The sequence below is a fragment of the Argiope bruennichi genome, chromosome X1 (genome assembly GCF_947563725.1).
Source record: "Argiope bruennichi chromosome X1, qqArgBrue1.1, whole genome shotgun sequence".
Classification (NCBI taxonomy): Eukaryota; Metazoa; Arthropoda; class Arachnida; order Araneae; family Araneidae; genus Argiope; species Argiope bruennichi.
The window spans coordinates 59,409,750-59,537,281 of NC_079162.1; the positions used below are offsets into that span (position 1 = coordinate 59,409,750).

Below are 127,532 nucleotides of genomic sequence, written 5' to 3' on the forward strand. Positions count from 1 at the left end.
GAAATTTTATTTTTTGTTTCTATGAAATCTCAGACTCCCCTACTTGCACTTTCTTAGTTTCAATCACTATGCATCTTAATACCTGGCTTGTTTTGTCTTAGTGAGAAACAGACGGAATAACATTTAGAATTTATTACTTCTCTGATGTTATGTTGGCTTAGTTTTAGCTCCCAAAATAGCAAAAAATTCGTTGTGAATTTCTGGTGATATATAAGTGATTGAAATTTTGCAACCCATTTTAGATCTAACAAGACTAATAACTTTGCAATTAAACGTACCAATTCTAAATATTTGTCTCTATTAGCTCTCGTATCATTTTTTCTGTGATCATGTAGGTATTGATATAGAAGAAGCATGATATGATCAAAAATTTTGTATTTGATTTTTATATATACAGGAGCAAATAAGATTCGATGCGGCTGGGATTGAAAATATGAATTTCTCCTGTGCTAACTCTTCATTTTTAATTAAACTTCTAATAAAAATTTTGAATAATTTTATTTTCAAAATTTTTATTAGAAGTACATCAATTCTTGTTGGGCCTCTGATACACAAGAAGAAACTTCATGGAAATATCATGTTCCTAACTTCAACGACTTGTGCTGGGCTTTCATCTGTCAATGTTTTGTGTGTGTGTAAGAGTTACAAAAAAAGTAAAAGTTTAAAGAATGTGAAACCTGAAGGATAAAACTTTTAAAATTATATATATATATATATATATATATATATATACATACAAATTTTAAGTTCCCAGATCTTTTTTTATATAAAAACTAAAATTTCCCAAGATTGCTCCAACACATAATAGTTTTCAAATGCATGAAAACATTAAGAAACATCGTGAAAGAAAACACGATCACTGAAAAGCTATGGCTTCAAGTAAAAATGTTATCATACTGGAATTAACACAATCGACTAGCGTAATTCCACGCCGCAATGGATTACAATTCATTATAAAATAGTTAAATCCTTTTAATAGGTTGTTCAAGTGATTGCTCCAAAGCGACATATTAATGAGTACAATAATCAAATGTATAACGGACTAAAGAGGATAACTGTAAGTGTTTTTTAGAGCAGCGTCACCCACGTTCGATAAATCTCTTTTGCGCACCAAATTCACCCTGCAGCATTCTTATTTTTTCATTCGTCGAACCGATCTGTGCCTTTTTTCTTTACCACATAAAATGGTTAAACATACATTTATTATTATAACTAAAACAAATTCTTCGTCGTCTTTGAATTCCACTGAAGTTTGAACGTTTTTCGAGTCACAACAAGTACTACATCGTACGTACTTTGTACTATCCCTTCGGGATAACCTTCCCAGTACTTCAATAAACAACAATGTACATTGTTGAAGAAAGAGGGAAGTCATTAAGTGTTACCTTAATACGTGTTGACACCCCTGGATCTATTTCACCCTGGATTCTTCTCCGAATCCTCCCTTTTTGGTTTTCTTTCTTGATACATCCGGTAAACAAACCTTTGTGACAATGGTTTCAATTTAAAGTATACAATGCATGGGGAAACAAAAATCCACACAGAAAGTTTTATTTGCGCATCTCAAGAAAATTAAGCACTTCTTTCAAAATCAAGAACCTTTAAGGTACTTAAAAAAAAGGGGGGATTAAATTTCAGCACTTTTCATGACGCTACGTACCCTGAATCCTTATATTTGTGTATAAGGAAATCATTAACGAATAATTCTGATTTTTAAAACTTTTATTCTCCAATTATTTTCCCACTATATGCATATTAATAAATATATAAATACTATTATATATATTCATAAAATTATTCAAATAAAAACAATTCCAATAAATTATTAACACGTTTTTCCAGTTAAAAATAGGTTGAAATACGAAATTAAAGTGACAAATTATTAAAAGATGAACCTCTTAATGTTCATTAATTAGGACCGCAAAATGCCTACATCCAAGCTGCCTGCCTCTTGAAATAGGAGCTTAACCATTTGTTACAAACCTGTAATTTTGCTTCCCAGCGCGAATAGTGTCATCATAAGAAAGACCGTTTTACAGTCATCCGTATTGAATGCTGCCGAATGTCGAGCCAGTAATCCCAGAGCCTAGCGACAAACTTGGCGATCATTTGGCAACGAATTTGGCGACAAAATGGATAATGAGCGAAACTTCGAGAATTAGGAACCGAGATACGCCTGCTTGTTCTAGAAGCTTCTAGTCCCGCCTCCCGAGAACTATGAAAGGCCGGCACTCTCAAGCTGTGTGTCGAATTGGGTCGTCGTGTGTGAGTAGTCGGAGTCGCTGACAAGTAACGAGCCTTCCAGAGAATAGCGAAGCAACGGCGAATTACTAGCGTTGTGTGGAGCGAGTACTGAACTGCTGTGTGCCGAATCCTGTTGTCTACTGTGGAGGCAACGTCATATATTGTGTGTAGTAGCAAGTTGTGAGAAGTAGTGAGTCGGCAGCTAAAGCGTGAAAAGACAGCAAGAAGTTCAGCCGTTGGAGAGACGGTAAAGCGAAGCTCCAGGGATCACCTCTCCTGCTGAATTCTGTCTGGCCGCTTCGTGTGCAGTGGACGATTACTACTTGTGAGCTACTGTCTGCTGTGGTGAGCTACTGTCTGCTGTCCTGTGTTCGTCTCTGCTGTAAATATTTGTTGTCTGTGTATTCGTCGTCTTTGTGTACCCGTGCTCTTCGTGTAAATAAACGTCGTCGTTATGGTCTACTGATGCCTGCTGATTATGTTTTCTTACACCATATCACTACCACTATCAAAAGAACCCTGCGGTGGAGGAAAATCCGCAGCACATTTATCTAATATCTTTGATATTTACTAATATCAGTGATCTTGTAATTAAATCAGGCATTCTGTAAGAGGTATTCACTTTTAATTCAATTCGCATAAGAATCTAAAAGGAAAATACGATTTTTATATTTTGAAATAAATGGCTGCTAATAAATTTATTACAACTTGATAAGAGTGTAGTTAATTTTATAACACGGTTATAAATCAGACTCATCATTGTGAGAGAAGTTAATGCAATATAAAAGAAATATAAAGTCCTGCAATAAAATAGACAAATGTTCAGTTCCGTTGTCAAATTTCGTTTTTGGAAAAAACAGTGTATTTTTATATTTTAACACGCTAACCATCAGGGAAACAAGTGTGTCTCACAGGCAACATATTTATTCGGGCCTCATGAATGGCACATGTTTCATGTGCTTGCATATGTAATTAGTCAATTCTTTCTTATGACCCAGGACATCTAAATAATATTTTGTGAAAGGCGATTAAAGTGTTAAACTTCTTATTTGATAAAAAAAACTCAAATTATCTAATTAATATCGGAAACTTTCCGTATTAAATATATGACAATATTCGCTCACGTTTATTTAGAAAAATATCTAACTTAATGATTTCTTCACCATCAAATTTTATTTAATGATCAAATTATCGTTTGTTTCGAAAAGTGCGACATATAATTTGGAATTGGAGGGAAAAAAACGTATAATATTTAATTTTTATTTCCATTTCTTATCTTAACTAGTAAAATAGTTAACTAGTTTTAAATAGTAAAACAAATTAATAACATTTGTAATACAAACTTTAATTAAATAACTTCGCAATATTTTAAATACAAATGTCCTTGTCCATTTTTGTTTAGTCAGTGTCTTTCTGGCATAGGTAATCTTTTTTATATATAAATGATAAAAAATTTTATAAATAAAACATGCTTCCAAACGAAATCTAACATTCGGCCCACAGATACATCCTTTCTTAAAATTTGGTAGACATAGTTTTCCTAAAACTTACGCAGTTCGGTATGTCGAACACGAGCACAGATTTAATAATATCGATAGCGAATATCTGCTGTTAACCTAAAATAAATTTGGATGGTAAAATTTCTGCACTTTCTATAAATTTTTGCTTTATCTAAACTACTTCGTAGCCAGCTATGTCTTTAGATATTGAGTTGCACTAACTCTTACATTATTGTCGCGTCACAAATAGTGTTGTTTGGAGATACAAGTGAAACTTATCTTTGTTTCGGGACTATCTACGTATATTACCGTTAAATATCTTTTGTTTCTAAGGGAAATTTAAAGTTAAGTGCACAACTCCGACTTACAATTGTTTATAATTTGCGATCAATACTTTTTTTTTATAATGAGCTTCTAATGCTATTTCTTAGCATTGTTCTACCATGAAACTTACAAAAGTAAATAAAAATGTTTCTTCATTTTTTTTTTTTTTTTTACTTCAGAAAATTTGACTTGAAAAAGGATTCGAACAGATTCGAAGACTTCCTCTGGAATAATATCTTATTTCTAAATAATTTAGTTCTTAGTCTTCCAGTGGTATCTTTTTTTTGAAATAGAACCATTATACATATAAATCAGTGTAATATTTGAATATCTTTATATTATATTTATCACAACACTGATTAAAAAGAGTTTCATTAACCCATTAAACAATAATATCCTATAGATAGGTCAATCACGCCGAGTGTTATGACATTTACTAGCGACAATTCTAAAACCTCCCAAACAATCGAATCTTCTCTCTATATTCCTGTCCAAAATTGCACTTGATAAGACTCCTAGTACTTCACTTCATTTAAAAGCGCTTGTTAAGTTCGGAAAGCGTCTTTAACATAGAAAAAATTCGCCATTTAATGGTTAATCAAGAAATTCGTTTTCAGCGAGAATGCTCGGTAATCAAACATAATTGAAATTTGAAATATGCTACCAGAATGAAGAAATTTTGAGATAAAAAATATTTAGCGTATTAATATATATATATATATATATATATATATATATATATATATATATATATATATATATAACGGCGAGGTGTTTGGAAATCATTCAACAAATTCTAAAGTAATAAGATACTTATCAAGACACATACCTGAATATCAAAAATCTCATTAGTGTGTGAAATATCATAATGCTTCGAGGTCATATAAATAAAGAACATTTTACTGCTTACTAAAAATACAAAAACATTTGCAAAAGGACGTTATTCAAAGTTTAATCAGGCAGGGAGAAAAAATAAGCCATTTCAGATTCTTAGTCACCCTTTAAATGATAATAATAATTAAATAATAAAAAGTTGCAGCTTACATAGTTGTAAAAAAAAGCTAATTCATCTCTGTGGAATTGATGCTGCTATGTTTAATAAACATATTTAATCTGATAAGTTCTTTCCATCATCCAAAAAAAATGTTTTACATAATATATAATTTTATAGCTGCATCTTTTATAACTGCACAGTAAAAATTTCAATGCATAATTATCCTATGATTATGTATTAGTTCAATGGGCTTTACAAAGGAAAGGAAGTCAAATCAATTTCATAAAAATTTTAAATACTTTCTAGTATTAACAACATTCTAATTTCACAGAATTCATTTAAATTATAATACTTTTGAATCATTATAAATAATTTCTTTAAATTCAAGTTCAACATAAATTATAAATATTTTAATCAGTATTCTTTAAAATGATTGTGACAAACAATTATTGTGTTATTTTCACAGCATTTATTCTTGAAAATGAGGTGTCAAATTCATGAAGTATACTTTCCTTTATAACAATGCATCGTAAACGTTGCTGTAAAAGCGTACCACAATTAATATCTTCCAACATAATTTTAACGTAAAGAGAATTAGAAATTAGTAATAAGTTTAGATTTCTTAAAATTCCAACTGCCAACTCGAGGAAAATAAATTTTGTGATTATTTTAAAAATATGTTATTGAATAATCTTTGTGTCATATTATTGGATCTAGTATCAAATAGATAATTTATAAATCTCTAATCGTATCGGAATCCAAATACATAATTCTTCTTTAGTTTCAAAAGCACTTTTGGGGCATGTTTTTGGTACGCTTTCTTACCGTACATTAATTGACGATCCAAGAATTTTTTGAATAATTGAAAAAGAAGAGATAAAACGGTTAATAACAGGTTATAGCTCTTCTGGAATGAAAATTCAAGAAGAAAAAAAAGAAAAGATGCATCGATTACATTACTACGGATATTTAGTAATAAATATTCGATTTATTATAAACTCTTTCTTTAACATTTTATTATATTTCAATATTCAGTATTGAATTAATTTTTTTTAGCTTTGTGAACTCATTGGAAGTTGAATGAGAAAAACGTCAGTTATTTCTTAACTGTAAGCAATTTATTAACTAGATTAAGTTAAATGAGTAACACTTTCTTTATGCAACGAATCCAGCATTTCATTCGTACTACTTCTATAAATACTTATGTATGCCAATTTCAGGTATAAATTTGAAATTTCTGCATTCAGAATTTATCAGCAATCAATTATAATAAACATATAATAAGCATAAAATTACATAGCAATTAGAAAACGCAACTGATATTATTAAAAATAGTTATAATTATTAAAATTAGGAGTTTTTAACACAATGGCTGACAAAACATGCAAGTAAATATATGCAAATGTGGTCTTTTAGATGGCACGCTAGAATGTTAAAAAGAACAAAAACAAGATCGCCGGATTCGTACAACAAACTTTATCCGCAACAGCTAAAATCTCAAAACAGATTGTGTAAAAAAAAAAAAAAAAAAAAAAAATCCAATATGTAACAAAAATTAATGGGAAATACATTAGTTCATATTCATCAACAAGACAACTAGTTCCTTACTTAAAAGTAGTCAATATTATTATCTCTTCTAATCTAGTCATTTTTTTTATTTTGTTTAAGAATTTATACGTCTAACAAATGACATGCCGTTGTCGAATGATCAGATATGACTGAAAAGAAAGGGGAAAATCCTATAGTTTTCGTTTTATGAGTTCTTCATGCTATCGCTTTTTAATTTTCCAACAGAATACATCATTTTTTTATAGAATCATTTTCATTCTAACTCATTCATTGATTAATACTATCACTATGAATCGTTATAAAAATCCTCATTTATTTAAAAAAAGAAAAGAGAAAACTGCATATTAATATAGAGTTAAGAAAACGAAGAATGATCTCTTTTCACTACTGTAAAATGTCACTAGAAACTGAAACAAGAAAGCACATACTTCTTTTTTCAAATTATACAAGTGAAAGCTTTTATTTCTATCTTTCTTTTTTTAAATTATACAAGTGAAAGCTTTTATTTCTATCTAATTTCAAAGCAATAAAAAATATTAATTTCTTAAAAAATAAATTTTATTTAAGAGCTAATTTATATTCAGAAAGGAAGAAAACTAAATGAAAAAGAAATTGCAAAATATTCATTTATTTCAACATATTAAATATTGATACATAACTTAATAAGTAATGTTCATAAGTAACAGCAACAGCATCTAGTTCAACAGGAAAAAATGATAATACCAACATTTCTTAGTAAAAATTATCACATAGTTGAAATTAAGCAACTGCGAAGCAGTAAATATTGCTTATATACTTTACAGAATATTTCACTTTTCTCACCCATTCTCATGTTCTAGGCCTTTTGCTTCAAAACATTCAACTAAAGTTTTTAAAAAAATGTCCCATAGAATTTTTTAAAAAAAGCAATAACTATGTAAAATATTTTTATATTGCTTAGAATGGAATGAATAACAAACATTGAATAACAATGAATAACAATATTGCATTTCGCAAATTTTGATTTAATGCCATTTTATAGTTGCAAAAGGCGATAAGAATATAGAACATTCCTTAGAACTTCTTGAAGGAACTAAGGAATGTTTAAAATGTTATGACGGTGAGCAGTATGCATACTTCTATGCCTGAAATTTTATTTAAATGTACTTTCCAATACACAAAGTGTAACTCCAGCAGCTACTAGTGTCATTCCAATATAAGAAACTGAAAAAGAAAAGAAAATACTTCAGAATGGAAAATATAAACTATGAAAGAAGCTAATAAATATTTATACATAGTAATATAAAGGAAAAGGTCTAAATTATAAAGAGTCACAGGAGAAATAGCTCCAAAATTCAAGCATAATTCTGAAAATTATTAACATAACAAAATTAAATTCCGTAACGCTTAAACTTGAAATAGAAGAAATATCTAACAGGTGCATAGTGAGGAACTGCTGCAAAAAATTAAGTACTTTTAAAGTTTAAAGCACTTTCGAGGCCCTTTAGCCGAAAAAATTAAGCACCTTTGTACATGTATGAATGTGTAAACCTGCATATTCTCTAAGCATAGGATGTATTCTATTTATAATAATGCACAGTTGAAAAAAATTAAAAAAATAATTTTAATTATATATTTTTTAAATTTTGATACTTATTTCTGTATTTGTACGACTTTTAATGTAAAACTTGTTTAAGCTTGTAAAACCTCATTTATTATTATTATTCATTTCGACAGAAATGTAACAATAGAAAATAAAGATTTTAAAACTCAAATGAACTTGTGATCAATATATACTATAGCATAAAATTCGAAGAAAACTAGAGAAAATACCGTAGTATTTTTAAAAATCTAAAAGTTACGAAGATTTTGAATTAAATTTTTTTTAAAGTAACATGAAACTTCAAGACATATATCGTTAATTTATTAATGCTAAATTAATCAGTTCCAAAAATTTTTAGTAAAAATGTTTTAAATGTACATAAGAACACTCGGTATAAAATAGAAGTTGAAATAACTACGTTCTTAAATCTAGAAAATCTTACATTTATTATTATGACAATACTGTATTCACAGAGTCCATAAGACACAGCATTTAGAGGCGTCCATAACTATACCATCAAAAGCAAATTTACTTTAAAAATACATTAAATAATACCGATTATTATCTAATGATTTACATATAATTTTTATAATGTTAAATAAATCACAGCAATGAGCATATTGAAAAAAATATTTTTAAGTTAACATGGGGAAAACAATAAAATGGTCAGCAATATTTAGAAATATAAATTATTTCCATACTTCATCTTCTAAAATTATATAAAAAGATTTCAGCAAAAGATTTGAATTTGAAACTTATTCGTAATACCTGATTTCCCTTCTTGTTCTCCAAGTAAACGTCCAGAAATGCTCACAAATATAAACGTAAGTGAGTTAGTTAACGGGACAGCGAGTGATAAATCTGAAAAAAATATCTAATTATAGAAATTAAAATCTACCACTAATAATATTAAGACTTATACGTTCAATAAATATACATATAGAAAGAAATGGAAGGCGTTAATAAACATTTTAAGGATAAAGGTTATTTTCAGATTCAAAGAAAACAATGATACTTAAACATATCGATTATAGTGATAATATTTATTATAAATTATCAAAATTGCACTGACTATCCTCACACACAAGATGTATGTATGCTATAACTACATACATTTATGCTTGTAATTAATCTCTTTTTTTCTTGTTTAAATTTCTTGCTTTGAATTCTTTAATAGCTTTGATTATCTAAGCATGTTTCACCTGAGTCAAACATTATCAAACGCCACTCCAGGATGATAAATCAACGAATTAATCTCTATACTGTAATTTATCTAATTCCCTTTTATTGAATTATGGTAATTCCCTTTATTGTTGAATCATTTTTTCTTTCTCTCCATGCCCCTCAGTCTCATTATTCAATTAAAAAAAAAACTATTACTTGAAATTCGTATACTGATGAAAACAGAGTATGTCGAGAATTGTCAAATTACACAAATGAAATTTATTATCTTTTACAAAATTTATTATCTTTTACAAAATTTACAAGGACATTTTATAGTATTATTCTACAATTTTCATGAAAGAAAAACCTTTCTCTTGACAGTCTAATGCTGTCCTTAAGGTCAAAGTCACAATTAAAATGCTATGTTTCTTCATATACACATATGTAAAAACGAAGGTCACTAAAAAATTATTTGTTTAAATTCCACGGCGAATTAGATCACGGAAAAAAACTAATGTTGAAAGGCAGTTTTCTAATTAATATATTAATATACTATCAATATTCACTGATTAGTTAAATCCATTTGCAGGTCCTTTTTCTGCATCAAAGGCTACAGCATCATACGTAAACATTTTAAAATTACAGTTGGAGTGATATATAATTTTAATTTGCACAAACTAAAAAAAAGTGCATATTTATAAATTTTTTGTCATTTTGTGTAAAAATAAATACTTTTTTTATCTGAATATATTAGTTAGTAGATCTAAAACATTCGCTTCTATTTAAATAATTGATTTAATTATATAAATGTATTTTACAGAAAATGGAAGTAAGCGTGCGTTAATATCTTGCTACTATTTATCTAGATACTAGATCAAATTTAACATAGAGCTTTTTCATATAATAATGACGTTACAATCTCGACATTAATTTCATGTGAAAGCATATTTTACTTAGTGAAGCAAATTCTCATAGTAATCAAATAAAAGAGCAAATGAAATAAATGAGCATTAGGTAATCACCCAGATTTTGAAAGTGAGAAAAAAAAAAGTAATGAATTTTTTTAAATGTAGTAACTGCTTCAATACTCAGAGTCTATAGAAATTATAAAAAAAATTCCTAATTTATTGGCATGCCAATACCTGATGTTTTCAATGGAGCTCTAAGAGTCTATAGCATCCAATAGTCTTAATTCATTCCCGATTATGTATCCTTTTTTCAAAAATACAGAATTAATAATTACAATAAGACAACAGTTTGGATAATTTAAATATAAAATATTTCAACTTTCTAAAACAACTGCAGTAACAAAGAAAAAGCGCAATAGTAAATAGGAAAAGTGGCCTCATATTACTGATATATCAAAAAGTGAAATATTTTACATAAGAAAAATTTTAGGTTGGAGAAGTTCATAATATTAATCAAATTTATTTATTATTTTCATTTCTCATTTAATTAGTAATTTCCATAAATCAGATTATCTTAATTCATTATAAAGCTTATTCATTAAATCAATTCATTATACAATCAAAAACTATATCACAAGTGAAAAAAAAATGAAATTTGGTCCATAACAAAGCGAAAAACGATTCAACAACTACGGACTAAGGAGATGCTGGTAGGAAATTCTTTAATGACTAGGTGAGAAGGGAGGGGGAGGTGGTACCGAGAAAAAAAAATGATTGTGGTTATTTCTGGTTGCAGCTTACTTTAAAACGATGGGAAGAAAAGAAATCGGTTGAGACGCAATTTAATCAATAAATAGTAGTGTTTAGTAACAGTTTTCATCACATACATGGAGATATGCATGTGTGATAGATAACAATACTAAAAACTCCTTATTTGAGATCTGCAACTAAGTCCTTAATATTGCCTCATTTTATTTTGATTTCTTTTGAAAATCAACAATATCACACATATTAAATGAAGAAAAACATTGATAACAGTTTATAAACATAAATAATTTTAAAAAGTCATATAAAACATATAACTTATAAGAATATCTCATGGCATGTTTTGTAGATGAAAATAAGGTGCATGAATATTTAAGGTTCAGAAATTTTTTATAGGAAAAGACTGACACTACTGAAGGCTGAAAGAAAAGACTCTCAAAGAAGAAAGAGAAATTTAACAAGAAAGAAAAAAACTTTTCTAAAGTGAGGAAAACCTAATTCAGTTCACTGACAAAGTTTTAAAAAAGGAAGCAAATTCCATATTCAAATAAATATTATAAGAATACTGCATTCTAGTTAAATTTAAATCGAATGGTTAAAAGATTACTTTATAATTACAGAAATAATTTGACTATACACAAATTACTAATTGACTATACACAAATTACTAAATTTGACTATACACAAATTACTAAAATTACCTACTTTACCATTAATAATATAGATTTTTTATTACATACATAGTTTAAAATTTTCACAACAATTACCTTTGTGTATATTTTTGAACTGATATACATTTTACGTAGAAATTTGAAATCGATAATTGTCCGGTTGTCTGCCATAATCATATTTTTAATTGTACATATATAAAATTATAATTAAATAATTCTTTAAATTAAAATAATTATTAATTCATCGCAGAAAATGTTTAAGTGCTCTTGAATCAAAGTTGCAACCGAATTAGCCCATTGGATAAAGTACACCAATTTTAGAGCTTCCACTGCATTTAATTAAATAAAAAAGATGGAATTGGATCAGGAAATAAGAGAATATTTTGGAATGAAGTTAATATGGGCTGAATTAGGATAAAATTTTGGAAATTAATTAGGATCAAATTAAATTTTAAAATATCATTACATACATACACATACACGCATGCATATATATATATATATATATATATATATATATATATATATAACCGGATTCTTTTTTTAATATTTTTTTAATAATTTTTTTGGTTTAATTTTTATTTGATTTTTGTTTTTCCTATTAACTTGATTCTAATACTTTTGTATATATATATATATATATATATATATATGCTTCCCTAACATCTTTTGCTGATGAAAATTGAATTACAGCATGAGATTAATTACTATGGTGCATATGTTTTATTCAACAAAATATCACGTTTTTACATTAGATTTCTCCTAACATATACAGCCATCCACCAAAAAAATTTCATGGTTCTATCTTGTGAAAGAATGTCTTTAGAACCACAACCTTACATTAATTTGAAAGCACAAAATATATAAAAAACACTTTTGGCATTTCTATTTTAAATAAAAGTGTGTATTATAAATAGATATGCATACAAACTATACATTATGATTTTAAAACACATTATGCAATGTTCTTTCAAATACATACATACAATATATATACACAATTAATTAAATCCTAAATTCACATAGCCTCATATACTACAATAAAAATTATTAAAGCCTTCATATTTTCATTTTATTGCAATGTCCAATTACAAGATTTTTATTTTTATACATTACTTAGAGAAATTCACAACATAAATAGGAAAAGCTAAAAATAATAATAAAAATATTAAAATTAGAATGCATTATATGGTTCTTGAAATGTGTACATGTTTCCGAGAAAGCAAAATAAATTATTTATTCTAAAATATATGTGAATTAGAACAAAAATAAATAAAATATTATAGAAAATATTTCTAAATGCTAAAATTCTGAGCATCTCTTACCAGAAGACCCTAAGGCTAGTGCATACAAAGCAGATCCACTTTGATTTATAAGAAAGGGGAAAATGTACTAAAGAGGGAAAAATGAAATGTGAGTTATTATGCATATTACACATATGGATAATAAGCACTTTCTGACATTTGACAGGAATATCAAGATAATGAAATGACTGTAACAAACTACATAAATATCAAAAAACATTCAGCATTGCATCATATGTAAATACCAAAAGCAAATATAATGCAGAAAGGTATATTTATAATATAAATTGAACCTTGCCAAATTTAGTAATTTTCAAAAAGAAAAAAGCACTGATTTTCATTTAATATCATAAGAAGAGTATGTTTTTATATCGGGAACAAAATAGTATAATATATTTTGTGCAATAAACTATATAATAAATTAACGATAATATGAAGAACTGGAATGCTAGAATTCAATAATTTGTACTGTGTTAGAATTCTGCCCCTAGCTTTTCATGTGGTAGATTCAACACTAAATAAGCATGAAAGTTAATAGAACTAAATTAGTTAAGAAGCTTTTGAAAAATCATTATTCTGAGCAATAATAAATCACTATAAAAATTCAAAAGGCTCACAAGAAATTATTCCAATTTCAGTAAATATTAATGCTAATAGATCAAAATCTATAATAAGATAGTCTAATAGATAATCTAATCTAATAGATCAAATAGATAGATCTAATCTAATAGATCTAATAGATAGATCTGATCTAATAGATCTAATAGATAGATCTAATCTAATAGATCTAATAGATATATAATCTAATAGATCAAAATCTATTAACATAAAATAAAAGTTAAATATAAAATCCAATTTAATATATAAAGGTTAAATAAAAAAAAATTTAACATCTTTTTTAAATAATAATTCTCTCAAATACAGCTCCTATAATTTTAATATTCTTTTTCCTGAGAATCCAGTTTCAAAGATATGCTAATAAAACATGAATTAGATTATTCATATTTAAATAAATATCTAGATGTTTTAATTTGCATTATAATACAAACAAAAATTGATCAACATCTTTAATGAGAGTTATTTTTAATATTACTATCAATACGTTAGACATAAAAAGAAATTTGTAGACTTCATTATTAAACTTTTATAAAATTAATATTCTTTAGCTATACTCAAAAAGAAATATAACCTCTCTAACTTCTATAAAGGATAAGAATCTTTTCTCTTTTTTTTTTTTTTTTTCTAATTTATTTAGATTTTGATTGTAATAATTTTCATGAATGTTTAACCTATCTTGCATTACTAGATAGTCCTTTTCAATAAAAAAAATCATAATGAAAATTAATTACCGATACTTATCTCTCAAATTTTGTTGCTCTTTCTCAAAACACTCCCCATTTCATGCACTGCATTTATCCCTCCTTTCTCCCATTTTAAAAAGCAGAGGTCCCCCCCCCTTTCTCTATAGACCTCTGTAACTTTTACTACTGCTTCTGTTATATTAAAAAAAATACTCTTACTTCAGAAGTTTTTCTTTAAATTCGTAAAAAGAAAAAAATCGCATAGCTCTACATCAGGGCTATAAGGCCAAGGGGGACAGAAGTAATGTTGATATTTGAAAGATAATCCTGAATAGTCTCGGAAGCCAATGCACACAAACACATGTCATATGCTGAGAGCAACAAAGCATGAGTTGAGAGCGTGTAAGTAATACACAATGAAGTGTTCAGCTTTCCTAAGTTTCTTAATGTGATTCAATCATCTTCCCTCATTGTCACAACAGCCATGTTAATGTTCACATCAACTAAAGCAGTTCTTGGAGAACTGGCTCTACCTTCTTTTAAAATCAATTATCTTTCTTCTTTCAAATTCTAACTGTATTATAGAGAAAGACAGACTCCCTATAAGCCACCTGTAGCACCACATAGATTTCATTTGATGCTTTTTAAGGTAAAAAGCAAAATTTCAACGTGTTTGTTGAGTGTCATACCCATTTTTAGCATAGCGGAAAGTGAGACATGGCCTAAATAGCTAGCTGCCATTGCCACAGCAGTGACGTGGTAATGAATTTCATTAAGAAAATGCTATTTTGTTTATTAAATACAAATAAAAACACTGAATGAACTTAATTAGATCCATTGTGAATTAAGTAATATTCCTTGACAAACAGCATATGAGATAACAATTCAAGATTTTTTTTTTAATTGTCTAACATCATGCATATAAACTGAATAAATAAGATATTCATAATTAGCACTCAAGATATGTAATAAAGTTAAGATTTTTCAATAGTTTTAACACATTCACTGCCACGACTGCCTGTGATTCAGACAACTATCTAATAAGATGTTTACTTATTACTGCTCTTTTAATTGTAAGTAGAGAAGAAAATATCTAATTAGATAGTATGTATGAATTGCAGGCAATTCACATGCTGATAACGTGTTAAAACAAGAAGATATAAATTAAACATAGGCTTGTTCTACTCGTATCAAATTCTACATTGACTGCAAATTTTTACTGTCATGCAAATGAGAGTGACATAGCAGTCAACGTGTTAAAACTTAATTATCATTTTCAAAATTATGCCCAAACATACAAGTATTATCTTAAAAACAAATTATTACTTGAATATGGAATAGCAGCATAAAATTTGTTAGTAATAAAGTTTAGATTATTCATCTTTTCATTTTATTGTTCTTTTATGTTAGTCCTTTGAAAGATACATATGTAGTGCTTTGCTGTATATGCATTGTTACTTAAGAAAATGTCAAGAAAAAATATCAAGAAACTGTTAAAAAAACTGACAGCAAAAAACATTTACATTAACCCACAATAATTAGATGGAAATATAAATATTGTTCAAATGTCAATCATTGAATAACAAATCTTTGAAAAATGTTTATTGTGAATGTAATCAAAAATACAAAAATTACCTTCCAGTTGGTTGCCAGGAATTGCAATTCAGCTAACCACTGAATAATAGGATTGCTATAACTGATATTTTCAATACCAGCACTTCCGTGACGAATTAAGGGAGTAGAAAACCCCCATAAAGCAGCTACTATAACCAACCATATTACAGACCCTTAAAAAATTAATCAAAGGTAAAGAAATTTATAGATGCTTATATAGCAATTGAAAAAGTAATATAATAAATCAAGAAAGTAAAGATAATACAATTCTTCTCGGCACAGAGTTTTTTTTTTTTTTTAATAAAAATAAAACATTTTTAATCATTAAGGTTTAAGATCTTTTTTTTCCATTTTTTAAAAAGACACCTTATACTTTAATAGAAAAATTGTACTGTCATTTTCTAAATTCTACCAGATTATGAGACTTTAAAATGCAATCCATCAATTTTTAAATTTTATTATTATAATAAAATATAGTTTTTAAAATCAGAAAATGCAGTAAAAATTAGCATACTACCTTATAAAAATTTGAGTTAAAAAATATTAATTCAACTATTAATGCTTGACATTACAATAAGCCTTCAATAAAATTTCAAGAAAATGGGAAAGAGTAATTCCATTAATTATTTCATATCATCAATTAATGGAGATGACCCTGCTCAAGACTTAAATAAATCTTACCTAACATAATAAATTGATAGTATCATCAATTTATCACACTGTAATATCTTCAAAACATCATGAATTAAGACTGAAATGTAAAAATAAATATTAATATAAACTGGTTTAAAAATTAGAGAAATCATGAAAAACAATAATAACAAAATCTTGTATTAATAACAAACATGAAACATTGAATATAACTCTTGCATTAACCCGTAACTGGTGACATGAATTTCCTTAATTGGTCAGAGACATGAAGTCAAATTGACTCCATTGCTATTTTTCTTTTTTGTATTTTGTAAACAGAATTGGAATTTATTTTGGAAACACAATATATTCTGGAAATCATGTAATTACCAAATATATTAAAAATATCAATATTAAATTGTTAAATGTTATTATATTAAAGGTTGGAAAGGTATTATAAGGAAAACCTAAACAACTTTTTAATAAGTATTTACTTCATTCAGATATTATGGAAAGACACGAAAGATAATATCTGTTAGAATTTAACAAATAGAAATGAAGAATACAATCATTCAAATGCAAAGTGGGGCTTACAGCTATGGAACATTGTCCATGTACTGGATGTTTACAAGAATAACATAGAGTAGATGTTTTGCCCTTCATCCTTTTTGGGCAAATGGTACAATATTTTCCAGCAGGTAATTTTCCACTTCTATCTGCTTGTACCTTTTCCTTTTCTTTACCAGTACTATCCATTTCTTTTTATACAACAATATGTTATTCTAGACAAAGGAAGATGGTTACAATTCAAATTAGGTAAAAATTAACTGGTAGATTATATATTTTTTCAATCACAGTTTCTGAGACATGGAATCAATGACTAGATAAAAGCAACGAAAATTTTGGAAAAGAATAACTCGTTTATGCTCATGTGTTCAAATTTCAGACTTCTGCAACATAATGCTAAAAGAACAACTTGAAGATACTGAGGAGAAGATTGTATTCAAGGACAAATATAAACAAAAACTATGTGATAATCAAAGCCAATGAGCAATGTAGAGTCATTTTGACTCCCATCTCCAGTTACAGGTTAAACATTTTGTAACCATTATATATATATGTGTGTGTGTGTGTGTTATATATATATGTGTGTGTGTGTGTGTGGAAATAATTAAAAACAACAAGTATGGGTTGCCAATTCAAAGTTTTATATAGTTTGTCTACTCATTCATGCTGTAAAACATGAATCACACAATTAAGTTCAGATATCATGCAAAAAAAAAAAAAAGGCTCAATACAAATTCAGAAAAATATAATTTTTACACATCAATCATATAACTAAAACATTAAATGAAATCAGCAAGTATAAACAAAGGTTTGAACATAAAATTTTCCATAAAAAATGAGATAATAAATGATTAAACAAAAACCATCTAACAGGAAATTAAAAATCATAAGTAAAAAAGCAAAAATATACCTATAAGGTAAAGAAGAAAAATTTAAATATTTCATCATGCAAATGTCACCAAAGACTACTTGCTTTCAAATCAAAATCTTCTTCTGCTCAAATAAAAATAAAATAAATTGACTTTCCTTCAAAAATGTAAGATTTGTTATATTTTCTTCAGAAATGTAAAAAAATCTCATAAAAACATTTTTTTTTTTTTTTTTTTTACCTCTAGAAAAACAACAAATTCAATATACTTCAGTTTGTTCCAATTTTAAAAAATCCAACTAAAATACCATTAAAAAAATTTAGTTCAGGTTTTGTTACTTCGTCAGCATAATTTGTTTATTTTAAATTTCATTTGATTTGAGATGAGAAACTCATAAATAAATTATCAGAAATCAATAAATTATATTAAATGGAAAACACCAACAACAACAAAACAGCAACAAAATCACAATCCTCTCATTTAACATTCTTAACTTTTGTGAAAGCTTTAAAAGAAAATATTTTAAAAAGTGCTTTTAATCCATATAAATGGTTTTAAAAAATCACATGAATCACAATTACACTTTGTAATAATTCACAATTTTCAATTAATATCTGCTCAAATGAGTACATAAATGCAGCATATAATTTTTACACGGTTAAATAAAAACATAAATTTATCAGTTTATTTTTAAGCAAACTCGCAATAATAATTTTTTTTTTTTTAATCTGAAATTGAAGTTTATCTAATTATAAAGAATGAATTTGGTTTTTCTTGGGGAGGGAGGGAATCCTTAACATGAAAATTGAATGCTTTGCTTCCTAATGATGGACTTGAATGGTTTATTTTTATTTTTTGTATAAAGAAGGAAAAAATATCAGTGAAAACAAGTTTTTCAGTTTGATTTCATAAGATAATTATAAAAAGAATAAAGCATTAAAAGTTCTTTATAAAAAAAATTCAATCTATTTCAAAATGTATGAAATAAATATGCCAATTTGTTGTTCAGAAAAAAAAATCAGTTTTGAAAACAGAGTAAAATTGGATAATTCTTAAAAAAAAAAAAAGAATAAAATACAAGAACTGCAAATAAAATCGCCTACAAAAAGAATTAAAATTCCAAACATTAAACTCGGTGAAACACTTCATGGAATGAAAAATGTTAATCAGATAAAAGAATTCTTATAAAGAAAATATGATGAAATAAAATGATACTTTCTTCAAAATAACTATGTTTGAAAAACAAAAAGAAATGATTTAGTTTCTTTTAATTTGAGATAAAAAATAAAAATTTATTAAAAATTAATAATTTGATTACTTAAAATTCAGCATCATATACTGGTTTATTAAAACCTTGCCTTAGAAGTTCTCTTTTTCAAAAATTGAATTTGATTAGAATGTATATTCTTTGGAATAATATATATTCTTTTTTTTTTCAATGAAAAAACAACAAGGGCTATCATCTCCTATTGAATGGCACAGTTGTAGTTAATAGATCTCGAAGTGTTTTAGCAACAGCAAGTAGTCTTGAAAATTTGATTTATTTGTCAAGATTATGATCAAAGAGCTTTAACGAATTTCTCTGCTTGTTGATTTATAGTTTAGCTGAAAGTCTATCCCTCGAAAAACATACATTTTACAAAAAAAAAATTATATGATCATATCATTGACATTATTACAAATGTGGCATGTAGAATTGTTATAAAAATTGAAGCAATACATTGGTCCTAGGGTAAGATCACATTATCATAATCATTCCGTCTACACAGTCTAGATGTAGCACAAATCACAGTCTAGATGTAATATCATCTTCTCTCCAATTCCTGGTTCAGGATAATATAGCATCAATATTTAGAATGTCTCCTAATAGTATGAAGTATTTACTGTTTTGAAAGATTTTTTTTTTTTTTTTTTTTTTTTTTGTAATCTCCCTATTAGCACAAGATATTGTATGATATCTCCAAAATGCTGTTCAATAGTTTTAATGCCATACAAGATTGTGGAGAACTAACAATATTTATAACAATATATATAATAGGGCTGGTGAAAAGTATTTTTCCTTCTTTAAATTTGAAAAATAGTTTTCTGGGGAAATCAAACCAAAAAAGGATCAGAATTTTGCCAAATTATCTGCTAGTTCATTCTAGGAAATAGAACAATGACCTGGCACCCACATGAAAGTTATTCTTTCAATTAATCTTGTTAATGTGTGTGCTTTAGAAGTCTGATGTTGAATAATTTTTGGCAAATAACTGAACTTCATAAGCTTCAAGTAATTATCAGTAAGAATCAGACAATGTTTCTCAGAGATGACAAGAACATCCAGTGCCTCAAAAATAGCTAAACTTCCAGTAGTGGAAATATAATTGACTGGGTATACAAAAAAAATAATAATGTAAGATAAGAAAGCTATTAAAACATGTTGAACATTTTAGATGTATTGGTAGCAATAATGTATTGATAACTGGTAGCAACAGTTGTATTGGAAGTGGTTTGGAAAGAACTAATGAATGCAACTTTAGAATAGTTATTAACCTCAGCTGATGAAAGGCTTTTGTTTTGAAATTCAAAATCTGATAGAAGTATTTCAAAAAAATTTTGAAGAGCCGATGTTATTTCAGACAAATTGACTATTGGATCGAAGTTTAAGTTTATATCTTTCAGAATATTCAAAATAGATTTTTTTAAATCTTTGTTACTTAAATGAATTTCCTGATTATCATAAGTGCTTTCCATATTAGTGGAGATTAATTATCTTTAAATATTTGCTTAACAAAAAAAAATTAAAATCCCATTTTTTTTTATTTTTTCAGAAAGAAACTGATTTTAAAAAGAACAATCGTTGTTCTTTTTAAAATCAGGAGGAGACCTGCATAGAAGGAGGAGACCTGCAGGAATCCTTTTCATATGGAGACCTGCAGCAATTCTTCGAACCATAGTTTGAGTGGCATTACAAGCATAGAAATATATTAATTATAATTTGGAAATTAAATTTATTAATATAATCTGAAAATGCATTAATTATGATGCAACTCTGGTAGAATATGCAGAACATTATGATTAGATCTCTTGTTCTTGAAGCTTGATATTTAAGGTAAGTACTTTGAAGATAGTGTTCGGATTTTGAGACTTTTAAGCATAACAAAGGTTTGGTTCAATTTTAAGAAATATATACTGAGAAATTTTATTGATTCATGCCATTCTAAAAGGGTTCTGAAGTAAGAGACAATGGGAATATTGTGATTTGTTTATAAGACAATTCAGCAATTACTCTTTTTTTTTCTAGTGTTATTTCCAGAACTTGCATCACTGATAAATGCTTTTCATAGAATTTTAGACTTTTTTGAAAATGTACACCAAGAAAACATGAGCAGAGAAAACAAAAATAACATCCATAAAGATGACACAGACAATACCTTCTTTAATACAAAACTCGTGACAAAAGTACACTATTCTGAGATAAACCATGATTTAGTGTTTTGATTTCAAAGAGGGATTGTCTCCATCCTACTTGGAATGTTTAAATTTAAAGGAATTATTTTTTTTATTATTTAAAGGCATATTTATTTTGCCAAATTGTCTGTTATACTGAGCTAAACATTTGAAAATAAAGTCATTTATGTAAAGTGAAACCTAAGTGCTCTTGATATCAAAATTATTACCCACAAAATATTTCTTTAGTTCACCTGTCTCTGCAATTTTTATAATCATTTTGTATATAACAGTTTGATTATCCCTGAAAAGAATAAAGCCATGAAGACTATTGTGGAATTTTATTTGTTGCTTGTAAAGTGACGATATTAATATTTTTAGTAGGAATGCCTTAAAAAAAATTATAAAATACTAACATCAGTGCTAATGAGTCATATGAAGTTTGGAGGAATCAAATTGATTTTGTAATAATTTTAAAATAGCTTCAAGTTGAAAAGTGCTACACCAGTCGGCAGAAATGTCATCAGTGCCTGGAGTTGAATTCTTCATTCTGTGAATTACTGTTATGAAATTCCAAATTCATTATTAAGGAAAGTGTCTTAGGCAGAAAGATCCAATAGGATAGATTCAACACTTTTTGCCTGTTTAAAAAAAATTAAGTAAATAGTTTACTTTAAAGAACAGAATAAAAAATGAAGCAATTATATTGTATTACGAATTTGTTAGTTTAATGTCAAAACCACATGAAGCATAAATATTATGTTAACTTTGAAATTGTGAGACTTAGCCTCAACTTTTAAGAATTTAAAGCATAATTTATGTTATTAGAAATGATTTTTCTAGAGATGTTTGCTGGAACGCGTATAAAAAGATCACTACATAGCTTTGGGATAAAAAAAAATATCCAAGTAAAAATTCTAGTTTCGAATAAGGAAGTATATTAAATATACAAAATGAGAAGGTAGAGAAACAGGATTACGAAATAAAGTTCCCCCTCCCTCTTTTTCTAAATACTTAAGTAATTCCACTACAAAAAAGATGGAAAAAAGGATTTTTTTTTTTTTTTTGAAAATCAGAAACCTTTTTTGTTCCTAAAAACAAGGATATGAAAAATTATGATGTATATGAACAAAATAAATTTGATAAAAAAATTTACAAAAAAATTAAAGCGAACAAAGTTACTGTATATAAGACTTGACATCTCATACAAAAAAGCAACAATAAAGTTGGACTTAAGAAAAACTTTCCTGAAGTGAATGTTCGCATAAAAAATTTTTAAACAGTGAAAATAAATCATTTCACACAGAAAATGATATTGAAGTGGAATAGAAAAAAAATATTTCTTTTATTACTGAATTAACCTTGACCTGATGTACGTCATAAATAGTAATTTCAATAAACGTCGGTAATTGCGTCTATATTTGAAGGCTATTGTTTTTTCTTCTGGTTGGCAAAATATTTGAGGTTCTATGAAAGTTATAGCATATATATAACAATTATAAAAAGCTTCCATATTTTTTGTGTGTTGTGGCTTATCCCACCTGGTCAACAGAAACATCAAACCAGGTCCATGAGCCCGAACGCCTTCAAACAATGTAGCACAATCTCAGGACTCAAGAACAGCTGGCTTTTATTGAAACCGATGCAGGCCAAAATGTGGGCAGGAGCAACTTGAGTCGCCTTGCATTTTGGACACAGGGGATAAACTTTGTTACCCATCACATGACGTTGTACACGAGTATGACCACTTCAAAATCTAGTGAGAGTTGTCTGATCGCACCTGTCTCTAACCCTAATTAAAACAGCACCAGGGCGACTTTCTGCATACCATTCATGCACGGGGGGCCCTCCTCCAAGAAGAACAAATATCTTGCCTGACCCAGGTGGCAATTTCTGAAAAAGTAAGGCAGCCACCATGAGCAGTATCCTTATGGCTGCCCTCTCAGACCAGACCATCAGCAATTTCATTTCCGTGCACATTCACATGCGACGGAACCCACTGAAAGGTGATCTTAACATTGGAAATCAAGCGATTCAAAAGCCGGACGATGGTACCGGTCATGCAGTCCCCATGCCGCCACCATTCAAATAAATGCTGAATGGAGCTTCAGCTGTCACTCAGAATCCAAATGTCAGTGCAAACACTCTGAGTTATGCAGAATTTCAAAGCCTCCTCAATAGCTATTAGTTCTGCACGGAACATTGAGCAGTTATCGTTTCTTACACAGATCCCAAATGCCGTTAACAAAAAAATCCACTACCCGAAATAGCGCCTTCACCCATGCTACAGTCAGTATAGATCTGTAACGCATCACACGGGATTTTATCGATAGTCTCCAAAGCAAGCTGTCTAAAATATTCTGGGTGATGTGTGCTCTTGTTAGTGTATGAGCTCAATTTGGTCTTGAAAAAGACCTGAACATAGAATGAATCAGCAACATTTGTACCACAAGCTAGTGAGACGTATTCTACTTCATTATGCAGCCAACCTCACTTTCAGCATGGCTAAGCAGACTTTCTCTTTTGAAGCGGCGATTATTACTCCAACTGTGCACATAACTAGATGTTCTGTGCTGGTCACCATAAGTGATGAGTTTGGCAAAGCATTTAGCTAAGAGGTATTTGCTATGTAGTCTGAGAGGTTGCAAGTCAGCTTCATACAATACAACATCCCTGGGGCAACTATTGCAGAGGCCAGTGATGACTCTGGCAGCAGAGAGTTGAACCCTTTCTAGTTTATTGAGGTTGCCAGAAGAAGCAACCTGATAGACCTGTAAACCATATTCAAGGATGGGAGGAATAAAGGCAAATAAATATTTCAAAGGGTCCGAGCATATGCTCCCCAGTCTCTACCAGAAATGTATTTCAAAATTTTCAGTCGTTGTTTTCCGCTGACCAAATATCTGGGATTCATCCCAAATACCTGGGATTCATCCTGATCTAGGATGAATCCCAGATATTTGTTATGTTTTTCATAATTCAGTCATCTACCCAGTAGATAAATATCAGGCTCAGAGTTGTAAAGTTGTCTATTGGTGGTAAAATTACTTGAAACAGACTGAGGGATTAAAAATGATTTTATGCTCTGCAGCAAACTCTTCTAGCCGAGAAGGAAAGGATTAACATTATTGTGAGAAGTAGTTAAGCTTATATCATTACTCCAGATTATTATATCGTCAGCATATAACCCCATACAGTGATCAGAATTGGCCTCAGCCTCAATTCCAGCAAGAAAGAAAGAAAACAAAGTAGGGCTGAGTACAGATCCTTGTGGGATACCCTGGCTCAATCTAAATTTTCCTGACATGGTGTCTCTAAACTTCACTCTAATATACCTGGCCTTCAGGAACTCAGCAAACCAAGGAAGAATTCTCCCCCTTAACTTAAAAGTCCTGTAAAGTTTGCAAACAAGTTTGTACTTCCAGACCCTGTCAAAGGCTTTGGATAAATCAAGAAAGGCAGCCACAGTATGATTTGTGAGTTTGAGATTGTGGGCATCCCTAATCTTCTGGCTAAAATATAAAACCTGATCCATCGTGCAATGACCCTTCCTAAAATCAGACTGTTTGGAAGGAATTAAATTGTTTTCATAGAGATAGTTAGTAAGCCTTCATATTTTTTTAAGATCTCCACTGATTTTGGCAAGTTGACTTTCAAACTTCAATATTAGAAAAACTAATTTCTAAACAACAACTGCATCTTTTGCAATTGTAGACTGAGTGGCCTATAAAACAGGAGAGCACACTTAACATAAATTATGTCTTTGAAATAGAATCTAATGGTCTGGCCATATCCTAATGTTTTGTAAATTGACGTGGTACATCGATGAAGTTAGGTTCTAATACAGATAAACCTTTTTTTTTTTTTTTTATCTCTGGAAATGGAACTGAGAATGTTGATCAAAATGAGCAAAGAATCTTAATAAGATTTTTCTTTGCCTGAGAAATCTTCTCAAATTGACCACTTTAATGACATTGGATTTGACAGTTCTACAGCAACTTCTTCCCATTCTGCATAAACACGAATGTCAAAAAAGAGAAAACTATTCAAGATGTGTTCAGTAATAATAGAAGAGGATACTTTTGTATCTAATGCTTTTCCTTTGATAAGAGCTGCACAGCAATAAATGGTCTGAAGTAGAGAAGAGAAACATTTCTTGTTTCATGTTCACACATGCATTTAATAGCATCGTTCTTTGCTTCCTTTTGAATTCTGAAAGGTATAGTTTTAGGAACATTTGACTGCGATTCTGGATTTTCTAAAAGTAAATAAACCTCATGAAAACCTCCTCCCTTTCATTCATTAAAAGGATTTTTTTCTTTTACTTTAAAAATAATTGGCAGTTTTTGCTGGTATTTTATGTCCTTCTTAAAAGCCCGCCATTAAAAAGCTATCACAGTCCTTCAGAATAAAGAAAGATAGAGTCATTTTAATACTTGCAGTTAAAAAGTAGAAAAGGAAACAGAAAACTTACATCATTTGGGTATAATACAACTGAAAAATTCCCTCCCTTGAACCGGCAGAGGGAATTAAAATGAGGAACCAAGAATGAAGTTCGAATTTCACATCAAAATATATCGCCAACTTACAGTTCATCGACGCACCTACCCAAAAACCGACTCCAGAAGGAAGGAAGGAATGAAGGTGTGTTCTCCGGCGAATGCTCCAGAATCGTAGTTCTTCCGACTCCAGACAGCGGACGGTATCACGAATTGTAAACAAATAACATTCCTCATATCAAGTTGAGTAAAAAAATACCTGCGCATGACGTATAAACATAAATATAACGAGTTAATTCAGTAGATAAAAAATTATTCTCATAAAAAAATCGGTAGAACCTTAAGCAAAGTTGTTATTTCAGTGTATTTATACATCAATCATAAGGAATAAAAACGATCAAAATGCTGAATACCAGTATAAAGTTGATTTTTTCTTTCAAATCTGGCAATACTATCTGTACTTTCGTTTTAAATCCTGCAGGTGTCGCGCCTTTCGATAAACATGGTGACTTCTGTCAAGAAAATAAAAGAGAATGCATAAGAGATACTGTTAATGAGAGATGGAGGAGATTCCGCGCTGATATAGATAATAATTAGTTTGCATATCGTATCTGAATTCGTCAGATCAATGTTTTTTCTTAATAGCTTCCAGATATTTAACTGCAGTAGCTCAAAAAATTTATGATGTGCGAAATTAAGATATTTTCATTCGTGTGTCTGCATAGTGACAGGTCATTGAATACATGAAGATGTGACGACAATAGCGAAAAAAGAGATGCATTAAATTTAATATGTCTTTATCTATAAGTGGAATTGAAAAGTCTAAGTTACTAGGCCATCGTCGCCAAAGAAGTAACAGTGATCCGCAAGCTACAGCATTATTGCTTGCTCAAATTCGCCGGGATGAAGGTAATTTTTATTTGTAGTTCTTTCGATTTTTCAAGCTTTTTTAATATATTATAGATAAATTTGCACATGGTATATCGATATTAACAGGCATATAGCGCGTATAACGAATGGTTTCGCGATATTTAGATTCAAAGATAATTTTTGAATAATTAATTCTAATATTATTTTTGATTTTTTGTTCCTTTAAAGTTATTTTAAAAGGGATTTTTCTTTTATTTTACTTTTAAATGCAAGTTCACATTAACTAAATGCATGCAAATAAATTGTTGCACCTAAATTACAGAATATTTTTAATGAAAATAACTGTTTTGTTTTTATGTTTTTTTATTAAATATTTGTGTGTGTGCCTGCAATAAATATTCTTACATAAATTATAAGATTTCAAAGTGTTATTCAGATTATAGATATTTTGAAAGTCTTGTTAAAGGTTGATGCAATAGGGAATTTATTTGATTTTCTCTTAAATAATTACAAAATTACAGATTACTTAATAAAAAATGTTCATTTTGTTTATTTCCAACATAGTTTCTTAATTATTCATGTTTAATCTTAAAAACTCATTTTTCTCATAATTGGAATTTTTTGAATATTATTCTATGTTTTTTGTATCTTTCTTATATAGCAAGAGTAGTCCTTTTAGTATGTGTAAAATATATCTAATCAAATGCAATCTTTCACTGATAAAGATCGACTGCAATAGTATACCGAAGTTTTGTCAATAAATATTTTTACAAATTTATAATGTTATGCCTTGCTGTTATTTTTAGTGTATAAAATTACTCTTTCTTTGATAACCTTTTCATAAAACTTTTTTGAGAGATATAAGCTTTATTAATTATGATAAAATGTTTTATCAGTAATTGTAGCATTGAAATTTAGGAGAAAAATTAATATACTTACACTACATATTTTTATTTTCATGTGCAATATATTATATGTCCATCTTCGAGGCATTATAATCAATTGATTCATTGTTTTTTCCTACGTGTTTTTATTTCCATTAGCTTTTCTTATTGGAACTATTAACAGATATCTATTATTTTAACTATTTAGTGCATTTTCAAAAATAAAATGTAGTTATTTATTTATGTGTTGTTTTTCTTTTTTCAATCCTCTACAATGTTATTATTTTTCTGACTTAAAAGTGCCATTAAGATTTAACATTTAAAAAAAAAAAAAAAATTACAAAGTTTTAAAATAACCTTTCTGATGGGCTGAAAGTACAATTGTATTATAATTTCTGTGTCGAGTTTAATTTAGTAGTCTAAGTAAAGATGAATGCTTTTTTATGAATAAATTATAAATTTTGCTTTTCTTTTAGCCTGAATGTGTCACAATTTGAGTGGGGCATAAATTAAATCCAAAAATTTAGCAAATTCAAAGTATATTTTATTGCTTCAGTTCGTTTATAGTATATATTATTTTTTAAATTTGTGAAAGTTAGAAGAAAATCTTTAAAGAATGTGTTGAATTATGCAATGAAAGAAAGATTGAAAAGCCGGATTATTTAAAAATTGAATTATTTTGGAGAATGCATTTTAATTATTGGCTTGTATTATTTGATTAGGAAGATGAATGGTTTTTGAAACTCCTTTTCTTTATTTCATGTTTTTTTTTTTTTTTTTTTTTTTTTTTTTTCTTCATTACTACAAGTTAGACATGGAAAAAATCCTAAACTATCTTTTTTACTTCATAATTGATCTTGTGAATGTTTCCCAAATGTTTTTTTTTTTTTTTTTTTTCCTACATTTCTAAAATTAAACAAGTTAGCCATGGAAATATCCTGATTTTTTCCCCCTCATAGTTGGTTTTGTGAATGTTATTTAAATGACTTTCAGTGTTCTGAATATGATTACAGAATTATTTGAAAGAAACTTTGTGTGCATGTGTGTGTGACTATTTAACATTGGACCACAGCTACTTTTTAGGATCGCAAATGCATTCTTTCTTTTTTCTTCTTGCAGATTCCCTATTATTGCAAGCAAAAATTGTAAAACTTCAACATTTCAGTGAATTTTTCTAAAGAACTACTTTGAACTTAATTTTATATATGCGTATCCAATGCTTCATATTCTTATTTATCATCTTATTTTTTAACTGTTGGAAAATTTTTGCTTAAAAAATGGACTAGTAAATTATTTGTTTTATTATAAATAAATAATAATTTTTAGTAAAGCAGCTTTAAATTAAATCAAATATAAGTATTTGATATTTACATTACATCTTTTGTTATTGAGGTATTCTATTTTATCCAATCTATAGCTGCTGTTGAATGGGAACTATAAGTAAGCAAACAAAGATGCATAGGCATTGATTAAAAATAGGAATAATGCTGACTTTTGACATCCTGAGGGTAACATACTTAACTAATGAAAGAAGCAGTTTGCATCCATTTTCAGAAATTAAATTATGGAGACTAGGGAAAATATTTACAATGGCCAATCTTAAAATTCAATTTTTGAAAAAGTAGAGGTATGATGTTTAGTGTGTGAAATCCTTTATTTTTATGTGCTTTTTATCAAAATATTCAAGTTCTTAAGCAATTAAATTGTGAAAAATATTTTGACTATAAAAACTATATTTATGGAAGAAAAAAACTCTTCAGCAATTAATTATTTATATATAAAATTCTTAAAACACATTAATATTTAAGATGCATGTCTCAAGAAGAACAATTACTAGAAATCTAGCTGTATTATATTGCACATTATTAGGATTTTATTGCAGATTAATCGTAATTTTGATTTTCTCTCTTTTTTTGATTATATATATATATATATATATATATATACATATATATATATAATATAAATACTGAAACTAAACGGTTTATGGATATCTGAAAAAACTGAGAATGTATGTAATAGGAAATTTTAAGATTCAGAGAGTGAAAAATTGACCCCAAGAGACTCCCCAAGAGAGGTTAGTTGACTTCTCTGAAAGTTGGACCTCAAAGTATTAACAAGTCATTAAATTTTGTTTACTTTCATCTTACTATGCTTTTGTCTATATTTAATTAACTTAAAAATATTTTGCACTATATATATAATTGTAACAAAGCTGAAATTTTTTATATAAATGCTGCAGATATTTCATCTTAGCATTTATTTCCATTGTTGAAGAGGAACTATGATGTAAGGTTTCTGTTTAAAACATGGATTTGCTAATTTTTTTTTTTTTTTTTTTTTTTTTTTTGTCCTTATAATTAATGTTTAACTTCAGAAGTAAACTGTGATTTAACCCTTGACTGGGGAAGTGGGGTCTGTGATACCGCTAAAGATGGACTTTCAGTCACTCCTATTCTATTTTTAGCTCAATCAAATGGATTGACCCTGTAGCTTCCTGTTTCATGACCTTCACTAGACATGCACTTTTTCAGCCGGTTTCAGTGGATACTTTTTTAAATATTTCAGCTATTTCTTAGCGCAACTGTGAGACCTCGCCTTCTTTTTAGTGTTCCGGTTTTATATAAGGCATATTAAATGACTCTAAAACTTGGTGCTCGAAAGATCATCCAATCTACTGATCCTAGTTATAAAGCAGAGTTCCAGTGGCTTTTAAATAAAGCAGAAAGTGATTGTAGTGATAAGGATAATGTATAGAAAAATGTTTCGATTAAAGTTCTCATTTGGCTGATTCTGATGCGTATGTTCAAATATAATTAATTTTTCTAGTGAAAATTTATTTTGAAAAATTTCTAAAATATATTTATATACCAAGAGAAATATCTGCAGAATTTATAGGCTGATTTTTATATGTGTAATTAACCTGTATATTTAAAATGTCCTTGAAATGCGATGATGCCAATAAAAAAAGGATCAATTTTACGTATTGTCATTTTTTTTTTCATATAATTGTTGAATTTTCTCTTATATTGTTTTCTATATACCTTTGTACGCTGGAAAAATAAATATGATTGAAAAAAATAAGTAATATGTTTTTTCAAGAATATTATTTGTTGTAACATGTAATTTGAGAAGAAAATGTATGTTCCAAAGCAATTACTTTTTTCAATGTTAATATATTTTGAAAAACTTCTAAAACATATTTATATATCAGGAAAAATATCTGCAGAATATATTGACAGATTTTCATACTAATACATTCATTATTAGAAAATTTAGTTTGAGTGTAAAGAAAATGTGGTCTCCTAGACCGTATCTCCTCAGTTAAGTCCTAAATTTTCACCTCCCCAGTTAAGGGTTTAAAAAATATATATTTTAATGTTGTCCATTTTTAAACACTACTGCTCTTTCTTGTAATATAATTGGTTATATAAAGGTATATTAGTATTATTGGTTATTTAAAGGTATATTAATATTATTGGTTATTTAAAGGTATATTAGTATTGTTGGTTATTTAAAGGTATATTAGTATTGTTGGTTATTTAAAGGTATATTAGTATTGTTGGTTATTTAAAGGTATATTAGTATTGTTGGTTATTTAAAGGTATATTGGTATTTTTGGTTATATAAAGGCATATTATTATTATTGGTTATTTAAGTTTATTAGTATTATTGGTTATATAAAGGTATATTAGAAGTAATTGCTTTTTTATTAGTTTACATTGAAATTTTTATTGAATGGTTATCTGAGATATTATCTAAGAAATATATTTTGTAATACACAGAAAATTTCAATGCTGAAAAACTCTTCCTTCTGTCCTTATATTTATAATAAACATGTTTAGTGTCAGAAAAGAAAATATTGATTTTTTTTTAAGTTGATTTATTTCCATTTCAGATTAAAATTTAATTTTGTGTAAGATGACAAAAAAATTAGAGATATATGACACAGTAAACAGAATGATGTACAGCTTCTAAAATGGTACAGGCTACATACTTATCAAAATTTAATATTTAAGAATGCTTTATTGTGGAAAACAAAGGTACAGAAAATATTCAATTGAAATTATTAACGGCATTAACCACAGTGAACTAACTAGTCATCAAAATCACTTTGTATAAAATATTTTTTATTAGTATTTTCTTATATTTATGTATTCAGCAACAGAGAACAAAAGAACAGAGAAGACAATCAGGTCATTCTACCATTAAAAGAATAAATTTAAAAAGTTAATAATTCCAAGTATCGCAACTTACAAGAGTATTTTTTCAATGTTTACATATTTTGTAACATTCAAACTGATAAAGAATGAGAGCATGTTCCAAAATAAAAGTCATTCTAACTTTGATGTATAAGACATTTTTGGAACTAGAGTATCCATTCTGTTTAAATTTTTACTTTCACTTTGATTTTAATTCCTTTTTATTTCCTTGGGTTTTGAATCATTGCATTTTGTAATTGTAATGCTAGTAACATAAAATTTCAATTGCTGCATAGAAAAAAAGTGAACTGCATTAGAAATAGATGGGTGTAGTGTCATAAATTGTTCATTTAAATATTTGATTTAAGATACTTCAAAATAATTTATTTTTACTATTCAAAATTATAAATTTTTCTTCATTTGTCATGGTGTAACTTAAAAAAAATGAACTGAATTTTGACTATTCTATTACAACTTTTCTGCACAAGAAAACTTCAGTCAGTCAGACATGATGACAAGTACAGGTCTTCTCCTTAGATCTTGATTGGAATTATGGTGGTTTTTCTTGAATCTTTACTGTAATGCAGGTACTTCACTGTACTGTAGTAATCTTTAAACATTATTCAGAGACTAAGGTATTAAAATTTTGTTACTTTTTTTTAAAGAAGTGCATGTTCCACTTGTATTTTTTTAAATTCAGTTGTATTGTTTTTCTTTTAATTTTAGAAAAATCACTTAATGTAATTATTTAAAATTAGCAGCTTATTTTAAATGATGCTCTGATGGAGTATTTCTTAAATTTAAAATATTGTTTTATGATATGAGAATTTAAAAAAAAATTAATTTGAAACTTATTATAATATTGCCTTTTACTTAAATATCAATAACAAACTAAAAATAAGCTGGAAATTGCATGGATAATTAATTGCAATTAATATAATAGATGTTGAATCTGCTCTTTGACAATTTTTCTGTTAATTTTGTAGCATACTAGTAACTATAAGGCAGTGAGAATAAGCCCTTTAAATAAAAGGGTTTTAGAAATCAGATTCCGGATCAGTATTTGAATCTTGAAATATGCATTATATTACAAAGAGGTTTGGGAGAAAAAATGTAAAAGCCTAGTTTTTAATTTTTTAAATTATATTCCTTTACCTAAAATTTTTACTTAGTGAATACTTTTTTAATGAAAAGTGTAAACTCCTTTTAGCTTAGCTACAACATTTGATCCCTAAGGCAAATTTGCAGAATATCGCCTTTCTCTTACAAGTTATGTGGAGCAAATAAATTTCAGGGAGAATTTTTATTAATTATTTAATTTCTAAAATATGGTACAAAATTACAATACATTTTTCTTTCTTTATTATTATTATTGGCACACTTCTTGATAATATTACAAGATTTCTTAGCTGCAAGTTATTTATTTGGAGATTTCAGATAAATAGAAAGCTATATTAATTGTGATGGATTAAATGATGTAGTAATAGCAGATTTTGCCACCCATCTTTAAACTTTTACCCTGCCAGCCATCTTTTAGTTTTGCCACTGTGCTGTCCTGGAATTTCATGTTAAGATTGTATGCAAGTATATTAGTGGATGAAAATAAATATCTGTATTTATATAAATTCAGAAATATTTTAAAAGAATTTTATTAAGTAAGCAAGTTACCATGGAGGAAAAAACTTTTAGTGTTGAACATGCTTAACCAAAGATGTATCTGCAATGTTTAATGTTTGAAAATAACCTGAAGTCATTTTTTTTTTTAATTTGTTTCCTCTGGATATAACATTTCTTGTAGTTCTGAGGTGAAAATTTTTAAAAACTGGATAAATTTTAGATTGGGCAAATTTTCTTTGATTGAGGTTTTACTATGCCACTTATTATTTAAAAAAAAAAAAAAAAAAAAAAAAACTTATTTTGCATTGCAAGTATGTCCTCAAATGAAAAGATAATAGCGTAAAGCTAAATTCAAGGAAAAGTACTTAACCTATAAAAATTTATAACTTTCACAACTTTTTTTTTTTTTACATAGTATGCTATTTGTTGGAAATAAAATAAAATGACAATGAGCATTTTATGTTTTTAAAGAACCTCATTGTTTTCTATTTTATATTTATTTTATTAAAACATTTTTGTTCTAGCTACATCAGCCTTGGTTAAGCATGAAGATATGACAATCCAACTTAAAGAAGTGTCCCCTGCTTCATTTGCTTTTGAGCACTCTGGTAGCTTTTCCTACTGTGATAACAGCATTCCTGAAAATTGTATGTTATTTTCCAGCACCACATTCCATACCATAACTCAGTTAATTACATCCTTAAATTTGTAATATGGGTTGGGTGGAATTGTTATTGTACAGTTTTGTAGAGATGTAATAATGTGAACTCTGGGAAACATTGTATTATGCTCATATCGCTTCAGTTCAAAATATGCTATTGATATCTCTTAGTCAAACTAAGCACTAACATAAAAGATTAGGTATCCTCAAAATTTGAATCATATTGATATCTGTACTATGGCATATATTTATCTTTTTTTCAAATTAAGATCTTTTAATTTTATAATAGAATGTGTTCATGTCTTATTCTATGAAAAATTCTAAATGCAACTGTAAAGAAACAAAAAAAAATGTTTAAATCATCATTTATTCGTTTCATATACTTGTATGTAGAACAGAGCCTGTATGTCACCTATAGTTTCCAATTTTAATTTAATGTTTATGGCTAAAATAATTCTGAACGGTGCATTTTAGCTATAAACTTTTAAATTATAATTATTCACATGACCTTTGTAATCTTGTTTTATTTCCTCTCCGGGAAAAAAAAAAAAGTGAAGCTGTGATAAATACTTGTTAATAATCGTGTTAATGTGTTTGTTAAAATGTTACATCAAATGTGGTTTATTAAAATTTATCTTTTCTTAGCATTCAAAATAGTATTGATTCTTATCACAAAGCTTGTAATAAATGTATTTATTCAAATAGTAAGTTTACAGAGAACATGCTTAAATTTTAAATCTAGTGTATATTGTTTTTATCATGTGATTAATCATTTCCAAAATAGGTCAGAATATCACATTTTTGTGGAAAAATGCATATTTAAATTATTTCTTAATTTATACCACTTTAATAATTTTTTACAACTTCATTTCATTCATTTAGAAAATATCTCTTGATTAAAATATCAATTAAGAAACATTAATTAAAAAGTAGGTGGTTTTGAAGAAATGTATCGAAACAATATTCTCTACTTGAGAATTTATATGAATGCGCTTAATTTTATAAATTTTTCTATTGTGGATAAGTTACGAAAATGTTTCTTCCATAAAACACAATTAGGGATTGCAATATCGGACCAAAAGTTCAATACCGGTATTCGGTATTTTTTAGATCTTAATACCGGGATACCGGTGTTAATAGCGGTAGTAGAAATTTTAGAAAAAGAAAGAAAACACAAATGTTTCTTTGTTTTATTTGCCAGTTTTATTAGAGTGTGTAAATATCGCAAAAAAATAATTTGTAACTTATAAATTATAACAGTATATAATCAGAAAAAAGTAAAGGAACATCTTATTTATTTAAATCACAAAAAAGTGTAAATTTCTATTCAGTCTGTGGTATTATTACAAATTTTTGAAATGTGATCTTAAAAAACATAATGTACTGTCATTAAGCCTGGAACTTAATTTTGTACAAAAATTACCAGCTGTCGAAAACGCTCTTTCTGCATCTACGCTAGTTGGTGGTACTATGCGCGATATACTTTTTCCAAGTATTTACCTCTAAATCCCTCATCTTCAAATAAATCGATTTCTGGTCGGATGGGTTTGGATATAGCTGATTTCTGTTTTGTATTTTGGTTTGTTGAAATTTTTTTTATTTATCGATAATTCTAATTTTTGTTCAAGAGACAATTCCTTTTCACTATCGACATTAGTGTCATCATAATCTTCGATAACTGCACCGAATTCTTCTGAATGTGGATAGGTTTGTGGGTAAAAAATTTTAAGAAAATTTACTATAAACTTGATCAGATTTGAATTGGTTAGTCTGTTTTCTTCTTTTACGTTTTCATTTTTAAAATCATTATAATTATGTAAATACTATAAGACATTTTCTATTTCGGTATGCCTTTCTTCTGTGCGATTTTTCAATATAATGTATAATTCTTCGGGTAGTGATGCGTGCTGTTCTTTCAGTGACTGCAACATGAAATTTATTGTTGCATTAGCTGTTAATAAATTAGAATCTCTACGACATAATGCCTCAACAGCCAATTTTTATTGAAAGTAGAGCTGATACAGTTCTGGATATTAAGTCGAATTCGCTATCTGAAAAATTAATTTGCAGGTTTAAGTCGATTATTGCTTTTTGGATTGGATTTCTCAGTTTCAAAAATCTTTCCATCATTAGGTGTAAACTGTTTCAACGTGTTTTAGAATCTAATACTAACATATATTCTGTTTTATTTCCAGTTAATATATATTTTTGTAATATGGCATTTTTTGTGGGGGAACGTTTAAATATCTAAAAAAAATTTCGAACTTTATAGGAAGCAATTCTTGACGGGTTAATATTTCATCGTCATTATTAATGTCTTCAACAATTACATTATCGTTACCCCTCTCTTACCCTTATTTTGTCGAGTTAAGCCCATCCCAACGCATGCGCAAAAGCGCGGAAGGTTTTACAATCCGTTTTCAAACAGTATTTTATCACTTCTCTTGATTGTACGATGCAACTTTGTATTCACAATCTAATTAATTTCGCCCGCTAGGGAGACATGTAAACAAAAATGTATAGTATTTTGCTATGTTGGTGATCCCTAAACATATAATTTAGACAATTTTCAAAATTTCTAGTAAATACCAAAAAAACAATATTTAAACTTGTGAATACCGGTATTACAAAATTGTACAATGGCTCAAAATACCGGTATTCAGTATACCGGTATTGCAATCCCTAGACACAATACGTAACTATTGAAGCTCATCGTATTTTGAAACAATATTTCATGTTTCAAAAACAACTTATGAATATTGTGTTGCTGTGTACAAAACAGATTTTAGAAGTATATACTTGATTAACGAGGGAAATTAATCTTTGTGTTTCCGTTCCTGGTAATTACATTGTAAAGAAATTTGTACAAAACAGTAAGTAGAAATGAGCGAGAATCTTACAAAATTAAAATATCTTATTCCTTACATTACTCATTTTATACATTACAGAAATATTATAGAGATTTGACCATCCATGATTTTAAAATTGCCTGCTAATGATGTATTTTGTATATGTTGCTATTATGTAATTTCATATGTCTTTTTAGAAAATTGATTTCAGCAAAAGCTCTATTTACACAGGATCGTGCTTTTTATTTTTGTATGTAAATTTCAAAAAATGAGAAGAATTCCTTTGCCCTTTAAAAGCACTGTGAAATTTCGCTTAAGTTAGTTAGTTATATTGACATCCCATTTTTAAAGCAACACTAGGGCTATTTGGGGCGGAACTCGTAATTGGGAACCACGGTCAGATGACGAGGGCGGCACCTGAGCTGGCAGGTGACAATTTTTTTATGACCAAACTCAAATTAAGGACTTATTAGATGAATACAGACTGTTATGGAAAAGGGAAAGAGTCTTTGTTTTTAGTTAAGGTGTTAAAATTTTGAGACAATTTTTATTTAAATCTTCGTTAAAATAGAGAAATAATAGATATGCTGTAATTATGTGAACAATTAGAATAATCCTTGACGAAAATAATAATTATAGTATGCATAATCAAATATTTGTTGAATTTATGACAAGCCAGATTAAGAATCAAATATTTGTTAATCATTGCGAGTTCAACAACTACTCTTTTAAAAAAGAATACTCTGATTATTTCAGATCAAAAATAATTCTTTACATAATTTATGAAAAAAGATTGCTTTTTAAAGTAAACTACACTCTGTCCCAAAAGTTTAGAGATTATAGTGAAATATATGTTATAGCAAAACGGAAAGGCATATAAACACCAATTGCAAATATATTTATTCGAGCTTGAAGTTTGGACAGGTAATGCCAGTGCCGTCTTCGCATTTGACTTGGATTCAAAACTAAGAGGTCCATCCTCAAAATAGTTCTCGTTTTGCTTCCAAACGGGACATTAATATAACTAAAATAACCAAATTTGTATCCGACTGTCCATCACATTTGGTCTTCCCGGATGTTTTGCCTCATATGGCAACTAACGAGTTTTATACGCGATTAATCATTTAATTCATTCACGAGTTAATCACAATTTAGAATGGTTTAAAAGTTTCGATATTTCCTTAACAGTCTCGAATTCAGAATTTTACTCACTCCTTCAGACAGCTGTGAAACTTTAGGCATCTTAAAACGCAGAACAAGCGACCGCTTTCCTTTTGTTATATCGTTTTTATTAAGCTCCTAATCGATGTTCTGATTACCAATACCATATTTGCATAAAACTGCATTTGTCTATAAATTTTCAGGGCAGGTTATTTCTATTTATTCTACGATTTAAAAATTGACGTTAAATATAGGTATATCATTGCTTTCCCCCCCCCCCTTCAATATACCGGCATAGCATTTCTATATAGTAAGTTGTATCGAAATACATCATATATTACAAAAAGTGATAGCCAGAATACAAGATTCTATAGACATTTGAAACAGACTGTATTAACAGATTTCCGTAACAGATGCATGGCAAAAATAATCAACGTTTAAATTAAAATTTTATTTTTTTATGTACAGTTTGATATGAAATCGAATTATTCCTTAACCCGTTAATAGGGCATGACGAAATATATCAGTGCGAAACGAGTTGAATGTAGATTAATTACCCTTTTAACAGGTTAATATTAATTATTTGGGTCATGCTGTTTTCCATTCAGATGTATATCATTAGCTTGCATCCATATTTGGGAAAATAGAAATTATTCCTTCTGGTAATCTTTTGTGCTTATTGAAGATTGATTGGATGGATTTTATTCAATTTTTAACATTGCATTGGAATAGATTCTTATTAATTTTGTGGCTGTTTTTGTTACTGTAACATGCCCTTCAAATTGAAGTTTATTTAGAGCATCGAAGTAATAGCTATGTTGGTTGATAAATTCAGTATATTGTCACGTAGATACTCTAGTGTTGAACTCAATGACGCACACAAGAAGTAGAGCTAAACCAATTTATTAACTCAACTCAGAACTGAGAATACAGTGACTGACCAAATCTTCTGCTTTTATACAAGTAGGGAAAGTTCCAGAATTCTTTTCTGGAGACAGTAAGAAAAGTTCAGAACACTTGTCTGGTAAACTAAAGAAATGTCCAGTATCTTCTGGAACATGAAATAAAGGAAAACATAAAATCAATGAATTAAATATTTACACACACTATGAACCCCATTGTCTCTAGCGGGATTCGAACTCAAGGTCTATCGATTATGAGACCAGTGCTATGACCATTCGGCCATGGAGACTCGAATGTCTTTCTTCAATGCGACAATATGTTCTCGTCAGTTTTGCATTCTCATCCCATTAAAGTGTACTTTCTCGTTTGATTGTAGTTATAATAATTGTTAAACCATGATATTACATTTATTAACATCAAAAAATAGACATTTATTTTAAATGTAATCTGATACTAATGATGGTAACTGTTGTATTAAATGCTTTGCTGTATTACTAAAATGAACTTAGAGTTTAATTTGAAGAATTTTACTTGTAATGCGAGTACGAAAAATTTTAATAAATCATCATTCATCTATTATAATGTAATCCTTTTTTTCATGCTGAACAAATAGGATTGTGAAAATTTGCATATGAAAGTTCTGTGTTCAAAAAGTAATTTAGTGCAGCTGTTCAGAATGAGCTTACCGCCTACCTGGTCCATTTGGATTTTTGTTGAGGAATCCTTCTATGCAAAAATTCCTGTTTCAAGTTTTTTTTATAGAGTATCATGTCTGCTCGAGAGCTGCAGACCACCACTAAGATTATTTAGAAAAGCTCTTCCTTGGAGAAGTGAAACAGTTTACCTCGGAATAACACTGGATAAGCACTTAACCTTCAAAAAAACATATCGCCAAAATAAAAAAATAATTAAAAAGGAGCTAAAGTTTAACTTTACCCCATATTTAAATACAAATCCAAGCTCTCTCAAAAGAATAAACTTCTCATTTACAAGACTGCGTTCCGGCCTCTCATATCATATGCTTCTCCCATCTAGACGACCACCTTTTATTTAACTATATAGTTTTCGAGGGTGTTTTTTATATAAAAATACTTGTACAGATAGTTTGTGTTCTTGATATGTTGTGTAGGAGTCAGAAATGATAATTTGAAAGGTAGACGGACTATAATATGCACCGGTGTGAAGCCTTATTGAGCCGGACAGTATGTGCCTTCTTTAAGACAACTCTAGAGGATGGCAAACGACACTTTCCCATTTTTCAGAGAATTATTTTTTAACATTCATTTACTGTGGTTACAATTGTGTTCAAAAAAAGTAAAACCCAAACTTTTGTGTGTGTCATTATTCGTTTCCTACATCGCTATTTGCTAATTTATATATTTCTTGAATCTGCTGGATACAATGATTAATAGTAAGATTTAATTTTCATTTTTAGGTTTTCGCTTGAGAAACAGGATAGGGTTTTAGTTATTCCTGACAATTTTCATCGTTGAGTAGATAAGAATAAGTTTTTATAATAACAAAAACCTACATTTTTCATGTATTAGGAATAATTTACTGTTTGATAGGAAGTAGGGATTGCAATACCGGGATACCGAATACCGGTACTTTGAGCCATTTTACAATTTTGTAATACCGGTATTCACAAGTTTAAATACCGGTTTTTCGGTATTTACTAGAAATTTTTAAAATTGTCTCCACTATATGTTCCGGGATCGCGGACATAGCAAAATAGTATACGTTTTTGTTTTTATGTCTCCCTAACGTGCGAAATTAATTAGCTAATTAATCGCTTAATTAATTACTTAAATCTGAATTAGCGAAACATGAATTATCCCTGAAAGAAGATATTGTATCCATAACGACTAATGGAGCAACAGTTATAAAAAAAGTTGGAAAGTTGATTGGTGCAAATCGTTGATTGGTGCTATGCTCATGGAATTCAATCAGGAGTAATAGATGTATTATACCAAAAAATTTAAGAATAGAAGAATCCAAATACTGTGGATATAGAAACTTCGGATTCCGACATTGAAGAGAGTAAGAGTGAGAGTGATATTGACAATGAAGATAATGACAATGTAATTGTTGAAGAAGATATTGCTAATGAGGATGAAATATTAACACATCAAGAATTTCTTCCTATAATTTATAAAGTTCGAAAAATTGTTAAGACATTTAAGCTTTCCCCTACAAAAAATGCAATATTACAAAAATATGTACTAACTGGAAATAAAACAGAATATATGTTAATAATAGATTCTAAGACATGTTGGAACAGTTTACTCCTAATGATGGCACGGTTATTGAAATTTAGAAATCCAATCCATAAAGCAATAATCGACTTAAACCTGTAAATTAATTTTTCAGATAGGGAATTGGACTTAATATCCAAAGCTATATCTGCTCTACTTCCAATAAAACTGACTGCAAAGGCATTATGTCGGAGAGATTTTAATTTATTAGCAGCTAATGCAACAATAAATTTCATGTTGCAGTCATAAAAGAACAGCACAAATCACTATCTGAAGAATTATATATTACATTGAAAAATCGCACAGAAGAAAGGCATACCGAAATAGAAAATGTCTTATGGTATTTACATAATTATAATGATTTTGAAAATAAAAATGAAAAAGAAGAAAATAAAATAATCTTCAAATCTGATTAAGTTTATAGTAAATTTTCTTAAAATTTTTTGCCCACAAACCTGTCCACATTCAGAAGAATTCGGTTCAGTTCTCGAAGATTATGATGGCACTAATGTCGATAGTGAAAAGGAATTGTCTCTTGAACAAAAATTAGATATAGCGATAAATAAAATAAAAAAAAATCAACGAACCAAAATACAATACAGAAAACAACTATATCCAAAACCATCCGACAAGAAATTGATCTATTTGAAGATGAGGGATTTAGAGGTAACTACTTGGAAAAAGTATATCGCACATTGCTAACAGTACCACCAACTAGCGTAGATGCCGAAAGAGCGTTTTCGACAGTTGGTGATTTTCACACAAAATTACTTTTCAGGCTTAAAGACAGTATAATTGATACATTATGTTTTTTAAGAACGCATTTCAAAAATTTGTATTAGCACCACAGACTGAATAGTGATATTTACACTTTTTTTGTGATTTAAATAAATAAGTTGTTCCTTTACTTTTTTGTGATTCTTTATATACTGTTATAATTTATAAGTTACAATTTTTTTTTGTGATATTTACCCTTTCTAATAAAACCGGCAAATAAAAAAAACAAAGAAACATCTGTGTTTTCTTTCTTTTTCTAAAATTTCTAATACCGGTATTAAAACCGGTATCCCGGTATTAAGATCTAAAAAATACCGAATGCCGGTATTGAAATTTTGGTCCGGTATTGCAACCCCTAATAGGAAGTGATATTAAATCTCGGAAAGCGGTAGCGGCTCGTTCCATCAATATTGATCATTATTTTATGTCTAATTAATAATTGGCATTTTTAAAGACTGCCGTGCAATATATATTACTTTTCACGAATGAAAGTAGATTATTAATAGCTAGTTGACGTCAAGTAGGGAAGTAAAAAAAAAAGTGAAGATTGTGCAGCTGGAGGAACTAATTATCTCGAATCGTCCATGGTTGATTTTTCAGGAAATATGTCTATTTTGATCGATTATGTTGAAGATACCATAATAAAGGCCCATTATTCATAAGTCTGAGAGACTGAAGAAGTTGACGGTAGTCAACTCAATGTGAACTAGTTTGAAGAACTTCAGTTTGACTAAATCAAAATTTGATTTAGTGGTTTCAGTTTACAATTTCCCATTGCCAGATTAAAATTATTCTACCAGATCCTGTCGCTTTAGTAGACTTTTTCAGGAAACCTAATTGCTAGAGAAAATGAGTTAAATAGGAGATCTAAAGTTTTAGTTGAATTGAGAGTTTTACATTCTACTACTAAACTGTGGTGCTAGTCCTTACTCGTTTTAAAATGCGTTTCTGTGTCTGAAATATTTCCTTTACTTGTCTCACGAAATTCAGTGATTTCTGTTTCTATAAAGGCTCATTTCCCCACCTTTCCTTGCAAAATGGCAATAGATTGATTATAAATTACTCGAAATTGAAGATATTAAATAGCCATGATAGTTTATATGCAATATTCCATAAAATATATATTGTTGGAAAACCGTAAACAAACGGTATTTTGGATAGTTAACAACTGGCGGTTAAATCAGTTCTGAGGGAAAAAGCAGTAGTTTCTTATCATTTCAAATATATTCTCAAATCAATTCATTGCGGCGATCAGAAACCAAAATAGGTTTCCCCAATTACCCAATAATCTCTGGGGCAGTTGGGAACATATCGGGGTAATTATGAATGCCATTGTAACTGAGATTGATTAATTAGTGAATTAATTGACGGAAAAAAGATATTATTTAAGAAACCCTCCAAAACATGATTATGCACTCACATAAATTATAGAACTATCTTCTACTCATGTCAGTCATTTCAAATCGAAGAAAATGATAAAATCTGCAAAATTCGTTTTACCGATTATCCTAATTGACCTTATATTAATAAGGTTAATTAAGATAATTGGGAATTTATCTATTAGCATAATTGGGAATTTAATAATGTTTTTAATTTTATGAATTTTTTACTCACAATTTCATATCTAAATTAACACTTATTAATTTTATGACCAAGAATGTTCTTTACTTTGTTGTGTTATGTCATATTTAAAATTTTTATTGAAATGATTACCTGTTAACTCAGTCTAATGAAATATTTAATTATAAATTGTGTTGAATAAAAGTTAATGGCATGATTAACGATATGAGAATGTTTTGGTTTCACTATATATATATATATATATATATATATATATATATATAATATAATATAATATAATATAAACAAAATTTGCAATGTCCTAATGAAATGTTCATTTTAAACCATAACAAAATAGCATTGAAACAAGTAATATAGGTCTATTTGAATTTAAAATTTCATTTAATGAAATGAATCAAATCTGAATTAATATAGTATATGTTTCAAGTTGAAAACGTATCAAGTATAAATGCAGAACAATTATGAAAGCATAAATTTAGGTACAAAATATTTTACATAAATTTCCGATATTTTCACGTTTTGTAATAGATATTAAAAGATGTTCTACCAAAAGTTTTATTTCACAAATATATATGATTGATTGATATGTTGTTTGCATCATATATATTCCAATTTGAAGCTGAAAAGGCTTCGATTCCGTAATTTTTAAAAATCTTTAATTAAGTAATGCTCGAGCTATTTAAATTTTATAAAACAAATTATCTAATGCTTTGTTATTTTGAATTTTAAAAAATCTGATCTACATTCTTTCCTTGAAATTTACGAGTCAAGCATTAAATTATTAATCAACCACTTTTCGATAAAAATATTCAAAATATTTGTAAAAGTTGTAGATTTTGTTTTATATATATATATATATAGATTTGGAATTATAGCTAAATTGTACCTATGCAGCCTTCAAAGGAAAATGTTTGTAACGTTAGTCATAATTTATGATACTTGGACTATACCATCCAAAAAGTTCATAAAAATAGTCAATTTAATAGATGCTTTTAAGTGAACTGAAATGAGACGTGGTTGTGTAGTAAGATCATCGTAGTGTGTTTTTGGTAATTTATAAATCAACTGTGTCTTTGTCTCTGAAAATATTAAATTTAAATATTGCTTCAAAGGAAGCAATTTATGTACAATTTATTGTGAATGAGCGTATATGCCTGGTTTTGATATATTACCAAGTTGTAAAAAAAAAAAAAAATGTAATTTTGAAGTATGGTTGTTTTTATAAAAGCTATCTTTTTTTTTTTTTTTCAAGCAACCGGAAAAAAGACAACAGGAAGTATGAGAACTGGTTCCCTTGGTTCTAATTCCAGGACGTCAATTACACCCATAGAAGGTAAACAAAGTCGTCTTTCAGCTCTAGGCAGATTATTCAAACCTTGGAAGTGGAAAAGAAAGAAAAAAAGTGATAAATTTGAGCAAACATCCAGAGGTAGGTAAAATTCCAATCTGCACTTTATCTTAAACATGTAATGAATGGCCTTTTATTTCAAACATCATTTATAAAATGTCCAGCGTGGGAATCGAGAATGTACTAGCTATTGTAGACTAATTTATTCTGTTGTTTTCCAGAAAAATAACTCAGTCGACATTTTCAAAAACAGAAAAATTTTCTTATGAAAGGGAGCTATCAAATTTATCTTGCAACAAAAGTTTTTTTAAATTACTGTTTCTCTTTTTTACATGATATAAAGAGGATAGTTTACAGCTACTAAAGTTATTTACCGTATTTTGCTACAAGAAAAAAAAAATACTAATTATTTTGAAACTGGAACTGATGCAAGACAATTAGCAGTTATGGTATTGCAATCGAATGCACATTCACTTTAAACCTAAGACATTACGCATTTTGTTATTATATACATTTCATTTTCAGAGATCAGGGAGCGCTTATTTAATGTATGATTAATATTTAAAGATTTTCATGCATTTTACAGCCAAGAAGTTCAAATTGTTCACAAAATATTGATTTGCCAGATCTGCTGAGGGGTGGGTGGAATTCCCATCTTCAGAAGAGAAGCCTTAAGTTAAAAATATATATATATATATATATATATATATATATATATATATATATATATATATATATATATATATATATATATATATATATATATTTTCAAGAAAGAGTGTTGTAAATAGGGGGGGGGGTCGATTTTTGTAAACACTGATAACCTATCGTGAAAATTATCTCCATAATCAATATTTTTAGGAAGAGTAAGATTTGGTGTCTAGGTTCTAAAAATGAAATGCAATATCCATCTCATGATTATTATAAGAAAAAGAGCATATTATAAGAGGTATTATAAGAAAAAGAGCATATAAAACGCGTACTCTCCAGTAGAGCCGAATTTATGAAGAAAATGAAGACTATTGGAACAGTTGTCAACAACAACAAAAAAATGGAACACCTCTGTAACTTCATTATTTATTATCGCATTTTCATAAAATTGGTGTCGATGGAAATGGCTTAAGGGGCAGATTTCGTTAAATAGATAAACTGATTAACTGAGTTAATTAACCATTATCTCTAAATTTCTCCATGATGAAAATCGTGATTTTTCAATACTTTGACCCAGCAGATCTTTTTGTGTATATATCAAATTTTATTCTGAAATTCGCAGTAGTTCTTGAGATAGCTTAATTTTGTTTGCGAATAACTCCTTCCAAAAACAGCCAACCCACCGAGGAATGCATATTAAGTAAATCTCAGCTTATTTTTAACAGGAAAAAAAAAGAAGAAAAACCTTTTCTCTCGTTTTTTGTTTACAGGAATTTCGGAACAATAAACAATACTATGCAGATTTATTCTTAATATTAATATGATCTTCAAATTATAATTTTTTAAAAATATTGAAACATTTCCAATATTTTTGAATCAATTTATCATTTAGTCTTTTTAGTTGATCCCGCCTTAATAAATTATCAGTCATTATAATTTTTATGATGTATAAAATACCTTGTTTAACTCTCTCTCTCTCTCTCTCTCTCTCTCTCTCTCTCTCTCTTTTAAATCGCTGATTGGTGAGGTGCGAATACCGTGAAGACATTTTAAGCCAATGAAATTATCGATATTTATTAAAAGGAGGAAATTTTATTTTTAGGCGAAAACAATTGTTAATGGAATAGGAGATTTATTACGTTTCATAAGGTTATTATATAATAATAAAAATATTCACTTTTGGTTTTTACATAGAGTTCAACAATATTTTAACTATTTCAATGCTCTAAGCTAATGTTAAATATTTATCTGATAACACTATAATAACAAAATTTTAAATTATGAAAATATGACGGAAGTGGAAGCTCATTAGCTTCATGAAATTCCACTTATCTGATTCTAGAACTGAATGAGGGTAATACTTATGGTGATGAGACAATATTTGGAAGACGGTTTTTTACTTGTCGGTATGCGAATTATACAGGGCAAAGAGCTGTAGTCTTTAAATAAATTGGCACTAGATTTCAACGAATCTTCATATTTCAGGCCAATCTGAATTAAAGCATATTTGAAATTACGTACATCTGTCTGCGAGTATAGTAAGTAAAACATGGAACAAGTTAAAAGGATGGAATTTGTTTTTTACATCAAAATTATTAATTTGAATGAAGTTTTGGATAATGAAATCGTCTAAAAGAAATGTATCCTACTACTTAAAATCTGTACGAACATAATAAATAAGACGCTAAATGGATGAAATTTTATACAGGCTTAATTATCAAACTTGTATATCTGTCAAATTTAAAAATTCCAGCTCTTTTAGAAGATAGCGCCTCTCACTCTGTCTATTCCTAGATACTGAAATGTGAATACTCATAAACGCAACGTGATAAAAACTTGAAATTAAATTTGTAATTAGGACACCTAAATTGTTCTTTATCGGATTTTAGATTCTATCACTCGAAGAGATGAGAAAATGTATGCTGAATTATATGCTCTAAGCGAAAAAAATATATTTTGGTAGCATTCGGAAAAATTGTGAAGTTTAGAAATTAGTAGTTTGGCTAAATTGTAAATTTCGTTTTATCCATGACCAAAAGAATAATAATTTTCAGTAGATGACATGCTTATGCGTGTTGTAACTAATTCATTTCTTGGTCTTGTGTAATAATTCTTTGAATTTAGATTACATTAGATTGGTGAATTTAAAGGTGATTGATATCATTGAATTAAGATAAGAAGATGTGTGACTTCATTGCCGAAGTTGGTCAGTGTTTAATACAACAAAAGCAAGGTAAAAATAGAGAAACCAAAATTTTAGCAAACAAACTTTTTAGCACATTTTTTCACTGTTTTTTTTTCCTCCTGCCAGATATGCTTGCCTTTTCTCTACAAACAGCAAAATCACATTTCCCTCCAATTGTTTGTTCGAATTAATATCCAGAAATCTGTTCAATAAGATTGAGGCCCCTTTGTCTTTCCAACACAACAATACTGTAAACTTGATCAAATAAATGCCCCCAAACACATGGATCTTAAAAAAAAAAAAAAAAAAAAAAAAAAAAAAAAAAAAAAAAAAGTGTGTTCTTTTTCCCAAATTTGGCTTTGATTATCAAATATATCATTCTTCAACCCTCTTGTAAGGACTTTAATGGTGTGATGAAGACTTTCTTTTACTTTAGAAAGGTCAGTTCGCATACCCGTCAGTTTTATGATTCTGAAATGCATTTGTCAGAAAATAAAATAGGAAAAAGCATGTCATTTAGTCACCTCTCGCAAGGACCACACACTTCCAGCAAAGGGGGGTAGCATCCCTCCCATCTCGCTGCAGAACACCGCCAGTCGTAATAATTTAAGAGAAAATTGAGGCTCCGAAAATCTACGTGTTTATAACAAAAATGTAATTTTTTCCTATTTTAATTCTAAAGGCAAAAAGAAATTTAAGAAATTTTTTATTCAGTCCGCCATTGATTGTATTAGTTATAAATAGAAAAATTGATGTTATGTATCCCAATTTATCCCATTGCCTAACTTGTACAGCAGCTTTGACGCAACTGCTGCAGAATAATCAGTAAAGATCCTTAAAAGTAAAGATCAGCAAAACACCTTATAGTTTTTCTTTTAAAATTGAGAATTTAAGTTAGTTTAATTGAATGGTGACGAAATAACTGAATTTACAAAAAATACGAGAAATATCTTTAAAATTTCAAAACTTAAGTAAATGTTGCCAGATAAGTTCATGGTAGAAATAGTTACAACTTGTCAAAAGTAAAACAAAATGCAAATGTTCGAAATTTTTATTGTACTTGAACAGAACTAAAATAAAATGGGGAAACTTTGAATAATGTTATTTAAGAATTTGTATTAAAAGAAATTATCCCTGAATATATATTTTCTTTTTAGGAAGGAAAATATGTTGGTAAATTAATGATCATATACACTGAGATAGATTTAAACATTTTGCACTTCTAGGCAGTATACTATATAAGGTTCCTCTCTTAATAAATTGTTCAATTTCATTTCACACTTCTGTATAGTTTTAACTTACTCAATTTGTTAATGATATATTAATTTTTTAATAACTTTAAGACAATTTATATGTTTTTATTTATGATTCGTGACCGAGTCGCATCCATGTTTGTGTATAATTTTAAACAAATGCTTGGTACTTTTAAATATTATACTAAGTTAACAAAACAGCTAGGAGTCTGACTGATTATAATTTACAAAATACTTGTACTATCCTTGTATTTTATTATTCAAACAATTCTTTTTTTTTTTTTTTTTTTTTCAAATTTGTTTACTTGGCAGCTAGGTTAATGACATTTTTTAAAATCAATTTGCCTGTGATTCATCTTATCATAGCAGCCCTAGGTAGTTGCATAGTTTACTAGTTGGAAATCCGCTACTGGTTATACATTAGTAACGAGCTTTCAAAAAAAGGGTTAAATGTATTCACCTTCTTCACATTTATATTATGGAAATTTGATAAAGTTAAATTTCTGGAAAAACTAAAAATTAATCAATCTTTTTGAAAAAATGCAATCTCTCTCTCTCTCTCTCATCCTTATTTATTTCCTTTTACTTTTTGTGTTCATTGTATTGACTCTGTCATTTTAAAATTGATATTGTTAATATGCTGTCTGAATTCAGCTATAGCCGAGAATACTTGTATTTACTAGACTTGATATAAACCTTTAATAATAGGCATTGCACATCTGCTCAAAAGTTTTAAAGTTATTTTTACCTCAGTGGAATACCAAGATTTCGGGGGGGGGGGGAGTACTTATGAGAAGTTTATTGCCTGACATATGAGTAAATATGGTACTTTCTGATAGAAAATACTTTGAATAAATCTTTCATTTTATTAAAATACAAGTATATTTTCTTTACTCCAAAGAAAAAAAATCATTTATATTCCCATTATATAAATGTTTATTTATTTAGTCCATTCAATGCCCTATTGCATAAGCTATAAAGTTTGTTAATATGATATATGTTTGTGCCAGAGTTATTGAATTTTTTTGGAAAAGGTGAATTTTTAGTGTTTTGTGGTATATAGTGCTTTCTTTTGGTAATATGATAAAACATTATATTAATGGAAAGACTATTGCATCAAAAATGAAGTGCAAATGCTTTTATAATTTTTCTCCTTAGAACAATTGTAATAAGGAAATAAAGTGAAACATACTTGGAAAAAAAAAGATACTTACAAAGCTTCAGTAAGCATATCAGCCTGAGCAAGTATTATTCTGTTTTCTGATTATCCCGCTATGATTTTTAGATCATCATAAATAACCATTAATAATTATGATGCATTACTTGAAATATTGGTTTAGAGCCCTCAAACCTCAAAAATGCATTTTCCCCAAACGCTCACAATTTTTTTTCGGTTTATATAATACTTCAATAATAATTTATATTTATTGAATATTTGTATTTTATTTCTCTTTTTAATTCCTTGTATATAAAATTAAATGACTCTTTATTTTCAATATCTCTCATTTACTTTTATAGTTTGTGTTTTAATAATTTATATGTTTTCATTTTCAGTGTTAGAAAGGAAAATTTCAATGAGAGCTACCAAAGAAGAATTAATCAAAAAGGGTGTTCTGCTTCCAGATTATGATGTTATAAAAGAAGAAGCAGATTCTCCTCCAAAGAGAAGTACTTACTTTTTTAACTTTCATCTTATAATGGTTCGTTCCTTTCAAGATTCATATGAATATTTTAAAGCTTTCATTGTTCTTTATCTTTATTGCATTTTCTAACTTAAATATTTTTTCTTGAGTGCCAACTTTCATTTTTTTATGAATTATTTAATGTTACTTTTTAAATATTTATAGAATCTTTCATTACAATAGATAATTACTTATTAAATGATTAAGCAATATGCAATCATTCAAATATTTATTACCTTTGTTTTTACTTAATGGGACAGAAAAAGTTTTGCTGCATTTTCTCATTCACTGTGAAATTCCAAAATATTGATAGTTAATAGCATTTATTCAGAAGATAACTCACATAGCTGCCGTGTTTTTGTCTGGCAATGTCCATCCCTCCTTGTCTTAGCATTCTTTAGTACAAACTATCTGATAGAAATACTAAATTTGGCATAGCTATATTTTATATGCTAAATTGCTCTCCTGGAGGACATTTTTTCTCAAAATTTTTATCATTCAAAAATTTGCCGTTTTTAGTTTTTAAGCAGTAACTTCCAAAAAATTATTACCTAAAACTATTTTGGACTACCTTAAACGAAAATTTTATTAATTTAAGTACATCATTTTGTTCAGTCTAATTATCACAAGTCACGATTTGCATCATTTTATGTTTATTTAACTTTAAAAACCGAAGGGGGAAATAAGACATGCAATCAAGAGAGCTTGAATGCAATCCGTTTGAAGCTATCATATATGATAAATAATAAAATAGTAAAAGCGATAAAAAAAAAAACATAAAGCAGGATAACAAAAATGGAGAGATCTGTAAGACGGGACCAAGTTGAACTACTGATAAGGGTTTTATCTAAGGCGATTGCAGGGGCTATAGGCATTAATAGGAGACAGGGGCTATAGAAGGGAAGCAGTTTTACGGATTTGTAATATTGCTTCCCTGCGAAGTAAGTCTTCTGGTAAGGAAAAGAGTTTCCAGATGGCTCGAACGGATGCTGATCAATTATCTCTAGCTTTGATTACTTAGGCGACAAAATCGAAGATTTCAAAAACAGCAATCTTTGCGATAGTTCCATTAGGACGCGAGTTACGAAGATCTTTTTTTAAACTTCTTTATCCTTTCTCGGAAACTATAAAAAAACTAGACAAAGCTGAAGTCAGTCGAGTATTGAATCGATTATGAGTCAACAGTTAAATTTATCTCAAACGAGTATTCGTATAATGAGTCAGTGAGAGTAGCAGACGAGTTGAGAAGCTGATTAGTTGTGCGAAATCTCTCCTACGAGGTTTCTGTGAGCGCTTTGTGCTGTTACGGTTAATTATACCTGGTTTGCTGCATTTGTACTCCAGTTAACTGCAAGTACTGTTCTTATGTATTCATCTGTATTTTGTTGTTAGTGTGTTTGTGTAGAATAAAGCATCGTTATTTGTTTTTAACTTACAATTTGTTTGGATTTTTTTACCGTGCAACCCAAGCACGGATTTTAGAAAAATTTCTGTAATGATATACGGCGAAATTCTGAAGTGCGCTGAATACTGCCATTTTTACTTTTCAGAGGACATAACAATTTGAGATATGCGTCGTAATAAAATAAAAAAATAATTGGTGAATCATTCAAATAAAGCAGAAAATGAAATACATTTTTAGATATTACTTTAAAATAAGGATTCATAATGTTCATCAATGTTTTCGTATCAGAATTATTGTAACAGGAAAAGCAAAGGAAAGAACAATCTGTTCTACAGATTCAATTCCTAACTTTTCAGAGAAATTATTTTTATGCATAGGATAACAGAAAGGGTGAGAATGATTAACATTGCAGAAAGTTCTAAAAAATCCTTATTTTATAAAATGATAAGGGAAAAAAATGATTTTTTTTATGTTCGACGAAATACAAATGAATTTATTGGTAAAAGTGTAAAAGGGTAAAAATATGATCATATAAAATAAATTATGTCTATGGAAAAATTAAATATTACTATTGGATTTTAATATGGGGTCAATTTTAAAAATGAAATATAAATATAATATTGTATAAATCAATTTTCTAATTAATAATCCTTTCTGCTAAAAATCAACTGATTGTAAATACCATATTGAAATTTTTACAATTGGTATTAATTTCTTCATAAAAATTATATTGCATTGACAAAGTAATTAAATATTTAATCCGTTATTATTTTTAATCAATTCTAAAAATAATTCTTATGAAATAATTTTTAATAACTATTGCTGAAGTTTTTCAGATAATTTGATAAATTTTATTAATGTGAAAAACAAATAGAGAGCAATGTAATGAATTGTTGAATCATGTAGTCTTCATGAACCTGTTTTTAAATATCGATAGAAAAGTGAATTTCAAATGAGTGTATCGTGGCTTATTTTTGGATAACGGAGTAAATGCATTTATACACACTGAGTGTTCAAATTATTCCCTCAATAACAATGTTTTGCCCATAATATTGCATGGATTCTTTTTGTCATAAACTTTATAAGATGTTGGTAAATTGTATAAAGAATTTGAGACCATATCCGAAACTACACTTTCCATTTCCTTATGATTTGATGGTACTAGATCTAGCTGTCTGATGCCCCGTTTGTTTTCATTCGATGGATTTTCAATTGAATTAGGATCTGATTATAGTGGAGGCCATCTAGCCCAGGTAAAGTCTGTCATGTTCTTCAAATCAAGAGCCTACAATACCAGCTTTATGACAATGAGCATTGTCCCGCTGGAAGTATCCATTCCCGGTGTGGTACACCATTAGCATAACAGGATGTACTTAATCTGCGATAATACATAAATACCCTTGGGCATTCAGACGTTGCTCCACAGTAATCAAAGGACCCATACAATGCCAAAAAAACATCCCCAAAACCATAATATTGCCTCCATCAAATTGAAATGTTGTGGAAATGCAGTTAGGACCATGATTTCGTGCTGTGTTCACCATGTTCGCACCCTGACGTCTGCATGTTGTAATTAAAAACGTGATTCATAGGACCACGTGATCTTTTCCCAATCGTCTAATATCTGATCCTTTGTGAACTGGAGACGTCTACTCTTGTTCAAGGTAGATAGTAGAGGCTTTCGAACAGTCGTCGGCTTCCATCGTCTGTTTGGTGAACTGTACGGAGGACAGGACTTTTGCAGATTAAGATTTTCCATTTCCTTGATTAAGATATTCCATTTCCTTTCCGAGTGTCCTTTTAGATCGAGCATTCAAAGACCGGTGATGACTACAAGCCTGATGTTGATACCCCCATTTTCTGCTTGGTAGTTCAATCACTGTAAACATTAATAAATGCTGCTCTCGAACACTTCACAAATGTAGTCATTTTTCTGATGCTGGTTCCAACGCTTCGAGCGCTTACAATCATCCCGCGTTCAAACTTAGTTAAATTACGTTTTCCTTCCATTTCTTCGCAATTAACATGCTGCAATTGATGCTTCACTTGTCTTGCATTCCCTTTTTATAGCTATCTCGCCCTCTAGTGGAAACAGCATGAAGATAAGACCGATCTTCGTATAAGTGTCACGTAGTCATAATTATTTGGCCACTCTGTGTATATATCTTTTGTTAATATTTAATATTTTTTCTCTTTTCATAAATGAACCTAAAAATAAAAATATGCGATTTTGGATTCATATTTCGGTAAATGCGTGGACTATTTATTATCTAAAAGTAATGAAATGAAGAAGTAATGAAATTAGGTATAAGAATGGCCTAATTTCTACATTTGTGAATATTGAGATAACTTTTTTTCCCCCTTATACATCTCTGGTTATTTTGCATCAGATTGCAAAAAAAAGTTTTAATATGAGAAATCGTTTAAAACATGGAACAGATGAGTATTTCCTGTTGAAAATTTGAAGATGATATAAAAATACTTAAATACAGAAACACCTTTTATGCAAATATGGTTTATTGTAATATTCATGTATTAAAATAAGACATGTTAGTAAATAAAATGGAGGATTTTAATATCTGTAAATTGCAAGCTATAATATGTGTTTGGATACTTTTTGATGGACTATGTATTTGCAACACTTATAAGGAAAATATTATTCATAATGCAATGCTATTGTGGTGTCTTTCTAAATCAATTTTTCTTTACTTCATATATGTCTATAATTCTTTCAGTAACAAAATAATAATTACAACATTTTTTTTTATTTGCCAAAATATTGTAGTTCTATTTGATATGGCAAATTTTTCTTTTACATGGCAATACTTTAAAATGTTGAGCTAAAGCATTTGGAAAGTTTATAAATGAATCATGAAGTGTTCATATAAAAGTCATATTGTTTGGATTATTATATTAATTAGTTATTAAATTTCATTTATTTGTTTTCTTTTATTACATTATATGTTATGGTAAACATTTAATTTTTTAGCTATGCATAAAATAGAATATAATCCTCAACCTAATGGATCTGTTGCAAACGATTCTTCAAGAGAAGTAAATAGTATTTCAAATCAAGATTATTCAAGAACTATTTGTTCATCATCATTTGAAACTAGCCTTTGCAATTCACAAAATTCTGCAATGTCTAGTTCTCAAAGCAACTTCTGTAAGTTCTGTTTGAATTATAGTATGTATCTTGCTAGTCTTTAAATAGCTTGTTTAATACATAAAAATGTATATGTCTGTATGTCCATCATTTTATATTCCCCTTTTTCGTTGATGTACTAATGCTAGATTTCTTTCTAAACCTCTTATATTTTTAGTTATATGCATTACAAATAGAAATGAAATTATATTTTCCTGTTTTGTAACAGTTTCGTCTTTTCGGTTTTTCTGTGCCTTTAAATGAGGAAATCATGAACTGTTTGAGAAAATTAGAGGAGTAATAATACCCATCAAGGTGAATAATATTTATTTTGGAGCTTATGGTTTCATTCCATTCTGAGTGTAGGAAAATTTAAATTTAGAAGCCAAGTTAAATTTTCAATAGCTGAAAGGAAAATAATTATTGAAATCATAAGTTGCACAAATCTATTTAGATCAGAAAAAGATTCGGAAACAATTCCTCGAAACAATGTCCAAAAGTGCTGTTATACAAATGTTATTGATAAATAAAAGATTGCCATAACTTCTGTAAGACATGTTAATTGCATCCGCTGTGGCTTCAATTCCTGTTGCAACATCTTCCAAAGAATTCTCAATAGTATCATCTTTCCCCAGAAGAATTCCAATACATTTATGTCTGGTAAGTGTGGAAGCTAGCCACAGACTTGATATTTCCTATTCCATCATGCTGGATATGTGGCATGTGTATTGTGAGGAAAACAGCTTGCAGCGAACCGGGAAGCGCTTTTTCCAAAAAAAAAAAAAATTGCAGTATGCTGGCCCGATCAATCATTCTAGCATTATGTAAGGACCAATAAGGCAATCGCCGGTGATAATATTCACTGTAAATCTCTCCTGGTATTAATGAAAGAAATAAAGTGCATGTTTTTCCTAACCCAAACATGCTGAGTTTGGTTGTTGAAAGTCTTTTCACTGAAAAATGAGGCCTCATCACTGAATAATTACAGGACTGCAATTGTTATTACAAAAATTACAGGCATTGTTATCATCAAAAGCAGGGATTTTCGGTCTGTAGTACATATTCCCAAGTAGGCCAGTAAAGGATATGCTAGAGTGATCTTTATGATGCAGAAGACAAAAACGTTAAAACTTAAAATTAAAAAAAAAAATGCATATTGTTTTTATAACAGAAAAAACTGGGCAAATTCAAAAGCTTATTGAGGAAATAAAAAAAGGAAAGATTAGATTAAGACCTACTAATTGATTGTCACCTGACGCACCCAGTCAATGGTGTTGTAGAATTATGCATGGAGCATTCACGCTTTTGCGAAAGCTGTAGCTTTAATAGATGTTACTGTTCTTTTGTTCTTTTTATTCTTCTTTCCATTTTCAGTTGTCTAGAAAAATCTCAAATCTTCTGAAAAGTTTTGTTATGATGTTTTTTTATTTAAAACGTGATTCAATTCTGCAATAAATAATTATTACAGTGTGTAGTTATTAGCATCCAGAAGAAATTAATTGGAAATTATTTCAAAGATGTTTTCATTTGTTTTGGCTTTGAACTGTTGTGATTTTTAAAACGATAGGCTAAAATGTAGAATAAAATTAAATCCTAAAAATTTTATTAAACTAATCCCAGTCGTTTGACTCTTGAGCTAACATAACCCTTTTACATTTTTAATTAAAAAAAAAAAATAACCTTTAAAATGTTTGGGGGGGTTTCAAAAAAAATAATAATAAATTGAGACAGAATGGGGGTAAAAACAGGCAAGGAACTGCTGATCTAGAACATAGATCCACAGTACGTAATTGCAGCAAAATAAGATGATCATTTGCATTTAACGGTTGAGCTTTTTGTATGTTGTGTGCAAGTCTCATGTACAATAGTTGGTACTCTTTTGTGTCCAAGCACCAATATCAGCTGCTACAAATCTGCCCAAGACGTGCTCTTCCATTTCTCGTTTTTGCATATTCTATAGATTTTCCAGTCTTCTATAAGCATTTGCTTAAATGATTCCTTAAGCATAAGCATTTCCTTAAATGATTCCTTGTAATATGGTGCATCAGATACCGCTTATGATGCATTCTTTATACAAGACATTTTTGGAAAGTAAAGATATTTCACAGAGAGTATTAAAGGAAAAGTTTCTGTTAGCCCGTTGGCAACACGGACTGTAACGTTGAATGTTTCGCTTGTCCCTCGAGGTCATTCGTTATTTTTACGGCGAGTGTTGTTTGAAAAGTCAATTCAATGTCTCGCTAAATGTGAGGTGCATTACACTATAATTTTCTTCATGCGAAAGGTGTGCGTCCAGTGGATATTCATAATGAAATTCTTTCCTTATATGGAAACATTATGAATCGACATAATGTAACGAGATAATGCCGTGCTTCCGTTGAAGGTACGATTAATGTTCATGACAAAATCAAAACAGGTAGATCATCTATGTTCACTATTGCATTGCTTCAAAGAACAAAGGAAACAGTTCGATCAAATATTAGTCTCGCATTAAAAGATTTACATAGTCATACTGGAATTTTCTATGAAGTTGTGATTGTTACCTTAGGATACCAGAAATTGTGTGCACGCTGGGTTCGAAAAGTGTTAACGGAAGAACAAACACACCAAAAATTGTCTCTGCACTTTACTTTCTCACACACTATGCAGAAGCAGGTGATAAGTTACTTAATCACATTGTTACTGGGAATGAGACATGGGTTTGTCACCACACGCCCGAATCTAAACAACAATCAATGACGCCATGCAAATTCCCCATAAATCAAGAAATTCAAAACTTTAATTTCAACAAAAAAATCATTGCTTCTGTTTTCTAGGGCAGACAAGGCGTTCGTTTGGTTTATTTTATGCCTCCTGGCACCACAATTAATGTTTATGCATATTGTGTGACATCTCAGGCGGGCAATTCATACCGAACGCAAGGGTTTGCTGACAGACGGAGTAGCTTGCTACATGACGACATTAATCCTCGCACAACGCTTCAAACTCAAACACTACTTAAAGGTTTCACATGGAAAATTTTAGATCATCCACCATACAGCCCAGACATTGCACCCAGCGACTTTCATTTATTCTTATATGTGAAAAGACATCTTGCAGAGCAAAACTTTCAAGACGATGATCAAATTAAAATTGAAATGTGGTTCCAACAAAGGCGGCAAAGTTCTATGATTTGGAATATAAAAACTTGTACACAGACTTAACAAATACTTTGACAATGGTGGTAACTATGTCGAAAATCATCGAGTTGCATTTTTTCTTTCCGAAAGGCCTCGTACTTTATACTCATTCCCATTCGTTGCACAGCTGTTAATTTGTATAATATGCTATGAACTTCGGGATATGCACAGATATGAATGTAATAAGAAAATGAATCGCAGAAAATTTATATAAGTCTGCCGATACAGAAATTTTTGTGTAAATTCTACTTTTAAAAATATATTTTACTCTACAGAATGACATTTAAATTATTTTTATTATGATTTGAATTTGGCATATTTACTTTTTAAAAATGCATTATTAATTTTTTTTTATTGCTTATATTTTTAGATAAGAAAATATAAGCAATAACATAACATAGTTTTGAAATGAAATGTAATTCACTTGAATTCTTTCATTTTATTTGTGTTTGCAAAATTTTGAAATGTGTGAAGTGAAGATAATGTATTCTTTCGCTTAATATTGTCATTTAATGAAGTGGCTATGTGTTTCTTGAATTAAAAGTACCTATAAATGCTTTAACGTATATATCTCTTTATAAACATGTGTGCAATGCACCTATAGATATATGAATGGCTTATAAATATATGTAAAATTTCTTATTAATACATTTTATTTTATTCTGCTTTTGTTTAGTAAAAGTTAATCCTTTTTGTAATAGAAAATGATGAAAACAATTTTTTTAGTCATATAATCTCAACTACTCAAATATTAATATTTATTTATTTTTCAAATTCTCATTTCAATTAAATATTTTTTTTTCTAGCATCTACTGTGATACATAGTAATTGTGTGCTTAAAACTCCAGAGCAGGAATTTTCTCCTAATAGCAATAACCAACAAATGTTTTCTTATTTACCTGAACCTCCTATTCCAATAAATGAAATTGGACCTATTCCTCCTCCACCTATGTTTTCTAGTTCTCCAAGCTTAACAGCACGATTTCAGCCATGCATAGGTAAGTGATTTTTCTTCAGTGACATTCATGATTATATATTAATGAATGTTTTTGAATGAACGTACACATTATGCTATAATGTTTTACTGCTAGGATATATTAAGAATTTTTGTACGAATCTGAAAAATATATGTAGCTGATGAGGAAAATATCAAAGAATATTTATCATGTCCATAAAACTAAAGAAATTTTGTATCCACAAACATCTGTGGATAAAAATTGCTCAGTTTTTGAACTTCATGTATTTGATAACTAGATCTTTTTTTTAGCTTTAAACTTTAAATTACTTCTTGTATTGATCTTTTTCTTTCATGTATTTGCACTTGTCAACATTTCATTTTAATTCGCAGCTCTACTCGACCAAGCAATCAAAGAAAGGCAGGAAGCTAATCGAACTACCACAACTACTCTGCCTCAAATAAATGTACAACAAGATAACCAACTTAATGCTGTAGAAAATGAATTGGTTGAGGAAATTCCTGCGAAGGAACCTCATTTGACTGCTATGCCTAAAAAAAGTGCACTCAAGAAAAAGGGAAGTCTCCCTAGTACTTCTGTACCAAAAATTACATGTTTTAGTTCTGTTTCATTTGTAACTTCTAGTCCACTTTCTATGCCGTTAACAAATTTAAACAGACCAGTTACAACGTAAGTATGAATTGCTGATGCTTACATTTAAAATTTACTGAATATATCTGTGTATGTAAAATGTGTACCATTGATGTTTCTGCTCTGTCTCAATGTGAAATTTCTTATATTTTAAAGTAAAATATTAACTGAATGTTAGGAGATAGGTTTGGAAATAGGAAAATGTTTTTTGCAATGATGTATACAGGCTTTCCTAATAGGGTTGTTTTTTTTTCCCCCTCTAAATGTCTATCTTTGGAACCTAACTTAACCTAAACTTTGGAACCATAAATAGATCCCTTATTGTTAAAAGGTAATTTTTAATGTGAATAATAGAAACTTAACTGCCATTAAACCTAGCATCATCCTATAGTTTATATCTACATATTTTCTTTTATTGGAATTTAAATTTTAGTTTACGATTAATTTCACATTGTTTTGAAGTATTTTTTTTTAATTCAACTTATTTTATATTTATTTATGCAAATATATTTTATTATATGATATCTTAGTTATTCTGCGTAAAATTATCAGAAATTACTAAATGCTTGTGCAAAATATGTCAAACAAAACTGTAGAGAAGCTCTTATATTGTATACTCGAAAGTGATGAAAATTATGTATTTGAACTGTGAATGAAAGTGCTTGCAATGAAATGTTGAGTTTTATTAATTGAAGTTTAAAAAGAAATTTTATCACCAAAATTGTATCTATTTCGGGTTGGCAATAAGTGAAAGTTTTTTGCTTGAATTGACAAATGATGATGGCAGTCAAAATCAACTTATTTCAAACGTTGTTATTTTACATAACATTACTTTTTGTACTGTTGATTTTTTTCCAAGCATAAATTTTACTAACACATTGCTACAACTTCTTTTTAGCTTCTGATATAGATAATGTAAATTGTAATAAGTTGTGTTAAAATCATTTGCATCAATCCTTACTTAGCTGCACCTTTGTTTCTCTCCCTTAGTTTTATTTAAAACTTTTCAATCCCTTAATTTGTTGCTTTAAATTAATGATTTATCAATCTCTTATTAAAATAATTTATTGCACCATTTCAGATTTTATTTTTCTATTGCAAACATAAACCATTGAATCATTTGAAGTGAAAATAGACGATATTTATGCAAAAAGTGACTTTTTTTTAGCATATTTCATTAAAAAGATTCTGATAGGAGGATAGAATGATATGAAATTATAATGTTTCAATGATAAATGACGATTCGTTTTTGCACTATCAAAAAATTCTGCAATTATGAATTCAAAAATAAAAAATAAAAAAATGTTTCATTTTAATATTTGACCATTCACTGCCTACTCTATTAGCGCAAAATGCCTAACAGCTGTGATATTTTCTAGCATTCAGAATATCAAACAACATTGTAAAATTATCGTACAATATCTTTTGTTTATAGGATAGTAGCGGCCTTAAGGTGGTTGTCCGAAATATATAATTTAACAAAATTGTGTCAGTAGCGCTATTATGCATTTTTGAAGTCCTTAAAATTTTGTCAAAAGGTCAGATTGGTTTCTGCGAATATTGAATGGATCTCCAAAATTTTCAAAGTAGTATTAATATTTTTAAAATCCTAATAACAATTATATTCATTTTTTTTATACTTGATTTCATATTGTAGGGACATATATTTACAATCGTATTACTGGCTGCATATAGTTGGTTCTTTGTATGCACATTTGTTAAGATCTGAGCAATGTTATTGTATGATATATGCTAATTTTCTTTATTTTTCAAGAAAGTAAACATATATGAAGAACTCTAGCACTGATTTCTTGGCAAACAAAATATTATTTTCACAGAAAAAGAAATCGACTAAATTAAAAATAGCAATTTTATGTTGCGTGCTTAGTAATCTGTTCACTCTATGTATTCATCACTTTAAATGGAGCGATTGTTTTCATCTTGTAACGTGAACGGTGTATACTTCTTCCCTCCCTTCACCAAATGGACTGTCTGAGATAGAAGATGAGCCTAGCAGTATTTCTGTGGGAATTTGTGTATAGTTTCTACTGTACAATATTTGTTGCGCCGGGGTGTTAGAATTCAGAATGAAATATGACTTGGCAGTTAATATAAAATTTTTGTAGTAAACTCCATCCATGTAATTTCCCATGTCTCTTGTAATTATCTGTAATAAATATCTAAATTAAATTGAAATGGAGTGAAATTATTTAGTTAAATATAATTTATAAAAAAAATCATTTGTATAGGTTTTTTTTAAAGAATTTTTGGCTATTTACATAAATTTTTCTCTGTATTGAAACTAATATTTACATCCTTCTTCAAGGTTGTAATGAAATAGTAAAGCGCAAAAACGTATTTATTGAATGTAGAAAACAATGACTTCTGCCTTATATAATCTATTTAAAAAAAACTAAATCACATGTTTTTCGTTAAAATAATTATGATAAAACTATATAGATTAGCGCTAATAGTGCTGTTATGTCATATTATGATCATATGAAAATTATAATTTATAATATTTCTAATTTTCCCATTAAAATACAGTAAACGTTTCCAAGAGATCCAATTTTTTAAAAAATTTAAAAAATCGTATATTTTTTAATCGTGGATCAAAAATTACACATAGGTGAATTTAAATTTTTTTATTTGTTATGAATTCAAATAAATGATTCCACTGATTTTAAAGGCTATAATCTTTTTGTGTCTAATCGGAATGAAAGTGTGTCTTGATGCTTTAGAAAACTGACCATCAAATCCACCAAATTTAGGGTAGATATAATTTCGATTGTGGAAATCTAGATCTCGGAATGATTTTTTTTTCAAATTGTAATTAAATAATAAATTAGACGAAAATAGGATGTTTTTCATTTTAACTTCATCTTTAAATGCAAACAGTTATCTTTCTAATTATATGTTTATTAGAATATTAATAAATTATCTAGATTTGAATTTGTCAATTAATTTTTAAAAATATTTGACGCAAATTATGCAACAATATATTCCATTGTTTTAAAACTCAGTGAATCTCTTTCCTTGTTGCTACAATTATTTCATACAGCACTGTTCTTCTGTTATTGTTAATGAAGATACAGCTTATTTTCCCATATTAGGTAGGGCTCTGTTTAATACTTATTTAAACCATAAAAGTAGTTTGAAGTCTCGTTCTTAGTTAAAAATCTAATTTTAAGTGAGATGACATAAGATTAGAGAATACTTTATTTTATTTAGTCCAATAGACAGAGTGGTGTAAGGCTTTCTTCCGTGTCTATCAAAATATGAAGTCTAAAAGTACATTCTTGCAACGATGAAATTTCAGAAAATAATTAGTTGAAGTTTTTGGCAGTCATTAATCCCAACGAACCATTGGTCATCAAAGATAGCAGTATAATAATAATTAAGAATAAAAAAATATGTAATATATTATTACGTATATCGACAATACCTGTATAAATACTTTAAGCACCTTGATAAAAGAACATGAAATTTTACATCTGAATTCGGTATTATTGTGAAATTTTTGATGACATTTAGCTGAAAAACTTTACTAATTGAAATTAAAAACTGATTTTCTCGAAATTCGAAAAATTATGTTTGCTGCTCGGAAAAAATAAGATTTTGCTTTTGTAAACTTAAAATGATCTTTTTACCTTTTTTTTTAATAATAATAATTTAACTCAGCGGGTCATTTTATGTAAGTTTATCAAATTTCGTTCCAAAATTCAGAATAGTTCTAGAGATATACTTAATTTTGCAGCTGAAAATTCCTCACAAAAAGACCCAACCCGCCGGGATCTGTATATTAAGTAAATCTCGGTTTGTTAACAGCAAAATACGACTTTTCGCGGTTTTCTCCCAGGAATTTCGGAGGAACAAACAACACAACTCAGATTTATCCTTAAAATGATTAATTTTCCAAAATATAAATATTTTTTTTTTAATTTTTATTTAAATAATGAAGCATTTCCATACCTTTAAAAATCAATTCATCATTTGGCCTTTTTTAGTTGATACCGCCATAAGAAATTTAATGTACATTTTTATGGCAAATAAAATACGTTGTTTAATCCATTTTTTTTAAGTCGTTGACCGGTGAGTTGCGAATACCGTAAAGACATCTTAAGGCAATGAAATTACAGATTTTTATTAAAAGAACGGAGTTTTATTTTCAGGTGGAAGCAATTGTTAATTGGATAGAAGATTTATTAAGTTTGCTACTGTAAGAATGACAGAGTGTTGAACATTCGTTCTGTTATACAACGTCTAATGAAATCAAGACGAATTGAGCCAAAACATATTATCATATTACAATTTCTCGAACTAGAGGTTCAAAAACAATATTTTTTCATAAACGCAATTGCAGAGATGAGATTATTTCGTAACTCTGAATGAATCATTTTAATGATAATATTAAAATATCCTCAAATTAATTAAAGAAATGTTTAAGAATGAGTGCTGAATATTAAGACATTATGTTTATACCTATTACTTATATGCAAATAATATGTGCTAATTAATTTCCTTATTTTAGCGTTACTTAATTTACTGATGATGAAGAAATGATACGTATTTATTTGGATATTTATTTCCTTTACTTGCAAACGATAACTATTTGTAAAAAGTAAAAATTAATTAAGCATTCCAACAGCTGCCCTACAGTCTAATTTTATATCATTTGAATGAAAAAGGACATTTTAAAAAATCATGTTAAATTAAAATCGTCTGATCTGCAAATAAATTTCATATTTAACTAACTGCGTATTATAACGACCGCTAAAGTTCGAGCTTCATAAAAAGTAGATCTATAAATACAAATAAATTTAATATGCGGTCCCGCAAAACGTTAGCTTTGCAAATTGGCCATGAGAATTTTACAATATTTTTGAATATTTTAGAAACTATTATTTTTTGGGTTCCTGCATTTTAGCATGTAATCTTTGTTCCCATGTAAAAATTTTACTATTTCACAATTCATTCTTTTCCCTCATTCATCTTTAAAAATTCATTAAAAATTATTAATTTTGTGTTATTTATGCATTTATTTCATGACTTAATGAAATATTATAATTTTCTTTAAGTGAGCGAAAAAAATTTTGAGAAATTTGTAATAGTTTCTGAGATATCGACAAAAGCTCGTAAGACTCATTGAAAGCTATTACATTGAAAGTGTAATTTTTCAAAACCCTATAACTCTCAAAATTATCATCAGAATTTCATAAAATTTTATTGGGGGATTGATTTTATAACAATAAATAGATTCAGCGAAAAAAAAATTGATAGCCGTAATGGAAAAATTTCGAGATAGTGCTTAAATAACTCGATTAATCAGTTTGCCTGTCTCAATAAACCTACCCCCTCGATTAATTTCTATTGACATCCAACTTATGAAAATGCGATAATAAATAACAAAGTTAAGCCCCGTTAAGACGACCCGTTCATTTACGGATATGGTCGTAAATCTGCCATCTGACTCATTGTAGAACCACCTCCCCCTGTGGACGTCGATCGGGAGCTTTCCACAAATTGTCGGTAAAATGAACCGACATCAAAGAACCCCGGAAAACCACAAGAGAGGGGAAAGAGGGCAAACTGTGCCTGTCTCAAGATGCTGACGAGCTGTACATAGGTGTTCCTTTTTTTTTTTTTTTTGACAGTTGTACATGCATTTATGGCTAAATCATTAAAAATTCCTTCTCATTGCGCTGCTTTATTCACGATAGATGGTAGGTACAGAAATAACATTTTGTGGGGGCTGAAATTTCAGTTATTTCCAATATAAAGGCTACTCTACTGAAATTAGATTAAAATTACCCCATTATCATGATGGGCTGGATGGTATTTGGAATACGGTCATTACACCAAAGATGCAAATTTGAAAAAACATTTTGGACCAATCTGTCATGCCTAAATTTCCCTTCCCGAAGACTACACGTGTAAAAGAAATCTTTATCAAATTCTCATTGTAAAATCACTGAAGGAGGAAATTTCGGTCTCTGTTGCACTTGTATCGTGATGTAAACGGACGTCAGTTTTATCGTATATATATATATATATATATATATATATATATATATATATATATATATATAATAACATTTATTAACGAACTATGTGCTGTTGGATCCTATTTAAAAGACTACAGAACAAAATAGTGCTTCCCATTCTTTTTTTTTTTTTTTTTTTGTAAGTAAGCTTTCAGTCTAAACTGAAATTTTCAAGATTTATAATAACTGACATACTATTCAGTCATTATTCTTTATTAATTATTCAGTTTATTTTACCAGTGATTTAAATAAACTTATCTTTCACAGTATAAACAGATCAGATTCTGATCCCATCAAAAGCTCCTATTGCAGCAAATATTACATAAGATATTCAAGAAGTACTCGTTTCAATAAAATGAAACAATATAGTAAAATGCAGTAAAATTGGATTTTAAAATTTGCGTTTTTTGAGAAGGTGATTTACAAGATTCTTTTACAAATCAATTACTTTTTCTTGTGGTAAGATATAGTTTATCAAAGCTGATACGCGTGATTAAATTAGTTTTATTAATACTAATCATCTTCGGCGAACATGTTAACGGTATAAATATAGTCATGTCGACCAATTTTGATGAGATACAGCTTTTCAAAACAAAAGCAAAAACAATTTTAAGCTATGATTGATAATAATGATACATTCTGATTGGTAAACTATGCTTGCCGCGAAATTATTTTGCTACAAAATAAAGGAATTCTGTTCAGTTGTTGAAACTAAGGACTCTGTCTATTTTGTTGTATTTCTCGAAACTGGGAACTGAAGGGACAACTGTTGATAATCTATATAGGAGTCATTAGCTTTCATATGAAATAAAAATGTTCGAAATCTATACAGAAGTTACAGTTGGGGAACTCTGTCGAATTCTTTCCCCAAAAGAATATAAATGAATTAGTGTTTTTGAGATTTCTGTCAAAAATGGACAATAATGGAGAGCAGAGGACCACAAGTGATGTATCGAGATGTCATTAATTTTAATATGAAGTAAAAATTATTCAAATCGATACAGTTGAGACAGGAGTTTGGTTTTGCTAATTATTTTAAATATATAGATAATGGGCTGCCATTTGGTTGCCGCAGTCAGCTAGTATCAATTTAAAATTTAAAAAAACTATTAGATAAAATTCATAGATTTTAATTACAAAAAATAAACATATTTTATGCAATAAAATCGTACTTAATTCAAAATTATAAAGTTATTTAATGTAATATGTTTCTTAACCATTTATTATTACATTATAGATATATTTTTAGACTCGAATCCAGACATGTGTCTTGTCGTTAGAGGATCCTTTCAAATTCATTTATCACTTTTTAGTTGGGAATGACAAAAAATTTGTTTGGATGAAGAATCTTTAAAAAAAAAAATGATTCAAGAATTAATGTTCATGTTGCATATAGAAAAAATATAGTAAATTTCCTAGTTCGATTTAAATGTAATAGATTTTTTTTATATATTCAAGCTCTTTTTTTTTTATTTATGCATTTTAAAAAATTTATGATTTTTGTAAAACAGGAAAAGAAAAAACTGATAGGGAAATTAAAATAATTAGTATCTTAGACAAGTATGGATCAAATTTATTCGACGTTATTCCTGTTTCTCCCTAGCCGATGCATAATAATTCAGAATTAAAGCGACTCTTTTTTTATTTCTTAACTAGATTGATTTGGCTTTCTGTTTGTCTAATACTCTGATAATAATTTCTTTGCGAAGGAGTATTGAGTATGTTGCATTTGTGGTAGGAAGATTTTTCAAGCGTGAATAGAATTACCCATATATTATTACAAACAATGTAATACGCATGCGTTCTGATATTACCACTGATAATTATCAGCAGAAGAAAAAAAAAAACATTCAGAGCGCATGCATTTAATATAGTTTCATTCCTACCATAGCAACGCAAGGTAGCAAGATATTAAACAAATCTTTCTGGCCGAGTTACAATCAACGACATCTGATGATGGAAATCGACCTAAAAAAATATTTATATCAGACCTAAATAAATATCAGACCTTTCTTTAATTTTGGGCAGAATATTTGTTGTATCATATGCTGTTAATTCTTTTGAAGATACTCTGTTAAAATGTGATGGACTATTAAAATTCTTAATCTGAAACTGTACAGATAATAGTTTATGGATTTTTCCCTCTTAATATTGTTTCTTCTTTTTGTCGGATTTAATCTTGTAAAATTATTAGAAACATTTTAGTTTGATCTACATATTAGGATTAATAGATTAGTTTTATAAACTGTTATAGATTTTACAAATAATAAATATCTGCCATTTATATGTGTTACATCAGTAAAAGATATTTATGTCTGCAATCACAGTGTTCTCTAAGAAACACTTTTCAGGGGTACAGAGAGGTGCTTACATATTGGGTTGTATTCTTTCAGTAATGCTAAAATGAATTAGTTGAAAAACTTCTAAAATGGTATTTCTGGTTATTTTTTCTTAGATCTCTTAATGGTTTTTTCATTTATAATTAATAATGCTTTTTTTACCGGGCAAATGAAATTTTCTTGGTATCTTCATGGTTATTTTCTTCTTAGATATTTTCTTGGTGTCATGAGAAAACTGTTTTGAAATTCCAGAGGTGTTGTAACTCACAAGATATACATTTACAGACATTCTAGGGATATTTTTAAATCATATGATTATATTTTCTTATATGAATTTAGAAGGCATGGCTCTTTTTATTGATCTGTTGAAAATTTTCATTTCATGTCTTGAAATATTTTTTAATTCTTTAAAAATTAAGATTCAAAACATTAATTTGATATTGTGCAAGGTTAATTTTTACTGTTTTTCTAATATTGAATGCTCCAATAATATCTGCAATTTCTGGTTTCAAACTGCTTCTTAACCTTTTCCTGCATTTTCTTAATTAAATGTCTTTTGTGCTTCTTTTACTATAGTAAAATTGTGCCTTTGATGCATTCTTTAAAATATATTAAATTGTATTCATAATGGTGTATATGCATTCAAGAATTCTGTGGTGAATATGTGGACTTGGGTTTTTCATGTATTAGCAAATATGTGCATCATTTTGAATATTCTGTATTCTGCTCTTCCTTTGTAACATAAAAGACTGTCCTATTAATTTTAATGTTTCAAAGTACTGATTTTTTTTAACAATTGAACTCTTTAAAAAGGATAAATATGTAATCTCTCAGTTGAAGCTCCGTTTTATATGGCAGAAAAAAATTCTTCAAACTACAGATGGCTTTTCATTTCACTGATTTTTTTTCCTGGTTTTTTTTTAATTAAAAAAATTACATTTATCTAAAACATATGAATACCCTCCGTTTTGTGAGCATTATGAAGTCATTCATATTTTTATCAATTTTGGTATGCCATATTTCCTGTTATATGCATTCTGTTCCAGTTTCCAATGATCACACATGGACAACATAAAATGTCAACAATTATTTGTCCTGGAATTTTAATTAGACTTTTATTCTTTGAGTTTTCAATTGTTTAAGTGTGCATTCATTTCATGTTTTTCATGTCATGAATTTTTAGACAGTTCTTTACATTGAAAAAAGTAATTGAAAATATTTTAGAAAATAGATTTCTATGATTTATAAACTTCTAGTTTCAATTTAAAAAATAATAATATTTCTTTTATAATTTTGTCCTATTTATATGAACAGAAAATGCTTAGAGAAAAATAGTTGTTCTGAGATTCCTATTTATGTTATAATTTTTAATTATATTTTTTATTACTCACTTTATCAAAGGCAGTTATTTACCTCACAGAAAAAGAAGGAACTTTTTATTCACTTCCAAGACAATAAGCCGGTTTTCAAAGATCGCTTGAGTTTATAAAAGTATTATTAATTCTGGAAATGTAGATTATTATGTTTTGTAAGTGTGATGTAAGTTTCTCCTTACGATCATACCTCTCCTTTCTAAAAATAAAATAAATTCTATGTAGCATGTAATTATTCTGATAGTTAACACATCTGAATATTAAAATTGCCAGGTGTATAATTTTTTGCAGTTTTGTATTTGATATGTTTTGTTTCTTTGAAGTTTTCTCTATCTTTTCATTCATTAAATAATAATATTAAAATTTGATGTGTAATCATTAAAGTTAATAAAGTAAAATTTTTGAATTCTTGAATATTGTGAAAAATATTTGCCGAATCATTATTTTATAAAATGTGTCAAGTAAATGAGAAATTTTAAAGTTGAATAATGCTTTCGTACTGACTTTTAATTTCTTTTTATTTTGTCCTGACAGGTTGTGTTAAAATGAATTTGAAATATTTTTAGGTTAAAAGTTGCTAAGGTGCCTTTAGCTGGTAGTCCTCCATTTATTAGCCCAGAAAATAAAGAGAATAGGCCTTTACCTTTTGCGCACATTGGAAACGTTCTAGGTGTGCTAAATTCTTCAAATAGCCAGTTAGAGAATTTATTATTCTGGCGAGATTATTATGGTGATGATGAAAATTGTGAGTAATCTTCTTTTTGCTTTAATTAAATTACACTTTATTTTAAAAATTTCTAATGTACCTTAAATATGGATAAAAGAATAATGTTTATAAATTTGAAGAGAAAATCTGATTGAAAAATATACTTATTGCTTAGTTTTTAATAAATTTAGTGATTCTCATCGATTTCTGAAATCAGAAATGACACAATTCCACGAAAGATTGCAGCGTTTTTGAAGTCGAATTTTGTCATTCTAGACTATTGATCTAGACTAGAGATCGATTAATTTTCTTTTATGTAATAATGCTACAGTGTTTTTAATGTCTAGCGCAATTAGTATAAATTTATTGAATTTATCATCTGATTAATGTTGGTGCAATTCGTTACTTTATGAAATTCAGCTTTTTTTCTTTTTTGTTCCAATACATATGCATATTTGTTAAAATCAAACTATACATATATGTTGAGAAATCAGCAGTCGAAGTTCCCATATTATTTTCTCCATCTCCACAACCTCCATTTCTTATGGAAAGGCATCAAAATTATCGTCTGCAAATCCTTGCTTCGGCATCCCTTTTTTTCCCTCCCTTGATGTTAGGTTTCGTGCTCTTTTCTATATTTGACATCAAACGCATCAAATCGTCATTAATAACCAACTTTCATACAGGAAAAGTAAAATGTATATAATCACATAGTAGTTCTTTAAAAATGTCAGCTGTTAATTTGACAGAAAATGAGCATTATTGGCAAAAGGGACACTACCGCATTAATAAATTTAATATCGCTTCCTGTCATATGATAAATTATTCCAAATGTATGAAAATATATTTTATTACGCTAAACGCCTTTTCCTGATTATCTGACTTTTAAAATTGCCGAGTAATTGGATGCACTATTCTGTTTCTCAGGAGAAGGTCTAAAAAATGAAAATTGAATCTACACGTAACCGTGACGTCCTATGTGGGAGACCCAAGAAATGCATAACTTAGCAATTTGTCTTGGAAAATAATCGATGTAAGAAATGAATAATGGCACTTAAAAAACTTTATTCCATTTTATTATATAGTTGCAACTAAATGAGCAAATGTTAGGTTGTAATGCTGAAAAATAGGGGAAAGTGCTTGTTGTCTTCCTTTAGAGTACCTTAAAGAAGGCACATATTTCTAAGCTCTTTCAAGTTCACAGTGTGTACTATATCCACTGTTCTCAGTTACTCTTCCTGGCCCTATTAGAATTTTTAGTTTTGAATGAAAGTCAAACTATTTTTCTGTACATTTTTGTTATTACACTTTATTTTTCTCTTTAATAGGTAAATTGGTTGCTAAAATTGCGCGTAAAGATTATTTATCTATGAAATTATCTCAGCGTCCAGAGAGACAAGATTTGATAAATAAAAATATTATACACCTACAAAGCGAACAGGAACGACAAGAAGTATGGGAAGCAGTTGGAAATCAACTCATCAGGTACGTTTTTATTTATTGAATTTCATTCCTTGAATAGTTTAAAAGAAAATCATAGATTAACTTTAAAAAAGGGGGGGGGATTCTGTTTTGTAAATAAAAGAAATTGTGTAGAAACTTACATGAATACTAATTGAAGAAATTTATTTTGAATCAAGTTCTTTTTCTGCTTGATTTTTTATTAATTCATGCAGTTTTAATGTTTTGTCTCTAAATTTAAACAAAATTAAATCTAAATTAAGATTTCTTGTAGATTTTTTAATTGTTATTTATATAAAAGTTATGACTCATTTTTAAAAATGCCATTACCTTAAAATGTTGGGGGAATGGGGCTGGTTTTTGAGGATCAGAAATATTTTGACTGAATTATTATGTTTAATTGTAAACATAAAAACAGAGGACATAGAAATAAATTATTAAAGTAGTTTTATTTTCCAGTCTTAAAAATCATCATCATAAGACAATATGCCATTTAATGAATTAGGCTGTTCTATTTTACTGAACGTTTTAGATCTTTAACGCCATATTTATTATATTTAATAAAAATTTTTGAGTTGTACTCTTTACTAACAGTTATGGTAAATAAAATTTATTTCAGTGATTGACAATATTGTATTTTATTTATAGCATTTCCAGTTCCACTTTTTTATAGAAAGTTTATCCTATTCATATTATATTTAACTAAATATATGACTTTTTAATCTATTCATATTATTTAATAAGTATTTTTAGTATGGATTTAAAGCAAGTTAAGCAAAAGTAATCTTTGTATTTTTAAAAAACACGAAACAATCAGACAGATTTTATGAGGTTGTGAATTTTAGAAAAGTGGTTGAAAAAAATGTTTTGAATTTTCTTAGTAATTTTATTTAATCATTTGCTTGTTTTAAAGTTTTGCTAGTTTTATAAAGTATTTTTTTTAATTCAAATTCATTTTAGGAGACTTAGTTTGAGGCCAACTGCTGAAGAATTAGAGCAGCGAAACATCTTAAAAAGTAGGTTCTTTTCAATATTTTGAATTCAAAATTAAATTCAATATTCATAATAAAAGTGAAAAACGAAAAAACTACGAATTTTGGAGTGTTAATTTTTGGTGTTATTCCAGATATGTGTAATATAACGAGAATGAATCGAAATTCCATATTCAAATTGTCGGGGAAGGAAGAAAAGACGAAAGAAAAAAAAAAGCAACAAAATAGACTCGCGTAAGTACGCGTGACTAAAAATGCCACTGGCTTCAGTTGGGGGATACATGTTAATGGCAAGCCAGAATCAAGGGGCAATATATACAATCTAGTTTCACAACTGCTGTAAGTTTTTATCAATCACAATTATGCCATTCACATTTGCTATGTCTAGATTGGTGAACCCTTTCAAAAGTGCCTGGTATTTTGTGAACATTTTTTAAAGTGTTGGCGATTCTTGTGTTGAAGTCGGTCAGTAGCTATCTAGTAGATCACAACTTTGAGGGCATCTTACAACAAGAAAGCCAAATTTTTTAAAGGTATTCATGAATGGTTCATTTACCAACTCTGTCAAGCCACAAACGTTCTATTCAACAATCACAAAGTTTTGAGTAATTCTAGTATTACTTTCAGCAGAAAAATGATACATTTATTCAACTATTCAGAATGGTAAAAGAAGTGAACAAATTAAGCAGTAATGGACAGTGGATATAGATGCTCATTGTTGCAATAATGTAAGGTATCTGCGCAATCGTATCATAAGTTCATTAATTACGGAGAATGGAAGTCATTTTATGTGTGTAAAATCCGATAAAGAAAATAATGCTTGGTTCGGAGATAATGTTCTAAATACCCATATAAAATGCAGTCAAATCTTGTTAGTTTATTGTTAGAATTGGTAGTGTTGAAAAACTCATTGGTCCAATGCAAAATGAAAAAGATCCGCTTGTTTACTGTGTTTGTTTGGAGGAGAATTTTCAAATAATCCATGAGATTCATATTGCAATCGGCCATGGAGGGCGAAACAGAATGATGAAAGAGGTTAAAGCAAAATATAAGAACGTTGCAATTGAAATGGAAATGATTTATTTGAATCTTTATGAACTTTGTCAAAAGAAACAAAGTGTTCCGAGAAAAGCCCTTGTTGTCAAATCAATTAAAATCAGTGAATTAAATTCGAGGTCAAGTTGACTTCATTGATATGCAATCACAAGCAGATGTAGACTTTAAGTTCAAGGGTTTATCAAGATCCTTTAACAAAATTTATTCAATTAAGAGCGTTAAAAACAAAACGTGCTGAGAAATTTGCTTCTCACCTATTGGATGTGTTCACAGTATTTGGAGCACCGTGCATCTTGCAAAGTGACAATGGCAGAGAATTTGCAAACAAAATTATTGAAGAAGTTTGTGGGATGAACTCAAAATTGTCCATGGAAAGCTAATAATAACAAGGTTCTGTTGAAAGAGCAAACCAAGACGTTGAAAAAATGTTATCAGCTGGGCTTGAAACAAATAATAGAACCAAGTAGTCAGAAGGATTAAAATTCATTCAATTCATGAAAAGTAGAGCACATCACTCTGGAATAGATCGCAATTCATATGACGCTATATTTGGCTGTAAAGCGAAAATAGGTTAAGAACCTACTTGCCAAATGATACTTTGACTGAAATTACATGTGAAGAAGAGCTTGTTTCATTAAGAAATCAATCAATGTTAAGTAAGTTGGACAATGATGTCCAACATCGGACAGCAATCTCAACCGAGGATGCGAATATTGGCTTAATGAATGATGACAATATTTAAATGGAACTGGGCGATTCAAGCGAAGTCTTGGAGGTTATAACTGTTTTATGTTCAATCGAATAGAGATGAGAGTGTTGGCCTAATTGAATGTGAATAACATTATACTGAAATAGAAAGAACTAAAAGTTTCTTTGATGTTGAAATTTAAGATTGTGAAAACAAGGTAAGCTCTTCTTTTACACTAGATGAGGTGTCAGTAAACATTCAAAAAGTTAGAGGCTTTGCTAAGTAGGCATTGTATAAGCAAGCAGAAAAAATGTTACGACCTTCAAAGTCGAAATTTCCAACAATAAATGTAGGAGAAAATGTTCAGATTAGAATACCAGATTTAAGGCTGATAGCCGGAAATCAATAGCTGTTATAACTTCTAAGAAAAATGAAAACTTTTATAAACTTGGTACAAAACATGGCATTTTAAAACAACTGTACACAAGGAATGATTTTGCTATCTGTAAGTAAGCTTTTATTCCAGTGAATGAAATAAGTCTAAGAGAATGCTCTCGTAAGGATTCCAACTTAGGTCGTAGGGGATTTTAGTATTGCAATTGTAAAAGCAAGTGCTATTCCAGTCGTTGCAAATGTAAAAAATCAAAAACACTTCGTAATTCCAAATGTCACAGTAGCTCTTCCTGTCAAAATAAGTGATTTGTTTTTTTAATTAAAAGGTTATATTGTATTTTTTTCAGTTTTATTTATTTGTTAATCAATTTGAAGTAAATAATGAACATATCATATAAATAATAGTAATTATTGTTGTATGCCTTTTGATAAGCGGTAACATCTTACCTTATTTATCTTTAAATGTTATATCAGCCATTTTGAAGACATTAATATCTGTGGTAACTTGTTTGCACCCAGAAAATGAAATTGTAAAATCCAATGTCATAAGATTGAGTTATATTTACAAAAAGACAAGGAAAACATGCTGAAATTTTGATTTAGCATTTGCACTGTTTTATTTGTTTTTGAAAATGAAATATAGTTGTAAACTCAGCCGAAATGTCACGATACACACGCACAACAAATATCAATTGTGACACAATAATTTATAAATTTTATCTGAATGCTTCTGTAAATGTAAGTTATTTTACTACAACAAAATAAAAAAAAGCCTTGAATTAATGGTTAGATCAAATAAAGGAATGCCTTTCTTTATTTAAATATAGAACATTTAATGATTTTAATGTTCTATATTTAAATAAAGAAAGGCTCCGTTAATTACCAAAATTATTAACGAAGAATTGCAAATGATATATAAAGAAATATAGTTTTTGTGTTTATTTTAATAACATGGATGTTAAATTATATATAATGTGATACTTTGCTGTAATATTAATAAAGTTAAATGCAGTGAAATCAGTCCATGTGCTGTATTGAATTCTATACAATTTATACAGTATTGGGCAATTTTATTTGTAAACTTTAAACCCTTTTAGCTTTCTTCAAGATGATCCCCCCCCCCCCCAAGAGAGACTGTGCTAGTTGTTATATCCCCATTTTGAGAATATTCCCATTCTAAGAGAAGCAACATTTATAGAAAATGAGGATTCCCAAAGACTTGCTTCTTCAGATACATAATTATGCATTTGATCATTGCATTCCTCAGACCTCTTTATTTTCTTTCTTTTGTTCATTCTTGTTTTGAAATATATGTTTTTGGCTTGGTAGATGTGGTAGCATTCAGAATGAACAACCACATCTACCATCTATGTTTTTGGCTTGGTAGATGTGGTTGTTCATTCTGAATGCATTTTTTGCCTGCTGGGCCTAGCTGAATGTCGTTTAAAGAATTATCCAAAGTTAGCTTCAATTCCCAAAATATTGGTAGAGCTACTTTTATAAACATAGTATCTCATTTTCCTGTAAAAATGACACATGCTATGTTTAGGAGCGATAAATTAGTTTCTAGGTAAAGGCATGTCTGTTGTTTAGAAAACTTAACCCAAAAAATTATATGCAAGGAATACTTATATATAAAAAACATTATTTTGCGTTGTGTGTGTTTAAATCCATCTAACGTAGTATATATGAGGGAGACAGTTCCCCCCCCCCCTTCCCGAAATCTTTGTGGGATTTCTGCACTTCTGTGAACATGTGAAGGACGGTGGACCTCTAAAATCCAGGAACCGTGGTACCTCATGAAAAAATTAGAAAGCACATTGATTGATCCCCCGCTAAAAAATTATAATCTTTTTAAAATGCTTCAAAGTATCTTTCTCCCCCCCCCCCCTTCAACAGATAGATCCCCCGCTAAAAAATTATAATCTTTTTAAAATGCTTCAAAGTATCTTTCTCCCCCCCCCCTTCAACAGATAGATATTGGAATCGTTCAATGACTTATCCTCCCCCCCCCCAAAAAAAAATAAATAAATAAACCAGACTAATTAATTATGAAATAAAGAAAAAGAAGTTAGAAAAAAATATCATAGAAAAACTGCATAGCAAGTTTAAAAAAACATATACAGAGAGGCACGTCCATGTCCCAATCCTTTATAAGCCGTTTAATCACATTGACCAAACTTCATTGGGAATTATTAATAATAACCGGTTAAAGTGAATAATTTGCTATATTTCTCACTTTGACCGCACCACTGTACTAGCCGTTTCCTATTTACTTCTGTCACAAAGAGTTTTGCAATCGGAACTCTGCCCCAAATATTTTGTTTATACAATTACCTTCGAACTGTATGGATTGACAATGGGTTCTGTAGATTTTCGTTCAGCTCAGCAGTCACTTTTGCTGCCACGGTCTTCCTCCTTGTGGTCAAAATCCTCCTTAAAGTCCTTTAGTTTTTCTTCCACAGTTTGTTCTAGCAGATATTGTTTTGCCATCATCTTTCTATGCTGCAATGCTGTTCTATGACCTTCGACACGATGTCTACTAATATCCCTAACAGCTGTACTACTGTGGTTACCAATGCACCAACCAGACGATCTCCTACTATCTGCCCTCTTTGGAACTCTGACAAGTCTCTCATTTTAGTTTCACCCGAAACGAAATTAAGCAGACAATTATGTACAATACACTCGCGCACACCCTTGAGAATATAGGCAGCAATGTAGCACAATAAAACTGATACTTACATATTTAATTTTGTCCTATACTATTACATATGGAAGTCACTGTTTTCAGTGAGGCTTTTCCATTATTTTGGACAACCCCTGTATATAGAACTTTTTACCCATCTGTATGATATACGCCATATTGTTAAATTCTATTCCATATTTTACCTATATGTTTTAATTATTTAATGTGTTTTATAGACCAGACTCCTGAAGAGATGAAAAATGAAAAAGAGCAGAAGAAAATTATGCTTATAAGAAAGGTAAACTGCATCACATAATTTCAGTCTTATTCTAGTGGGCAGTGTTTAATTAAAATTAATTTTTTATTGTATGTATTATCCAACTGTACCTTTGAAAAGTTTGTAATGTTACAAGAGAAATCAAAGTATTACTTTTTCTTTTAATTTTCTGTAACCGTTAAATTCATTTTGTGCTAAAAAAAACTTAACCATTTCCATTGAAAATGCAACAACTACACATTATTATGACTAACAATGTTATGTTTAACAATGTTTTGTTGTCTTTTTATGACATTAGTTTAATCAGCTGAATTCAAAGAATAATGAGAAAGGTTATATTCTAATACAGTTATATTTACTTGCATATTTATTTATATCCATTTTGTAATTAAATATTGACCACATAAATGTTGTGGTAGTATTTACAACACACAGTTCACAATGCATAAAAATCTGCATCATTTTATTTTGTATTCATAATTCATTTTAAGCCCAACGATATTGATGTTAATTATGTTTCATTTTAATTTAAGTGTTGAAAGATTGATAAAAGGGAAATGAAATTATTTACACATTTAAAACTGTCTTTATTATAATTTTTATTAATGCTGATTCAATTTGCAAGGATATTTTTTGTAAATTTTACATTTATTCATAGATTTTGGTTTGTAAAATTGACGAAACAAATAAAATTGATTAATAGTTTTTAAAGAATATGTTTTACATATTTTATAATTAGACTGTAATGACCTGATTTTTCAGTTATATCGAAAAGTAATTTGCATATTAGTGTGAGAATTTTATTTCTTTATGCAATAGTATGTGCTTACTAATATATATATAATACTTATAATATGCATGTAATATGTTTAAATTCAGAGGTGGTGGCAAAGGCTTACCGACAAGGAAGCAATACAAAACCGACGGGGAGGGGGCGGGAGCAGGCCCAAATTCTCTATTTTAGATTCAAAATAACTCATAATAATTGTACATTTAATTAAGGCCTTTTAAGTATTAATCAACTCATTGAAATTGTTCGTTCTCTTTATTTTCTTTTTTAATCAAATACTGTCCCTAATTTTTCTCGCAATTTGCTAGGATATTTGTAAAAAAAAATTCTCGTTTTCTTTAACTGATCATCAACAGATTGTTAATATTTGAATCTGCTTTTAATAGACTTTTAAAATTTGATTAATTGCACAAAGATTTAATTCTTGAAAAAAATATGGTTGTGTTCCATTTTAGATATTAGTATATATATCGAAACTCAGGTTATAGCACTATGTCATCTTAATTTGCTGTAGCATTATCAAGGAAATATTTAATCGAACTTAAACGAGGAATATGTTTTCTACTACTTTGAATTATGTTTCAATTTAACAAAATTTTTAATCTTCTGGGTCTTTTTTTTAATATTTATAAATTATTCCAATAACAAAAATGAATTAATCGAACGGATCTATAATAATTTATAGATGCTTTAGTAATGACTACATATGAAAAATAATACTTAATAAACTAATATAACTAAATTTAAAAATTCATAAATTTTTTGATTAGTTAGTTTCCTTGAAATTGAACAGTATTTCTACAATATATAAATATACGAAAAGAATTAATGTATAAGACTCTGTCGACACAATAGAAAACGGGGGGGATCATATATTTATTCTTATAAACCCCTTAAAATTCAGTAAGAACAACAACAAACAAAATGTCTGTGAAAAAAGTACCTTGGAGAATATCAGAGCTTCCATCGTCTTCAGGTGAAGTGTTTTTAATGAAATAATTTCCCATGAATTCTTCTTTTTCGTCACTACCACTTCTAAGACCGGGTCTACTGATTTTATTGCACTAATTTGGCCAGTTTCACGCTCATGAGTCTTTTAGCGTAATTAGTGAAACATTCTTAACAAACAACTCACTCAATTTTTGTATCGATTGTACCAGGATGGCATGTAATAATAAATGAACGTATGCATGTTCTTATAATGGAGACTATATAAAATGAATGTACATAAATTCAAACTGTCTTATAAAAGAAACTTTTCAGAAATACAGGATAATTAATTTAAAAATATTTGAAATGTTCACCAAAAATTGGTTTTTTAGTGTAGTCACCTCTTTTAAAAAGTTTTTAAATAAGGATTGCAACCAGCAAGCATGAATTCAGATGTGCTTCGAGTCTGAGATGAATAATCTCGCGAGCACGAACAAATATTTATTGCTGTTTGGGAATGAACATTGCAGGCAATGAAGTTGTGAGGATGTTGTTTCTAAGAAGGTCGGAGAAACTATTTTGTAAATATATGTACAAATTTATTCATTTATTTAAGGCTCAATGGGATATAAAAAATGCACTTGTGAAAAATTAAGTATTAGATTCCCCATATATTTATTTACATGTATATATTTAGACTTAAAAATGTATGCATTTGAATGAAAAACAATAAGGTTTTGTATTGGAAATCCCCTATCTTCACTTTTAGGCATGTGTTCTTATTGCTAGGTACTTTTTTTTTCCACGCGGAGCTATTGCAAGCTAATATTCCACGCCCCCCCCCCCTCCCCCTCTCAAAAAAGGGTTGTTTTATCTCCTCAATTGCAACCATTGGTTTATTTTATTGTGTTATTTATGAATATTCTATGAATAACTATTTTAATCATTGTTTCATTAAAACACCTTTATCCAAAGTCTATTCAAAATTTAGAAGCACTTGTAATTATATAGTTTTTGTCGTGAAGAGTAACTGAAAGAAAAATCGAAGAAAAATAAAAATTACATTCCCCGATTGCATAGTTATAATATTGAATGTAGAATCTAATATATATATAATATAATATATATTTAGTGCATTCTTGAAAAGAATCTTTTAGTGTAGCTAAAAAGCTACTATGCCGCATATATTTATTTTTTGTTGTCAATTGTAGTCGGTAAAACTTCATTAATTGAAGTAGTTGCTACCTAATAAATTAGATTGCAGAAAACAAAGATTTTACACTTAAATAAATCTAATCTATTACACAATTTTTTTACCCCCAGTGAATTATAGTGAATTCACTTAATTTGGCTGCAGCATATCATCTCTTTTTAGCATACATATTGTAAAAATTTTTCAACAAACCAGATTTTAGTCAGAGAATTATCATAATGAAATAAGCATAATAGATGAGAAAAATTTGCAAATTACTATGCAGCTATTTCGATTTATTTATAATATATTAAATTTAAAATGGTTTTTTAAATTATATATATTAATGCCCAGTTCTCTGTAACGTTCCGAAACGGTGAAGAATTTTTCCGATGGGAAGAGGAGGGGTAAGCTATTACCGACAGAGTGGGACTATTGACCCCTTACTAAAGTAGCCTCTGGTTTTCTTACATCATTACTACCCAATTTTTTTTTAATTTGTCGGCGCCCGTAATGAATTGTAGACATTTTCCAATGTGTTACATGTAAAACTCTTTAGTATTTTTTGAAATATAAGTCAATGCTGTTTTGTAACATTGATGAAAATGAATAAAGCATGTTTTTACATTTAAACTTATTAAAAAGCGAGATGGACGAGCCTTTTTGATCGCTCAACATCTTCTCAAATCTTGGAATTACACTGGCTTATCTACTCTTTATGGCATCAACAGTCGCAATCCTGGCTTCCCACAAATAAGTAGCAAATGGGATTAAAAGTTTCTGAACTTTAGCACCTAAATGTGAATATTCATCTTTTATTGACAAGCAAAATTCCATGTTGTTAAATTTTGTTTGAATGAATTGACATTAAATAAGGAAGGTGGAACAGTGGCATGAAAGGAGATCTTGAATTAATTCAGAAGTATAAATATCTTTGAAAATGTATTTTCCGATCTAAATGATATGGTGTGATAAATATCCTGCACGATCTATGAAGTTGAATTAAAATAATATAAATAAAATTGTGAAAAAATCTTTCTTGTGGCAGACCTGAGAGAAAGTCAAGATTCCCCATGTTACCATGATGCACATTTTGGAAGCCACTGACTAAAATAATATAAAGAATATCCCTAAATGATTATCCTGCTTTAAATAAATTAGTTTTTTTTTCCACAAAAATTCTTGCAGACACGCATTTTTCAGAATTTTACAAAATGAATAAATTTAATTTCATACACATGATATAAACTCTGAAAATAAAAATTACTGTTCTTTGTCTCCCTTTCCATTTCTATTTTTATTTCTGACGTTCTTTTGCGCCGAAAAGTTTATTAACATCTCATATTTTGGTTATTATCAATAACGAATTTAAAGCTTCCACGATACTTTTTTAATAATTTTGTTTCAGCCAGTCTTTTCTTATGTAGGAACCATGCTTTCAGATTAATTATTTGGTTTTTTTTTTTGTAGCAAACTTGCATAATAATATCACCCAGCCAAGGAAAAATTATTGGCTTAAGCATTTGCAAAAGATAATCAAATCTGTGCAATAACTAAGATTATGTTCAATTCAGTTTCGATGTATTAATAACCCATTTTGAAGCCGCTCATTTTAGAAATATACCATATACTTTGAACTATGGTTGAATTAGCAAAGACTACACCTGGTTCACTTTAAACTTTTGGTTTACACCTCTGTGAAAATGATGGATTCTCGATGTCATAATATGCGCCTAATCCACATATAAAGGGGAACTAATCACAACAAGTGCAATTGGGTTCCAAATCTGTTACCCAACAGTCTCAGAATTGAAATTTTACTGATAGGGCAGCTCACTCTTGTAGAACATTATGAAATGAAGGTGAGCACTTGAGAACACCTATTTATGTAATAATGAATTTATAAAACTGTTCAATATCCAGTCATTTAATATTACATAATCATTAAAATCTTTATTTGAAATTTGAGAATTTTAAAGATAATTTTTAATTCAAATAAATGCATTAAATGTTTTCGGAATTTGTTGACAGAAGTGATATTTTGCTTGATACAACATTAAAATTTGTTCCAAAATTATATTTGTTATATCCTGAAATCTGATTGAAATTGAATCTTACTTTCCTAAATGAATTCATATTTGTGGCTATTTATTATTTCATTTTTTTTTCAAAGTTATTGTTAATTTTTCTTATTTCAGTTAAGCTTCAGGCCAACAATAGAAGAATTAAAAGAACGCAAAATCATACGCTTTAGTGATTATGTCGAAGTAACTCAAGCTCAAGATTATGATCGACGTGCCGATAAGCCATGGACCCGTTTGACTCCTCGTGATAAAGTAAATATTTTTATTAAAATGTAAAGAGCTCTATCAACGTTAAGTGAAAAGATTTAATACTTCTCACTTTTTATTAGTTCAATCAGAAAATTTTATTTTTGTTTTCCAGGCTGCTATTCGAAAAGAGCTTAATGAGTTCAAAAGTGTTGAAATGGAAGTTCATGCAGAAAGCAAACATTTTACACGGTAAGTTTGTTGTTTAAATTAAATTTGCGACAAAAAACATATCACTAAAACTAAAGAAATTTACTAGCAAATAATATTTTATATTTTTAATGATGATTTTTGTTAATTTTCTTTAAATAATTTCTATAGTGACTCTAGATAATGCAATGGTCAGAAACTGTAAGATACTTGGGATTTTAATGATTAATTTTAATTTTTCGTTTTTAGCTAGTTAATATTTTCATTTTTCAATTTTGTATTAGTAAACAACCAATAATTCATATTCCTGTTATACACATAATATTAATCGAGAAATTTTGGACTTAGTATGATTCTTCTTGCATTATTAGAAATTTTATTTATAACAATATGGTTGAATCTAAAATGTGAGCGGCTAATTATATGCTCCTTAGAATTTAAAAAAAAAATCCCTGTTGGGTAGATTTCAGTTAGGTATAATGTTACTTGCCCAGAATTTTTACTTTAACGATATATTTCCTATATATTTATTTTTCATTCACCTAATCAGCTAGTTTAAAGTCGTACAAAATATAAAATCTTTTCAAATTGCTTTTTAAGACATTCATACAATAAGTGACAAATGTACACTCCTATTATATATGTTTATAAAATTATTTTTTATTAGTATAGTGACATTTATAGATGGATATTAATTCAGAAAAATAAATGTGTATACTGTGGTTGACTTTAAATTTGTGCTTATTTATCTTCTTTTTTACCCGGAACTTACTTGCCTAAAAAATCAAAATTAAAAGATAAAATAAAAATTCCTTATTTTATTTCCATCTTTCTCTTAATGTTCCAGGAGATAAAGGAAAAAATCCTGGTTACTTCTTGTTGTTAAGGCATAAAATCATTAGTTTTTTATTCCACCTTGTTTGTGAGGGGGAGATTGTGTTAGAACAAATGATGTTAAACTATTTAAGCATTAATGTAAGTTCGGTTGTATTCTTCCGTATTGATTAATGACATGCCAGATATTTCATATTTCTTATATACTAAAAACTCTGTGGTTTATAACCAGCTTAAAAGCCTACATAATTAAAAGGTATCAGAAAGTTTCATGAAAAGCAGATTCTGAGAATTTTCAGATGCATATTTGGGTCCGATATGCGAAAATAAATTCAATATGACATGAGGTTCAAAGGTTTACTATTCGTAAACGGTACTTGTGACATCTCCTATCTGTAATGTGTTTTTAAAAATTATTATGGTTTCTTTTTAAAAAGTGTATTTAGATAGTTTAAAAGAACTTTTTTTAAAGGTTTCACCGACCATGAAAACACAATTTCTCGAAGAACAGAAGTTTCTTTAATTTAGTCTGCGCTTTGTGTGGAGTCTATTGTGGAAGAAAAGCGTTGCAGATGAACATATATATCGTTCCAAAATGAATTCTGTTGGGAAGATGCAAAACTTGTGATCATCACAAACTCATCTGTTCAAGAAAAATATTTGCTTCTGCTGTATGAATATCTATAAATATATATTCACAGCGCAATTGTGATAGTTACAAGGTTTGTGCTGCTTATGATTGTTTAGAGATAAATGCTGTTCGGAAATGCACACTGCCAGAGAAATACCAAAGCTCCTCTGCACCTGCACATCCGAATTAGCATTAAAATATGTACTTTTCTAAAACTATGCAGTTTGCTTACATACAGTGCAAGGCTAATGCAAATAATATTCTTATTTAGTTACTATATTTTTAAAATGAGGAAATAACAAGAAATTTAGTTTTATATTTCATGTTTGAAAAAAACTAAATAACAAGTCTTAATTTTTTAGATTACACTATTTCAAATACTTGCAGTTCATGGTATTTTATCACTGATTATTTTGTCATTCTATAAAGAATTTCCGTCATTAAGTTGTGTTATATTTTTTATAATTTTCTGTTTATTTATTTGCTAATGCTGCAAAAATATTTTTAGATAATTTTTTATGCCTAGTCTCTTGACAGCTATTTGATTTTTTTATATATATATTAAATAACTGCCGCTATTTTTTTTTTTTTTTTTTTTTTTTTTGAAAACTGCATTTTGTGTTCACACTTTTGAATTTGAAAAAGTTGAATATTATTTGTTTTTAAATATATATATATATATATATGTATGTATGTATGTTGATTATTTTTCTATATATAAGTTGTTTGCATATATTAAATTTTATACTATACATGGATCTGAATTTGTTTTTTTAAGATAAAGCATTTTATACCAGTGACTTAACGGTTATACCGTTGTGAATCTCAGTATTTGTCATGCTTATAATGAAATGGCATTTAAACATGTATTAAAACTATTTCTTCTTTTTTGATCATTTTAATTGATAACAAAAATGAGTTTACATTCATGAAATTTAATATCTATTGCCAATGTTATTTTTCAACGAACTATTATGCCATTTTATTTTATTAAAAAAACACTTACATGATATGAATGTACCATGCCAACTAATCATCCATTCCTCTGCAATCCATCTTTTCCTGATCATTCAGGGAAGAATATGTAGTATTTTTAGGATGCTTGGTATTTCAAAGTTTTATTCTCAAATTAGTGCCATGTATTTATTTGTAATCTGTATTCAGATCTTTATTCATTTAGGGCAGTTCCTTGCTGCATCAAAAAGCTATTAAAAATTAGTAAAGCGTGAAATGTTTTTATATTCAGTTTTTAAAAGACAATGCACTAAAAATTTACAATGTGTAATAAAACAATTACATATTCTGATTTTGATATAAATATCGAAAAACTATTGTAATTGCATTTTATTTTTTACTAACCCCTTGGTTATTTTAAGCCACATTTTTATCTATTTTCTTACATTTATGTGAATTCTTGTGCTGTGGGCAAAACACTGTAACTATTTGCTTTATTAAATATATCTTGGAGTAGTTTGAACAATAAAGACTGAAAAGCGAATATTAATGAAACTATGCAACTTTTACCAGGGACAGAACACTACAGTTATGTGCTTTATTAAGTATATCACAATTTAAGCAGTAAAGAATGGAAATAAACGAAAATATTAATGAAGCTATGAAGCTTGTACTATGGGCACAACACTACAATTATTTTCTTTATTGAGTGTATCAAATTTTAAGCAATAAAGAATTGAAAGTAACGAAAATATTAGTGAAACTATGCAAGCCACATTTTGAAGTAATTTCTTACTTGTGTGTGAATTCTTGTACTGTATACAAAATGCTACATTTGTTTTCTTTAGTAAGTATATTGTAGAGTAGTTTAAGCAGTAAAGAATTGAAGGTTTAATTTTGAGAAAGAAAGTGTGCATTTACTAATAAATTGTCTAGTAAGTTACTTCGAAATAAATAAAATATTAATTTACTTAAACACTTATGTATCGCATTTATTATGTTTAGTTATTGAATTGAATGTTATATCACTGAGTTTTATTTATCAGGCTTAAAATAAAAATGTTTCCAAGTCTGTTAAATAAAATTCTTTGACGTGATAATATCCAATTCAGTATATTAAGTTATGGAATTTTAATATGCAAATTTGAAATTCATATTTGTATTATATTTCTAGTAAATGACGTACTAGAATTCCGAATTCGGCAAATAATAATTTCTTTTATTTGATTTGCCAAAAAAAGTTCTACGTTTCATATTCAATTATGTTACGATATGTAGATTTTAACCAATAAATTCGAAAGATATTCATATAAATATTATCACATTAAATTTGGATTTTATACATAATGATTATTCTTGAAATTAAAAATCTTAATGTGTTTAATACGGTGCAACGTATTACATTAGCTGCAGTTTAAGAAAATAAAAAGTATTATTTCACTTTCAATTAGTTGTATGAATATTTAGGTATTGTGGAAAGATCTGAGCATGAAGAATAAAATAGCAACATTTGTAGTAGATTGAAAGTCGTTTTTCTAGTTTAGTTTTTTAATTGAGTTGTGCGAAATATAATAATTTTGTTTTACATATTATGAATTTATTTTAATCCCTTAGAAGTATTGTTTATGAGTGATTAGTAATTTATTGGAATATTTTATTTTCATTTTGCTTATAGGTTTTAACTTGGATTAAATTTATCTGTAGTTGCATAGCCTTTTTATGCGCTTTTACTGGTATGTGTGTGAGATTTTGATACAAATATCAAGACAATTTTATAGTAGCATTTTCTTTTTACTAATTCTTTGGTTATTTGATGAAACTATGCAGGCCACATTTTAAAATAATTTGTTACGTCTTTGTGAATTCTTGTGCTATGGACAAAACACTATAGAAAAGCAGGCCATCAGTTGAGCCTGTTGCAATATTTTCTTATTCAAGTGCAATAATTTGTGTCATTTGTTACTAATTATAGATAAATGTTTTTGTCATTGAAGAAGCATATCTGATGCATGTAATTAATTGCACATTTGGCTAATATTTCTAAGTTAAATTTTGCTTAAGAATTTCTCCGTATTCTTCTACGCTAGACTAAATTGCATTGTGAATATAAAGGTGCTATTGATCATCTCAAAAGCAGTTAGATAAGTTATCTGTTTGTGTAAAGCACATAACTATAAGGTATTTAAATACTTGATTGTTTCATATCATGATACTATGCAATGTTTCTCTTGTTCCCTTTATATCTACCATTGTTGTATGGAGGAGAACATTTGTTATTACTCAGCTTTTCCTCTTAAGAAATATTGTCTTAATAATATTTTCTAGCCTTTTAGATATGATTTGTAATTTGTTTGTATAAGCTCTTTTGAAATGTATGTCATCAATCACATAAATCATTACTTTTTAAAATTTAAAGTTGTGATTGAATTGAAATACGCAGCTGTTTGCCTGATTGTCATCTGTTATCATATGTTATGTTATTCTAGTCTGATGTTCCATTTTTATTATGCTTTCTGTCCTAAAAAGTATCAAGTGCAATTATAGTATTTTTTAGTAAGTCATACTTTTTAGTTATGATTATATCCTAGTTTATCGTTTTCTATCCGGGGTTTTTTTTTCCGTGACTAGTCACATAGCTGATTTCCCATTCCCCATCCCCCGAAAATAAAATAGAAAATTGATATCCTCAAAAAGTTGAACAGGTTTTTATTTCTTTAAAAATTGCACCTAGACATATACGCCCAGGTATGAAGTTTCAATAAAGAAAGTGGGCAGATGTATGAAAATATTTTGGCTTCTGTGGTGGTTGATAATAAAAAGTTTAAAAAAAGTAAATTTTAATACTTCCCCCGTAATATAAAAATGTCATTTGATAAAATGGTTCTCTTCTATCCATTTATGCGCCCATAAAGTTTCGCATTTCTATCTACAAAATTGCGAAGATATGTTTAATTTTAAATTTAGAGGGAGTAATTAAAAATTTGGATGAAAACATTTGTTACAGAAATTCAAATTCACTCAATACAGAAAACTCTCATGCGTAAATATTTGTATAGTAGTACTTCACCCAATCATCTTGATTTCAAAGAAATTTGCTAAGCTTGCTTAATGTTGTTCACTTTGATTGGTCGACAGTTGCAACTTCGACTTTATAAAGAAGGGAAAAGGAATTTGAAACTGAACATTTAAAATGTCTCAAATAAGTACTGGATTGCCAAATAAGAAAATAAAATTATTTGCTCTCACTTATGCCCTTTCTTTAAGAATAACACATTTCAGTAATACGGAACCTTTCGATATGCTGATGGTTTATGCTGTATATAATTGTAATGGCGACCTAGTGGTAAAATATAAACGTCATTTTTGGAATTCCTGGAATCCTTCTAGAAAGTGTGTTTACAGAACGGTTTTGCGATTACGAACTACAGTCTCCTTATTTCCCCAGAGAGACATGGAGAGGATTAGATGCTATATATGTTATGGAGAATTTGACAATTTGGCTTATTTTTTAAGTTACCCTCATACTAATATACGAACAGTCTGTCAAGAACTCGACATTCTAAAACAAATAATGTAAAGAATATTTCAACGCAATAACTGACATCCATATAGTATTCGTGGAGTCCATGGACTGAAATAATAGATTCAAGATCAGTGGCAGTTTTCTATAAATGTGTGGTGTGGCATTTTTAGAAACTGGCAAGTTCCATTTTGTACAGTAGTATGCTGAATGGTGACAGATATATTACCATTTAGTTTTGGTTGGCATTATGTCTTAACTAAGGAATAAACTGGTTTTGGCAGTACACGCTATATAGATCTTGGCCAAAAAATTCAAAAAGCCTGTCTTTAAGTCAAAAGAGATTAACCCGATCGCATTTGAGTGAGTATTGAATCCAAATTTGTATAAGTAATGAAAGTGTTAATTTTAAACAATATTTTATGCACTGTGATTAAGGCATTATCTTATTTTTTTTTTTTTAATTTTGATGAAAATTAATAAATGCATTTTTACTTTCTGATTCAGTCGTTTTAATGATCTTCCGTTATTATCTCTGAATGAATCCCAAATATTGCTCCGAGGTATGGAAAAATGAGAGAAGTCAATACATTTTCTTTTTAGCTTGAAAATTTGTGTCCTTATAGATGAGTGTTAGAAAAATATTTTGCTCATTGACACTTTTTCACAGTGGGCGTCACAATAAAAAGTTTTAAAAATAAATTTTTATATCTCTATCTACAGATGCCAAAGTATTATACATTTGTGTACCTTATTTGATGAAACTTTGCTATTAGAAGTATATGTATAATTGCAATAAGGAAATAAATGTTTGTTCAACTTTTTCGGGACTTTCTGTATAATTTTCTCTTCTTAATTTGATGCTAACAGGTAAGAAATTTTTCAAATGAAAAAAAGTATTATATGAAATGAAAACATAAAAAACTAATATCAATCATTATAAAAGTTCAGCGTTGAAATTAACTTATTTGTTTAGCTGCATTGTGTAAAAGATTAAACTTAATTAAATTTATTTTAATGTTTAAATATTTGTTTTAATGTTAGGTCTAACAAATTAAGTCTAATGTCTTAATTTGTTTGTTTTAAACATAATTAAGTTAGAAGCATTTAGACTCATTCAAGTTGAATGAGTCTAAAGCTTCTATCACTTTTTTTAAAAATTCAAATTATCTTTTTGCTACTGCTGTTACTACATAAATATTCATTAAATATAAAATTGTAAATAATTATAAAAGAAAAAAAAAACTTTTATCATTTTTTTATCATGCGTTGCCAAATTTTTACTTTTTGTTAAATATTGTATTTTGATTGGGAATGAGGAAGTCTGGCTCAGATCGATTTTCAGCGGTACTGATGCAAGAACCTGCAACATATATCTATACTCTATTTCATCTGTATTTATTGATCGCGAAATTATTTGAAAATAAAAAATTCTTAAAAATTTCGAGAAGTATCAAATTGATATTGTTTTATGTGAAATGTTATTTGTTATGAGGGATATCGTTTATTCGTCGTGATGTTTTTGTATCTCCCTCCTCTCCTTTTTCTCGAGACGGAAGAAAAACCATTCAGTTTTTAATCTTTTCAATGAGTCATTTTTGAATTTAGCATTGAAAAGTTATCCCTGCTCCTCGTGATTTCAGAGCAGTTCAGGTTTTTATTTGTGCGCATTGTAGCTAACTACGATTCAGATTATTCAGTTAGGAAATATGAAATAAGAATGAGATTTTTTTTTCAGGCAGATTATGTAGAAGATGAATATTATCACAATACATTTATTTACAGGTGTTATCTTTTACTCTTGCTTTAAGAATTTTCATTTTTTTTTTCTGTTAAGAGTTTTTTATTTAAATTCCGTTTTATTGTTATCTTACTTTTGACATACAATCTGTTCCAGCTGTCATTTTTTATAGTATCATAAGCGTCACGAAATTTGATAAGCCGCTATTGATCTGGAATTTTCCTATCATTATTTGTTTTTAATTTCCCACACGGAACGGGGTCGATATTTAATTTCTTTTTTAAAGTATAAATTTTTCATGATTTCAAAAAAACCTTTAATTTTAAAATATTGAAACTTATTAATAGAAAAATTGTAGCTTTTGATGTATAAAATAAAATTCATGGAATTCGCGGGACTTATTAATAATCTTATGTCGACAATTAAATTTAAACGTGCACAGGTAAAAGGTAACATTTTGCTGGCTTCGCCTGTTTAACCATATTTAGTTTCATTGGTGAAATAAAACTCTCACTGTGTATCATTTCAGTAATTCGCAGTCTGTTTTGTTCCTGAAATGCTTATTGGTATTGTTTCTCTGTACTTTTTGAACATTGGCAAGAACATTTTGAATTCAGAAAAAATAAATTTTAACCGTTCTTGAAAAGTGTATTTAGTTTTTATTTCTACAATGATTTTAAATGTCCAATCATTTTTTAATACTTCGTTTTTATGATTTTTAATGCTGCTGTATTTTGTTACTTTAGCATAGCATCCTGATATATCATAATGGAATTGTAGCTGTAAAATTAATTTTTTTAAAAATTGTAGGGAAAAAATCTAATCATGATAAAATAACTGAAATCAACTTATATATGCTGTATATTAAATCATCAATTAGGTTTGCTGTGAACCACGTTACTTTCGGAAGAGAAATTAAGCATATGTCTCGATTATACTATCAGTCCAGTTTTGTAAAAGTCTTACCTGAATCGAGTATAGATACCAAGAGTATCTTCCGTCTGTTAAACATTTCTCCAAGTTTTTATAATTAGAAAGCTACATCAGATTATTAAGCTGTTATTTTTACTTTTCCTGCCTTAAATTAAAACATATTAGACAGTTCTGAATATATTTTTACATTTCTTTATTATATTTTTTATAAAATCTAATTGAAAAACCCTTGTAGAAGTAAATACAAGTTTTAATTAATGTGCAGTATGATGATTTATGATATTGCTTTTAGCTTTTCAATGCTGTAATTTTCTCATTTAGTGGCAGTAAAAAAAATGTCCTGCCTATTTCTGATCCTGTACTTCTGCAATATAAAAAAGAGGAGGAGGAAGATATGAAACGTTCCAAATATCTGAACCTTTTTAATACGTTTTTTAATGGTTCATTTTAAAATGATTGTATTTATAAGGCCTTGAATTTTTTTCCAGTTTTTCTGAGCTTGTTGAAAATGGTATGACATCTGTATTCGAGCAGTATGATAATTGCAAATTGGCCCGTTTTTTGCATTTAGACCTTTCAATTAATATTTTAATGTGTCATAATTTTTCTGATAAATAAGTTTTAAGAATACTACTAGTAGTAGGATTCATGTATAATTCTGGTATTTGACTATTCATTGAATTTTTTTGGTCCAAAATTAGCATATCATTGCCAAATGTAATATACAATTTTATCAAGGTAAATAAAATTCAAACGTAAACGCTTATTTGTAAATTGAATTGAAAATCAAAATAGATTGTTTTCATCCAATTTTTTTTATATCTTTGTCATTGCAGTAATTGTTCCTATATTCTGCCTATTTACCGAGAATGAAACTAGTCCAGATTTTTATATTTCTGAATGTTCACCAAAGTACTGCTTTTAAGATGTAAATGCCTGATGTAAAAATTTTGATATGCATTTATTATTGTATGTTTTGTTATTTGTATTCTAATGTTTGGAATTAATTGCTATTGGTAAAAAGGATTTTTGTTTGCATAGCTGTTATATTATTTATATATTATCTCTACACATATATTTATAGGATATCAAAACGTGTAATACATTTTATTTATAAGGATCAGTTTATATGAATTTTTCCAAGTTTCTGATTTCATTCTGTTATTATTTGAAAAAGCTTTATGCTAGAAAGTAAATATATATATATATATATATTAATTAAAGGAAAACTATTTCTCAGTAGAACTCTGCTTACTAATATACACTAAGCATTATACATAATGAATACCAAAGATTATAAATGATTTTACACAATTTTATAAAAAAAAAATATTTTTAATATATAAATTGTACATAGCAAGTACATGAAGGAGAAAATATGTAATTAAACAAAAAAAATTGGGCTGTAAACAAAGCCGTTAAAAGAGTGCATCATCATTTCACAGAAACAGTCCACCATTTGGAAAGTCTATGAAGGCTATTTTGCCTTTGCTTAACTTAGAGAGAAAGAATAATTTAAATTCTGAATAAAAGCGCGAGTTGTAACAAATCGTTCTACTCTTTGTTTATTTTTTAATATTTTCACCTGTTCTAATTCTATAGCTTTTCCTTCAGCTATTTGTAGATGTCTCAATCAGTAGTAACTTTCATCTTCTAGAAGAGTCTGAAGCGTTTTTTAATCAGTAAAAATCCTGGAATATTTTGAATTTAATTATGTGTTTTGATTAGGTGGCAGAGTTCTACTGTTTAAGTAAGAGTTAAGTACTGTTAAAGTAAATGTTCCATTGTTTAAAAAAATCGTCAAAAAAAAAGAAAGCAAATGCCATTTATGTGCAAATATGGTTGTTTTAATGAAGAAATGCACTTTTGTAGTTATTGTAGTGTAAATAATTGTTAAAACTAGATGCATCTTGTTTCTAAAATATACTTCACGTGCAGTAGAATAAAAATAGGTTATGTCACAGATAGACAGTTACTTTTAAAGTTTGTTTTAATTTCTGCACCTTATTTTTGAAAATGTTTTTCATTATAAACATGTTAGTTTCCTGATTATCGTCAGGAATTTTGTGTGACTTGCTTGTCTATTTTAATTCATAAAGTTTTCTTTTTATGTTCTTTTTTTTTGAAAATATCTTAATTGAAGTTCTGTTGTAATTTCAGCTTGATATGTACATAATCTGCTCAACATTTTTATATCACGAAATTTTTCTTCAGCTGCATTGAACTTTAGAATTATGTTGCATAACTGCAAACAGATGTAAAATAATTTAGATCTGCTTTTTACCACCATGCCATGGTCTTATCTTTAAGAGTTTACTTTGTTATTATTTATCAAGTTGAACTCATACTTGCTTTTTGGCATTAATACAATGAATGTGTGTCCTTGAATACTTTTTATAACTGAAATATTTTCAGTGTTCATGATTAAAAAGTGCAAGAGATTACACAATCAAGAAAGCTGCCGATGAAGTTCACCACATATAGTATAAAAAGTAGACTCTGTACATAAAATTTTATTGTACTCCTCTTTTATACAATGCAAATGCTAGATTTGCCAAATCATGGTTTTCATTTTATTTCTTTTTCTATTTTTAATTAAAAGAATTCTTTTTTGAAATACCTGTGTTTGTATCTCATTTTTCTAGTTCTTTAAATAAGGAAGTGAATATATTTAATTGAAATAAAACAAAAGCTATATGCTTACAAACTTTACTTTTGATTAAATAAAACAGCTCAACATCATTTGAAATACTTCTAACACTGTTTTGACATTCGAATTTGAGATCTTAAATCGTAATGTCTAAAAAAGTTAATTCTGCATATGAATAGCATGCATTATTATTTTATAAGTATTATTGACAGATTTAATTTTAAAATGCGCTAGAATTTTGACAATAAGCAGATAAGATAATTAACATTAAAGAGGCTTTCATGCAATTTACTATTTGAAAAATAAAAAGGACGAAAAAATAGTAATTCCGAAATGAGTAAAACATGAATAACAAATATTAAGGTATTGTAAGTTTATTTAAGAAAGCATGATACAATACATTAAAAATTTTAGTAAATGCCTTCCAATTTTTATTCACTTATGAATCAACATGGTCCAATAAAAGAAAAATGCACCATTATGTATTATCATTAATCTTTGAACCAAAAATATAAACAGAACTCAACCGGAAATGGTTTTATAAAAAAAAAGATTTTAATTATTATTTCATCCCCCTCCTCCATCATTTCGGTATATTATGATATTTAAAATGAAATAGAAAGGGATTATATGAAAGACAGTTAAAGATTGAAAAATTGCCTCTAAAATAATTTTTATCTTAAAAAATAATTTCACAAAACATTCCTTCGGATGCAGGATTTTTTTAAGTAATCCAAAAAACTACATATTTGAAAATAAACTAAAGTATACGAATGTAAAAGGAAAAGAAAGCATTTTTAAATTGCTTGGAGATTTGAAACAACTGCAGAACAAACATATAAACTGAAATAAATCGGAAAGATAAACATTTATCCATTAATAATTTTTATCATCAATGCAAAATAATTTAATTAAAAAATACATTATGAAACTGGAAAAAAGCTAATTGCTTTGAACTAAAATGGGAGAGTTCTTGCACATATACAACAGTTTATTTTCACATTAAAGAGGACGGCACATAAATAAACAAAAATATGCCTGAAATACAATACGACCATGGATATACATAGAATCAAACTACATGCAGCAACAGAGGTCCCCACTGATCATTAAGATATAGGTTGTTTGCGAACGGACGGATCGATAGGCTTTTCTCGGTAAATCATGTTTCTTCGCGTCATTTAATCGATGAATCGGTGGGTTGTATGTGGGGGGGGGGTGTCGATTCCATTGAGGTTGAAGCATTTTCGCTTTGAAAATGTCATTTCTAAGTAAGGGACTTCGGAGTGTTTTGACTGAAAGCGATTTATGGAATTGGGACGGGGGAAATTAGTGCACTTATATTGATGAAAATCCGTTTTAAGAACATACGATATGAATGCTATTCCTTATATTGCGTTTTGTTTAGTCAGCTTCATTTAGGTTAGAAATAAGTTGAAGACTGAATGATTGAAAATAAAGATCTAAATACTTTCCCTGAGTAGTTAATTGCGATATCGAGTTGATTTTACAGTGAACACTTAAAAAGTTATTTTTCTAAATTTGTTAATGTTTTACTCGTTTTTTAAAAAATAAAGATCTAAGCCATCTTTAAGTTTTGGTTATATGATTTCTATCCATAAAATGTGTTACTTAATATCACTACAGATATGAATTCCTGTTAGTTTATCACCTTAAACTATTTAAAAATGACGAGTTAAGAATTTAACATGTAATTTCTTTAAACTACAAAGCATAAAAGTAATTTAATGACCAAATAAAAAGTAACATATATGGAATGGATAATGTTTTATTTTCATATCAGATATACGAATATAAACATATCATAATGCGATATGAATATCAATACCACATTACCTCTTCATTCACAATGAAATTTACACATTTCTAACAATTTTATATGATCTATTTATGAAATTCGTCACAAGAACAAAGTTGTATACTGCAAAAACATCAGTTACAAAGATAATAAATAGCGATTTAGAAATACATATTAATTAAGGGATTAGTTATTCACACTCTAGATAACAAAACAAAACGCCGATATTCACATACAAAACCCAATGACAGCGTTTTTCCTCGTGCTCGTCGAAAAATGATTAAACTGAACCGCGAAGAGTGTTGAGCTACAACTCAATATTTAAAAGAACACTTATCCCTGGTGCCCCTCTTGCTCAAACCAGTGAAAGGTACGATTTGCGATGGATTCGCCTATCCCATAGGTATAAATTTTGCGATTGAGATTCCGATTAATGGTCCGTAATGTGGTTGTACGATTTTGCAGGGTCTACCACACAACACGTCTGTCCTCTCAGGCATTAATCATGGAAGGCATTGAGATCCTGTATGCCTTTCAGTACGATTCTGAACAACCCACTGATTCCATATTCGCATGACTTATAGTTTTGCGATGATTTTTAGTTTTTGCGAATAACCCATTGATTCCAGTGTGACTATCGGTATCATAGAGCGATAACCCACGCTTTCGATAACAAACGATCCTGCCTCTACCGAATCTCGACTTACTAGTAAGAATTTATTACTATTCAATGCATAATACGATATTATGAGCAAACTCCATCCTCACAAAGCGCTTTCGACATGAGCAATCCCCTTCACAATTTTTCTTTTATGCAGTGCTTCAGATGTCGTTTATCCCTCGCGTCATCAAAATGCGCTGAAATGCTAACATTTGCATATCCCAACCTCTTTTCCTTTTATATGATTTTGACGTTAGTCAGATCATTCCTTCCTGGTGTTGTAATTTTAATGGTCAGCAATGTACATAGCCCTCTATTAGCAGTATCTAAAGAAGCTATACCGGAGTAGTTCAGCAAGAATTAGCTGGGACTCGGAGCCAAACAATATCATGGTGTACCTTTATTGATTCCTATGCTACTGGGTCATGATGTTTTGATGCTCCTTAAACGAAAATCCCGCTTATAGCATAAAAAAGGAATAACCTATAATTGCAGATTGAATAAATGATAGGGCACCTTTGTTTCACCTTATCCTAATTTTCTACGAAAGACGTCAGATTTATTATTAAATTTGTCGTGATAATTCCTTTTTTTTAAAATAATTTTTATATTTATTGAGTATGCTTCTTTAGGGTTCAAATTTCGATAAATATTTTTGAATCCTTTTCAAAAGTGAACAACCTTTAGAAAATATCTCGTACTCTACTTCGTACGCGCTAGCTGAGCAGCCACCTCGCACGAATCTTTGGAAGAAGAGGACGCTTATAAGAAATTTCTAGATCCCTATAAACTGATAAAAATTCAAAGATTTGATAGGTTTTCATTTTATTGGTGTGTGCGTTATTAGGAAGAATCTGTTTAACGAATTTTATAAAATGGTTCTGAATTCTGTTATACTGGATACATAGACTATTACTGATATAGTAAACTATTAATGTTTCTTGTGAGACTGAATAAAAATAGAATATTTTAACTGTCTTCAACTCTTTGGTGCCATATTTGAAGAGGAAATAAAAGAAATATTCGTATCTTTTTCAAGAACTCATCACTCATACTAAACTAAATAATAATGGGTAAGTTATTTAGTTGTTTTGAGTTTGCATAAGTATAAAAATGAACTGTAATTATTTTTTTTTATGAATCGAAGAATTGTTGTATTGAAATATTCGTTCATAATATTTTATTCGAAAAAGGTTATTTTAATTATTTTAAACAACTTTTTAGAAAATCTAGTATGTAGCTGAATTTATGCAATTATTGAATAAACCATTGCTACATAAATGACGCTATCATTCACTAGAAGAATGAATGAACCAAATTTCAAATGTCAAAGCTTATTAGTTTTATGTAAATGGCTTGCTGTAAAACATAGTAGTATCATGTAGCTCATTTTTCGTCCAATTCAGTCGTCAAATTTAATGCTAATTTCAATCGGGAAAAACCGCGATATTATTTTATTGAGACAAAAGCAGTCTACAAGTTCAGTTCTTGTAAGCCAGACTTCATTCATTAGAAAATCTGGCCAAAAGTGAATTGTTCATGATGCATCTTACAAATATGGCTACGTAAATTAAATACCTCTGTATGTAATAGAAACTCTTAGAAACTTTTTACTGAAAATGGCACATTTGAGAAAGCTCAAAACTTCGTCGTTTGACTAAGATCCTGTTAATTTTAATGCTCGATTCAATATTTCTTTTCATTAGTGTTAAAAAGCACCTTTATAGTGTTGCAGATATTCGGTAATTTGGCTTCTAAACTTTTTACTTACTCATTTGAACAATGTATGTATGATTGTAGCTCAATTTAAGTATAAAATAGGAGCATTGTTAAATTCTCCGGAACTTAGCTAAAGCTCATTTCAAGTCTCTTGAACTTCGAAAACATTTCTTTTTTGAGCTAAATAAAAATGTGCATGTTTTTCGTGCAATAAAACAATCAATTTCTGGTATTGGGGGTTTTAATACATCCCAAAATTCAAATTTGCTTGTTAATTTCTACATCTCTACTAATAAATATGAATGTGTGTTGACATTCTACAAGACGGACCATTTCACCTAATGCTACCGAATTTAGCACATATAATTTTAAGGGTGGTAATACAACTTCCTGGGTATCTTTTGAAATGTTAACAAGAATTTTTATTAAAAAGCTGACTTTAGTGAGTTTTGTGAGTATTTTTTAAAATACTGCGATACAAAAATTTCTGCCATTTAATAATCGGGCGAATTTTTCCAAATTTTGGTAAATTCTAAAATTTTTTTATTTCATTAATATTCAACAATAGATTATATTGTTCAGAAATTTAAACCTCTTCGTTATTTCATCAAGTATTTAACGGAATGACTCAAAACATTGTTGAAAACTGAAGATTGTTTTGCATCGGAATAGAAGAAATACGTTATAGTATAATGAAAATTAGAAAGACCACCAGCGAAGTTACATTTGACTTTATTAGGATGGTTTATATGCACAATGAAAAAATTATTAAAATATGGCAAATTTACATCTCGTAATAGTATGGTATTTTAAGCTTGAATCGTCGATCTAGCCCTATTTCATTAATCAACGCATTCTACTCGAAGTATTTTAGTCATTTGATTTGCAGAATAATGCCAGTTTAAATTGTTAGAATTGAAAGTTATGCTTTAGAATAAATGAATAAAATTGCACTTTTTAAATTAGATTTACATTGGCTAAAGCATGCGATTGAAATATGTAACTAAACAAAATCTTGATCTTTATTACAGCGTATAAGCATTGTTACCTTTTTAAAATTTGAATAAATTAAATGCACACAAATAAAATTATCACTGAATAGTAAATTTTTAAATTTCTTTAAAGTTAGCTTTTCATAATTTCTGGAGTTGTCAAGGAAAATTTTCTATTGCTAGAAATTAATTTTGGTAGGAATTGAATTTAAAAAAATCAAAAGTGAATCACTAGTGATGCCATTTCTCGAAAATCACTATTTGTCAAAATTGACAGCTTCAGGTCCAAATCTTTGTCTAAAAAGCGGTATATTCTGTGCGTAATGCCCCTCGCGATTCATGGTAAGTTTGTCTTGAAAGAATTTCTTAATGGTGTTGAAGTGTAGCATATAAATCTCGACAGTGCAAGCTTCTAATAATCCGAAATGAATTGAATGTCATAAGGGTGAGAACATGGCTTTGGCGCCGTGGGGCCGGCCACCAGTGACCGGCGTACCAAGATTTCTTGAAGTGCATAATTTTAACAAATGCCAATACTTTTAAATTCTTGATTCGCGTTGTTACTACAAAGGGCTAAACAATGAATGTTATATAAAACATGGAAGTAGGTTTGTTTATACTTAAAATATAGGCTCGCAGCTTTTGCCTCCCTAGTTAATTTGAATTTTAATAGAACATTTTGCAAAATTGACGCACAGTTTCAATTTCATATCGTATTTTTCTTGGAAATCTTTCATGTGGAGAAATGTAAATTTAAATTTCATTATAACATCTTGTGACCACGCTTAAAGCCTCAGGGATCACAGGCGATTCTTATGAAATAAAATCATTAAAATATGATTATACATTGTTTTAGTAGTAGATAATACTTCAGCTTTATATTTTTCGCATAATAAACTTATTGCACTACCACGGGAAAAATCCTGAAACTTGCAAGGCTTTCAGTGTTTTATGAAACAACACTTAAAACGTATTTGCACGGCAATCTTTCCATTGTTACAGTAATGAAAGCTAAATAAGGTACGTTCCTTCATTTTACCCAAAGTGATGAAAGCATAAAGTTGTAATGTTAAGGCAAGTTAGTATGTTCTGCTATGTAATGAGGCGTTCATATATTTTAATATTCTATTGCGTATGTAGCGTAGATGGTGCATCATTATTTGACGCAGTTTATCCAATTCTGATCCTTTTGCATAAAAAATCATTATTTCTGTGATTATAAAGCGATCTCAAGGATAGAATTTTTGTTACTGTCAACTCTATTAACAGTATTTTTGGTTGCCTAGATTAATGAGATTAGAACCTCGCTAAACGACCATAATTCCCTCAAATCTTATTCGCGATGTGAAATATTCATTAAGCATAAATTTCTACAGAAATCGATATAAAGTGGGACAACGCATCCCACTTCGTAAAAAAAAAAAAAAAAAAAAAAATTCTTGCTTATTTATAACTTGCGCCAAGGTAATCGCAATTTCTCTTTCAGGTCATTTCGCAACAATTTCGACTAAGATGTGGAAGCGATACCTGCATCTTTATGCCCGACTCTCCTTATGTATGGACTGTATATTTTGAAGCTATCGATGTTGCAAGTGTCGGTCATTCTTCCAACTTTTCGACTCAAAATTTAATACTAGTTCCAAGATTGTTTTCAGAAAGAAACACCATTATTACAGTGTTGTGCTGTTTTTGGATGGAGGGCGATATTTTCTCCTGAATTTCCTGCTGTCGCATCGCATTGGACTAACCAGGTATGTCTGCATAATTGTGGTACCCTAGCTGCTTGGCGGTTACTTCTGTCGAATATTCGGATATTATGAATTCTTCCCTATTCCTTCATAATACTAGAGGTTTAGATTTTAGTGTCTTCCACGAATTTGCGGGGTGTCGAAAACATTTCAAAGGAACAGTGTAGAATATAAAGAAATCGAATACCCGCTCAAAAACGAATAAATCTCAAACCAATAATAACTTGGCAATAAGTGCATCCTCCTAAAATAAAAACGGAAGTTGAATATTTTTCTGATACAATAATTTATTAAAAAGTTTGAAAGATTCATTTTGGAAAATTTATCTTAAACTACAGTTTGGTTTCATTAATTTTCGTGATTGTTAATTTAGAAATCAACTCGTCCTCTAAATATTGATTATAACTTTGTCAAAGGCCATTCAATTACGTTCCGGTGTAGCTTTATTTCGGGGTATTTCGAAGTTGTAAGGACTACTTAATAGAACTCGTTGGCGATTCTTGAAATTTCTTCATAATAGCATTTACTTATTTCAGCCGGTATATTCTAAAGTAATCAAACTTCTGATTTCAGGCTGTTATTCAAACTTCTGTTTATGAATTGATATGGCAAATTTTGTATTGCGAATTACAAATCATTCTTAAAATAGGGTAGTTTGTCAAAATATTTTCAACTACTCAATCAAGAGGCGCACCTGTGTTTCGAATAAAACTTAGTTTTGCACTTAATTCTTGATGTTCGCGTTCTTATCGAATGTAGGATGAACCAAGATCGGGAATAAACTGTTAGTTCAGGTACTAAAAATAAAAGCATCACGGCCTACTAATTTTTTACGCTATAGAGGAATTTCTTTAATATTTAGAGAAATTGTGTGCTAAATACAAACTTTTCAGAGATCGAGGTTAAAATACATTATATAAACGAAATTTTTCTTCCGGATAGTAAAGTGAAGTCGGAATCACGAAATTTTTTGAAATGATTCGTAATTAGAGTGGTAACGGGAAATCTAAGCCAGCGAGGACAAAGGATACCAGAAAGTTAATGACATTCTAATTTTACTATCAGTTTCAAAGGATGTTAAACGGCGTCATTTTTTAAGCCTGAAGTACTCCTCGCTAATTCGCATTTGGAAACCATATTTCGTACTGGAATTGCCAATTAGGACCCTAAACATTCTCTTGCTCTTTGAAATAATTCTTTGTCTATGTTTAGGTTTTTTAATGTCATAAACAAGTTTAATATAAATTCTTTTGCTTTTCTATATTAGTCTGTGTCATTCTTAATCTCTGCTTATTTTATCATTCGTGTAATCTACATTAATGGAATAAACTGTCTTGTATTTCTGCATTTTAATTGTATACTTTAATGAGTGCCATTTAAATTTGCATTATCTAGCTTCATTGTTTAGTATTTTCTCTTTATTTACTTAAATTGCAAATTCTTGCATAACTTATTACATAAACTATCGGAACATTTCAATGGAGATTATTTTAACCATTTCCGGCCAGAAACGGGCTGTGTTAATTCAACATTTTAAAATTTTATTAACTGGAATTTAGAAAATTAGTTTCGTATCCAACAAGTAGGAGCACAAAGAAATCTGGAATATTGAGATCGAAAATTTGAAATGGTAAATTAAATGCCAAGGAAGAAATTAGTGATATTACGGTATGCTTTCAGACAGAATTGTACATCAAAGTATCTAGGATTAAATTTGAGAATCAAATCATTCTTGCGTTATTCGATACAAATGGCGCTTCAACCAAAACTTGATTTCTTCGCAATATATAATGACCGTAATAAATCGAATTGTTCAGAAACATGATCGAGAATTGCTAGATCTCGAGTTTGAGCAATTTGGCACCCACCTCTGAGGAAATTTAATATTTAAGTTCATAAATTGACCGAGGAAGTGGTACTGAATATTTGTATGCAACTTATAAAAAAAAATCTAAACAAATCGCATGCTGTTTCTATTCTGCCTCAACTCAACGTGTTAATCTGAATCAACATAAAAACCGCTGGATTCTGTATTTTTAAATTCCTTTTAATTTTAGTGCAAAATATTTGATCTTCGCGTAGCAATGACGATACTGACATGCATTCTAGTATCGGGTTGAGATGCATTATGCGAATCAGAAAATTTCCTAGTGATGTGCATCACGAAAGACCTTATCTTATGTACAAGCATGATTCACGAAAGGAAATTAATGTACTTTGTTTTGGGAGTTGGAGTGGGTGTGGAGTCTAATTTGTGCAATGTTGCATTAGGCAGTGAGTGGAGTGACAGCTTTGGGAATTTGAAAATAGTCATAAGCTACTTCACCATGCGTTATGGGCAAGACATGATTGTCTTGATTAACTAGTCGTGATATTGGATATTGTACGTAATATTGAGAGTTGGTGCTGGTGGGGTAGTGTATTTGTAGGTGTAATTATGAACTGTGGATGGGGTTGGCGGTGCAAATATTTACGAGAACCGTGGATTGGAGGTAGAGCAGACGGCATAGGTAATGAGCGCTTGAGCTGTGGGTTCGGAGATTGGCGTTAGAGGCGTGGGTAATTCGTGTTAGTTGTGGTTTCGGGGGTAAACGATGGCGGCGTGGGCGATGCCTGTGTGCGAGTTATGGTTTTGAGACTGGCGATGGCGGTGTGGGTAATGCCTGTGCGAGTTATTGTGGTTTTGAGGCTGGCGATGGCGGCGTGGGTAATGCCTGTGCGAGTTATTGTGGTTTTGAGGCTGGCGATGGCGGCGTGGGTAATGCCTGTGCGAGTTATTGTTGTTTTGAGGCTGGCGATGGCGGCGTGGGCAATGCCTGTGTGTGTTATTGTGGTTTTGAGGCTGGCGATGGCGGCGTGGGCAATGCCTGTGTGTGTGAGTTGTGGCATTGAGGCTGGCGATGGCGGCGTGGGCAATGCCTGTGTGTGAGTTGTGGCATTGAGGCTGGCGATGGCGGCGCGGGCAATGCCTGCCTGTGTGTGTGAGTTGTTGTGGCATTGAGGTTGGTGATGGCGGCGCGGGCAATGCCTGTGTGTGAGTTGTTGTGGCATTGAGGTTGGTGATGGCGGCGCGGGCAATGCCTGCCTGTGTGTGTGAGTTGTTGTGGCATTGAGGTTGGTGATGGCGACGTGGGCAATGTGTGTGTGTTCATTGAGGAAATGGAAAATGGGGGCCACATTTGTGTCTTGTACAAGGATTTGCTCATTCTAAATATTCTGAACTCTAATTTCACGTTAACGACCATTATTTTACTAGTAAATGGGGATATATAGGCGGAGAGGAGCTTAAAACGTTGCTTTGAAATAGGAAAACAAGGGAAGAATGCTTAAAAGAATTAGGCGACTCCGAAGTAAGTTTAAACCAGGACTTTCTTGCTTATTTTTAAAATCATTTTAGATTTGAATCTCCTAAATTTGACAGCTATTTATGTATATCTGAAAGAATGTCTTTTTGTTTCGAAGTTTCCACTTCACATAGGAATAAGCTGGAACCGGATTGAATAATAGATAAATGGATTGTTCCGATGCTGTTCGTTTTGTGATGATAATTACGAGAATCTCTCGTAATTAGAACTGCGCTCAAATCAAGAATAAAAATGCATTATGATTTTAATGAATAATAGAAATTCTCCCTGGTGTAATAAGGATCGACAAATGGCATTTGAATAACATACTGATGAATAGAATAGATTACAGTTTTTATTGCGGTGAAATTAGATATTTGATTTCCTGAGTCTTTAGTTTACTGCGTTTTTTAAGACTGAGCTCGATATAAAAAATCAACTGGCTCGTTAAAAAATGTAATTCCTTGAAATGCCTAATATAAACTTTAGATATTTTTCGAATAACATTTACTTATTCGGAGAGTGCCAGTAAAAATTGTTCGTGTATTGAAAATTAAACAATTTATTCCAAAATTTCTACATCTCGTTTAAAAGCTACCTTTTATTTTTTAAACTTCAACTCGCGGTTCTTCTCATCTTGGACAATATTAGTTCCGTGTACGTAATCTTAAATTATGAAGCATTTCTTTCTTCTAACCACCCTTCCCCCTCCCCTCCTCAATCTTCAAATTAAAATCGCCAACCTTTAATGACACAGTAATAGTATGGATGCCGTTCTTTACTTTCTATACATGAATTTATTTCCCTAGTTGACGTTACAACATCGCACCTCGTACAAAAAAATTCGTTCAATTCGTGCTCGCGTATCAATTAAATTTAAAGTGACTAGATATTTTTGAGGCGCAATAAAGTATAATTTTTACTGAATAAAGTAGCCGAGTCTATTTGAACAACAGCTCCAGAAATTAAAATAATTTAGTTTGTTCCATATCAAAATTCGAAAACAGAAGTTTGAATGATATCGTGTATTGAATGCGGATGAATTTTAATTGCCTTTTTGAGTTGAATGGAAGGAAGTAATCAGCTAGATCAGGGTAGGAAAAGGTTCAGAAATCGAACTAAGCATTAGACGTATTGTATTTAAATGCAGCTATTTTGAACGTATATGAAAGTAGGCAAACTTTGTATTGCATTTCTCTATCCTTTGATGTATAAAAACTCATTCTTTTCATAAAGCTTAAAACAGTCGGTACAGGCAAAGGAGGTTGTTCCATTCGAGATCAATTTTCTTTATTAAAAAAAGTAAGAGCGGGATCATCTTTGTAATTCATCGTCTCCCAAAATTTAAAATTAAACACTAAACTGCTTGCTGTCCATTCGTATATTTTTAACTTTAGTAGAGCTTCCAAGACTCATTGAAATCTGAACATTTGGTGTTGCGATTGAACACGGAAGAAATAATCTCTGGATATTCTACAAAAGTGGCTTTCAAGTGACGAAAGTGCCATACTTATGTGGATTTTACTTGGTATAGTCTAATGATATAGGAAAGAGCCATAGCGATTGTTTTCTTGTGCCGTTTTTGAAAATAGGCAGAATGAATATTTAGTTTAAGTTTCTGGGGGGGGGGGGGTAAAATAACCTTAGAGATCATTAAACTGCCTCACTCATACCAGGAAGTTTGTTTTGGATTCATCAGATTTTTCACTCATTTAAAAGAAATGCAATCTCGCTGAAATTATCAAGGAAACGAATCCTGCACTTATTAGAGCAGCTCTGAAGACTTCAGTTTGTTGGAGGAATGAAAGGCCTTTCCTCGTATGTGGAATGACTGCCTTCTCAGCTCTTGGCAAAAATTGTATTGATAGCAGCCATCAGGATGGCCAGTGGACTTCCTCTCGGTTCCGTACAGAAGTAATATCGGTAAGTTATGCTATTTATAATTGTAATATTGAAATGAAGATTGGATGCAATCGTTTGTCAATGGTAGTTAGCTATAAAAATATTTTTCATAGGGTGGACAACTTACCTGTGTCCAAACCGTTTTGTTTGACAAAAGCACGACGTCAATCACCAGTACTGTTTTCTCAGTTCCATGTACATGCTATCCATCTGCACTAATGCTGGATGCGAAGAAGTATTCTCTTAATGACATCAAAGTGCAAGAAATTCAAGGACACAGTAAGTTTGCAAATTATTTTAATAAAACTGACAAAGCGACATGGCGTTTGGAAACCAATTGTATTCGATTCGTCTCGAAAGTAAGCTTTCTGGAAGATGGAAAAGGAAGTGACACATAATTTCCGGAAAACATTTATTGAAATATGTGTAACCTTTTGAACTACCTCCAACATAAGAACTACCAGTATTGAAATGCATGTTATACTATGATGGTTATTTGCATGTCATCACTTGGGTAGTACAGGGCCAGGAACTCTAAAATCATTTATTCCAATACGTACCTTTAACAGGACAAAAAAAATGAATTCAAGATGATTATTTTGTGTCTGTATGGACTGAGAGAAACTTGCTTTCTAGAATGAATAAATGAATTACTATTTAAAGTTTTTCGACCCTTTAAGTTGTAGTTAATAAACATGCTTCTTGGTAAGATCCTCAAATTTGTGTTTCTATTTTTCAAGCATCTGAATGACATTCCATAAAATTTGAAATTCAACCATCCAAAATTAAAATTGAATGTTCTTTAAATGAAATTTCATATTTACCACTAAGCATTTTGTGAGTCGCTTTTAAGAGTATTCTAGCGTTTAATAAATAAACTTATTGATATATTAAGTATAATCAGCAATTATTCTTAACGGGCAATTAACAAATTACATGCACGACTTATTTTCCTATATACGTTTATATTTCGCATATTGCTAATAGCTTAATTTTTTTAAGAGGGAAAAAATGAACAGATTTGGGCTTTAAGATTTCCTGATTAAAACGGGAAACCTTTAATTTCTGTCAATGAAGTTGCAAGTAAATTCCTATCAGATTTTAGAATTTTCGATGTAGATAAAAGAGCAAGAAGTAAAATGCATATATCTTTGCATTTCATAGCATTCTTGATATATTTCATGTAATCATTTTCTTTTCAGATGTTGAAAGGTTTTGAAGCAAGTGATCACGGCACAACAGATAATATGGAGCTTCAAAAGCGCATATTAGAATTCGGATTCTATTGAATCAAATAAATCTTTAGTCTGCTAGTCGGGTGATTTATAGAGCCTGAAACATTAGATTAAGCATCAACTTTGTACAAAAAAAATTGCTTAATTTTAAAAATGATCTGCACAGTGAATTGAAAGAAATGTTTACAATCCCTGCATATTCCAGGAAAGTGGCTTCTAAGTGACGAGTCTGAATTACGTTGATTTCTCATAGTCTAAGGTAGTTGGAAAACCATGACCATTACTTCTTGCTGTTTTCAAGAGATGAACAGAAAAAACCAATGAGAACTTCAATTTTTAGAGTAATAATAGCAAGAACTTTGGAGATATAAATTTAAATTCTTTACTTATACCTGAAAGTATTCTGATGGAATTCTTCGTGTTTACTCATGTTGGGACGTCTTATGAATCGAAAGAGGCAGAATTTCCTGCAATTGATATTGGAGCAGCGCATTCTTCAAAGAATGCATTAGACGCCATTTAATTGAACAACGGCTTAATACCACTCGTCTGTGCAGTGAATATCATTTAGTCTCCAGCCGCAAATTCTAAATACGAGAGATGTTTGGATTGGAGGAAAGTGATACCGGTAAGTTGCACGAAATATAATTGTCAAATCGAATTGGAAAATTGTATCCAAACACTTTCGATTATGAAATTAGACCGATAAAAATGTTCTTATTTCATTAGGTATACACAAGTTAAATTAAGACCATTATGGATGCATTTTTTCCTGCAAGTGTGAAGTCGCCATCAATAATACGGCTTTCTCGGTTCCATATACAAGACATCAATATTCACCAATTTCCTTAAGATAATTTGAAGAATCAATTTTCATGGTAAGTTCTTGAATCATTATAATAAAACTATCAGAATAGCATGATATTCGGAAGCTATTTTATTCGGACCCTCTTAAAGTATTCCGAAGGCACAAAAGAATACATAAACCATAGTTTTCTGGCAACCTTGAAATTTTAGCTACCTCTGAGCACAAGAACAGAATTTCCGTTCGTGTTATACTGGGAGATTGATTTCTGTAAATAAATGAAGTAATTCATTGCCCAAGAGTAGTTGGCCTATGTGTGCTTTCTTGTCAATAAGGAAATGTATGGTCAAACCTTTTCAGACATGTGCATATGAAAAATAAGCAAAATGCTTCTGCATAATTTTGTCATTTCCCGGTTATTTTGGGGGCCAAACCAAACGTATTGCATTAGATATTTAAAATCTTCAATCCTTCATGAATCGCAGTTAAAAGCATATAATAATCAGTAAAGCGAACTCATTTGATTTTCAAGTATATAAACGGCAATCTAGAAAATTCATTTGCAATCTCTGTGAAAGGAATAGTGCTCATTTCTCAACATCGGGCCTTTCTTTTTTCTCCTATGCAAGGATGCGTTCGTTTTCGGCGTTTTTAAGCGGTTCTGTGAAAGTTTCGAGAGCCTGGCAAAATCTACCGTATACTAAAATCTAAACAATGACTACTGGAGCATTCTTTATTTGCCATTTCTGACTTTCATAGAGAATAAAAACACGCATATGTCTCATAAGATTCTGGAATAATTAAAAAATGCTTAATTATTTTAAAATTGTATTTAAATGGTCGGTTACATTTTCATAACGTGGACTGTTGGTGGAAAAGATCCTAGATATAGATTCCGCTTTTATTGATAGCAATTAAACAATTTTTTTTCCAATTATTGAATTATTGGAGTGGATTTAAAAATCAAATTTTAATCTTTTATATTCTGGCATTCTCGATAGTTTGACTTGAATCTCTTCAGATGTCTACATGTCTTAACCCAAGTGATCACGGCACAAGATACCATTTGGAGCCTTCAAACGTGCAATTCGGAGCCTTTTCAATGAAACTAGGGAGATCCAACTGATGCAGCTGAGTTTGTAAAATTCATTTTTGCTTCGTTTAAATTTATATTAGTGCCAAAAAAATGAATGCATAAATGGTCTGCACAGTGGAAATGTGATTATGAATGTAGTCAACATTACTTGAGGATATCAATACATCTTTGAAATGTTTTATTCTAATCTAAGAGCAAGATACTGAATATTCATTTTTTTCGAACTTTGTAAAGCTTGAAGTGTGCAAAATATCAGATTAAAAAAAAGTGTTTAGCAATTCAATCAGTATTTCATCTTAAAATTGTCTGGAAACTTATTCTTATACCAACTTTAAAATATTGGTCTTCGTCCATTCCTTTTAAATGTAATACTTGTTATTTTAATATTTGAGAAATGAGTATTTTAAAAATCTACATTGGTGAAATGTTTTATATAAGAAAACTTAAAATTTGGTAGTGTATTTAATTTTGCTAGTAATCTAAACCAACTTTCCAACAAAACAAGGTTAGATGCTTTAAAATTTCTGTATGGTTATTAAATTGGTTTATGGTTATTGATATTTATGATTATTACAAGTTGACAAGCAGAGTTCTCATTGACCCAACAATATAGACAGGAATCGCAATTGTTATTATGAAATAAAAAATCAATTTCATTTGTATAGAGCATTACTTCATTGTGAGGGGAAAACGAATCTTTTCGCCATTAGATTTGTTATTTTTAATTAGATTATCATAGCAAAATTTTAAATGTAAATTTTTGTAAACAGATCCGTTTTTTCTCCTTTTTACCTACATATTTTTCAAAATTAGTTTTTTGGCATCATTTTGTACTGAATGTCAATGCTCGTGAAAGCAATTTCATGACCTTGTCCATTTCGGTTTATGATTATAAAATGAGTTATCAAATAATTCAATGTTATGACCATACGATTCTAGTATATTAAGGAATTTTGCATTTCATAATGATCCCGATATTCGCCTTTCAAATATTTGTTTTAAATATGCAAAATTATTTTATGCTTAATATCGTATGTATTTTGTTATATTTAATTTCAGTTATGTTTTCCAAGACATCTAAATTTTAAAAAATTTTGGCCTCAAAGTAAACTTTGAAGTTATGAATTTGCTACAATAACCGTCCTGTGCATCCTCGGCTAATTGAAAATATACGAATAGTAACTCTTGTCAAGAAAAATGTCTATTGTGTATGGAAGATAAATCAAAACGTACTGTTACTATGCATGTTTATCTTGCATCGTTTGAAATTTCGAAAATATTTTCAATAAATATTAATCAATCGTAAGTCGCGTATTTACACACATGAAAAAATTTTGTATCTTGAAGAGACTTTTTATGGTAATATTATAAATCTGATAATACTTGACTTTTAAAACTATAAATATTCTGAAATTGTTACAAAATAAACCTTCAGTTTCTTTTATCTTTCATAATGCATCGCATTAATTGTTTCTGAATCAAAATTTAGACATATCAATATTTATTAATTTAAAGCTCTTTAACATTTCAGATTTTTTTTTTTTTTTTTTTTTTTTTTTTACCGTAATCTGTAAAATATTAAATCTGTTCGTTGCATCCATTTGCAATTATTTTTTAAACATTTTATTTATGTTAAATTTAAAATAGTAATAGTTACAGTAAGATTAATAGTAAATTTAAAATTCTAAATATCTCGCTACTTCAACTTTTATGTAAAATTTGCATCCGCGGATAAAGCATACTTTGATTGGCTCGGCCGGCCAGCCAATCAAAATATCCTTTTGATTCTCAAAGCATTTGATCATCGTGCCTGATCACCACGGTGATCAGTATGCTTTTAGAGAAAATACGATGCTCTTTAATGACTAGTATAAAATAATATGAATAAAATTATACTCGAATATGTCTTTTGGTGAAGGGAAAAAGCGAATGGATGCGATGAATGTTAAATCTAAATGTAGGGCAGGTCGCTTTTTTTCAATAACATGAGAAAGTCTAGGTTTCTGAACTATTAGCTTTTCAGTAATAATAAACATGCTAAAATTCTTTTAATTTAATATGTGAAAGTTTAATATTCTATTATATTGCATCACGCATTTAAATATTTTTATAATGAACTTTTAATTGAAATTCTGCAAAATGCATAACTTGTATAAATGTTTTTTCCCTAGTTATAGCAATTCATGCTACATAAAGTATTCCAACTCAAGTATGTTAATTTAATGTTATACGAATGCTTTACTTAAGAAACTGAATTACTCTTAAGCCTATTTATGTAATAAGCCTTTGCTATTTTGATACATGTAATGGATTCTTCATGCATTTATATTGTAATTTTTATGTTGTAATAATCTTGTAAATGACCTTTTTCTCGTATATCAAATATGCAAATAAAATTTTATGTACTTCGAATTGAATTTTGTATTTAATTTCTGAATATTATTTACTCCTCTGACAGAAAAATTATTAATTGGGAGACGTTTCAGGGAAATCACAAATTTAGTTTACGAATTTGTTAGATGTATGCACCGTCAACTAAGTCATTGGAAGAATATTGACTTGATTCAAATGAAAAGTAGAAAAGCATAAGATAAATTTAGCTATTTGTTTAAAAGGATTTTAGGTAAAGGATATAATTTTAATAAATATTAGAATTTGTTAGTTTATTGACAAGAGTGTAGATATGACCGATTAGAAAGCTGGTCATGCTGTAGAAATATAGAATTTGGTGAATTGCAGTTTTTCTCAGGTTCTTATTAACATTGTTTTCCATAGAAATTTCAATGTCTTTAATTGGGATTTAATTTCATCCGAATAAAAAATAAAATTTTCTATTCCTCCCCGATCGCAAGTGGATAAATTTGGAAGGTTCTTTATTCGGGAAATAGTTTTGTGAATAAAACAAAACATTTTGAGAAAAATGGTGAATGAATGTTGCAATAACCTAGTATTGATTGCTTCATTTTTTTTTTCAATAATGAAAATGAAACCTTTTAGCAGCTGATTATTCAAAATTCTTGGGTATAAATTTGGAAAAACATCTTATATTAAATACAATATTTAATTTTCATTCTGAATTTTGCTATACAATTTGAAAACAATCGTTGAAATTATAATTAAAAATTCGCTATATAAGTTATTCTGCAGTAATTTATTTAAATGTATGCAACTCTTAAGACTTCATTAATAGAATTCGGAACTAAAGAGACAGTTTATTTTTAAAAAATGCTTTGAACGAATTCTTGTTAAGCATTTTACATAAAATTGCAAAACCCAATTTACTTTGATACCTGTTATGAATTATTTCAAATATTCTACTTTTTATATTATAACAATCTTGTAAACCATCTGTTTTTGTATATCAAACTTGAATTAGAAATGCATAAATTTTATTTGCATTTTTTTTTTATTTAATTGCCAAATATTTTGATCTTTTTTTCGGTTATTTGTTAGTTTCGATAGTTAAATATTTTCTAGAAACTACATTGCTAAATATTCGTAGTCTAAATTTAAGATGGTACATACATCTACATCATCTGAGAACTATTGAATTAATATAAAACAAAAGGGAAAATTCTTAAAATGAATTACTAATTTCTATCCTTTACTTAAAATCACTTTTTAGTTTCAGCTTAAATATAAATAGCCAATTCAGCTTAAATGTAAATCAATCTTTACCTAAAATATTTTATTAACCTAAATATCATTAGAATTTATTTGCTAGTTTATTGATCGAGTATAAACATGACAAATTAGAAATGTTGATTCATTTCGCTGTTCTAATGATAGTATATACATGAGAAATTAGCTGAACTATTCATGCTCTAGAAATGCAGTAAAATTTACGGAATTCGAATTTCTTATTTTATCGTTTTTGAAATTTCTCTATTAAATTTTCAAATCTCCAATTCGAATTCAAGTTTATAATTTACTATTTTACCTTTTCCTTCCTATACTTCGTGATCGCAAGTGAATAAATTTTTGAGGCCGTTTACTTAAGAAAATTACTATTTTTAAAATTTGTGAACGAGTTGGATGCGAAATATACAGTTGAAGTTTCGTTGCACTATTTTTCTGCATTTTCCACTTTAAAATTTATATAAAAATAAGTAAACATTTTTTTACTACTACTTTATTAAAATCTTTTATTAAATATATACAGATGTATTGCCATTTTTGATTTAAAATCGTATTTTTACCAGACTATGTTGGTTTTTTTTTATACTATTTTTCTTCGATTTATATATTGTGGATGATTAGAATTCTGCAATAAAAATTCGACTCTCTTCTCTGAGCTGCGAATTTGGCAAGTTTTACTATGTGTAAGCGTTCTACTTTGTTGCCAAATTTTATACGTATTTAAATCTTAATCAAAATATTTGATATATTTAAATATTTATCAAATATTTGAAATTTTCCTTCTTAAAGTAAAATATCATGACTTTAACCATTAATCGAAAGGCTATCTCCAAGTTTATATCCACATTTAAACAGCCATAAAATGTCGTCGTGAAATAAATTTATTCTCTATTTCTGAGTGTTGGGAGATTTGATATTTTTCAATGTTTGCTGTATAAAAGAATTTATTTTGTACACCAACATGCTTCAAAAATATTACTGTAAATTTAAAAAGAACAGGGAGGAAAGCGAAGAGCATCCAGATGGTTCTCAATCGTGATTATATGACGTAAATGTAACTTTACATAAATGCGCATGTGTAAAGGCATTTTACGCATGCGCAGCTTTAACAGTGTACATAACGGGAGATTTTATTTAAAGAGGAAAATGAGCATTGATATCTAAACTTTCTGATTTGTATATGTATACTTAATATTTTACTAATGAAAATTAAACATTTTTATAGAAATTTTTAAAACGCCTTTATGCAAAAATTTAGAAAATAAAATCTATTAAAGATTTAGAAGCACTTGAAATTGTATTAATTTTCGTCAGTATAATAGAAAGAAAATTCGAAAAAGGAATTCGATTTCATAGCTATAATACTGAACATAGAATTTTAAAAATTAGGTACCTTAACGAATGCTTGAATACGCTCTTTTTAGTGTACTTAAAAAGATACAGTATCGCATTTATTTTTTGATTGCAGTTGATATTTTATTAGTAAAATAATGGTAGACTAATAAATTAGATTTTTAAAAAAACCCGCATATTTTACTGTTAAATAAACCTAATGTACAGTCGCGGGAAAAAAAATTGCCACCCAGATTTATTTTGGAATCAATCATCTTATGCGAAAAAGAAACGGTTTTAAAGGTAGTAATGAATGGTAAAAGATGCCTTGCCCAAGATTTTCGCAGGGGCTTATCTACACATTTAAAATTGTACAAGCAATCTATATACGTATTTAAAATAAGGGGGGGGGGATGAACCAGTCACCCAGCCTGAACCACTGGTTCGATTTCGGCAGTTTCTATTTCACATGAAAAGTCATGATCCCTAGATAAGTTATCAATAATGCTCCTTTCCCCCAACTATTCCCATTTCAAAAGTTATCGAGTAATAAAACAATAATGCAGTCCACCGATTATGTCAGTTTCAATTTGATAAACCTGACCGATTAATGTCAGTTTTATTCGATAAATAATTTCGCCACTTCAAATGCATGTATAGTTAATAAATTAATATGCTCTGTTTATTGTGCAGGAATGCTTTAAAATATTGTTGACTTGTTATGGTAAAATACAATTCGCATGGCTAGATTATTATAATTTATATGGCGCTTGGGAGCACCCTGTCCACTTAAGAGATTATGCACATTACATTGATAAAATTCTACTTTTTATCCAAGTATCTTTATTTGAAAATGGGAACTTAAACGTTGGTGCAATTCAATTCTAAAGTTGCATATCATTGTAAGGTGGTTGGTAATCTCTTGGTGCTCGACAGTTATAGATTCATGTGTCTGATGAAAATAATCTTGAACCTTCAACGCCTTCCATGCTTGGCTGCGTTGGCTCTGTGGTAAGATCTCGGCATTGGAACCGAAAGGTCTTGGGTTCCAGACCCGATTCCTTCGAAGAACCGTCATGTAAGCGGGTCTGGTGCACGTTAAATCCGTCGGGACCAGACGTCCTCTCAAGGGGTACCAGCTCAGGTGTCGTCCTCGCCATCTGACCGTGGTTGACGATGAATTTTAGAACTAATATTGATTGAATTTTGAATAAGGGAAAACAACTCTATCGCCCTATTCATGTATATTACAAAAGTACATTTCCCTAATAATTCCACTTGCAAATAATCGAAATACTCGATGAAAATATATTTTTTTTCATAACTTATAACATTTTAGCCGAAAGACAAAGATTTGTCGGCAAAAATGCGACGTCTTACTCACTTGCCACTTTGTCAGTTATTCTGCCAAAAGTAATGCAAGTTATTAGCCGAATGAACGACATTTGAATAAGATGTCTGAAAATCTGCGGACTTCCATCGCATTTATTTCGTAGTCGACCATCCAGAAATTGTCAGCAGAATGAGATCTTATTCACCTTGTCGATTAAGACTTTTAAATTATCGAGAATGTGCTGTCCAGCTTTCCACAACCATTCTGAAACGGTGAAAACTTTTGCCGACGAAATTCTCAATCTCTCGCCAACGGAGAAGGGGGCAAGCGGTTGCCGACAGGGGGCAATTGTTTCCTTGCCCCCCCCTTGCTAACGCAGCCCCCGGTGGCACTTTCTCTTTATTCGCTTGACTTACGCCATGTGACTTTTTTTCTTAGGAAGTACCTGAAAGACCAAGTATATTGCCAAACTCCACAAACAATTGCGAAAATGAAACTACACATTTGTATTGCATGAGAGGCAATTCCAAATTACATGTTTGCACAGATGTTAGTGGCCCGGAAATTTTTTGCCTCAGACTGCGTCACATTGTTGGTGCAAATGGGAGTTACAATGAAAACATCTTTTTAATTTTTTGTAACACTTCATGCAACATTTTCATATGGGTTTTTATTTTCCTATTTTGCAGCACCACCTTTCAGTGGTAATAGTAACGAAATTTGCAATTTGTTGGGATAAAATTCCTCGGTTTTTCCAGGGTAAGGCTGCAAACGATACATTTTTATCGCATCGCATTTTTTTAAATCGATTTTCAAAATCAGTCGTTTTCGGTATGCCGGGAAAATTTTGTACACAGGTTTAGCATCTAAAATGTAGATTCTTATCAAATGTTGAACTAAATCTTTCAAATGGTTGATGCCTGCCATTCTGTACTTTCGCGTACATGTAAACGTAATAAGTCATAAACCCAATGATTTAAATCAATAAAATTCAGTATGTGATCTTGTGACTACAATTGCAGCTCCGTGACAAATTTTGGTTTCAGGCGGTGGGGGAAAAAAAAAAGGCGTACAAAGTACATATTCATACGATATTCAGTACGATACATTTAATAAAGACTGATATTTCTTAACTACTATTCTCCAATGCCATGCAAGGCTTCACGACTTTATCTAAGGCTTATAATTTTATACGGCGGGAGGGAGATACGACCTTTATTTAAGAGTATGCGATGAAGTTTCAGGGAGACGTCTCCTGCCGGTTTGAAATTGTCTGTCTGCTTGTGAACACGATAACTCAAATATTTAAGGCAGGAAAGATGATATTTGATTTGTTCTTGCCATTAAATTTGCAGATTTTTATCAAATTTTGAACGAAATCCATTCTCGGAAACCGTGTTTGCCTGAATACAAGTGAACATGGTAGCTTCAAAAGAAAAGGAGCTAGTTGAGTAAAATTTAGAGCACAGATTTGATATCTGCAATATAGCTCAGTATCAGATTTTAAAACAAATCCAACGAAGTATTGACTGTCTATCTGTCTATATTTCCACGTGCATGTCAATGCGATAATTCAAAAACGTAACGACTTAAATAAATGAAATTTAGTACAGAGTTCAGAATCTGAAGTATAGAACAAATTTTGAACCAAGACCGCCTGTTGATCTGCACTTTCACATACACGTAAACATGTATCCATGTGATAAAAAACGCAACGATTTAAATAAATGAGATTTGTTATGCGACTTAATCATTAAAACTGTAGTTCTCTGTCAAATTTCCGTTTCAGTCGGTCAAATAAAAGTGTTTAAAATGCCTATTCGGGTGTGTTTTTCAGTTTCTTATAAAGCAAAAATCTCTCATCGGTGGAACTCTAAAAATCTGAGCTCTCATGGCCTCAGCCGAAACCTATAATTTTATGCAGTAGGAGGGAAGATACTATCTTTATTTATTATCTATTGTACCCGGCTAAGTTTTTTTTCTTAAATTCTAAATTAAGATGATATTATGCAGAAATTTGGAGTAAATTGAGAGTAAGAAAATGAATCAAAAATCGCTTATTGTAATTTTTTCCTATAAGTCGCTTACAAATGGCGTTATTTAAATTTTTAAATTTTTTTATTTAATATCCATGGTAGAAATTTGAATCTGTTAAACTAATTTATTTACCACTTTCTTGTATCCTCAAGTCCTCTCTATATCACATGTAATAAATAGCAAAATTTGCAATAAATTATTATTTTGGTATCCGAAGTTAATTTAAAGACTAACATCTCGTACCAGAACCCGCTTTTGTTCTGACCGGCCCTAGAATTACTTTTAAAAATATAAACAGAGCTTTTTGCTGAAAATTTGAATACAAGGAAAGATAACCTGGCTTATATAATGATCGCCGTACTTAGAAAAAGGGGAAAAGACGAAATTTCAGAAATTGCTTTGAGCATTATTTTGTGTGTTGTTCGCCCCTCTTACACTACCTCATCATTATCTTTAGGAAATGTAAATACCGCAATTTTTCACACATTCTTTTGACGCCTTTTCGATAAAAAGCCACATAACACTACTTGGGTCAGCGTTTATCTGGAAATAGCAAAACGTTTAACGACTTATAATTGTGAATTTTTCTCTTTTTAAAGCCTACAATAAGAAGTAAGTTCCTTAAATTGCTGGAAATAGATTTTTCTTTTTGAATTGGAATTGTGAGAATTCTTAATATGTAGTATGCCAGCAGAAATTAATCCTTATTTTTTATTCGAAGAAAAGGTTTTGATTCGTTGCATATTTTGGTGCTGCTTGTTTAAAATTCTGCTTACCATTTGTAGTAGATCAAATATCGTTATTTCAAGCTCTTATATGTGGGTTAAGTATCAGGTTTGCCAGTCTGGTAAAACATTAAATGTCTGAATAATTTTCCAAACACTATTTTTAAATTTAAATATTCAAATAAAGGATGCTTCTAATTAAAAGATTGTTAACTCTTGTTTCGTTTATCAGACCATGATATTAACTCTTGTTTTATTGTATTAAGTGAAATAATCTGAAAGTAAATATAATTTTCTCTTTTAACTAGAAAAAACAGTTTAGTAATGTGATGTGCTGAAAAAAGAAAAAGAAAAAAAAATACAGCCGTAATGTTTTAAAAATTGGAAAACCGATCCCGTTGAAATATGTTTTAGTCAGTGGCAGATTGGAATTGCAATTAGTGATTGCCCAGCGGCACGGGCGACCCATTCACTCGCACAAACACACACATTGGCGTACTGGCTAGGCTGTCAACTTGCCCGATGGCAAACGGACACCCTTACACATAAAGCCGAATTCCAACAACTCGTAAATCTTCAGACAGGACACATTTTCCCCCCTTGCCCTTTTTTTGAGGTTTTCCCTGGTTCTTTGATGTATGGCCAGTTTACCGAAACTTTGTCGGTAAATTGGACAGACATCAAAGCACTCTGAAAAACAGCAAGAGAGAGTCAAGGGGGGAGGGAAGTGTGCCTTGCCTGCAGACAGACAGGTTATATGAACGTCGCTTAAGACAATATGGGCCCCCAAGTATGTGTGTGAAAGAGAGAGAGAGCTTTAGAAAGATAAATAAAATAAGAAGGAATTAACTTTTTGATACAATTACGCAACTGCTTTTGAGGTTTGGCCACAACGACCTTTTAAATTTTTGTCCTGCAGCGAGACGGAACAAATACTACCTCTCTTTGCCGGAAGTGTGTAGGCTGCGAGATATGATTAACCACTCTTTCTTTCTCGTTCATTTTTTAAAACTGCATTTTATTGTCATATAATTGATGAACAAGCTTATATTTCATGACCCAAGCCAAATTTGGGAAAAATAACTACATATGCCTTTTCTTAGATTTATGTGCTTACGGACATTTATTTGATCATGTTTGCAGAAGGCAAAAGGGCCTTAATCTTATTAAACAGATTTCTATTCTTTCGAGGAAAACAGTTGGGAGGAAAATTTGGTATTCTTGTTTTTAGTAAGCAGATTAAGGCGTGCATATCTCGCAGGAGAAAAAAAGAATTTCTTTTCCAAAGGTGAGCTTAATTTTTTTTACTTTGTTTTTGTTGTATTAAATATTGGCCGCCGCCGGTAATTAGCTGAGTTGCACATTTTATTATTTGTATTAATTTAGTTACATAAATTAAGCTTAAAGTCTCTAACTTAATGTAACCTTTCAAAGAATTAATTGTTACAATAGACCAAGAAATGAATTAGTTGCAAATACACACGCAATGAAAACAAAAAACAGCAGAAAATGCACTGGTATTGGAACTAAATTTTTTTTTTATGCAGAATAAAACATACTAAAAATTAAGACATTCAATGAGGAATATTTTTCTTTAGGTTATACAGGGTGTTGCCGAATTCGATCGACAAATTCAGACGGGTGATAGTAGGCATCAAGAGGATAAAGAATCACCATACAACATGGGGTCCCAAACGACGTTTAGACCCCCCCCCCCCCAAACATCAGTACCGATGTTCGCAGAGAGCGTTGTCAAGTTCGAAAGATAAATTCAGAACACGGAAAATAGGCACTAAGTTGATGAAAAATTACCAGAAAACACAGGGTCGCAAGTGACGTTTATTCAGTGAAAATCGCAAAAACAGACGTCGAAAAGACAATGAGTCTGGCCCTATGGCGAAGAGAATGGTCCTATGAATGCGAGGTAATAGAGAAGAAGCCTTCTAGTATGTAAATTTTTCATGCTTTCGAGAAAAATAAAAGCAGCGAGCAAGTATTACTTGCAGAATTGATGTTCGTTAAACTTCATTCGCAAACAACAAGTCAGGTTTCACGAATGCAACTAAAATGTGCTGTTGCTTCTCCGAATGAAGTTGAATTTCAACTTCTTCCTCCGTAACGAATTGATAAATTTATTTTATTTATTTCACTATAAGATTTCTCCGACTAAAATCTATTTAATGGTTAGACTAAATTTAATAAAATACTTTTTGCTCGGGACACTCTTGTGCAATATGTATGCTAAGAAGAGTTATTTTGCTGTAGCCAAATTATGTTAATTTATTATAAAGCATTGTAATAAGTAAATTCTATAACTATGAATTAAGTTTATTTAACATTAAAATATTTGTTTTTTGCAATCTAATTTACAGGCTGCATTTATTACACTAAAAAAATATTACCAACTTCAATTGACGACAAAAAATAAATATATATGGTATGGCAGCTTTTCAGTTATACTAAAAGAGCTTAGTCATTAATTTACTGCGTACATGAATACCTAAATTCTTTAGATTGTGCATTCAGTATTGCAACTATGTTTTTGGGAAATGCATTGAAAAACATTTCTTTTTCATTTTTTCTTTCAATGACTCTTTGCGGCAAAATCTATATAATTTTTAATATTTAGATAAATATGCCTTGATAAAATGATGATTAAAATAGTTATTCATAGCATATTCGTATATAACACATTAACCCCTTCACATACGAATTCATTTAACTTCCTAATTAGATGGCACATCTTATTTGGAACAATCATTATTATTTTAATCCCTAGAATAATATAAAGGCGCTTGAGGTAATGATACGGTGTAGCTGGGTGTATGTCTTTAATCCAAGGAAAGATGCTTTCTTGTCCTTTTCTTATTTACTTTCGCACACACATATAACAACACACATGGACGATGATCATACATATATAAGGAAACAAATAATATATACATTTAAAAGTAGAAATTGCCTCTAACAAAGAGCGAACGAATAATTCCTTTTGCCACTAACAAACGCCTGCTTGCACCAGTTTCACACCAACTCTCAGGTTGAAGTGTTTACAGTAAAAAAGCTTAAGTGTGCTTCCCTCCGTTTCCAAACATACATATGGTTTAGAGCATATTGCGCCATCTATGTTCAGTATTAATTTTTATTATATGAATAAATATACAAAGAATAAAAAATACAAATAAAATAATTAAATAAAAACAAAAATTACAAATAATAAAATCACATAAACATACGGTTTCAATTGATTTTTCCAATTTAAATTATTTAATATTTTCCCTTAATTGCAAATTAAAAAACTTAGTAATTCGATGCGCAATTCAGACTGGTCATCGTATACGAAGGGGTTAAGAAAAACGAATGCAGAGAACAGAGAGAGCAAAATTCTTTTTTTTTTTTTTTTTTTTTTTTTTTTTTTGGAAGAATATTAACTTACAATAGCTTCGAGGGAAAAAAGTATTTAACCATAATACTAAAAATGAAGATGGGGAGTTCATATTTAAGGTCTAATTGTTTTTTTAATAAAATGCATCGATTTTTACTTTTTCGTGTACATAGTATAAAGAAAGTATAGTAACCGTCAAGAAATTTGAACTCGAGATTTTGACGAATCTTCACGTTTCCCTGAGTTGGAAAAACACATTTTTAGAAAATATCCGCAAGTCTGTGACAAAGATAACTGAAAAACACTTTGAGCTAGACGGTTGAAATTTGTTAAACGGTCTTTACATCAAGTTTGCAGATTTATATCAGATATTGCATTTTATTTAAAATCTGCTCAGGGGAAGTCCGTCTATCCAGTTGTTTGAATGTAAGTTAACACGATAATTACAAAACGAAGGGAGCTAGATCGGTAAAATTCGATACGTAAATTTAACATCTATAACATAAACTCCTGTCAAATTTTGAGCCAAATTCAAACAAGGATCGATTGGATATCAATCTGTACTTTCAAAAATATGCAAACTCGATCATTCAAAAACACGATGACTTAAATATAATAAATTGATATATCAAATTTTCTATGTGATTTTGTTACTACAAGTGCAATTTTGTTTCAATCGATCAACAACAAAAAAGTGTCTAAAACACAAATTCGATTTTTGGATATTATTGACGCATACCAGGGATTAATCGCCAAATAACTCGCCAAGGATGACACGATAGATTTAGTAAAAATACTAAATTCACACCAAAATTAAATATTTCGCTGCTATTGTACATGAATACCATGTAAGGCGTTCTCTGACATGACAAGTTTATGAGAGAGGGTGTCCCCAAAACTTTCTCGCACAAATCCCACTGGTTTTAATCCTAAATATACATTGAAAAATAAATACATGGGAAACCTAATATTTAAGTAGTCCATTTTTTATATCTTAGATAAAATAGTAACTTTGTACATATATTTACAAAAAAATCTTCTCCAACCTTCTTAAGAAACATCTTTGTATCTTATCAACATTTTTTATTGTTCGTGTCCGAACTATAGTAAATTTTTGCTGTGCGCCCGCGCTAATGCACCTGATTCGAAATACATCCAAATTCGTGCTCGTTGTTGCAATTCTTATAAAAAAATATTTTAGGTAAGGAACTACGCTAAAAAAATCAATTTTTGGCGAGAACATCGAATATTTTTTAACTTATTATTTTGGACTTCTAAAAACTCCTTTCATAAAACTTTTTGAATTTAGTTTCTACATTCATTTTATATAGCTTCCATGGTAAGTGTATACATTCATTTATTTAACATGGCATGCCATTCTGGCGCAATCTGTGTTTCTATCTATATACTACAATCTAGAATGAAATATAGCTATATTTTTTCCAAAATTAGATCTCAGAGCGAGTAAATATCCTCATAAAAAATAGACTAAAACATTAACAATATTTTGATGGTCGGTAAAAGAAACCGAGAACAATATTTTACTAATAACTTTGTAAATCTTTAATAATGAAAGAACGGATTAGTACCTGAATAAAAAAAAAAGCTATATAATACTTAATTTCCTTCAATTAAATGTAAAAATCGGTTATTATGAGTTACTTCGAAGCCAAATTAGAAAATTGCGCTTGCCCCCCCCCCCCCATCGGCAAACCTCTGCCGCCGTCCCTGTTAATAATGGCTTCTTTGCAAGTTAAATAATTACACAAGTTTTACAGAAAATAAGTAAGTTTAACACCGAAGGCACTACTGAAAAGCTTTGTCTCATAGAGAAATATTCTCTCATCATATATTAAATATGAAACTGCAAGTTTCTTGGACTGCAAGAAAGTTATTTAAAATAACACTATTTTTTTCTTTGAAAAGTGGTGATCTAATAAAAAAAAAAGTAGCTTTTCTCTCTTACTCAAATTTTTAAAAGTAAACTGAAAACCCAAAACATTATGACCATCTTTACATATTTCAATGAACTCGTCTGGATGACATCGAAGGCACGTAATTGAGTAAGAATGGTATTTAACTGCTGCTGGATAAGATAAGGAATCACAGCGGTCCTTCGGACCGTACCTCCAACCAAAGTCCATGTCATCCACTAGCCGTCATGCTTTCATCAGTCCTCATCATTATAGGAGATAGCTTCCGATAGGAAGAGGGTGCTCCTGTGAACTTCAAAAGAACAGATAAGGAATCACATTCCGCCTTCAGCCATAAAGGAAGACAGACGTTCTGAGAGTTCGTTCTCCAACCGGCGTTCTATCGGCAGCAATTATTTGCCTCCTACCAAGATTTTGGATATTTTAAGGAGAAGATGTAGTGATTTTAGGAGGACTGAAAGGGCCCTGAGAGCCTCCAAAGAAGAAATTATATTATACAAGGTGTTCAGTTTTGTACATACTCCCACGGGTGATAGTATTTTATAGGCAGTCCAAACCAAGATGAATAACTAAAAGAGCAAATTGAAAAACTAGGCTCATGCATTCTACTTCACTGCAAGTACAATACAGAAAATGTCAGGAAATATGTTCCTGCAACTAAGAGAGCAAAAATATCACCAACTAAAATATGATCGCTATATTTAATGATACAAATGCAAACGAACAACCAAGACCACACCAAAGATTTAAATCAAGCAAAAGAACTACATGCAAGGATTGAAAAAAACTGAAGAGATTTTGGCTCCTAGCCCATGCACAATCCAAAGCTGCCTCAAACACCACACCCAAATAAAAGATGAGATGGAAACCGAGCTAGTCCCACAAACACCTGAAAATAGAAAGAAAACAAAACGGAAAACTTCCCAAGAAACCCCTATGCAGCTCGATGAAAGAACACACGAAGAAAGCCACAAGTAAAACGATGGGTTCAAAATTGTTTCACCCAGAAAATCTGCACAAAAACCAAGGAAGTTGAAGGGAAAATTTTGACCAGGAATAAATTTGACGTACTTTCTCAAAATCACCCCATCACAAATGTTGAAAATATCAAAGTACCAACAATCAATCTTAAAATTTCAAACCAGTATAATTAAACCCTCCAGCAGCTTCACAAATTATTCCTAGATGCAGAAAATGGATTCAAAAATACAATCTCCATTCAGCCAGCCAGCAAAATACAAAGACTGTAAATAATTAAATTTCTGGACGAGGCAAAAGAAGAGTATTTCCTTACCGAGAGTGTAGATAATAGGACCCTCAAAGTAATTATTAAAGGCTTGCCAGGCAGTACTGAAAAAGAAGATATCAAGATGGAACTCCAAGAAATGAAATACGAGGTTTACAGAATCCCCCAGCTTAGAAACAATATTTGAATGAAAAGACATTTTACCCAATCTTCCTTCTCGGACCCAAAATGTGATAAACATTTACAACGAGAAGAGGCATTCACCTCAAGATCACAGCAGAAACCTACCGGAAAAAGCCGGCTGCCACTACCTGTTTTAATTGCTCTGGATTCTTCCACTCAACACATAACTGCAGAATGGTCCCCAATCTATTAAATGCGGCGAATCCCACCAAGCTAGAGACTGACAGATTAAAGAAAAAAAAAGAAATCTAAGATCCAGTCCATGTAAATTGCCATGAAATTGGCCACTCAGATTGGAAAGGTTGCAGTAACTACTCGAAACTGACAAACAGAGCTGGACGCTCCACCTACGCACAGATCATCAAGAAAACGGAAATAAGAAATTTCTCTCCCAAAACAGTTTATCAAACCACTAATGAAACCCAGTTCCAGCACAGACCCTAACTTTGAACGCCTTTGAAATTGATGGAATCAAAGAAAATATTGAAACACCCAAAGAAATAAGGAAAATACTAAGATAATTCCTAGGCCTCATTAAAGCTGTTAAATTAACAAGGATAACAAACGACTCCGAAGAAAATAAGTTTATGACCTTAAACTCATTAATCGAGTAAAGTTCTTAAGCACCTCCCGCCTACCGCAAATTTCTAAGCGTCTGATTGGCCATCCATGAATAATAGCTAATCCAGCTCTCTTCCCTCAGACTATCGGCTAAATTCAACTCTGTACCCTCTCCCTGGACAGTTTCACCCCGCCACCTACACCTCCGAAGACGGAACCTCTTGATTGGTCGCAGCCTACCCTACAACTCACAACCTTACTTCTTTATCAGTTCTCAGCACATTCGAGCTCCATCCTCCATGAAGCGATGTTCTCACGGTCCTACTGTCGTCAAACATTCTGAAAGTCCACGACAGCCACTGAAATCATGCTTTCTCTCAATCTTCATCATGACAGGAGATAGCTTCGGTAAGAAGCGGACGCTGCTTAACCGCCACAAAATGGGATAAGGAATCACTCTTGCACTTACTTTTGCAAGTGATGGGAAAGGCTGATAGATGGAAGATTGTAATGGCCCGAAGACTCGAAAGGAATATCTCCGAAACTGCAAGACCGATGGTAGGCTGTTTATGATCTGCCACTGTTAGTATCTATTCAAGGGTTTTGGAATACACAGTTCAGCGAACATTGTTGGATATGGGACTACGCAGCAGACCACGACCTTCGTAAAACAAGGCCTCGCAACTTGTTTGTGACGTCACACGGGTAGGATGATTGGTTGTCGTGAGCAGAATCCCGCTTTCTTCCTTGATGTTTAGGTATATTTTAAATTCACTTAAAAATAACTTACTATTCCTAATATTAAGACATTTATCTTGCATAAAATTCAAGATGATTTATTTTTTCCCCCGTGTCAATAAAAGAAACGGCATGATAGAAAATCTTAAGGTCCCTCTATAGCTTATTGACCATTTAATAACATTCAAACTTTCGAAGATTTAAATCACAATGCAAATTTATTAGATATATACATTGGGGTATTATTGTTAGTTTTTTGTTTTAATGGAGTTTT

General features: G+C 29.6%; 3 protein-coding genes and 1 long non-coding RNA gene across 7 annotated transcripts; 2 read left to right on the forward strand and 2 right to left on the reverse strand.

Annotated features, from left to right (window-relative positions):
• Window positions 1-7,753: 7,753 nt before the first annotated feature.
• Window positions 7,754-26,187, reverse strand: LOC129958061 (transmembrane protein 234-like). Of its 2 annotated transcripts, none has more exons than XM_056070227.1 (6): window positions 26,046-26,187; window positions 16,621-16,690; window positions 15,961-16,112; window positions 13,046-13,112; window positions 8,981-9,073; window positions 7,754-7,833 (listed from the first exon to the last, which is right to left on the reverse strand). In XM_056070227.1, exons 2-6 carry the CDS (start codon window positions 16,625-16,627, stop codon window positions 7,763-7,765), a joined length of 390 nt encoding a protein of 129 aa, XP_055926202.1. In that variant the 5' UTR covers window positions 16,628-16,690; window positions 26,046-26,187; the 3' UTR covers window positions 7,754-7,762. The 2 variants fall into 2 exon arrangements, with proteins under 2 accessions (XP_055926202.1, XP_055926201.1); XM_056070226.1 differs by having other exon boundaries at window positions 25,912-26,173.
• Window positions 23,187-24,972, reverse strand: LOC129959239 (uncharacterized). The gene is made up of 4 exons (XM_056072063.1): window positions 24,633-24,972; window positions 24,361-24,377; window positions 23,927-24,208; window positions 23,187-23,330 (listed from the first exon to the last, which is right to left on the reverse strand). Exons 1-4 carry the CDS (start codon window positions 24,970-24,972, stop codon window positions 23,187-23,189), a joined length of 783 nt encoding a protein of 260 aa, XP_055928038.1.
• Window positions 26,188-26,447: 260 nt separating the features above from the next.
• Window positions 26,448-94,791, forward strand: LOC129958062 (phosphatase and actin regulator 2-like). 3 transcript variants are annotated; one of them, XM_056070230.1, is made up of 14 exons: window positions 26,448-26,845; window positions 34,034-34,156; window positions 44,949-45,125; window positions 50,688-50,801; window positions 55,210-55,386; window positions 59,351-59,542; window positions 59,893-60,190; window positions 70,474-70,652; window positions 71,942-72,098; window positions 73,035-73,090; window positions 78,129-78,190; window positions 83,280-83,417; window positions 83,527-83,603; window positions 94,335-94,791. In XM_056070230.1, exons 1-14 carry the CDS (start codon window positions 26,728-26,730, stop codon window positions 94,348-94,350), a joined length of 1,884 nt encoding a protein of 627 aa, XP_055926205.1. In that variant the 5' UTR covers window positions 26,448-26,727; the 3' UTR covers window positions 94,351-94,791. The 3 variants fall into 3 exon arrangements, with proteins under 3 accessions (XP_055926205.1, XP_055926204.1, XP_055926206.1); XM_056070229.1 differs by lacking the exon at window positions 94,335-94,791 and adding an exon at window positions 84,868-85,424; XM_056070231.1 differs by lacking the exons at window positions 34,034-34,156; window positions 94,335-94,791 and adding an exon at window positions 84,868-85,424.
• Window positions 94,792-107,219: 12,428 nt separating this feature from the next.
• Window positions 107,220-110,393, forward strand: LOC129959147 (uncharacterized). Its single transcript, XR_008783411.1, has 4 exons — window positions 107,220-107,288; window positions 108,212-108,872; window positions 108,974-109,122; window positions 110,051-110,393. It is a non-coding gene; the product is annotated as an uncharacterized LOC129959147 (long non-coding RNA).
• Window positions 110,394-127,532: the final 17,139 nt, after the last annotated feature.

Coding starts and splice junctions, on each gene's coding strand:
- LOC129958061 (XM_056070227.1), bottom strand. Junction 13,113..15,960: donor TCCTGGCAACCAACTGGAAG/GTAATTTTTGTA, acceptor TTCCCTCTTTAG/TACATTTTCCCCTTTCTTAT. Junction 9,074..13,045: donor ACTAGCCTTAGGGTCTTCTG/GTAAGAGATGCT, acceptor TATTTTTTTCAG/ATTTATCACTCGCTGTCCCG.
- LOC129959239 (XM_056072063.1), bottom strand. CDS start 24,972: ATGGATCAGGTTTTATATTTTAGCCAGAAGATTAGGGATGCCCACAAT. Junction 23,331..23,926: donor TTAGCCATGCTGAAAGTGAG/GTTGGCTGCATA, acceptor TTACTTTTTCAG/AAATTGCCACCTGGGTCAGG.
- LOC129958062 (XM_056070230.1), top strand. CDS start 26,728: ATGTCTTTATCTATAAGTGGAATTGAAAAGTCTAAGTTACTAGGCCAT. Junction 45,126..50,687: donor ATTTGAGCAAACATCCAGAG/GTAGGTAAAATT, acceptor TTTCATTTTCAG/TGTTAGAAAGGAAAATTTCA. Junction 59,543..59,892: donor ACGATTTCAGCCATGCATAG/GTAAGTGATTTT, acceptor TTTAATTCGCAG/CTCTACTCGACCAAGCAATC.